Source organism: Cyclopterus lumpus, chromosome 23, assembly GCF_009769545.1.
Source record: "Cyclopterus lumpus isolate fCycLum1 chromosome 23, fCycLum1.pri, whole genome shotgun sequence".
Lineage (NCBI taxonomy): Eukaryota > Metazoa > Chordata > Actinopteri > Perciformes > Cyclopteridae > Cyclopterus > Cyclopterus lumpus.
The window spans coordinates 9,491,499-9,628,141 of NC_046988.1; the positions used below are offsets into that span (position 1 = coordinate 9,491,499).

Consider the following 136,643-nt stretch of genomic DNA (forward strand, 5'->3'; position numbering starts at 1 on the left):
TGTGTGTGTGTGTCACAATGTTGTACAACCGGGTTAATGAGTGTAGTAGTAGTCTACTACCAGCAGCACGTTGGAACAATAAGGGCAGGGCAGCCAGACTGACCCTGTGTGTTTGCTCAGAGTGCATGAGTGCACATGAAGTGTGCTGCAGGTGATGGAGGGAGAGGTACAATGTGTTTGCAAAGTGTGTCTGTGTGTATTGAAGAGATTAGCCAATGCATGCATACAGGTGTGCGTGTAGGTGTATGACACCACATTGAGAACTTATATACCGCCAGTCTGTGTGTTCTTGTCTATGGTAAAGGCAATATGTAGTTTATATGCGTAATGAGTACGCCTCTGCTTGCAGTATGTATAAGCATACTTTACAAGAGCATAATTAGCATGTGTGTGTGTGTGTGAGTGTGAGTGTGAGTGTGAGTGTGAGAGAGAGAGAGAGAGGCAGGTGTGTAAATAGACCAGTGGAAGCAGAGGTTCAGGTAGGCAGCTGTATTCAGAGTAGTGGGACCAAAGTCCAGATCCACATTTGCAGGTATGCAGCTACAACAGTACTGATTTCACACTTTAAAATCACACATTTCCCACATCATTTTAGTCAGCTCAACTGTACAGTTCACTGAAGCTATACAGTTGGGGTATTGAACTCCTCCCCACCAACAATGGATAAAACAGACAGAGTTGTGTTTTGTTATGTAACAGAGCTCATCCTGTGAGTAAGGAGCCGGCCGGGAGCTCACCGTACTGATGTACAACACATGGACGGCTGCCCAGGCAAGGTCACTAAGCCACTCGACCACAAGGGCACCCTCACAACAACGCTCTTCTGCCTGCCTGCCTGCCTGTCGTTATGGCAATGCTGAGAGCCCAGCTGGTTGCCAATTGGCTGCTGGCTCATCCTGTGGGTGGAGCCATTGCATGATGAGGAAGCAGAGCTCTCAAAGCTCAGCTGGGTTTGTTTACATTGAGCAAGGGAGAGAGATAGACATGAGAAACTTCAGAAAAGCATCTATGAAGATTCTCAGTGAGTCAGGTTTTTTAGAAATAGAGGCAAAGGCATCTAGGTTTATATTAGAAAACAGTATTTAAAAAAAAAAAAATAAGACAGTAAGGCAAATAAAGAAATTGTGTGAACCAATGATCTCTTGGATAAATACCATGATGCATTTACTATCTCAATACAAAATAATAAATTGTCCATCATAAAAGATTACAAGAAATGGTAAAACCTTATTTGATACCATGCACTTTGTACAAATGTAAGCCATGAAAACGACGTCTGATGTAAAGCAGCAGCTGGCATTTAAATTGGCCCGGGCCTTAATTGTTAATGGTTCACACACACAGCCAAGCCGCAATAACAGTAACACAACAGCGGAATGAGCAACCCCACCAGTAAACCAAACTAAGCAGAACGTCTGTGGTTGGCAGCAAAACTCTCCAACAACAGACAAACATCACACTTCAGCAACAAACTCAGACACGGGAAGCAGACACACACACTCACACACACACACACACGTTGGGAGTGAAAGGAAACAGGAAATTGTCATTCTCTCTAATACCCCAAATCATATCAAAATTGCCATACACGTCAAAATGATTGCAACAATTCAGGGCCCAAATGTACTAGCATACAAAATACTATTTAAATACACTTATACTAGCCCTTAGAAAACACTTACAAATATGATGTAAGTTTAAATAATTCTCCCACATTGCTTAAAAGAATGTTGAAATCAAATATCCCTGTTGGGGAAATATCTTTATAACATCCCAGTCTGTGCACATTTGCACATTTTCTCTGTACAAGCTCATAGGCGAGAGACAGCGCGGTAGGAACGCTGCCAGTGTAAGGGGTTTCTCCCACTGGGGCCACTTATGCTAAGAATATACATGCTCGCCTTACTCTCAGGACATTTAAACAAACTAAATGCAGCAAGTGTCTCCGACATATCAAATACAGTTTGACCGTTTTTGAACGGATGACGTTGCAAGGATTAAACATACATAAGTTGTGACCAATCTCTTCGTCACAAGGGGCAAAGCTTGAGCAGCAAACTGGGCATGTATAACTCAGAGCCACTGACCCCTGAGGCAGCCAACCCCCTCCTCATCTGTGTGTCTGTGTGTGTGTGTGTGTGTGTGTGTGTGTGTGTGTGTGTGTGTGCGCGCATCCATGCATTCCTGTATATCGAAGGCCTCAGTGCTGATTCGACCCACAGGTCAATCATGAAGGCAGATCCAATGATGGATACACACAAATACAAGGCCACCACAGTGAATATAATCTTTTATTTAGAATCCCCAGCAGGACACTATACTGGTGAGGATATTACAGCAAGATGAGGAATATGCAACAATGGGAGGAAATGCATAAAACATCAGAAGAAAATCTTGACGGGGCCAGTGCCTAGAGGCAATCCGCTGAGCAAAGGCCAAGAGGAGCATTTGTCATGTCATGACACGGAGTAGTTGAGTGAATAATGCTTCACATTTAAGAATGAATGAATGATGGACAGTTTGACTGAATTCAAATGAAGATGAGGTTAAAAGTATTTGATGAACTAAGACTAAAATGATTCACTCATGCTACTTTTCTACTCGTCAGCATGTGACTTGGCTTGCTGGTCCACCACAATGCCAGCTTGTTATAATATTGTGGCCTGAGGACAGCTTTGTTTTATTGGGAGCTTTCTGGAGATTCCCACTCCTGACGGTGTGTGTGTGTGTGTGTGTGTGTGTGTGCATGAATGTGTTGTAGACCTGTTAACCGACCTGGTGTGCGCGTCAGCAACCAAAAAAACAACAGCGCCTGCCAGGAGACTGTGTGTGTGTGTGTGTGTCTTACAATACCACTGACCTCTTTCTGCTGAGAAACAGAAAGTGAGAATGTGTGAGCATGCAACTCTGCTGGCCTCTCTCCTCTCAGGGAGAAGTGTGTGTGTGTGTGTGTGTGTGTGTGTGTGTGTGTGTGTGTGTGTGTGCTCATTAAGCGTGACCATATCCCCCCCCCTCCTCTCTCCCAAACAGACGGCTATGGCTGGTGCACGTGCCGCCAAGCAGCAGCATGCGGGCAGACGCGAGTGTGCTTAGTGGAGCCACGGTCAAAAACAAACAAAAAGGTAGACGGACAGGGTGGAGAGCCAATGGGAGCAGGGATCAAGTGCTCCAGCTTAAACAACAATTTTTTTTTTTAATGAACCAATCTGCCCGTCGAATCTTTCTTTTGCTTGAATATTCTTTTCTGGAGTTCCATAACATTCTCTTAATTATTCTTATAATTGGCCTTGTCTATATGAACAAAAGAAACATGGGCACAATGCTATGTGTGTGTGTGTGTGTGTGTGTGTGAGGATGCCCTGAGGAGTGACCACCTGATTGCAGACATGGCAGACAACAAGACAACAATCCTCCAGAGCTCTGTAGCCAAGCATCTCTGAGAAAGACATGAAGAGTCCACATTTCACATTCCAGAAAAAAAAACAATCAAGAGTTCAAGGCGTAAACTGTCTGTGGGAAGAAACGGCTCTTGTTTCTAGTAGTGTTCAACCGTATATTACCCACTGCTCACTTACATAAATGCATACAAAATAAACTGAATTGAATTGAATTAAGAAATCTCCTTGCAGCCTTTTTAGGGCAGCAACTCATAATTAATTTCAATATGGATCTGATGATAATCTAAAAGTTTGAAAATCCTGACAACCGAGAACTGTACAGAAAGAACGAGAAAAAGCAGAGTGAGAAAATAAACAAAAGTAAAATATATTGTGTTACACTAAAATCTTAATTTTTTTTTAAAAACCTGCCAGACAGACATTTTCCTTTAGTTTTGAAGCCGATTTATACGATTATGGCAGCTACAGATCATGCGTGTTCCAATCACTAAACAGACATGCATAAAAGAGGCAGACAGGAATCCTTTCAAAGCATCCTCTGTTCCAGCTAGCAAACAAAAAACGTTGGGCCTGGAGTTAAAAGAGATACTCGTCTTATTAAACAAAGACTGATAAACAGAAATATTGAGGAAAAACAAAAGAGTCCAACCTAATCTTCCTGTACCCAAACAAGCTCTACTGACAGCAATCGCAGCACTTACTAGCACATACGCACTGAGAGGAGGTGGGGCGGGCATAGATGAGTGCGTTTGTGGAGATTGGAGAATGTGCGGGTGTCTGTATGGGTGCAGGCCTTGGTGTCGTGACCTTGCATTGCTGGTGAGTTGTGTCACCTGGGAAGTCAAGGAGATCGTCAGACATGCTTCGTGCACGTCAGTGTGTGTGTGTGTGTGTGTGTGTGTGCGTGCGTGCGGGAAACAGATCTGCGAAGGTTGCTTAAGGTCTAAGTCATATCATAAAACTATGTAGACCACGAGAGCGTGTGTCGGTGCGCGTGTACGTGTGCATGTGTGTGTGTGTGTGTTTACATACTGCAAAAGGTCAGTGGGTTTCATTACGCATGCATGAAGTGTTCAAGGACACACACACACACACACACACACACACACACACTGAGGTTGCCATGATAGTGTGGAGGAATATTTCTTGACTTTAGAGTTATGTGAATGAAGATTGCTGGTAGAGGGTTATGAGACGGAATCAAATGAAGAACAAGCGGTGAAATGAGCCGCTATTAGCTGCTGAGTAAGTGGCTTTTCTCATCAGGCCGACCGTTGGATTCAGAGTAGCTGCCCTAACGCAGTTTGTGGTGAGATGCTTTGCACAAGTTCACCTCGTCACTACAGAAGAGGAGTTTATCTCTCACTCTTTTCCCGTGCACACTATTTCTGAACATGCTCCTGGATTTAAGCCACATATCAAACTCTCTAAATCCTGTGTTTGCTGACCAAAAACTGCTTTCCCTCACAAGCAAATAAACTGTGTTTGTTTTTGACTTAACTGAAAGAGGCCTGATCGGAGCCTTCATACACAAATAGAGAGTTTTGGCCGCGTGCGGGAAAGCAAATGATAAATACGGTCATGGTTGTCCACAGGTTGTGAGGCGATTGGTTAATAACTTTGTAATGTGATCAGTTGAACCCGGAGCATTTGGAAACATCCGCATGTGCATTTTGTTGTTAATGTGCAAAGGCCTTTAGTGGGAGGACTGGAAAAAAGAAGAAGCAAAAATGCAATTTCCTCTGCACCTGCCAAGTCAAATGTAAAATAAGTGCGTCGCCCTGAATGTGTGTCTTTCTCAAGCCAACTGTCACACACCGCCTGAAAATGAACTACGAAAACAATCATGATCGGCGTTACTAATGACAATAAATCGTTGGATACAGAATTACATTTAGAGCAAGTAAATCGAGTCACCTTTGATAACATGCTGTTTGGAAAGCAACTTAAAAAGAACAGTTAAATAAAATTAAAAAAGGGGGGTTTTGAAAGCAGTGACCATCAATGTAAAGCTACAGCAAGATACTCAGCCTTGCTCTAGGAAACGGAGGTGTGGATGACTCAAGCGACGAAACAGCAACATGTACATGTTTACTTTAGTAAATGACCTGCAATCAACCAACATGGAGGAAACCTCGGGCACAGGAGCCACTTTGGAATAATCCGTTCAACCGTTCCAGAGGTCACATGCCGGGCCGCTGCAACGGCTTCCACTCAAGTTGTTCTCTGAACAGGCGTACCAGATCATCATTGGACCTACACCAACATGTCTGATAAAGTAAACACACTTACCAGCTACTGGCTGCGAGCTTCTGTTTCAGGCTACACTATAAACTATTCCCTCCATTTATTTTACAAAACTGCCAATGCTACAAATATGGGTTATACAGCATCTTGTATGAAGTCCATTTTTACTGAAATAAGAGCGCGAGACTTTCAGTCGGTGCCCAAGAATAGGCGAAGGATCTTTTCTTGGAAGCAAACTGTTTACAATAGTAACACGACCGTAAAAACCACATGTCACAAGGAGAAACTGAACAAATGTGCTGGCTTCTGATCAGGGAATACACATTTAAAACAAGTTGAAACCTACTTTACTCAAGTTGTAACCATAAGCTTCAAACATCTGTTATCAAGGTCAGAACATGTTGATCATCAGGTATAAAAGCCAGGCTGAAATATTACATTTGTGGAATAAACTTTAAGAATGATTTCACTGATGTAATCACAACAAAAAGTAATAATCATTCCACTCTGATATCTATTCAAGGATTTTGATTCATTTACTTTTTACACATTTCACTAAACGGACTACGTTTGCATTCTGATGATATATTAAAAGGTTTTTACAGCTCCATTTGACATTTATTTAACAAATTAATCTGCAGGTTAAAAAAGAAATGTCAGAAGAAAAATTAAAAATGTTCAGTCACAAGATCCTAAAGCCTAAGCTGACATCAGTCATATTCATTATATTGTCACATCAGATGAAGAAAAATAGCAAATCCTCCTTTAACAATTAATCACAAATAATTTGCTAATACATTTTTTTTTTATGTAGACTTCACCTTACTCTAGTTTTTATCTCAGGCAATCTTTCAGAAGGCGCCAGGGATCTTGAAACCACTTTGCGTTATAGATTTTGCAAGAAGTACAAGAAATGTATGCATCATTTTCTTTGTGCTGATGGGTCAATATGACTAATTTCCGCTTGAATGACTTAATGCAGACATTAGGAAAATAATGTACATTTGGAGTTGTCTACTATGTAACAGACACTTTTTAAAAGCCTCTGTTGAAAGGAGTTAAACATCAGAGAAAACAGCTCATGCTATGCAGGAAGTGTCGTACAATTGCCTGCACAATGTTCTGAGCTCCCTTTTGTCTGATGCACGCGGCAGTTCAGTGCTTTTTAAAACACTTTACGCTCTTTTGATCTGGGACAACTCTCAAAGCGTGCCTCCAGAGATGTCTTCATCTGAACATTGAATAGAATGCACGCAAAGAATGCTTTAATAAATATGACACTAAAGCGCCCCAACACTAGCATGATGTTGCTGGCGTTTCCCAGTGGGAAGCATACAAATAGAAGCATTACAGCACTGCTTATTTCTAGTGGAGGTGATGACAGCCGCCGTCAGTGCAGCCTGGCAAAGTTGCTGTTGGTTGTCATCGAGAAATAGACAGATACCAATCATGTCCTGCACCACACACACACACACACACACACACACACACACACACACACACACACACACACACACACACACACACACACACACACACACACACACACACACACACACACACACACACACACACACACACACACACACACACACACACACACACACACACACACACACACACACACACACACACACACACACACACACACACACACACACACACACACACACACACACACACACACACACACCAATTACTGCCAACGTGGCCTCACCATCTAGACACGTGTACGCTGAAGTGGCAAGTGAGTGAGCATGAATCTACGATGAATCGCGCTACTTTCTGCGTGACACAAATGTGCAAATAAAGCTTTTGAAAACGCGTTCTCACGTCTGTTTGGGAGGCTTTACGGGTGTCTGTTTGCATATCACTCTCAGCGGGCCTTTTCAGTGTCATGTTGCAAACAGATCAGCAATTCTGGAAACACCGCCCCAGTTTGGCTCGGAGAGAGGAAGATGAGGCATGTGTGTGTGTGTTGGTATTTGACCAGTGAGAGTGAGAAGAGATTACCCACCTCTGTGTGTGTCATTGTGTTTGTACGAGGGCTGCTGCACACTCAAACTTTCAGGGATGACTCAAGTGTGTGGCGTGTGCTCCTGTGGGTATTTATACGTCTTGGGATGTGGAGGAACTCCCCTGGGGGGTTAGAGGCATCGGGGCACCCCACAACCCCCCTCCACAGACACATATGAGATATATATATATATATATATATATATATATATATATATATATATGTCTTAGAATACGGGTAATACTGAAAAACACAAGGGAACCCCTGCTCTCCAGCTCCTGCATATGCATTTATTTATTTCTTGACTGAAGTTGCACGAGCATGCAACACGTATTCCACTGAAGAGTTTCACCTAGCCTGATGATGAAAGACCCAGAACACCCGCTGACCTCAGCTCACATCACCAGATAAGAACTGGTTAATAGTCCATACCGTCAACATGAATGTCATTGTTGATTTGTTTTGTCGTTATCCGGCACCGATTTATAATTTTTCCAAGTAGAAACAGGGGCAGCTAAAACATTCATGCATTCAATGGTTATTGAAATTGTGCTTCTTAAATGTGGGGGTCTAATTGTGCTTACATTACATTATATGTCATCACCTTCCTTCAGCTCTGGGAAATTATGATGGGCATTTTATAGAATGCTCTGGCATTGTATGGTGATGGAGAAAATAAACCATTAGCTAGTTACAGGATACTTCCTGTGTGACAGACACACTAACAGCAACGTTTCCCGCTCACATCTCAACCGAAATATGTATTTTAAAAAGTATATCATGCGCAGTAATGGTGGTTTCTGTGAGAAGGGGTTAAACAAATAACATATGTTGGCATCCTTTACGTTGCAGAGCACGTACAACAAAACAACAACAAACACCAACGTGCAAGTGACGGGGCGCTAAAGTACCTGTCAGCGCAACTTCCTCACCTTCTTTGCCGAGGCTCACGGCTTCGCCGAGGCGGTAGAGCTCCTTGTCGCTGTTGTCCGAGGACGAGTCTGCGGCAGAAAAAAAACAAGGCTCACTAAAAAAAACTAAAAAAAACACACTCGCGAGCATTCACAACAAACTTTGGGGGGCTAGCCACGCTGGTCCGAGGCTGGCCAGCAGGTTAGCGCTTAGCTTCGCTAGCTGGCTTCCTCCAGCCTGTCAGAGCTAACTAACTTCCAGCTGGGCAGCGCTAGTGCACGCGCCAGCGGAACAGACTGCGCACGCGGGGGGGGGGGGGCGGCGTTTAGCTTCGCCCCGCGCCCCCTTTGCACGGCTACTCACGCGACCCATTTAATATTGCATTTGCGTAGTAATCGTTTCTTTTTTGTTTTGACAGTTACTTTGCTGCGCTTTGACAGACGCTGGCATTGTGGTGCGGGCTCAACTCAATCACAGACAGTTGGAGCACGCACTTCCCGACAGTTTGTCCGTGAAAAACAACGACGTGCGAACTTACTGTCAACGAAACGCAATTTAGCCGCACTGACGAAGGAAGACCGAGGCTCGCAGAGAAAGGTATCCGGACTTGGTATTTGGCGATCCAGTGTCGCCATTGCTCTTCCTTCTTGTTGCTTTGCTGAGAGACGTTTTTGTTTTTTTTTCTCTTCTGTTTTTTTTTTTTTTTTTTTCTCCCTGTCTCTCCTTCGCACGCAGCAGCCGAAAAAACGAAAGAACGAGATATGCTGACGTCGTTGTCGCTGGGCTTCGGCGGAGTTCGGCATCCGTCGGAGGGTTATGGTTGAGATGTTGAGCGACAGACGGGGAAGCTGACGTTACGCACGAGTTGAAGAGTTCAGCAGCCTATGGAGGGAGTAGCCATAACGTCATCATAACGCCTGTACGGCCACACGGTTATGTTGCATTGGAAACATTAGATATGAGCTTTTTCAATTGGGTAATATAACGGAAGACTTATCAACTACAGATACATTAAATATATTAATAAGTTGCATTGACATTACATTCTGTGACAAAGAGAGCAGATTATTGAGGATAATAATAACACAGCTGGGGATGTTTCATTCATTTTGTCGGACATTGAACATCATTTAGTATTAATAACCTTACCTCATCCAGACAATGTGGATGAATACTGATAGTTAGATATGTTTGTAAAACCAAGGAGACATTATAATAACTAGAACCATATACCTGTTGCTGTAACTGTAACTCAAGTTACTGTTTATTGGTCAGACCTAGTAGGCCTATACTAATGACAGGGAAACCTTAGTGTACAAGGGGTCCATTCTATCTAGACTATTATGAAAAATGATTGCAATTGGGCATTTTGCAACTTGAAATAAGTGTAGGTTATGATATTAGGTCTGGCAGGAATGACCATGTGGATGAAACACATGCCGCTTTATGCTTTACTGTAGGTTGAGGCTCCACATATAAAACATGGACTGTTGTTTTAGTCTAAAAATGTACCAGAGCTGTATATTTAAATATTCTCTCAGCTTCAGAATTAGAATTAGAATCCATTAGAGTACCATGAGCTCTTGCCAGGGAGTTGCAAAGTAATGTGTATAATGGATTTTTGAAAAGAGGTCAGAACTATGAATAGCATTATGGCATTAGTAGATCAGATTATATTGTAAGGTTACAGCTGCAGATTAATTTTGTGCATGTAAAGCACCTATTATAATTGGCTTCACCGCAACCTTGTGCCAGTTAGGTCAGAGGTCAGACTCAACTGCAAATAGAACTCAGCAAAATAAATACATAATACATAATTTATATATTGCAATTTGTTATATAATATCTGTGAAAACGAAGCACTGAAAATGGGGTCGGGTAGACACTGGTCAAAAGCAGCGAACTTTCAGTTCCATCTACATCATGCATTTAAATGTGCATTTAATGGGGGGACATCATGAATACATATATGAATTATCTGTCCATTGAAACAAAATGTACTGCACCAGGATGTTTCCATTCTCAAAATGCCTCAGTAGGTCAAGCTTGCGGCACTACATTGACCTCCTGTGGCTGAAAATAGAACCTGCATTTCAGGTGCAAAGTCAGGCGAGGTGAAAGCGGAGGATGGTCTCCAACTCCTCTTCCATTCGGACGATACTGAACAAGCTCGTCACTTGAATCCAGCTTTTATGCAACAGATTTAGCCCAGCTGTCAGCTGGTACAGCTGCATGAAGTTAACATGTTGTGGTTAAGAAACCTGCACAGAGGAAGAAGAAGATGCTACACGCCTGTGATCACATGGTGCAGCAAGACGTCACGTCAAATCCACGCACACTTCCTATGATCAGCTGTAGTTGAATGACACACACACGCGTCTGTTTCCCACACAGTGATCCTCGAGGTCATTGGACAAATCAGGAAACACAAACTAATATTTTGTCTCTCTCAGGGGCCATTATAATGGTTTTGGGTTACAAATGCGTCAACATCTTCAAATGCTATCACTCTTTTATTAACCTAGAGCCACAAGTTATTATTATTTGTTTTGTTTTTTCCCCATGAACAGTTGAATTCAAACAATGTCTTACTTCTTTCAAGATGTTTACAGCTGCACTGTAACATTTCCTATTTCAAACATGACCAGGGAGGAAATGCAAAGTAAAAATAAAGTTGAATAGACATTTTGTGAAATTGTTTGACTTCCATATGGAGGCATGACAGACACCCATGTGGACTGGACGCTGTGCACTGAACACATAAACACACAAAGAGATTCGTGAAGAAAAAAAATCATTCATTTTTATTGAAAAAAAAGAACAAAAGGTACATTGAAATTGTGCATGTCACAGAGTGAATGTGTGTCTCTCTTGAAGAAGACAGCTTGGCAGGTTAAATGCGTAGGAATCATTGACAAAGCTAGAGTTCGATGATGATTACAAGCGTGCAGAAGCATAACCAGTACACCACACACACTTTGTCTCGCAGCAGAGTTATATGAATTTATCATCATCCCACTTACATTTTTATGACATCAAAAGGCACGAGATATAAAAGAAAAATCAGAAATTCCTTGAAATAATCATCTACGTATAGTGAAAATGAAAGAAGAAAAAAGACATAAAAGTGGCATTAAAGTTCATAAAACACAACACCAGGTGTCTCAATAATGATTTATAAAAAACTAGACAATCAACAAAACTGTTTTGACAACAACAGATTTAACGTCATATGGAGATATGGAATAAGTTTAACAGGAGTAAAAAAAACGATAACTTTGGCAGAGCTGTTCCTGTTTGCATAGAAAGTGAAAATGAAAAAGTAAAAGTGATAACAATTGATCTTTTTTGACACTATGAAAGGAAAGATTTAACCTTCATCTGGTACCGGAGTTGAGACTTTTCAAATCAAAGTCTTTGGACACAGAGGAGTTTAAGGATTACACACTTTGGCTGACTCATGCTGCAACATTTTACTGAACTAATTAAGTAGCCAACTTCCAATCAACTTTTCTTTATGGATTTACACTCTCATGGTACACCATAACACCACAGGAAGTGCCATACGATTGCACTGTGCATGTGGCGATAAGAGCCCCATATGTGAACTACTCTCCTGCTATTTGGGTTGGTGGGCGTAGGGTTGATTATATATCTAACCGGTCTCCTCGTCCGCATTGACTTCCCTTAATGAAGAAAATCCGTGACGGATAATGACTTTAACGTGTGCTTCCTGAAAAAAGTACTTTAATTTGTAAATGTGTTATCCTAAATTTAGCTTTGTCCAGAAATGTAATACCTGCTCGCCACCACTGGAGGGCAAATGAGCCGACTGTGAGAGAGCCTATGGATGAAAGAATGAATGAATATTTGAGGGGGTCATTTTCCAGATACAATGAATGTCATTTTCTGATGTTGTAATAGTATTATGCTTGATATTGCACCAGACAACTGTCTCTTGTTCTCTGTTACCCTGAAAACCTTGATCACATTATCCGTATTGCAGCAGATGTTAAACAAATTAAATCTTGTAACTTAACACTCATCAGTGCACGATGAAGCATAATTAAATTCAGTCGTTGTCCAGCCGTTATCTTCCTATGAAATTTGGTCCTTGTCTGTGCATGTATCTTGCTTACTAAAGCATAAGAAACCATCTCGACATAAACATGTTTAATTGTACTATTGCATTGGTGTTGCAATAGTATATGAAATGGGGTAAGAAATGTTCAAAAAGTTACAAAGGCAAACCGGTTTTTCCTCCCCAGCCTCCTACTGCTGCAGAGGAAATCCTTCGGGAAATGGACATTGGTTTTCGAACTGTTCTCAGTTCAAGTAAAACATGAATGTGCAAGAAATGATACGACATGTTGGGTTATAAAAACGCAAATGTGGCTCTGTGTACCTTGACAGCTGCTCGAGTGTTGAAAAGATACAATACAATACAAATCCATCAGTTTTCCAATCCATCAAAAATATCCTTCATTTAGTCTCCCTTCGTCACCTTCTCAAAGCTTTGTTTGTGCGTCTGTGTGCGTGTGATGCCGTCTGCACATGTGGTCATACATGTGCACGCATACAGTGTGCGTGTGCTCAAATCGTGTGTCTGTTTGTGACCGCTCTATGTGTGGTATGTGTGTGTGTGTGTGTGTGTGTAACTGTGGGTTGTGTTGCTCTATATTGTGGGTTAGATGGGTGCAGGAACCTGTTGCCTTCCAGGGGCGAGCTGAGAGGAGAGTTTCTGGGAGTGCCAACGGGTCTCCTTATACACAAACCAGGCGTTGCCCGCCCACACAAACATGTTGAGGAAGCCAAACACCTGAAAGAATGCAGACAGAAAACAACCGACAGATTAATATTACTGGACAGCACATTTAATAGGCTGTAAATCTGTGACACAAGCAATTTGGGAACAAATACAATTTTTCATAACATTTTATGGGTTTTTATATCAATCACAAACTGCCACATTAGCTTTAGACCAGCGACACAGTGCACAGCAACAGAGCCTGAGGAAAATTAAAGTGTTACTGCTCACTGGCTCATGAGTCAGGCTGTTTAACATTTCTGCTCAGCTTTTCTAAATTATATTATATAAACTGCAGGGATGGGACGCTGCCACAATCAACGACTCTAATTTTCTAGAAATAACCTCTCTGTTGGCCGAGGGTTTGTATTTCATGATGGAAATGAATGCAGAGGGAGTGAACGCTTTCCTGAGATTGGGTGCAAGTGTGACCACAATCTTGGCGTTCATAAAGCCGCTGTGTATTCCTTCTCACCACAGAGATGTTGAGGGTCCTCATGCTGGCGAACTCTGTGACCTCGCAGGTGATGTTGCTCCCCTGGCACAGTGCCAGCGTGGCACCGATGCCTCCCGTGTCCGTGGCGTCCTTCACGTTCTGCAGGCCCTTCGCCCAGGCGGACGAACACACCAGCCACAGGAAGACCAGGACCGCTGTGATCACGAAGTCCTGGAGACGAGGGACACGACTCTCATTTAACAGTTGATTGAGTGTGTGTCTGTCGGCAAACTGGCCAAAAAGATCAATACTCACGAAAATGGGTCCAAAGTCGGAGTCCTTGTAGACGTGCATGTATCCTAAATACACCAGCAGAGCGACCATGCTGTACAGAAAGCAGACGACGGCGATGCCCACAAAGAACTCCGCTGAGGAGGCAGCGTCTCCCACCATGTATGTCGTCGGGACAGAGCGGTTACAAACAGTGGCGTTCCCCTCGATGAGCGGGACCTGGCTCAACCTGGCAAGATGAAGGGTTAAATCATTACAGGCCTTTTAAAAAAAAAAAGTATTCCATTGTCCTGCGCAATTGATGACATTTTCAAAAAACGCGTCGGGAATCAAACCTGAACGGGTAGTGAAAGTTGGCATCGAGAGTCTCGTCCCTGCCATCGTCGCAGAAGAGAGATACAATGTTCTTCCCCGAGTATCCGCCACAGCTTCCAAAAGCAAATATGGCCGTGAGCTGTTTGGACAGACAGGAGAGAGTGAGCGATTTGGGAGATGGTTGAGACTGATGTTCGGAAACTCTGCTCTGCCTTGAGGAACCATGGGAGATTTGTTTAAGGGAGGACGTCCTTTCTAATAAACCTACAATGCAAAAACAACTAACTATGACACATGGACTGGGAAAAAGAAAACCATAATCATAATTTGATGGTGATCCTCCCTACGTGCGAGTGCTCTTGGGTGGTACAGTATAATGTCACCAGAACATCCACACTTAGAAGGAAGTTGGCAACCTAGAAGCTCGTCAGCAGTAAAGAGCCAGAGGGAATAACAGATGGCCAGCAGTTTAATCTAACAAACAGATGAAAGTAAAAAATTTAAAAAGCTCGTCATTTGCTTCTTTCATTTGTTTCTCTCACATGGAAATACTCAATCTAAAACAAAGAGCTGATTTTATAGACCTTCCTCTCACAAATTAAATCACATGTGACTTACATGGCCGCACTAATGCTGCCATTCAGCTCTTGAATTCTTTCTTGCAGGGGCAGAAAGCATCAGCGTGTAGGCCATGTGACACTAATTCTCTCCTTAAAACCAACACGTACTGCATTATTTTAGTCTCAGCTTAACCCTCAAACTGCAGCAGGCGGATCACATTATTTCAGGGGCTTGAGCTCCTTCGGACTCTCACTGATATCATTTTACTCAAGCGCCGTGGATCTCATTTGTTCTGCTCTAAATGTGCGGTTAACAGTTTTCACACACTCTCACTGAGCAACAGGCAGTACAACAGACAGCTGTGCCACAATACAACACTAAGTCAAAGATTTAGCGTCACAGATGGGAGCCAATTAGCTGTCCCAACACCTTAAAAAAGTGGATTTGGTGAACATGCATGCAAACAGCGGCTTATTTGCACATCTAGCAGACACGGAGCAACACTATCATTCATTTAGAGTTGTGTTTCCTTGTATTGAATCTAAGTTTGTGGCGGTAATGACATGCATAAATCTGTTCATCGATCAGGACATTAATAAACATACTTTTAGCTGAACTTAAATTCAGTTTCATCAGCATAACTGTATCACACATATGTACACCCTTGAAAAATCCTCACGACAGACCCCCTCAACTTTTAGCCTTGAGCGTCACACCACAACACCCACATATACTGCACGCACGCACACACACACACACACATATACTGCACGCACGCACGCACGCGCGCACACACACGCGCACACACACACCCACATATACTGCACGCACACACACACACACACACATATACTGCACGCGCGCACACACACACACACACACACACCCCTCTCTCCAGATGTTTCTCCAGATGTCACTGGCGGCCACTTCCTGTTTTTTGGAGCTACACACCACACCATAAGCGCCATCTCTCACATTCTTGTTTCACTCTCCCACTACAAGGTCATGGAGGTGAATGGACCATATCAACCATGAATGCAACCACTCACAATATGTGATAGAGGACATAAAGGAAAAAAGAAAGATTGTTAATCGTGGAAAGGACCCTTTTGCTGTAAAAAAAAAGAAAAGAAAGGACATGAATATGCCAATACATCTGAAATATCTTGATAGACATAATCAGCAATGCTCTTACTAAAAGGTCGTTGAGTCCGGGTCTGTCCAAACAAAAAAAACAAAAAAACACTGGAGCGTCACCATGATGACAGTGGGTTTCCTTCAGAAGCCCAAGACACGAGTTTGTCCCTCTTTTGGCAGAGGAACCTGACATCTTGATCATCATTCTTCCACATTTTGAGTGAATGCCTTGTGGCATGCGTTACTCCAAACCCTCCTTCCTGTTTACTACTACACGGAAGATAACATCGAGGGAGGTATGAGTGTTGAGGCTAAACAACTCTTCTGCAAAGTAAAATACTTTTTTTTTTAAATGTGGAATATTCAAGAGGATTACAGGGGAAATGGACAGTGGGCAAACATGTTGCTCTTTACATTAGGCAACCTGCTGGAAGCCGTCCAGTTTCACTGACAGCAGTAGTGATGTCAGAACTCAAAAAAAGATATCATCAACTTGCTGTTTTTTTCATTTACTGCTGTGTTTAATTTAAGTCAAAACACTGTGGGGCAAACACACCGCTGGCCATGTTATTTATTAATGAGAGGCTTGCCGAGCATGCATGCAGCGGCTTTGTGTCAACACTGTCCCTAAATGACAGAGATTTGTTGTCGACCAGAATTTAATAGTAACTAACAACACATTTTCTCCATTCATTTGAAGAACATCAGAATAATAGTTATACAATTCCTGTAACAATTCCCTAAAGTCCAGGTGGACATCTTCAAATACCTTATTTTGTCAAACCATCCGCCTGAAGTGAAAAGATATTAATGTACTATCACTTAAGACAAAACTTAATATGAAATCCTCCTGGTTTCAAACTCCTGGACGTGCTTATTGACATGTCACTGCATACTATATTGGACATTCCCAGCATTAAAAAGGCAGTAAATATGCCCAGACGATTTACCATCCACACCCTTGTGAATCACAAAATATGCCGGTTCAGATAAGGGTTACATAAGGCCAGCCCAGTGGAACACACTCACACAGGCTGGTCCTGGGTCAGATGACTGGGTGTTACTGCAAGCTCTATTGCTCCATATGTGTTTGCATTGTGAAAAAAATAAATAGAACAGCTGATCTGCATTATTACCCCTAACTGGATTCCGCTGACCCAGTTATGAAGAGCAGAACTGATTACTGGACGTTCGCGTAAGGAACTGTTGCACGTCTCGACTGCATGAGTAGCCAACCGTGTGCACGGGTACTCGGAGGTAAATTATTGCTGAGCGATGCATTAATCTGTAACCGTGTGGTCTGAAGGCCGGGCCCACGAAACCAGCAAAGCGATCCACATGCACTCACTGGTCATGACTGAGCTCAACTCCCATTACACACGTTTCCTTCACTTTCATTCTTATGAATCTTCTGGATATTATTTTGTGAGATATTAACCAAAAGTCAAATTAAATAAGAAAAGTGTATTGCGACAACAGCCATATAATTGGGTATTAGTTTAGTTTACATTACTGCAGGCATTCTATTCATTCTCTAAGATGTAAAAACTCAAAGTTGATAAATGCTGAAAAAGTCATGTTCATACGCATCATGTATGAACATTTTTGCCATCTGCATTTTTCATAAATTCCACCTAAAACTGTTTTTTTTTTTCTCGCCGGGAAAAAGGAAAATCCTAGAAAAGGAATGGACCTCCCTGTTATCTGGGTATGACACACACTCACACACACTCACAGTAGATGCATCCAACTCACCCACTCCACCAGTTTGACGAAGCCCAGCGGCTCCTTCAGCGGCGACAAGTTAAGTCGAAATCCGGTCATCATGATTTTCGTCTCGGATCCAACAATCTTTATCCAGTCGCTCCTAAACTCTGGATGTTGGTCCAACAGGGAGGAAAAAAAGGGGCGTTGTTTGTCAGAATGACGTAGTCGTACTGCCGACGCTGCAAAAGATGACCAACCCGAAGTTGTTTTAAAGTGACTTTTTACAACCGAATAAAAACTTCGTCCACGGAGACGAGACCAAGTCTACCAAGTGACAACACAGGGACACGCGTGTCAGGAACCTTTAACCACACATGTCAACGGAGCAAGCGTTCCTTCAAAGTGGATACTTCTTGCAGTGTAGTTGTAGAAAAACGAGTGCCTAAGATCTTCACTAGGGTGATGCGCAAATTACGCAGGCGATGCGGCACATAAAGTGCGTAAAGGGGTGCCAAATTACGCTCTGCTTTTTGGGGAGAAAGCGTCGCGTGTATTTAGTTACAGGAAACGGATGCGACAGGGGGAAAACGTGCTCACACTGTTGCAAGAATGTTAGGTTGTTCTACTGGGCTGGGAGAAAAACAACGTCATACACACGCGGCGAGTACATGTGAAAACAATTACTGTACACAGTCAAACTTAAGATACAGCCCGACTACCACAAGACATCAGAAGTGTCCTTCTAAGTTGTCATTGGATACATCCTCCTCCTCCTCCTCCTTTTCAGTTCCTGTGAAACGCCTATTCGGTGCCGATTAGGTCATGACTCAACATTCAGCCAAAGAAGAAGAAAACCTCAGGCCAGCTACAACCAACCGAATGAGCAACAGGAAGCGTTTCACGAGACGGGCTGAACTCGGTAAAGGGGAGCTCCACTGTGAGGATGGTTCATCATCAGAGGCGTGACACCGAGTCTGCCTCTGATCTGCAGTGTTATGATGAGACAGAGACGAGATGTATTGCCCAAAGTATAGCAGCATTTTTATTGGAGGGTAAAGGAATATGTGGTCTCTGTTAATGGAGAGAGTTGAGGAAGGCGTGTCAAAACAAAAGCATACCAACGCCAAGCAGACATGGTGAGGACACAAACAACTTATGGATAAACTGATCGAAATACAGTTTTAACTGCAACACAGACATATACAACTTTACATTATGACAACCTGCGCTATTAATAGGTTTCTAAAGGTTTTCATATATTGTCATTAAAACTGGTTACATTCCCCTTTCCAGGAAACTTCCTGGAAAATTAAAGACTTACCTAAATGTAATTTGTCTTTTAGTTTGACAGTTTAGTCCGAGTGGATAGTTGTTGTTTTTTGGCAATGTTTTCAAAAGACTGGAATCTTATAAATATGTTAATTTGGCAAAATGGGTCTCTTAAAGACATTTGGAGGGTATTAGTGGATGATGACATATGGAGGTAACTGAACTTAAAAATACTAAACAAGTAAAATATTTAAAATCAACCCAATACAAAAGGTAGGACAAATAAATCAACCATTCCAAATTGACAGGGTGGCATCTTTAATCAATGTAATGTTGACAATATAGCAAGTTATGCTAGTTAAAATATCAGTTGTCTTGGGAGAGAATTTGGGACAACCAACATATACATATGCGTGAAACCACAACAACAACAGAAAGAAAAAGAAAAAAATAGAATTCACAAACAGTTTTTCATCCATAACAAACAAGACATTCACACACACAAACAGAAGCTATACGCTTGACAGTCACACTGCCAGTTCAGTCTAGCAGGTTTGGATATTCTTCCATTTGTACAAAAAAACCCAGTGTTTTTGACAGATAAAGATAATGACATTACCATCCAATGTGGTCGTCTTCCTAACCGGCCTCTCAGCTTCCATTCAAACTAGTTCTTGTAAGTACGAGTGAGAAGTCAGTATGGCCACATCAGATGTAAATAAAGAGATTTACTGGCTTTTTTGTCTCCTTTGTAATACAAAATAAGAGTTCTGAGGTAAGAACCGAGACGGTATCAAAATAGTAAAATCAGAGTTGTACTAAAATGCACCCCGTAATTGGAAATAAAATAACTATTTGTTGTGTGGTTACTCCAGAAATGGATAACAAATTATATGACAAACGGCGACAGTAAACAATTAAGTGTAACATTGTCATTTAGTGACATTGTTGCAGCACACGACTAGCTGTGTTGTTGACCAGCTTGTCTATCCGGGCGGGTCGGTCTGTGCCAAAGGAGAGAAGCGGGCCACCTGCCCTCTGCGCAGCCTGAAAAACTCAGTGGAATATCTAGTTTCTAGTCTTAAACAATGCGTTTCCTGTGATGTCACCAGATCCCAGCCGCTTCACTCTGAGAGGCTAAAACACACCATCAAACCGGAGTGAGACCCCACCGAGATGCTCTGAATGGGAAGACGATCAACTCCAAAAAGGCATCATCCCGTTTATACCTGGGCAATAAATCCAAACATCCCCAGGCACAGCGAGCTTCACCTGTTTGTCACAACTCTGGGTCTCCTTTCAGAATAAAAGGCTGGCAAAGTAAAAGGAAGTGTTCTCTATTCCCCCTATCAACAAGTATATGTGCATAAAGGAATACTACACAATGCTTTAAAAAAAAAGAAGAGGAAAATCTCAGCACACACAAATACAACCACACAGATCCAAGCACACATACAGCAGAACCAACATTTAACATACATTTCAGGAGTCACATATTCTTTCATAAACACATAGTTAGATCATCTTCATTCCAATGAAAACAATGTCTGTGATGTATTTTTTTTTCTTCTTTTTTTAATGTATCTTCACATCAACTCTTGGTCTTATACAGCATAGACTGGTTTCCAGAGCATTCGTCATCGTGAAGACCCAATACAATCCATTTTCACAAATGCTGGAGCAATACACGTATGAAAACAGCTCTGAAACTCAAAAAAACATAAACAAAATCCCTCCACATGGGCAGACTGCGTGGCATGACTGGACCTTCAGGATGTGAATGCTCTGTGGCCAACATAATGGCAAGTAGATGATCAGTAATGTACCTTCAGAGATGCACCCACAATATTTTATTTGGCAGGGTAACGGTACAAAATATTCAGGTAGTACTTGGTAAATGTTGGCCGTGTATCATTTGGGCCCTAACATCTGATCAAAAACCAGAACATTGGGGGAAATTAATTCTTTCATCCTCCACAATTACAGTTTAAGTGTTCAGGATCTTCTGCTTCCAAGTAAAAGCAACATCTTAGCTTCTATAAGTCAATGTTATCAGTGCACTGTCATATACTATGATCATCATTTTATCCTTCACATAAGAGACAAAGCTAAGTAGATTCAGAAATGTAGTATTTCTTTTTTTTTTTTTTTTTAACAGTTCTGTACATAATACAGGAGGCGCAGTCAGTGGTGTGGGGGCGTGGCTCTCTATCATGGTCTCTCTCACTTCGACTCACCATGTGTTCACTCCGCATGCGGCCGGCAGCGGCTCACTCACAATCATTCACATTCTAACATTACAATAAGTCTCGCCTGTCAGCATTTGGGGGCAGTGGCACATGGGAGTGAACGCACGGTTTATCTTCATATTCGCAACTCCTATCCCTCTACACATGTCTGTCGTATCTGTCGCTTACTGTGCCTTTCAAAACACTTTCTTTACACTCACCTCACTCACACACACACACTCATGGGGAGTTCGCCTTTAAATCAGTGGTATGCGAGTTTCCACTCTGTTGGAGAACCATCAACAGCGATTTGGAATTTGACTCTGAAGATTCATGGATTTTAAGGGATTCTCAGGTTTTTAGGAACACTTCGGGGGATTCTCAAGCTTTGGAAGTGGGATCTATTAGCAGTGCACGCCACCTCCTGTTTTCTGAGGTGTGCGTCAGAGGCTAAAAATGTGAAGGGTTGAGGGGAGCGGGTTTGTTTTGGGGTTGGGGCGGGTGGTGAGGGTTTAGTAGTGCTGCAATCAGTGCACTACTTCAATCTCACTCTCTATGAGCCGAGCATTGTCTCTGACTTCGTCAAATGTGTACGTCTTCACAATCTTCCCGTTCTGAAAGACTGTGTGCAGCAGGTCCTGGAGGTGAATAGAAAAACAAGTTGGCGAAGGGGGGGAAGGAGAGGAAGAGCAAAAGGAGGGGGAAACAGAAGATGTGAAAGTGAGAAAAAAAGCAGTGTTGGCAAAATTTATTTATTTGCTTTAAGAGTAGAAAACATTGATGTGCACAAAAGTGTCTGTGTGCAACTGTAGGTATTGAACTCACCACGCCATACTCCTCCAGGTCGCCCTTGCCCTCCTCCAGGGTGACAAAGTCACCACTCGGCGTCCGGTGCAGAGACAGGCGACCTTTCTTTGACCTCTTGTTGGGGTCCGCCACTGGGTCCTTGAACACATTCACCTTTTCAAGCCGAACAGGAAAGAAAACACTTTAAGCGGAGAGAATTTCACATCATAGGTTTCAGCAAAGTCTCATTTCAAGGGAAAACAACACTTAAAGCCAACATATTATTGTAGCGTGAACACACAACACTCAGGAATGACAAGGTACTCCTTTTTTCTTGTAAGTTTGAAAAAGGCAAACTTAAGCGAAATTTGTTTTATTCTTATAATCTTTTTTTATAACCCTTTTTTTGTTACTCAATCTTTAATTACAACAACGGTTACAAAATGGTCAATGAAACTACAATAACTACATTCTACCGTATCAGTACTCACCCCCAGTCCGTTAGTGACCACGTAGCTACATTTGAAGGAGCAGTTGAGCAGATCTCTGGTCAGTTTTTGCAGAAGAGCCCCTCCGGACCCGAAAGAAATGTTCTCAATGGACCACTTGTGTTGCTTCATGCCCTCAACTATCTGTGGGAAAGCACATGCAGGAACATTATGCGAGAGACGCAACCTATTGTTATCCTTGCACATTGCATCAATAGGTAACGCGTGTCTCTACCTCTTGCAGTGTGTTGATATCAACTCCGTCTCCTTGTATGACTCTGATGTAAGGAGGGAGAACCTTAAAACCTTTGGAGTTCTCCACTGGTTGAAACTTCTTACCCAGGATCTCCAAAACCTGACGGAAGGAAAATAAAAGAGGGAGGTGGTACAGAGACGGGGGCGTTAGCTTACCGGCTTGTTTTAGGATTCTAGTCGAAAGGCAAGCTGTCCACGTGACCGCACCTTCAGGACTGTATCAAGAGGGTTTCCTGAGTCTGGTCGCACAACCAGCGGGGCATTGGCACTGCGCGTCACGATCAGCGACCGAAGGTCTTCTCCCCAGATCTTCTCACAGGCGTTGTAGATGTCGTAGCTGTCGCTGACGATGGATACTGGCACGTTGGGAAACTGCTTGATGATGTGCTCAAATGCATCTTTTTCATGATCCTTCCCCCACGCTGTGATAGTGCTGCAGAGAGAACAGCAGATGCATCCTTATTTCTTTGCGTACATTAATCTTTCTTCCGTTTGGTTGATCAAAAGTTTTAAACAGAATTCACACACAACTTCTTCAGCAAGAAACAATAATGCGAGAAATTTAGATCTTTTTGGAAGAAAAAAAAAGAAGAAAAAAAAGAAAGGAAAAGCACATTAAAAAAGGTAAAACTGACGACAACGACAGTCACTGGGCTTTCTCCAAAGTCTAATACCACAAATCATCCAGAAGAGGGCAGTGCACTCAATGTTTTAGTCTTCGATGAAACCAGAGCTGGGCCAAATTGGTCGGTTGTAGCTACCTTAGATACCAGAAGAATTATTATACTTTTTTTGTTTTTAAAAAGGCATGGATATATTTACACAAACTTTACCAGTTAAAACTGGCAATGAAGAAGTTTCTGTAATATGTGCTGAGGTTATGAAATATCTGGTATTACAACAGAAGTGCCTACAACTTTTTGTTGTTGTGTTTTTTTAAGTAGCTTCTATTTAAAACCTTTTTGTAAATCTTAGCTGTTAATTTACATTTCTGTACACCAATTAGTAAAATTATTTTACTTCTCTTCACAGGTCATTTCTAACACATTGAACATTCACAGTAAACAATGGAGAATAACCAACGTTTGTAATGAATCAAAGTGGAATTTCACTGTGACTCCTCCCTCCGGCGCAGAAACCAAACTGACTTTAGGAGGGGGCCATTACATAATGGTTACCACAGCAACCTCTGTCACCGTCCCACAATGCACTGGTGCAAGGAAGAAGGGTGCACTGGAGCAGCAGTAACTACCCTGGTGGCAAGGAAGAAGCAACTGTGTGCATGGGAGCGAAAGAGAGAACGTGTGTGTGTGTGTGTGTGTGTGTGTGTGTGTGTGTGTGTGTGTGTGTGCGAGCAGGATAAATGGATCAGAGCCATAAAACAACACCAGAGACACGTGAGAGGCAAGTGCGTCAGGGCAGCAACCAAACAAAACCTTCACCTCCAGCCAATCACAGCCCTGCTAACAAAGTGAGAGATGAACCAGATCATTAGTGTGAGGGTGATCAAACTCTAATCACGGAAGCAAATTAACACCAAACTCAAATGATGAGAACTTTTCTAATTCCATCAACAGCTTTGGCAGATAAACCGCAGTTATTTATTAAGTGTTTCTAATTTGAAAATAAATGTAGCTTGTGGGTGAAAAGGTTTGCTCCCGGACCTGGCTCTTAGTCAGAATGTGGCCTCTCACTAGAGATGAGTAGAGCCGAGACGTGCCTACTGTACCCCTGTGCTTTCTGGGAATATGCAAATATGCTGAGTCATTGGTATTGTTCACAGGAATTTAGCAACCTCCAGAGGCTAGATGTTCTGCATAAAAGAACCTTGCATGTCCCTTAAAAGAGGTGTTGAGCAGTCAGTCACCCATGATAACTTGGATACATTTTTTATATTACAGGTTTAATAATTTAAGTGAGTGTTGAACTATTGCCCTGCATCACAGTGGAAAGGGCAGGAAACACTGAGAAACACCCCATCTCTAAGCAGGGACCAGGCTTCAATGAGCAACCTGAAATGAAAAGTGTGTACCGGTATGTGTCTACCTGTGCTCTGCAGCAGGCACTGAGAAGCCTGGCACAGGGTCCTTGGTGCCGTAGTACTTCTTAATGACTCCGATGCCGGCAACCGTGTCTGTGCCCTTGAAGTTGACCAGATGGGCGGAGGCCCCAATGCCTGCAGTCTGCAAATAGGAGGGGGATGGTGGAAATAAAGGGGAAAGATGTCCCATTACAAATTGCATGTCATTTTGTGTGTTATGGTTGAAAGGTCCGGATGAAGTGAGTAAGTAGACCATGAGTTGGGACTGTTTTGTCAAACTACGGTTTCCAAGGTTGGGAATTCACTTTCAAGTTTAGCATTCCATTTGTAAAAAAGGAGGCTTTCCACCATTGTAAAAGTAAGCATGTAACTTCACCTCAACAATATCTACTGTATTGGATATATAGGTATACCTCTTGTGAAGAGACGCCCCTGTAGCCAAAGTCATGTAGTTTATATGCGAGACCCTCCAAGTTCCCGGAGGTCTCCATGAGGTACTTGGCGAGGATCTTCTTCTGCTCCCTGGAGTTGGTCGCCACAGTGATGGGGTACCAGACCTGAACCAGAATGGTCTGATGGAGGGAAGAAGAGGTGTTGTTTTACAGGGTGTCACAACATTTTACTTCAACGGTTAATTTCTTCTAATTTCCCACGTGTACCTTGTTTTCAAAGCCTATTCAAACAAGAATGTCAACGATAACGTTGAGTCCAAGTCAAACCAAAACAGCAAAACTTGTTTTTACAGCATTGAACTGACCAAAGAATTTTCAGTCCAATAATCCTGCTTTCCCAGTATTCAACTGGCATTAAAACCCAAAACCAACAGGCTCAGAGTAATCAAAGGGGGCTGCTCAATCACAAAAGGGAGAAATACATTCCTCGATGTCTCATGTCAACTCCGGACCAGAGTCACAGATTTCAATGTCCAAACAAGTGGCTTATCTGTACTCACCACCACGACCTGGGACATTTCATGAATACACACGTTCTACTATCATAAGTGTACAATAAGTTTGTGTGCCTGCATGTACACACATATACATATACACACATATATATATATATATATATATATATATATATATATATATATATATATATATATATATATATATATATATGTATATGTATATACACATATATATATATATATATATATATATATATATATATATGTATACATATATATGTATACACATAAATATATATATATATATATATATATATATATATATATATATATATATATATATATATATATATACACACACACATATACATATATATATATATAAATAAAATATATAAATCAGGGTGGATTACATGTTACATCACTACCATGCATTTCCGGGAAAAAAGAAAATCGATCTAATATGGTGAACACCGGATCACACTACAACATGAAGCTGATACACTATGTAATTGCGTAAGAGTGTTTGCAACATTTTATGACTTATATGGAACTGGTAAATCATAGCTAAGTACACGTGTCAAACCAGAGAGCAAGCACAACAAACATTTCTGCACACTGGATGTACAGCCGTCCTTCCTCCTACACAGTGACACATTTCTGCACTCTTCCAGCTCTAATTCCTCACTTGACTTTGCCTTCTTTTTACCCTATAACCCTGAGCAATCACATGCAATCTCAGACTAATCATAATATAAACCATAATATGGACTCATGTGACCACCAGAGCAAGGCTAACGACACACACACAGACGCACACGCACAACTTCTCGGTCAGCGTCCCAGAACAAAATGGAGGGAGATAAGGAAGGAAAGGGGGGAGGGTGTGTGTGTGTGTGTGTGTGTGTGTGTGTGTGTGTGTGTGTGTGTGTGTGTGTGTGTGTGTGTGTGTGTGTGTGTGTGTGTGTGTGTGTGTGTGTGTTGTGACTGTGCTCTTGGCTGTGGGTGACCTATTCCCCTTTCATTGGTGTTCGTGTCATTATAGTTGAGCGTATGTGTATCAAGTTTTAGATCCAAATCTAGTCAACAATCAGGAAACACTGTGCTGGAAAAATCTGCTGAGATACAGATTCATATCTTAAGACAAATGTTCCTTTGTACAATATTTTAAAAGCTTTTTTTTTTCCTTCTTTTTTTTGCATTAATGGATCAAAACAAAGGCAGCTCATTGTTTTTCTGTTTTATGATCTTCCGGGTAATTGCGGCATTCGCTCAGTTGTGCCGGAGGTCAAACGCTGTATTTATGATTGGTGCTGACGCGGTGAAGAAGAGTGAAGAGAGCATCAGTCGAGGAGAGCCGTTAGCGAGAGACGGAAAAAAGATATTGCTCGTGGTAAACGAATTTAGTTATGCCGAGTTACTGAGGACAGTCTGTTCATGCAGCATTAAGTTCACGAGATCTTCTTCATCTCAGGGAGGACTCACACAGTGCATGAGCTCAATGTAATACATGCAGCACTTTGGAGGCCGAGCTAGACACCAGACAGAGGCATCAGAGCCCAAAAATCCATTTCACTTCCAGGCTACTTTCACCTAAAAAACAAAAACCCACAAACCCGTAACGTTAGTGTGTTTTAAACAGACAATCACAGGGGCTTATGTTCACTGATGTCACCTGATAACTCGACCACCCCCACATTATGAACGTGATGATGAAAGGCATAGTTTGTCTTTTCAGGAAATATGCTTATTTGCTTCCCTGGCGAGGATAAGATGAGAAAATGAAGGCCACTCTTGTGCCTGTACAGTTCATACAAAAAGTTTTGGAAACAAAAAGACAAACTGGGATCTGATGCATTACGAGTCATGCTTTTGACTGCACCGAAGCAGCCACTGTATTAATACAAAAAGAAAGATGGCTTGAAACTCATAGCCCCCAGTGTAAAAAAAAAAAAAATGTATTTAGTTGACACCAAACAATGATTTGCGTTTTACCTTGTTCTTTTCCACCAACCAGTACGAATGACTTTTCTACAGTTACAGTACATCGCTGAGCCGTGATTAAACAATAAGCCACGACAGGGCTTGTAATTCTGGGAGATTTAAGGAGAGATAAGAGGCGTCGTTCGTGGTGCTGCAAAGCCAAATAGTTAATAGCTTTTTATAAAACTGTTAACTCTCCATTGTAATAAAAAGGGCATAAATGGTGCTACTATATTTCGCAATCAATAATCAACCTAAAGCTAGCCATTAAAACTTACTGATGTGCCTAGAAAAGTAGCTGTCATAGCAATACGAGTAGCACATTAAAATCTAAAGCCTTATGGGAGGCCAAAGTTAATCCAGAGCTGAAGATGAAGTCAATTTTGAAGCAGCCAAGGCCACAATATGCTCACTTTTATTCCTGTGTGGTTCCAGCTACAAAAACACTCGCCACAATGCAACCAAGAGCATCTTTTAGTTAGACCCTCCCCTCTCCCCCAGCCTGATGCAAACTAATTGAATAATACACTTGTATCATGTCAGCACCCACATGAATTGACCCGCCATCCATTCTGGGCCCAGAGGATAAACAAAGCACACCTACCTCCACCCAGTTGGTGAGCCAGTAGCATTCAGGGTCGGTGCTCTCCACTGTGAACAGAACATTGCCTCGAGGAATGACACTCCCCTCTGGCACTGCCTTGATTTCAATAGGCAGGTGTCCATTGTATTTCTGAAAACACACATACACAAATATCCCACTCAGAATTGGATTCACACTGCAGCAGCTTTTTTCTCCTTGGCTTGTACAGGCTGTGTGACCTGAAAGATGGAGAGGGACACTGGTCTGGAGGCAATGCAGTGTCTGGTGAGATTTGACCTTGAAAAAGCAGTGAGATTTTACACATACAGAATTAGCATTTACATAACTAGTCTGAAGTAAATAAGTGTTGCCTTTTTACACTGAATAACGTGGGCAATGGATGAAAACAAACAACCTGTATCTACAAGTAGCAGAGCACAGTGTATATACAGGTATGCATAACACTGCCAAAAGTAAACATGTGTATGCTTGGTGTGTGCCTTGTGTGTGTGTGTAGTTTATAAAGTGGATGATCAACATGAAATAAGTAATTTGCGAAAAACAGGACTTCCAGCTTGAGAGCTCATTCAGCAATGTGGTAAGAGATGGCAAAGGGAAAACTGATATAAAGAAAATAAGAGTTTATTAAATACGTCAGTGAAAAGGCGCTGTGCTCTCTCCAAGGTGCTGAAACAGCAGCTCTCAATAACCGGAACTATTGTATGCACATTTTCTTGGATATACAGTAGAACATGACTGCGATTAATTTGTAGCTGCTATCTCCTCTAATGGAAAACCACAGCACCAAATGTGATTTCAGATATTTCCAATTTTAGAATGAAGGCTTTCATTACACATCAAGAAAATGTTTAAAAATAGACTTTGCTACTGTAGAATGTGACCCTTATGACTTATCAGAAGCTTGCTTCTATTACCGTATTTGTGTATATTAGGGACCCATTGCGTGTCCTAAGCGCATCTGTACACGTAGAGACAGATCTCTCATGTTCTGGCACCTGTGAGTATCTAAACCCATTTTCTGAAAATGGTCTCTAACCTCAAGGAATCTTCTCAAAAATATACATAGAAATAGTTTTGTACAACTGCTAAGTATCGCCTTGAAAAGAAGTTCTTTCAAAATACCTCCAAAATGTAAGTCCACCCCTTCTCGTTGAAAACATCATCCTGGAAGTGTTCTCTGTATACCTCCTTCGCCTCCTGGATCTTCTCTGGGGTCACTACCTTTCCTAGAGGGGATAAAAGGAAAAGAAAAAAGGAGCACACAAAGTTACTGCTTCCATTAAAGTAAAGCGCATGACCTCCTGTAAAGCCACAAATTGTAAGCGTTTATGGTTTGTACACTTGAGATTTTGTGTGATTTAAAACAAACAAGATATACTGTGTAAATCTGTGAGCTTTAAAGCTGCTGGTAGGCAGATTCTGTTACCCTTTGGTCGGAGCCAGGCTTGCTGGCTCCATCTTTGTTTTCTTGTCATACTTTTTACATTTGACACCCTGTTTCCAAAACCTCAGTAACACTGCTTGCTGAAAGGCCTGACAACCTGTAATCTCAGGACAAAAGCAGTTTTTAGTTTTTACTGAAATACTATCCATTTTGGGAGGATGACTGAACCATTAAAACTCCCGATAGTGAGTTTTAATGGTTTAAACCTAACACAGGCGAGTGCCTGCTTTGACTAGGACTCATCCTTTATCCAAGAAAATTGCATTCACGTTTCCCGCTGCAACTCTCCCTAAACGAAAGTAGAGTCGGAAAAAAGATTAAAAAGACTTATGACGCACACTTATGGTTTTATAAGCTTGGGATCAAGGATGCATCTCTAATAGTTGGGCTAATCACTGAGTGCTGACGGACGCTCGCCGCAGACAGCTGGTCTTTCTCCCTCATACGGGGAAGGAGCAGCTGTGCTTTTGTCTTCTCTCTCCCTCTGCTTTGGCCCTGGCTCCCTTTCTCCCCCGCACCTCTGCTACCGCACCATGAAATCCTCTTAAGAGACAGGAGGGAGATGCATTCTTTCTTTCTTTCGACTCCCTCTCTTTCCGCCTCTCTCGTTCTCTCTCATGCCCCTCAGGATCACACTGACGAACTCAAACATTCACCTTTACAAACTTGAGTTAATTGGAGCATAGAAGTTGAATGCATTATACGTTGCCTCATTTCAGCCTCTTCTCACTTACTTGTGTTCTTCTTCTTAACCTGCTGGCTTTGTGTTATTCTCGGCACAGTCTAATCAATGCACATTGTAACCTTCTGTTTGGGTTTTTTTACGTCAGTAAAAAGGACTATCGCTGCTGGCCACAATAAAAAAGAAGAATCAGCTGCCCTGCTAAAGCCTCCTTAAGTAATGCAGTGAATCTTGAGCCCGCTCCAAGCATGCAGTTCTGCAGCTGACCCTGCAAGACTATGACCTTGTACTGGAGGGGGAGGGCAAAAAGATGAAATGCTCCAACGGGGAACAATAACACATCACTGGTCAGCTCCCACAGAATGTTGGCGAAAGCATTATGTGTACAGTTGACTTCAATAAATGAAATGCCTTGGTTATGTTACCCATATTTAAATCAGTTAAGTTGACTTGGAACATATTTGTATCAACACAAACAGGAAGAAGTGGTAACAGAGGTGGAGGCTTCATAGGACAAAAGTCATCAAGCCTGGCAGTGGTTGAAGCTCCTCCTGGTTTTGAGGTGTCATGCCGAAGGGAACTTTTAATTCATTGCGCACACAATTCAAAACATGGGCCACTTGAGCGGCACATTTCAAGTCCAAGTCAGGACTTACCTTTTAGGTATTTGTTGAGGATGTACTGTAAGCCGTAGAAGACGGTCTTGTCATATTTGACTTTTCTGTTTTTGGTGGGATCGGTCCTCCTCTCGCGGCACTCGAAGTAGGAGTACACTTTACTCGTGTTGGGGGGGTACTGTTTGTAATGCGTTACCTGTGGGGACGGAGCAAACATGAGACATAAAATGATTTAGATGAATACTGACAGAACAACATGGGAACCCCCCCCACACACACACACACACGATAGGATACCATGTGAAGATTTATAAGGACACTCTTTTAAAATGTCGACGTCTCAAAACAAGTGTAAAAGTGCTGTCAATAGATCAACGCTGCCTGAAACCCAAACAACAAACACAACTTTGAGCACCATCGCAAATGAGCAACATTGTTTCTCTTACAGATTGTTTTTTTTACCCTTCCTACACACATATGCATGTGTGCAAGATTAAGTTACTCCCTGGACTAATATGCAAATTTGAGTCAGGTCTTGCGAAGTCTCGGCATAGCGAAACAGTCATTTGGAAGTTTCACAACGTATCGTGTAAAATACTGGATTGACCCGCCTTTCAGAGGAACAAAACCTTTTATAGAAACACCTCAAAGATTGCAAACATTCCAGTTTAACAATAGACCCATCAATCAATCTTGTGTTACACCAACAGATACACACACGCTCTCCATTATTATATATTAATCAGAAAACAACTATTTCAGTCCTGCGTGAGTTTCCAGTGATCTTCTTATCTACACTAAACGGACTGATACCTGAAATATGGATAGCCAAAATCAAATGTGTGGGATCACGTACTGCGTGAGACGTGTCCAGGCATGTTTCTCACACTCACTAAACTGTTTTAGAGGAACTATATCTTTAAGATACAAACGCGCACAAAAAAACTTTATATTTGCTTTCAGGCTGATCTGCTTTCAATATCCAGACAAAATGTGGGATTAAAACGTTTAATGGCGATACATTTACAACCGCAGGAGTCCAGACGTCAAGGGTTCAATCTTTCTACGTTATAAGCTGCACTCACTGAATATCAATGGTAGAAGGCTGCAGGTCTAGCGGTTGCCTTCAGGGAATCTTCTCGTCAAAGTTCTTAACTTAAGTCGTTTTAAGCTGAAATGACGAATATAAAAAAAAACTAAACTTATCTTTAAAGGATTTATTCTTGCAAGAAGAGGCTCAGTTGCACAGAGCCACAACGATTCTGTGGAAGTGAGCGCTGAAGATTGAATATCACAGCGTTATAAAAGACAGTTTACAGAGGTGGGGGCTGTTATTGGAATATTCTGCTTTGGCATTTACAGAGTACTTATCAGCGTTGTCACAAGACATATAGATACATAAATGTATCCTGCGAGGAGGGCGTGGTCAGACACACATTCTAATAGGTGTGACATTTAAGCACATGTCCTTTATTCATAAAAAAGGGACTTGCATATTATTTAGGCATTTTGTATGCGTAAAAAGGAGGTCATCACGGGCTTGTCCTATCTTTGAATACAACCTAGTTGTAAATACATCAAGTTTATGCCACAGATATAAAGCTATGTAAATGGTCTAGCACAATGAGCATTATGCATGATGGGGTACAAAGCAACCCCTCGCTCCTCACAGTTTGGGAAGAGGAGAAGACATAAATGTCAATGACCTACTCAGTTTCTTTTACCCTTGTCTCTGTCCTTTCCTCTGGGCTATCGAGGACTCAAAATAGAGTCACACCACATGACACTAGGCCTGGCCACGTGTGTGTGTACACATTCACTGGTCCAGATGCCAACGTATACACACAAACAATTTTCACAAAACATGGAACAGTCTAGTTTGCAAAGCACAGACACTAGGCAGACCTCTTTGTGAATTATCTAATGCTGTTATTCACTTATTAACCAACGTAGTAGTATAATGACATGTAATAAAATGGAAACTGAGAGATTATAAATCATACAGATGATGTAGCCTCTGTGATATCAGAGTTATGCCTAAGGAGATCTGGCTTGTTTCAACATGACAATGGCAAATCAAGACCAGCCATTAAAGCTGGACAAATCAATATGAATTATAATATCAATGGGTAAAATATATATGCAATCTGAAGAAAGTTGTTTGGTGACAAACTCTGCAGGTCCCTTCGGCTCCTTTTGGCATTCTTAACCTTTTACGACCAGCAACGTTGGACTGTAAATTAGAAACACCTGCAATGCTGCTATGATAAGACAACTGAGAGAAAATTAATCTGCAACTACTTTGACAATTGAATAATTGTGATGGTATATTTTAAAGCAGAAATGCCAAACGTTGTGTCGGTTCCAGCCTCTTAAATTTGAGGATCTCATACTTTTCTTTACTGATGGTTAACAGAATATCTTTGTATTGTTGGCAGGAAAAAAATAATTTGAAGACGCCATCTTGGGGATGTGGTAAACTGCAACAAGCATTTTTCACAAATTTCAGGCATTTTATGGACAAAACGATTAATCGAGAAAAGAATTACCAGCAGCCTAATCAATAATGAAAATCATCAAAAGATTAATCATCTAATTTTCTTTTTTTTAAATTTATTTCCCTGTTAGGATTTAATGCCATGTCTAGATGAGATAGCGGCTGAGGCCCTTTTTTGAAGGATAAGTGTTTGGAAACAAAATGTCCTAATCCGACCACCAGAAGGGATGTTTCTCAGGTGCTTTGACAGTCTCCAAACAGAACAACATCTGAAGGATGCAGCAGCTGTTAGTGTGGAATAATGTTTAATGGGCCATTACCTGCTCTATGAAGATGTTTTCCCACAAAATGCTTTAACACTTACCTACTTACTCACTCGCTGTAATTCTCTGGGGATTTTAGAGAATGTCACGTGACATAAATGTGGACTAATGCCAACAACTTGTCTTGCTGTTTTCCTCAACAGCGATGCAGGAACAGCGATGCAGGAACAGCGATGCAGGAACAACGATACGCTCCACTGTGCGACTCCCCTGTAGTGTGTTCATCTTCACATCAACAATAAACTTGTGCATGTGTATGCGTGCGTTTCCTGACAATAGGCAAGCTTTGCTTTGGAGCCAAAACACAAAAACACTTTCTCTCCCTCTCTACAAATGGTATCGCACAGTCATGCACAAACAACATACTGTATACAATGAGTCCCTTTCAGAGAAAACAACAAGGCACACCCAAACACAGGTGTTGTGAAATTGGCACATGATGGGAACTCAGGTACTCAGACAGCTGGCCCTAGATGACTGATTGGTAGGCGTACTGTTTAGTTTTACTTCAGCCTGGTATGAAAACAAAGGCGCTCGTCCCCTGGATTAAACGGAACAGGACATTTGATCATTTAGCTGCTTCTCTCGAGTCTTTAATTATCTTGACACGACCAGAAACAAAGGTTTTTTTCCAGCAATGTTCTGCTTTAGATTAGTGTCTTTCCTTAAGTGCTATGAAAGCCATTGAAGGATAAAGAAAGCGATGCTGGACCTTCCCAATTTCTTTAAAGGAAAAATGACATGTTTTGATAAATCATTGTGCTTTAAATTGCTTTTGGTAGTAAGATTGTGACTGACAACTCCAGAAGGAGTTAACGGTTAAGTCCCGTTTCCTAGGCCAACTTATCAAGACTAATCAGCAACCTTGAAATTCTTTCTACAATGGAGATACGCTTTGAACATATCTGAGAAATCATGAAAATTAAACCAAAACGGGACATTTCCAAGAAATGGAAACCAAAAGTGTAAGTGCACCTTGGAAACTAAGGAAATATCCTGGAATTAAAGTGACAAAAATATGTATTACCATTCTAATCGCAACACTACTCACCGACACTATGAATCTAAGAGCTACATCTTTGTAAACAAAAAAAAGTCTAATTATATCTTAATTGTGCAAGAAGATCTTAGGGGAAAGCAATACCTCCATTACATAATAAAGCAACGGTCTTAAATGATAAACCTCGGAAAAGACCTCTGACCAAAACCTCACACATTTTGTGAGCCTGGCTGAGAATCAAAAAGAGTGCATTACAGGTTCATTCAAATATAATGGTTCATTATTAGATATATATATATTATAGAAAAGAAAGCATCCTTCTAACTGTAACAATGCACATTGTAATAACAATGTTTTAATGGGGGCTTTACAATTATAAATCAACCCATCATTCCATGCAGTTAAGTGACCTCATTCTGAACCTTTTTTTGTCGTAATATATGATCATTGCTCGTGTTGCGTCCTTCAAACTCAACCTCTGCTGTCGTCCCCAACTCCTTCATTGTTGCCCTTCTGTCCCATCAACACCATCGCCGATTACTATCGCGTGACTGCTGTACATGGCAACTGGCCTGGCAACGTTCCCGGCAACCACTTGCTACGTGCGATTTCTGCAAGTGCATTTATTCCCAGCTTTCCATTGTCGGTGAGCATTGTCTCATTGTACTTAACCGCCACCCAATATGTCCCAGCGATGCTTTGAAAGCCTGCAGTCGACTGTTAAAATATCGTCTCAAAGGCACCAGGCGTCTCAAGAATCACAAGACGTTTAACTCCATTAACCCCCGCTAGCTAACGGTGTCACGGGAGGCTAAATAAACCCTAAGTGACGTGCACGCCGACTCTCTGACTTTCTCTCTGAAGGTTTTGAATACCCGAAAGTCAGAGATTTACATGTTGCCTACCATTACGCCTGATTGGGCTCTTGAATGATATGTAGTTCACCGGGCTATTCGCCCAGCACTTGCTAGCAAGCCGCTAATATTAATTAATATTAAATATATGTATATATCAATCCCTTTACGCTCACTGTGAGCGCAGGGGCTAGCTAACACAGCTAACTTCATACCACTACGAGCAGCAAAGCCGATGGCGAACTGCAACAACCAACGATTTTATATAACGTTAGCTAAACGTTGAGCAACGTTAGCTTAAAGGGGGAGGGGGCTTTTTGAATTTGGTACCCTGACTCTGCTGAACCAGCCCTCTCCTCTTCCTCCTCCGGCCTGCTGTGAGCCGACGGAGACCGGCCACAGAGAGCAGTTTGACGGCCTTGGGACTGGTGATGAAACCACCTTGACTTAATACGTTTTCCTCCATCAGCCGCTCCTCTCCCCCCACCCCCGGCCTCCCCCCGTCTGAAACCTACATGAGTGTGGTGACGTTACCTTGTATGAATCGGTCGCTAACAGTATGTTGAAGTCGGCGTCTCTGTGCTCCATCTTTACACCCGTTGGTTTTGAGTCAGTCGCAGCTGTCAGTGTGTTGCGTGCGTCGCTGCCGAGGACTCCAGCCTGGTAGTGGAGCTGTGTTGGGGGAAGGAGGAGAAAGGGAAGGACGAGCTGAGGGAAGGGGCGGGCGGACTGTGACGTCACAAAAGGTCCGGCCCCCCCCTCGGCGATATTCGGTTATACTCGGCCAGCCCAGCCAACCCAGTTTAACCAAAGACTGTCTCTACTTAAGATGACCACTCTACCATGAAAGCGAGCCATCCAAGGGTCAATAAGATTGTTTTTATATATCATCCCACCATAAAAAAAAAAATACACTTAATTAAAGTAATCATTCTTCAATATATGATTATGCTCGACTGTGTGCCACCAGATTGGATTTTGAACAGAGAACATAACATCAGCCAAGTACCTAATAAACAAAGTTAACGCCTTAGGGGGCCTGTTATGGCACCTTTGGATATGATTTACTTTTCCCAGCAACAGATGCAAAAAAATGTAGTCTGTTTAGAACACTGTGAGAAAGTAGAGCGAGAATTGGAGTCATTCTCATGTGCAGTTTTCACACTCAGCTTAAGGGGGCAGTATTGGTCATCAAATGCTGTACAATATGATATAATATAAACCTCATTGGGGTGTAGCTAACTCGAGTCCCTTGAGGTATCTTTCCTGCTCATGTTATTGATTTGTATAATATCTATGTGTTTTAATCATTCGAGGAGAAAATACACTGACATTGGCTCTTTTTTTTTTAGAGCTGGTCTACATATAAAATTGATACGTTTGGCGATAACGAGCTTTGCACCTTAAACCATACAACTTACCACACACTTTCCAGACTTAAATAGTAATGCTCAAACCGTCGGGCTTCCAGTGAATTACACAAAGCACCAGTAGGTCACCCGTCGGGCTGACAGCAACCATTGTGACACCAATGTGAAGTATGAGTCCCGCACTCACTTAGCGGGACGGTGAGAAATTCCATCCCGCTGGACCGACGGTTTCCTCGGCCTGTGGCAGCGAATCTCCCGACTGTGAAGGGCGGAGCTAACTGCGTAACATCTTCATATTTCTGCTTGTCAACAAAAAAAAAAGAAGAAGAATACGGGGGTTTTTTTTAGACAAGAAGGAAACGTCGGTAATTCATGTGAACATATGCGTACAGTGTTGCAGCTGCTTTCAGTCGTGCACGTGCCCAAAGTTGACATGTAGTTTCGGTCACATGATGCCAAGCCTGAACAGACACCGTGCCAGCTGCCAGGTACCGCCGCCGCCTCTTCTCAAGGAAACGAACTCACTCCGGAGCTGACAAGAGGTGTAAACATGCTCACATTAAAGCCACATTTTGACCTGCAAAGAGATGTGGCGGCTGGTCTCTTCAGGAAGGAGGCCTCGGTGTGCAGGGTGGCAGGTGAGGCGTTCAGGGGTCCACGGTCAGCTCGCCGCTTTTTTTCGGTGTCAAGCTGTAATACTGTCAATATTGTAATGATTGTATTGCTTTGACCAATGGGCAGCTAACAATGCTAGCTGTCAGGTTTAAGTTAAATCTGTGACAGTTGGTTCAGAGTCTAGAGTGAATCTAACTGTGTTGAAAATTAGAGCAAATTGTGCGAAACTGCATAATATGCCATCCTATGTAAATATCTCGGTGAAAATCTATCAGTTATGTCCTATAGTTTTAACTCCAAAAGTAGAACAATCTGAATCACTAAGTAGATAAATAATATGATGTAAATACCAGTAGATGGCGCTATTTCCTTTCTAAATACTTTGTTAAGAGAGCAAGTAAATTCAAGTATATATTTCGTCGTGACGTAAAACGTTGCAATGATGGAGCAACATTCAAAATTAAAAGAAAAAAGCTATATAAAATATAATGTATTTCATGAATATACTGAAATATCTGAAGTTGCATGAGTCCAGCACCTACCAGCCGATATTCATTTGGAGAAAGTTTAATATGATTTTAATGGAATACAGATTATTTCATTTCCAGTGTATTCAATCTCAGTACCGGTTACTCGTTAAAATAAATAAGACGAAAAATAAATACTATAAAATACTGTTACTAAGCAATCAAAAGTTTACTGTCACATTGTTAGATATACTCTCTCTCTCTCTCTCTCTCTCTCTCTTTCTCTCTCTCTCTCTCTCTCTCTCTCTCTCTCTCTCTCTCTCTCTCTCTCTCTCTCTCTATATATATATATATATATATATATATATATATATATATATATATATATATATATATATGTGTGTATACACACACACTTATACCACAAATCTCCTCCTGAGTACACGGACACACCATAACAAATGTGTTGAAAGTTATGCAGCATAACATCATACCGTTAAGTGGCATATGATATACAGATTTCTGCTATATTATTCATCGACACATTTGGGCACTTGTAATAATACATTATCATACAGTGAAAACCCTCTACATATTCATTTAGCATAACACTTAGTATGTTGACCATGAGCAGTGGCAGGCATACAAAACAACTATTGATGAGACGTATGGGTTCATAATAATGATGCTGTGTCTGCAGAATACTCTGGAGCAGTGGACACTTGTATCCTAAACATTGAGAGAGACGGGGGCATCCTTTACTCATGGAAGGTAAATCCAAAATGTTGGCACTGCATAGCAAGTATTTCCTATATTGAATGTATTCGTTAAGTGAGAGTAATTAATTTAATTTGTATTAATCCACTGCACTTTGCAGTTTAGTCGTGTGACAACCTGTAGTCATATTACTTATTTTTACTGTCATTGTCATGTTGTGCGCATTGTCTTTTGTTGCACAATATACTGTTTATGTGTTTGTTTGTCTTGCCACAGTGTAACATCTGAGTAGCTTAATGTATGTTAGATATAACATTACATGCATACTAATTGCCGACTATTCTGTATCTGCTCTCCCAGTCTTTTATTGAAGTCATAGCAAATAAAATATTAAAATCCCAGAAGCCCTTTACTTCAGCATTCTTTATCAAATGGACAACTCCAAATAAAAATAAAAAAGATATTTTTACAAAAACCTTGGGTTTCTTGCTAGAATTTAAAATAAGGTTCAGTGTGCTGAACTGTGTTTCTCTGCACAACATGCATTTTTAATGAGACTCACCAAAAAGTATGTGGGTTTAGTAGGTTAAAGACTGTGTGCAGCCAGCAAAGAGGAAATAATCTTTTTTTTGGTGCAAAGTTCACAGCTTTATGCATGCGCGCCTCTGTCTTGGGACTTCTTCCTTTTTAATTCTACGTCTTCTGAACCCCAACAAGTGGTAAATCTCCCATTTGAGGTGAAGCAGGTCTATTTAGGAAAATTAGCAAGGTCAGCCAAGGTAATGAAGAGGTCAAGCATGACGTTCCACACATGTCAATGTGGTGAAAGACAGCAGGGGGAAAGGTTTACCCAGTCTGAACAGATTAGGATTATCCATTTTAGAGTTTGATTGATTTAATAACTACTCTGACAGGGAGCAACAGGGACCACCAGGATTGGGAAGTATGACTCCAACACCAAACAGAACAAGGTACTGTGTGTGTGTGTGTGTGTGTGTGTGCCTTCACTTTATTGCTGCACATTTTGCTTTTCTGCAAGTGTCTTTTCCCATGTGGCTGTGTATTCTTTCCAACAGCTCCTGTACACATTTGACAAGCAGGTGTGTGTCAGCAGCTGTTCCCTGAACAAGGAGGAGACGCTGTTAGGTAAACCTCTGTAGTGCACAGATAATGAATTACTGGCAAAATACAACAAATATGTCTTCTTGAGCCCAAATTAGGGAATTAAGTGAGCGACCCAATTCTAAATTACCAAAAGAACAATGCGAGGGACACAGTTTGGTGCACATTATTGACCGTAATGGTGTCAAATCATAGTTAAAGAATTGCTAAATTTAAATGAAGTCACAATACACCTTGACACCTTTCTCTTCCTCTCAGCGGTCAGCTTGGCACAAAACACCAGAGGAGAGGAGCGCTTTAAGCCAAGTAACACCTCTTTCTCCTTATTTCATTCACAGACCTTGGCATCCACCACTCATGTTGCATTTTTAATCTTTCTTCTCACAATCTTTTTGTTTTAGTATCCAAGTGTCTAACTCTCCTGATTGAGATCCACCCCATCAACAACACTAAAGTCCTCAAGGCAGTAGACTGCAGGGTCAAAGTGCAGGTAGAGTGTGTGTTTGTGTTTGTGTTTGTGTTTGTGTGTGTGTGTGTGTGTGTGTGTGTGTGTGTGTGTGTGTGTGTGTGTGTGTGTGTGTGTGTGTGTGTGTGTGTGTGTGTGTGTGTGTGTGTGTGTGTGTGTGTGTGTGTGTGTGTGTGTGTGTGTGTGTGTGTGTGTGTGTGTGTGTGTGTGTGTGTGCGCGCGTGTCATGCAGCTTTTACTGCAGCCACGCGCTGAAGTTGCAATTTTGGTGCATCTGCACTAATTATGAGTGCCATAGACATTTCATTTTGCAAGCTCGCTGAAAGTGCTCTGGCCTGTACTTTCCATACTCTCTTTCACTCACTTTATCACATTTTATCTTTCTCTTTTCCTCAGCTATGTCTTTTTTTCTTCATCAACCTAGGAATATTATTCATGTATATCGATCAGCTGCGGCAGTAGTCCTTACTGTTCATTGCTTGTCATATTGCCAAACCAGAAAATGTAATCATATGCCAAGATTGTTTCAGGGCTGCATTAAAATATGAGAATTCAGCAAATGGATTTCTCCATCTGGTAACTGTGAACCACCAGATGCTGACTCGTGTTTTTCTGTGGCTGTCCCTAGTTCCTCAATTCAGAAACTGACAGGAGATCAGTGTTGGAGAGCCACCTGCTGCTGCTGACTGAGGACGGATGTGAGTCTGCATGCCCTTATGCTAGTCTGCCAGTGTGAGCTATGCTTCTTTAATCTGTAACGAAACAGATCATTAAATTCAGAGACTTATACAAAATCTGGCTTTTTACATTTGGAGGAGAAAACATTGGATATAGTTGTGTTTATGCATATCCGTCTGTGCTTTTCAGATGTGGATCTCTATCACGTTCTGCTGACAAAACAGGAAGGTTACAGAGTGGTACGTTGGACTCTGTATTCACCACATTGCTCCCTTCAGCCAGCTCCCTCTTTCTTTTCCTTGAAGCAAACGTTAAACTGTGTATAGTTCCCACAGTTTAAGTATAAATTGCATTGAGGGTTCTTCTGGCTATCGGGCTCTGTGCAGTTTCTTAGAGGTATAAATTCTACACATATCTCACGATCAATCAGGAAAAAAGTTGGAAGGTATTAAGATAAGCCAGTGCAAAGAGTATTCATGGTTTTGACCTAATTCTCAAACCATAAACTAGACTGTGTCTCGTGCCCTCCTGGGGAGCTTTGCATTATTAAATTCAGTGAGTCTCTAAAGCTGAATATCAATGTTTGTGTGAACCAGGTGATGGCGAACCCCGAGCGTTTGTCCAAAACGGCAGAGAGAATAGTGGAGGACTTCTGCTGGGCCCAGTGGGACGGACACACACAAAGAGTCTACTACGTCACTCGTAGTTTGACACACACGCAGGCATGTACAACTGTATATCCATACAAATACTCATATATATATATATATATATATATATATATATATATATATATATATATATATATATATAGCACGCAAGTAATTTACTTTAGACTTTAGGTACACTGAATCACACAAGCTCTGGATCATGTGTGCTTCACAGGACAAGTTCCTGATGCGATGTGTTCAGTTTTACCCCAACCATAACTGTGAAACTGTGGTAAGTCATCTCTCATGTCTTTTGGTTTAATGAATTACTTGTCTTGTGCACACATGTTTGCCATGTATTACTATTGTAACATACAAATGTCTTGCTTTATGTTACTGTCCCACAGTTGGAACTCCCATTAGAGTTGCCTGCTAATTCTCTCCGCACAGTCAAGTAAGGCCACAACTACAAGTACAGTATAAATATAGAAATATCTTTTCTCAGCAGATACTTCCTTCTATATTCAGTTTTCTTTTCAATGGTATTGTCATGTACCTGCAATCATAGACACGAAAATGAATTCCTGTACACTACCTGTGCTGCTCAACTATGCATTTGCTATACACCTTCCTAATGTTAGTGTGTGTGTGTGTGTGTGTGTGTGTGTGTGTGTGTGTGTGTGTGTGTGTGTGTGTGTGTGTGTGTGTCCAACAGGTTTGTAAATTTGGGTTTTGACCATTTCCACATGGAGAGACCAGAGCCCGTTAGGATGAAAGTGTTCACAAACAGAATAGGTAAAATATGCACACACATCCATCTTTGCATGAATGATGTGTTCTCACACATATGTATATGTCCTCACACTCAACAGATGTACATAAACCAAAGTTCCGGTTACAGGACTAATTCTGTATGCTTGTGTGTGTTTTTTATTTCTCTTTGTGAAAAAAAGAAAGTAAGTCCCCTTCACAACTCGGAAGCTGTGTTACAATCTGCAGCACATAATTCACAATCTCATACAATGATCAAATGATTGTTGGAAGAGTTTTATTCCAAAATGAGGTGCTGAGCAATTACTATCCGCTTCATATTTGGTTTTGTAATTGGTTACATTTTTGCATTATAATATCAGATTGACAGTTATTCTTAGAATGTTATTGAGTCATCAAATTGTTGATTGAATCTTTGATTTCTGTATCAATCCCACATCTTTATTCCTGTCTTCTTGTTGATTGGTATGCCTTTTGAAAAAAAATCTATTAATATTAGGTATGTGAACACATTTTCCATCCAAATGCATCACAATTGATTGAATTTCTCATTCATTATCATGAATATTGCCATGTATGTACATAATCCATTATTGACGTCACCTACTGTGTGATTCATATCGTCTCTATCCCGGTGGTCTGTGAACAGGAAGCATGTGTGTGTGCTACAGCCAACCTCTACAGGACAAACAGGAAGTAATCTACACTGTGGTTTTAGTCCACAAAGGTGTGTATGCTAACTAATGCGGCCTCCTTTCCCATGTTACCGTTTTTGTCTGGAGCACAAGGTGACGAGTTTGGCTTTTTCCTCATTTCCTGCAGACTGCAGCAAGACGTTCAGAGTGTCACTGAGCAGCGACCAGTCGCCTCAGAAAGCCACGCAGCTCCATCCGCTCTTCATCCCGATAGGTCATTGCACACACACAGAGATGTCAAACAGCCAGGCACACGTCTCAGAATCGCTGGAAATTCAACTCAAGCGTGGGACTGTGTACGGTTCACTGCCAAACGTGCATCCCTTACCCTTTTTAGGGTCAAACCAAACAAATACAAACGAGTGCATCCGCATGCAAATGAATAGAGGTCTGTTGTGCATACAGCGTAACGATAGAAAATAGTAGTGATGCTGTGTTATTTTTGTTCGTAGGTTACTACATCCTGGTGTATCTGCAGGGCTATTTCCTCCATTGTATCAACACCAGGCAGCAGGAGATGCTCTGTCACTCCCTGTTTCTCTCAGGTAAAACAAATCATGTCCAAGCTGAGTGATGGCGGTGGAGCAGTTTGTTTACCTCCTGACTCTACAGCTACAGTACATGCTTCTATTTTGTCCTGAAATGTTTGCTATTTTTAAACATAGAACCTGTACAATCCCAGAGCTTTAATTGCTATTTGTTCATAGAAACGGTCGTGTTCTCTACCTGTCCCTCTCAACAACATCTAGGTCTAGACGTGGACTTGGGCCTGCAGTGTCAGTCAGCCAACATCACAGTGTTGCATGCAGAGTCCAGCAGCAGTCTGCTGGACCTGGCCAGCGGGAGGATCTACTCTGCTGAGCTAAGTCCTGCCTTCCTGCTGCAGATACTGCGGTCAGACACTACCTCTAGGTGAGCGTCATTCATTATTCATCATTCATCATTTTTGTGGAAATTAAGGATTTATCTATGTTGGAGTTGTTGTTTAAATACATAGAGGCACCCTCTCTGTATGTATTGGAGAAGATGGGGATATAGTTAGGCAGACAGGTGGAAATTGGATATTATTTTTTGAGAAGTAAGTTTTGTGAGTCTTTCTGGAATAAATGGAAAAACAGCTTTAGCTTGACGCATGGCCAGCAGATTGGATTCAACCATCCTTGCCAACAACAATTCATCAGTGACCCCTTGCTTTATTTATTTTTTTCCCCTTGCATTGACAATATTTCTGTCCCATTCATTACATTATTAAACGACACATACATCAGAGTATGACCTTTGGCTGTCTGCCTGCGCTTCTGCCTTTTGTGTCTCCGTTTTTTGTTGGACAAAAGTAAATTTGCTGCATGTCACCTGTCAAGGTGTCCCAGCAGGAAGAAGGACCCTCAGCGCCTGGCCGCCCTCCACTGCCTGCTGGTTTACATGGGAAATGACCCACACCTGGAGCTGAAGGTACAATGGAGGCAGGACAAGTGTATTGACATGTTTTTGTGTCCAAGTTAGCAGCAGGTAAACGTATTTTCTTTTCCATAGCAAATAAAGACGTAACCCATCATCTGGACCAACAGAACTTGATCCAGAATTGCATTTTTATTCAACAAAATGTCATTCTTTATGTGTAAAACATAATGTCATTAATATCTTTAGTTTTTAATCAATGTTAATTAGTCATAAACTCAACAATAACACCTTTTTGAAAGGAGAGACTAGATGTGGATGCAAGAGAAGGATGAAAAAATGAAAAGAAGTCTGACAGGGAGTGCAGTCATCTCACTTTTAATATAATCTCCATGGTTATGCACTTTAAGGTGCTTTCCCTCAAGGAAAATGAACAGCGAAGTAAAAAATAAATGGATAAAGGTGGAGGTGAAGGTAGAGATGGCAGCTTTTCAGCGCTTCTGTGTGAATTCAGTAGACGTCAATCTTGAGTTTAAGGTGAGCAGAGGGAGGGAAGACAAAAGAAAGAGAATACAGGATAATGGAACAGGAGAGGGGAGAAGATAAGTGGACAGAGATCAAACAGAGTCCAGCAGAGACAGCGAGGGGCAGATATTGTGTTTGGGCGCTGACCATGACTCAGACTTTATTACCACAACCTAAATTAAGATGTTCCAGCTGCTCTGATAGTTTGTAATAAATTCGTTCTTTCGAGGTTAAATGAATCACCAGCTTCATTAGTGTGGCTCGCACTGAGGAATTGGACACCACACATAACTTTTGTATTCAAGTGGACTCTGTTAATGGGGCCAGCGGCACAAAACGTAGTGGCTTTAATAAAAGCGATTGCTTGTTAATATTTGTGTTTGTTTGTAACTTTAAGAGACTGCTGTGCAAATGCAGTTATTCTACTTCTATTCTACTTTAATTTGTTCTTCCTCTTCACACAACAGCATTGCTTTTTCTGGACTCACACTGACTTTAGAAAAGAGATATAATTTAAAACAGCACAGAAATGGGCAACGTACAATTACTTTTCACTCTGATGTGCTGTGGCTGTGAGATTTGCAGGGAGGAAATCATAAATCGTTCATGTTTTTTTTTTTTCTATTATCTTTTGGCATTTTCGCCTTTTATTTGACAGATGAAAGTGTAGAAATGGGGGAGAGAGAGATGGGTGAGACATGCAGTTATAAGGTATGCGCTGTAACCTCTGGGCTAGCGAGGTAAAGTAAATTGACTACAAACAAGATACCCACTGTTTAAACAATAGTCAACATTTCGATAGGCATCGAAAATACACATCAATACCACTCTTATATTAAGATATGACATCCCAGTAAATGGGTTTTATAGATGCTGTGAGCCGAATCTTTTTAACCTTGCTTTGGACAGAGACTCACTGTCTCCCCAAGCTTCCAGTCTTTATGCTAAGCTAAGCTAATCGGCTGCTGCTGTAAGAGCGGTATCATCTCATCTAACACTTTCAACAAGAAAGTGGATATTTTCTATTTTTTCATACCATGAGAAACTCCCTTTTCCAATGTTTGTGGTCATGCATTTAGGTATCTGGAGTGTCTACCAATCCACAATTGTGAAATATGTTTTTTGTGGGCCGTCTAGATCATAAATTACGGGATTCATCAAGCCATTTGGATTTGGCTCCCTTTCCTGTGCCACATTCACGCTCTTTAGAATACACTTCCTTACATCTGAGTACCTCCAAACTAGGCAGAGAACAACATTTTTATCCCAAACTAATCAGAGCTGACTGGGCTCTTTTTAGGAGGAGGGGCTTAAAGAGACGGGCGCTAAAACAGTTGACAACAAAGTATATTCCGACGGACATAATAATATGTTTTTCGAACATCAAAGACCATGTTCTAGTTGAAACCCAAAATACAAGTACGAAGTTTAAAATCAGCATGATATGTCCCATTTTAAAGGATAGAACATAAACTAAGGATACTGAAACATGACCATGTTGAACAGCTGTCATGTTGCACTCCCAACACAATGACACCCGTGTCCTATGTGTTTCTATCCTGCACTCTAGATCATCGAATGGCTGTGTGGCAACATGAACGCCTTCGAATCCTTTGATCAGATCCAGGAGTTCATTCTAGGTCAGTGGCAGCTGAAGCACAGGGACGCAAGTCTCCTGTGTTTCACTTCCTCCTTTTGGAGTCTTGGCTCTCTTGCCTTTTTTATGTCTCCTTCTGCCCGTGGTCACTAGACTGCTAACATCCTGTCTACACAAAACCGGATTCTTTCATCAACTATGTTTGCCTCTTAAAACTCTTTTCTCAGACTTTTGCCAGGGATCCAACGCTGGTCTGGAGACTCTGAATTAGAGACTGTAGAGACTTGTAGCTTGCTCAGAAGAGTTAATATAATATATAAAAATAATATGGCTAAGTCCCAGTAGACATACAGCAACACATTTGAACACAACACATAGCGAGGTAAAGTAAATTGACTACAAACAAGATACCCACTGTTTAAACAATAGTCAACATTTCGATAGGCATCGAAAATACACATCAATACCACTCTTATATTAAGATATGACATCCCAGTAAATGGGTTTTATAGATGCTGTGAGCCGAATCTTTTTAACCTTGCTTTGGACAGAGACTCACTGTCTCCCCAAGCTTCCAGTCTTTATGCTAAGCTAAGCTAATTGGCTGCTGCTGTAAGAGCGGTATCATCTCATCTAACACTTTCAACAAGAAAGTGGATATTTTCTATTTGTTCATACCATGAGAAACTCCCTTTTCCAATGTTTGTGCCTATCTGAAGAAAATAGAACAGTACACACTATTCATTTCATAGTTAGGAAAACAGTCATCACCTAGAGAGGAGATGATCACATTGGATGCTGGAGCTCCTTGCCGCACACATTTGCATATTATATCACTTTGACTTGCTCTAAAGATACAGAGTTCGTATTAATACAGTTGTCACTGCAACAGTATACGAATACAATACGTTGACCTCGTAAATAAAACATGAGTAACCCGTGCTCTCTCATATATCATAGTGATTGTGGTGGGACCAGAAACAGGCCAGCTCAAGGCAAATGGGGGCAGAGCCTTGTTTGTGGGCCCTCCTCCCCAGTCCCTGAAGATTATAATCAGTTATAACAAAAATATAAATAGACATAAGTACGCTTACTGAAAAAGTCGGGACACAAGCCCCACAGTTCATCATTATAGGCCTGTATAATATTGTTATGATGTTCCGATAATATCTCTGTAGGGACATTAGCTTATCTTAACTTATTGATTCATATCATATGAAAACAAATATGTTCTAAATACATAGCTTCTCAGCAATGAGTTTGGTATTTTCTCATATGATGACCGTATAATAGTACATGATAGTGACTGTGCGCCCCAAAGCTGGTTCACCACATTCAGCCCAGTGTGTTCCAGGCTTTTATATGGAGTTTAGAAACAAAAGGTCATGCAAGGCGGTAATCCGCACAATAATCCACCAAAGGACAACAACATCAATATCACTTGAGTGCAAAGGAGAGCGCACGCCACGGATCTGAATTCATCAATAAACACGGTTTTACTCTGTAAACAAAACTACCATCCTCGCTGTCAACAGCTTGACTCCAGTGTGAACAACATCAGCAGTATTGCCGGCTTATCCCTTGCGCTAAAATTAGGTGAGCGATTTTGCAGCCATAAATCCACCACATGTTATTGTAACTCACAAACAGAGATACGCACACACACACAAGCCTCAAACGTATGCAGGATTCTGCAATGTATGTAACCTACTACATGCGTGTCAAACTACATGCACTAGAAAATTAAGAATATTTGAAAACAAAGGTCAAAGGGCCTCTTCAAAGGGATACCAGACAGACGACACTACAGGAACACCACAATGCCACCAGAATAGAAAGGTACAGGAGGACGGCATATATGCAAAGCTCACTGCATGATCATAGATCTTAGACCATGCTGTGGGAGTTCCCATAAAACCCACTTTTGGGGCGTACCTTGTAGTTATTAAAAGATAATCTTATCGCTATCAATAATCCAAAGAATCTCTGCCTTTTGGCTAAAATCAAGTGAAGTACTGTTTCACAGCGGCCCACTGCTCTTAAATACTTAGGATGGATTAAATGCAGAGATCAATCTTGATGCAGTACATTTGAAAACTATTGAAATAAAGTTTAAGAAAATAATTCTGCATAACTGTGATAAATAACATAAAAGTCTGACTGTAATCTCTCTCGCTCTCTCACTCTCTCTCTCTCTCTCACACACAAACACAAACAGCCTCTTTGTACAGAATAAGCTATGAGAAGTCCCTCTGCCTGGACAAAGTCCTGCCTTACTCCTCTGTACTCGACAAGAAGGTACCACACGCACGCACACACACACACACACACACACACACACACACACACACACACACACACACACACACACACACACACACACACACACACACACACACACATGCGCGTACATACACACTTGTACATATACACACTTGTACATACAATTCAATTCAGCATGCATAAAGACATAGAAAATAAAACATATATACGTGGATATGAATATGAAATCAGGACACACTTGCACTTCTATTTCTTTCTTTTTTCCTTGAGTAACACACACGCACACACACACACTTTCTAGTCTGTCTTTTGTGTGTTCTAGGAGATACTAGCGTGTCTGTTGGAGGTCCCTGGTGTGTTGTGCACCAATGAGCTGCATATTGAATCTTTGTTCAAAGGCAAGGTAACAACATACATTTTTATACACATCTATTATATTAAAACTGCTTTAAAGTTATTATTGAGCTTTGAGAGTCTGACTGTCAGTTTCCAAAACCAGTTAATAAAACTTGCCCTGCAGGTTGATGATTAAATAGAGACAATGTGTGTTTGTTACATGACACGTTATAAATACACTGGGTGCACGTATGATGCAATGTTGGGAAATTAATGCAGCTGACTTCATCCAGACGTTTCAAAAAGACATTGATATGTAAAACAATGTGATTTCATTATACTGTGTCTACTTGCGTGCAATTCACACGCAGGTTTCCTCAATTTGTGTGTGTGTGTGTGTGTGTGTGTGTGTGTGTGTGTGTGTGTGTGTGTGTGTGTGTGTGTGTGTGTGTGTGTGTGTGTGTGTGTGTGTGTGTGTGTGTGTGTGTGTGTGTGTGTGTGTGTGTGTGTGTGTGTGTGTGTGTGTGTGTGTGTGTGTGTGTGTGTGTGTGTAGGCCAGAAGTCTCCAGGGTTTCTGGTCAGAGCTGCAGTGGAACACAGAGAGGACAACATATCTGGATGCTGTTCCCAACCCCAGATACAGAACCTCACACATACAAGCTGAGTGGGAGAAACTGGTGAGTGTGTGTGTGTGTGTGTCAACAAAAAAAACTCTCATGCATATAAATGAACAACAATCAAAATTATAAGGCTGGAAGTTAAATGGGTTGATAATAATTGATTTAACATGCTTGTTGTTGTGAAGAATCAGATGATGTGTTTTTTCCTTGGGTCTCTGCTGAATATTACGAGCATGTTTACAGCTCTCCCATGATGGTGTTGCTCGTTTCAGAAGTCCGAGAGGAGACCATCCAGCCACAGGAATAACTTGGAGGAGAACACAAAGAAGTAGGTGTGCCATCCACCGGAGCGTTGTTAAAGAAAGCACATCACCACAGACACAGAGAGCCTCTGCATGGTGTTTTTTGTTTTCTCAAAACCGGATTTGGAAAAGGATTCAATTTGTGCACCTAAAAATACCAACAGTTGCAATGAAACTGCTACTCAATTCACCTATCCTAGCACATTGCAATGATTTTCCCAGGAGAGGTAGAAAATACACTGAGCTGTAGCCATCCTTCATTATTGTCATTTAAAATAAGATTGAAAGCATCAATGCTTTACTTCGCTTCCCAGTACATTCTGACTTCCTCAGCCTCTGTGGCACTCGGCACACTGGTTCCTCCTGAAGATTGAAATCTTTAAAAATAGGTTTGTTTTAAAACAGCACTGTAGTTTTTAGCCAATCTTACGCATACAGGGATTTTTTTGGGGACCATTTTACAGCTATGGATTAATATACATGTGAAGCTTTAGAGTGTATTTATAGTAGCACGGCGGGGCATGTGGGATTTATTTTAAATTCAGAGGCCATGTTCATCATAATGAAGGAACATATCCCTCGGTGCAACGCTGTTTGTTTTAATAGCTATTTTTTGACAACGCTGAAGCTCTATGGCACGGAGGAATAAGACGCATCGAGCTATGACTACAGAGACACTATGTGTTAGTAGAAGCAATTCATTATTGGTTTTGGGCTTTTCATGGGCTTTTTCTTTTCAATAAAAAAAATTCTAAATATCAACAGCATTACCCTTTAACTATGCTGATGTACATTCACACCAAAAATGTGCTTACATTAACATTCAGTTTGGAAGCACAATCAATTAGTTGAAGAATAAAGCATAATACAATAAAGATGTTAAATAAGTTTAAAAGTACTTTGGGGTCTTTACGATCAGATTATTCGACGCATCCAGTCTGGATTCTAAATACAATAAATTCCTTAATTTAATGCCCCTTTGGCTGACTTGATCGATGTGCTTCTCTATGCCGAGTGAATATAAAAGTGCACCAGGAGTTCAGTTTCCATAACCCAAGTCAGTGTAAAAACACTGACGACAGAGATTAAAAATGACTGACGTCTGTCTGCTCACCATGTCAATGTCACAGCGTTATTACGTGAGCTCTTACTTCTGCCGTTGATGCTTTGCTCTTTTTAAAATCTCACCACTTCTGGTTGTAACTATCTGCACAAACTCCTTCAACTTTAAGAGTACACAAAGCCCAGTGCTCTGCCGTGTTATCCGCAGGAATGACCTGTTTAAACCCTGTTAACAGGCTACTCTTTGACTGTGAACTATCCCCTTTCATTTGAAATACCTTAGAAATGAGAGTACAACTGGAGCCCCTCAACAGCTTTTGATCAAGTGACTTGATGAAATACCTGCTTTGAATTAAATATAACTCTGTCCTGTTTGTACCGGGGATCAAACCAAAAGCCTTTTTGGTTCATAATTAGCTCATCTTCCTCCCAGGCCAAATTCCAGCACCTGGAGACAGACTTTGTGCTTTTATAGTTTTGATATATATTTTCACTGCAGCAGTGAAGCATAATAGTGCCTCAGCTTACAGCAGGAAAAGTAAGACTCTTATTATAATGCCATCTTGAGGGATTGTTTTCACACAAAGCTTTTCTTCTTTTTTTGTAGAGTTCTATCAATGGTGGACACCTGGTGTCTCGGTAAGACGGCTTGAACACACACACACACACATATACGCACAAACATAAATCCATAGATGCAACACACACACACACACACACACACACACACACACACACACAATGCAGGGTGTATGAATGTCATAAATAACAACAAAACCTTGGCTTATAATGGCGCTCAAAACTGTGTGCGAGTGTGTTTTGGGTTTGTGTGTTCTTCTGAGGTTGCATTCTTCATGCCCACTGGAGAATTCAACTAAACAGAATTGCCACACTAATTCATCCTGGGAGGGAGGTTGAGAACAAAAAAAGGTCGAGAGGAAGAAGGGGAGAAGTGAGAGAGGTCAGAGAGGTGAGAGAGTGAAAGGGTATTTTAAAAGTGTAGAGTTGAAGAATGCTTCAATTATATAAAGGTGGGGATTTATTTACCTCCTTCACCTCTCTCCCTTCATCTTCGGTCTGGCTCTGTCCACAACTCCGGACCTTCCCTCGCCTCAGTTAATTCACAGAGATGATCTCATACAGCCTCCCTCAGATTCACTTGTAAAACACACGCTCTCTTACACAGATGATAGCGCTCATGGAAGAAGCTGACACACTTATTTCCAACAGTTTATCAATCTGTTTCTGTTTCCATGCTGAGGCTTTTTGATCATTCTGATTGTTCCTCATGTTGCCACTAAAGGAGGAGTCAAGGTGTATATGTAAGCAGATATAAAACACCCGCGAACCACCAATGTCTGTACCAACTGTTGTACCAATCCGTCCAGTATAGATGTTGAGATATTTCAATCTTTACCTCCTGGTGGCGCTAGATGAAAAGTCAGAGGATCACCAGAGTCCTTAGGATTCATCCTCTGAGCTCCATAGATATCTGCACCAAATTTCACAGCAGTCCATCCCAAAGTTGTTGATATTTCATCACCAAAGTGGTGGACTGACATCCCTTTAGGACATGAGCCATGCTGCTCCTGTGGCTCATGTCCAAAAGCCCAAAGTGACGACTGCAAATGGCTCTGATGTGTTGGACCAAGTGAGCACAATCAAGAGATCCTATTGACAAGAATATAAAATAGAGATAATCAGCTAAGTCTCTTATTTTAATTTGCTGGAACTAGCATATAGTTTAGCATTTAACATCAATAATAAACATCAATTTAAATAATGTATTTTTTGATCTAGTAATTCATTATTCAACAATGCTTCAAGTTTGATTAATGAGATCACCTTGTAACAGAGAGGACGAATGGTTAGTGTGTGTGTGTGTGTGTGTGTGTGCGTGTGTGTGTGTGTGTCCATGTACATTGGTGTGAATAGCTCAGAATAATTTAAAACAGTTGATAACTTTGAACTTCTGACAGGCATACATCACATCTAGCAGCGCAGGCTGTGGCCCAAGTGCTATTTATATTTGTAACATATTACACTGTAACATCAAAACGCCAGCTTCTTGCATGTCTGAAAGTGATCAAAAGATGCTGTGTGTTTGTGTATGCGAGTGTGCAATAATTCATCTAAAGTGACCTAGCTGGAGCATGGTCCACTTTTGTGTGGCTGATATAAAACACACACACACACACACACACACACACACACGGGACACAGCAGGATTGCAGCCATAACCTCCAGGCGTCGGAATGTATTTTTAAAGCGAACAGTCATCCAGAACAGTCCTTTAATGTCTACTTCCTTTATTAATTCCATAAGAAGTCAGACTTTCATCTATACTACTAATGGCTTTTTTTTTTTTTAAATAATGTTACTGCGCTGACACACTTGAGGCTACCTTTAGTGTTCAGTTTCTTCAAACATCTCTTTTATGTGCAAGTTCCCACTATTGCCTTGTCTCTCTCCTCCAGATAAGAAGCTGGTGCCACTTTTCCAGGAAGAGGACCTTCAACAGAGGGCGCTCATAGGCCTGGTGAGAGACAGAGAAGCTAACAGCTTTCAGTGGCTACAACACGCTACCACACACACACACACACACACACACACACACACACACACACACTGCTAAAAGTAGCTTGGGCTAGACACTTAGTTTTTATAAAGGGAAATTTAAAATGAAAGGCAATCATATACTTCCAATTTTATTTAAGGGTAGGCTCTTTCTTTTTCTAACGTGAAGGTGACCTTATGCACAAAGGCAGGTGGATAAAGAAATTAATTTCTTTATCTTGAGTTTGAGTTTGGTGTGGAGAGGTTGACTGGCATGCCCTGACCTCAGCCCCATCCAAATATTTGATAAATTGGGACTCTGGGTCTGAGCGCGTTACTCTACAGAGTTGGTAGTTTGAGGGTCGAAAATACCGTGAGTTGACAAGGGAGCACTAAATTCATTGAATTTGGGTTCAATTACCCCCAAAGACAATCTTTGGCTGCTATGAGGAATCCATGCTTGATTAGCTTTCAGTATTTTTCCATGTTATTAAGCTCAAGTCGGATGTAACTAAACTTTCAGAAAAACGAGGTATACCCATTATACCATGTACAATCAGCTCTGCCGTAATGTATTAACTTAAAGTTACTAAAGGTTTTTAGTCATAACGCGCGTGCTTTTGAAAAAGCTGTCAGCCAAATGAATCATTCCGTAAAAGGACCAGTCATAACAAAACAAGCAGATATTTCAAAAGCAGGAAGCCTCGAAGCCTTCCAAAAAAAGACCGTAGTTAACATCCCACCACTCAAAATCAAAAAGCAGCAGCAGAATAGAAAATAATGAACCACTCATTGTTGCTTTTGAGCTACTACGCCGTCTTTGATGTCCTTTGAATAAATGTGTCTTTTTCCCTCTCCGCTGACACTCACTGTAGCAGATGAGGCCAAGTGGAGAAAGAGTCTGCATCGTAAAGTGCTTCATTGTTGAAATCCTTGAAAGGCATTGGACATCCCAGATTGTTGACACACAACAGTTCACCAGCCCCTGGAGGGGAATTCTACCTCTAACATGTGTTGATGTATAGACCACTAAAGATCCATAGTGAAATGCTGACAGACGATCCTTTCCCCCCATAGTCATCTTTTAAGGGTTACGCTTCAGATGAGCCAACGCTTTAAAAAAAAAAAGGTGCATCTTAAAAAAAAAAACTGCGCTGTTTGATGGACATTTTCATCTCCTCCAGTTTTCCTGTGCTCAGCAAAGTTTTTAAAGAGAAGATAGCTTCAATTTAATGGAGTTCAGGCGAGATGCTAGCAGTCCCTCAGCTATTCTTAGGATTACCAAGTCCTCCTTTCCTTTCTCTCTTTATTCCCTCCGTCGCTTCGTCCATCATTCTTTTACCCCCTCCTCTCTTTCCTGTCACTCCTTCTTTCTCCTCTCTCTTCCCTTCTGTCTCCTCCTCATCCCCCCTTTTCCTGCCTGAAGGATATCAGGTCATCCTGTCAACTACTGTACTTTTCCACCTCTCACATCCACAGGTCTCCTCTCTTCCCTCCTTTCCTCCTTTCTGAGTCCAAGCTTAAATCAATTTTGGGACTTTGTAGTCAAGTGAAAAGTCAAGCTGCACTCAATTTGACCCCGCTGAGTGCACAGCAAAGTATTCTTTAAACACACAACCGCAACATTTACTCAAGGCTGCATACATACACACACACACACAGAAAATAACCTGTGTCTTTTTAACATTGCAGACGGTTGACAAGCTCCGAGAGCATCTCAACAGACACCTGCCTCATATGGGGAAGAAGAAGATCGACTTGCTGGTTGTCAACTACGTAGCCAAACTGGTTGGTACACCGTTTGTGTGTGTGTGTGTGTGTGTGTGTGTGTGTGTGTGTGTGTGTGTGTGTGTGTGTGTGTGTGTGTGTGTGTGTGTGTGTGTGTGTGTGTGTGTGTGTGTGTGTGTGTGTGTGTGTGTGTGTGTGTGTGTGTGTGTGTGTGTGTGTGTGTGTGTGTGTGTGTGTGTGTGTGTGTGTGTTGCACATATAAGGAGCGGTTCAGGAGCCGTGTATAGCCCTTTTTTTATTTAGAGGTGCATCATTCTTCGGGGTTATGTTTATTTAATGTTTACCCGTAGTCTTTTTCGGCAAGGTTACGTGCCTCTCACAGCGAGGACCGCTCAGTGGAAAAGGCAGCGAGTTCTCCACTTTAGTTAAATGGTCTGACAGATGTGTGCTCTTCAGATTAGAAAGGGGTTGCTGGAAGCCATCAGGTCACGGCTTCAGTCCTCTAAAACAAACACTTCTCTGGTTAAGACATGCATCCTCAACCAGTCAGGGACTTTTTGTGGGGATGGGGGGGGGGACACAATGTTTATCTCATATATTCATGCATACGAGTGTCACTGTAGCCACCCAAAGAGCGGCAGGTGGGATCTGCATAACCGAGTGGAAAGACGTTACCGCTCTCCGTCTTAGTACCCGATAGAGAGGTACTTGGTTCTGTAAAGTCAGTCTTTAGTATTCCTGGGAAGTAAATCCCTTCGCTGCTAGGAGCTGCTGAAAGCAGACATGGAGCATATATCAACACAACGGTATTAAATCAGGCCAAGGGTAAGGCTGGAATTGAATAGAAAGCAGGAAGCACCACGTTTCGGGACTTTATGGAATTGCAAATGACAGAGTAACAGAGACAAAACAAATCCCGCCTGCTCTCAGCTGGATAGGTCGGTGGCTCAGCGGCGTACGACGGGGCTTATGAGTTTCTACCTGCGCCGTCAGACCCCAAATGAAAGTAATAGAAAAAGGCACGTCCGTAATCATTTTTCTCATCGCCCTGCTTCCTGGCAAACGTGGTTATTATTGAATTTATTCAGAGGAGTGAAAATGAAAAAAAGTGTCTCATCTGGGGAGCAGGTTTTATTAAAACACACACACACACACACACTAAATGACCCATAAGAAACATCCTTCAGGAACGTTTTAGTTCAAGAACAGTCGAGTAACTCAACCGCCGGGTGATGTGATGCCGGATGTGCTTACACATCAAGCTGACTCATGCTCTAAAAACTCAGGGAGGTACATTTCCAAAGAGGGCTGACTTCCCCTCCACAAATAAAGAACATCCACCCCTGTTGTCGGTGCTTATTGAGACTAATGGCTGCGTTGACACAGGGGAGAAGTTGAGGGTGAAATAGATTACAGCTTTTAAGAGCAAGGGAACTTCTGCCATGATAGATTACAGCTCCGCAGCACATTATTCTCAAAGTTATTTATTTTTCATTCCGGTTGCTACAGGCAACTGAGATGCATTCCTCTTTATAACATAGCCAATGTCAAAGAGCAACCCGCCAATAGCTGAATATGATTACTATTCAGGAATATGTCTGAAAATAAATTAAACTAATTGAAATGGGCTGCAATTATGTAGAAAAGGTTATTCTATATCCAAGGTTGTTCCACTTTTTCTCAGCAGAGGAGTAAATCCAGTCTCTTTGTCTGGCCGGTGGTTAATTAAGACAAATCACCTGATTACTGATTTTATTCTCATGGAACGTCACACTGGGGATAGTGTGCATGTTTGTGGCTTTTAATCACTTTTAATCACTTTTGTTTTCAGCACAAAAACATCTTTGCTACATATTTGTTTCCCTTTGACTTTTATTTTATCTTCAAGGTCCTGGATTACATGAGCACACAAGATATTAGTTGGAGTAGAAAGAATGAATCATTTATTTTGCTTGAACGTCGCCACCTTCTTGTCAGACAATGAATATCTGACAACAAAAAGTCTGTTTAGTGTGCATCAAACACTCATTTCATACTGTTCACCAAAGAGTGGGATTGAGAGCATTACTTTCTTTATTGATATAGACGTCCCTAAACTCCACTGCGGATATTTATTTGCAAATCCGTTCCATAACATGTGTTCAGACGGCATGAAAAATTGTGCATTGAAAATGAGCTAAATACACAAACACGTCATTGTAATAAACTTAAAACTTAAAAACAGCAAGAGGGAAAAGCTGATCAGGATGTTTGTCTTTGACAGCTCTTTGAATTTTGGGCATTTTTCTCGTTACATAAGTGAAGCTAATTGGATTTCCCTGAGGTCAGTGGAGGACATCAGTGGAGGGTTTCCCACCGGTGTGCAGGATGTGGAGGAGGCAGATCGTCTTCCTGTTATTCTACACGTGTGTGTGCGCTCCAGCACGTTTTCAAATGAGTCAAGTGCATTCAGATGATCCTTTGTGTGGAAAGACGTGTTGCGAAACGATGTGGACCGAGAGTGAAAGGTGTGATCACACCGCTCTGTTTTCAGAGGAAATTAATATGGGAAGTGTGAAAAACAGAAAAGAGGGAAGCGAGGATGCCGATTTGTGTGCATGTCCACAAAGAAAAACATCGTCGTAGCAGAAATGTGTCTTGTTTCATTTGAATGTAATCGAGCATCTCCTTCCCGAAAGCACTAACATGTGTTTGTCTGTGTGTGTGTGTGTGTGTGTGTGTGTGTGTGTGTGTGTGTGTGTGTGTTTGTGTGTGTGTGTGTGCTTAGCTGGAGCTCATCAGACACATGCTGGAATCCGTCTGGCTGAAGTACAAACTGGGCCCTCATGTTTTGTGCCTGTGAGTAGCCCTCCCTCGTCAGTATGTGTCTCCTTTCTGACTTAATGTAACGTATAAAGCACTGACTTTGTGTGTCTGTGTGTGTGTGCATGCATTCATCTTCACGTATGCGTGCTCCAGACCCTCCATCCTTCCCCATTGCGTGTGTGTCCACATGAGCAAACTGTTGATTACCCTTCTTCATGTGTGCACTCACGTTACATAACATTCCTGTCCAAATTGTTCTCTCTGTGTGTGTGTGTGTGTGTGTGTGTGTCTGTTTAGCAAGCAACGGGGCAGTCCAGCCGAGTGGTCTGTGTTTCACTTCATGTTTCGGATCCTGGAAGCCACGAGGGGTCTCTGCCTGCCCCTCCCTCCAGGTACCATCTCCACAACACACACACACACACACACATGCACATGCACACACACACACACACACACACACACACACACACACACACATTTAAATCTTTAGTTGTTTTAATCCAGTCTGTCTCTGTCTCAGAATAACAATGTGTATTTGCACTGAGGGACAACAGACCCGCTCTCTTCAGCACTAATGTAACCAAAAATATGTTAAACATTAGCACACGGGCAAAGCAGAGTGGGAATCCATTTTCAATACTTTGAATTCATTTTCCAGTGTTTGCCGTATTGTTAACCACTTACATGACTTTAGTTGCCCTGGAGCAAGGCAGCACACCCTTGACACGGAGGCTGCAGGTGTTAATGCGTGTGAATTGGGAGCGAAGCTGTAAAACAGCAGGCAAACTGAGTCTGTGTCCGTTTCGGGGAAGTTGCTTTAAAATGAGTGAAGTCGTGGGTGTTTATAACCACGCTAACAGCACATTGTCCAATAGCTGCTGAACATCTTCCTCAGCGCTGTCAATGTGAACATGTTCGCATGCTGACGACGGCATGAAGGTCAAAGCGCTGCTGTTTCTAAACGCATGGCGGTGGACTCTCCGTGTAGTTTTAAACTCTTTCACTTCCTTTGTTGTTTTCAGAGACATCAACAGTTTCTCCTTCTTCTTGCTCCTCATCTGCCCCACTGTTCTCCCCAGGCTACCACACCCTGTTAGCAGTGTTTGCTGTGCGTTGCCTCCCTCATCACACCTTCCTCCAGTACATCGATCACGGCTTCCTGCAGCTCACAGAGACCTTTGTGTCTCGGCTCATGACAGGTACAGAAAGAAAGTCAATCTTTTCATCATCCTCCTCTGTCGTCCAGACTGAACTATCTCAACTATTGGATGGATTGCTATACAATTTTGTACAGACATTTGTGTTCTTCTCAGGATGAATTGTCTTGTGCCACCAATAGGTCAACATTTCAATTAGTCCCCAAATAAAAACATTTAAAAAATCATTGTTTAAATGTTTTCTGACATGCTGTATTAATGTAAATATATATGCTTTCAAATCAATATTGTAAAATATATGATAGAGGCAGCATTAACAAACAACAGAAGAATAACACAAACATGTGTTTGTGCTTGATAAGTTAAGAAATGCAGAACAAATTGCACATTAAATCAGAAAGTATGTACTGAATTCAGTTTTCCAAGCCGATCATTATTGTACCATCAATGTCTTATCAAACCACGTTCAAAACGTGAAATCATTCATAAAGCAGGGACCTTATTAGAGGTTGTCGTTAAGGGGCTTGAGGCTCTTTCTCTTTGTGTTGCTTTCTCTTCTTTGACGACGAGAGACAAATAAACACAGGGATGGATTCAGACAGTGATTGAAAAAGTAAAAACATTCCACAAACGTCAAGTCAGCATCTTACTAAAATGAAGCAGTTTGTTTGATGCTGTGAAAAGTGCAGCCGCGTACACCACGCGAAGAACGACTGCAAGAACCAGAAAGACGGCGATTATTAGAATGAAAAGTTGATTCGTTTAACTCCGAGCTGTTTCTTGTCAGGCCTTCGGGTTTGTTTGACCGACCCCTCTAACAAGTGGCAGGTAGAAGGAGAACACCAGTAGATGACTGACAGCTAGAAATGAGATGTAGAATGCTTCGAGCTCCGGCATTATTCGCTGACTCTTCTATTAGTAGAAACACAGCTGGCAGAGCCAACAGGGCTCCGAGCATCCACACAGTGAACAGTCAAAGACGCTGCCCTATACGGCCCAGCCTGGCCCACTTGTTGGGGTGAAGTACCTTGGAAATGACATGGGGATTTTATGTTTGATTTAGCATCTGCACTTACAAGTAGAACTGAACGAAAAAGTTGTGCATCATCTGCAAACTAAAAAGTGAGCTGTAAATTTGAGGTCTGCTGGGATCTGCAGGGTCCAGCACAGATGCTGCAGGTGGGATATATTTTGACTGTTATCTGAGCTGAACCAAGCGGTCCACATACTCCTTTCAGGATGTTTGTTGGGATGACAATTCATATATGAACATATAAGAGTAATTATTAGGTAAACTGTTTTCCTTTTTAAATACAGTACCAAATTAGTACCTGCTGCCCGTTGCTTTTCCCTTTTAGCTTTCTTTCTTTCTTGTAGTTGGTTCCCAATTCTAAACCGTCTTTGATCTGGACACAAAAACCCTCCGGCTCGCATCCTGCAGCTCGATGCGCTGGTTTGTATCTGTTGTTATGAGCCACACGATTCATTTTCAGAGAAACAGGTTCATAATCCATGACATTTGAATCCTTTTGTTCCCCCCTTGCTTCAAACTAAATCCACAGTGCCACTTGTTTCTTATTTTTCTGATAAATCACAAAACCTTTTTGGGAATGTCGCTGGTCCTCGGTGCCCACACTCTCGTGGTCTCGGTGTGAGTGGAAGGTCTACTGCTAACAAGTTGTTCACTGCCGTCAAAACTGTAGCCTATTTATTTTGCCTTTGAGTTGTCCAGTGGAAACCCAGAGCTCAAAGCACGGCACAGAGCTGCTAATGTGGCCTATTCACTTTCATCTAAAACTTGCATTTTTACTAAGTGGTCAAATTGTGTATTAATTATTATTGAGCTTCTCAGCATTCAGTAATATTTTCAGCATTACCCCAGATGGCTGGATACTACACTGCACCTGTTATGAGTTACCCTGAATTACCCCCAAAAACTCCAAAACCCACAGGACAATAAGTGTGACGAACAGATGTGAACATCTCTAATATGGAGCCTCTAATACGATCTATTTTATTAAAAGGCAATTTCTTATTTTTAATCTTTATATTTTTCCATTTCACTTTAGTTTAGTTTTTTAGCATTGAGTTTATTTTTTCTTCATTTGTTAACATCTGTTGAAGAACCCAGCTGGCAAGCTATTTGGTAGCCTCATTAAGTTTTAAGAATGATTAAAAATGTAATGAATGAATTCAGAATGATTTATCAGGGCCAGGAAACATCGCCACTGATTTGCTACTGAGGAAGGGTGAAGTCATGACCACTGCACCTGTAGACGCACCAGGCAGCTGATTACACGAGTTATTATATTATGTGTGAACGTTTACCACACTTACTCATGAAATAGGCAAGACGCATCCTCTTTTCTTTGCATACTTTTGTCATTGTTTGTGCAGAGAGGTCAGAGGTTAATGTTCACTACCAATGGGGATTCAGTAACGTACTCAAACACACTGACGCTGTTTATTTTCTATGTAGGAGTGTGTGTTGTTTCATTGCCGCTGAGCTCGGGTCCAAATGGTTTCAAACTTCAATGTGAGAGAAAAGGACGTTTCAAGTCTTCCAAGGAATTGATCAAATAAGGATATATCTATTTAGACTTCTACTATTTAATCCTGGACAGTTGGCTGTGCAGATGTGCACGTTGTGCCTCATTACAAACACACACAAACCGTCTCATCTAGAATTTCCCAATCTAACCAGTTTTACTTACCGGTCCTTTCCAAACTACAGGTCCTTATCTCTGATAAAAAATGTTTGGTGCAATTTATGTAAAGCATGAAAACGTGCTAAAACTACAAACCTGATGAGGAAAGATCCTCTCGGGAATATGAATGTCTGTACAAAGCTTTATGATAATCCGACCAGAAGTTGTTTAACCAAAATGGTGTGCTGGCCAACTGAACTGGGAAAAAAAGATGAATAATCTGGCAAGAACTCCTAATTTATCATCTGCTGGCCTTGAGAAGTCAGTTTCTGTGTTGTTGTTGTTTTGCTTATTATATGGATGTGAGAGGCTCTCTGCTCTTTTTGAATGGATGGCTCTCACTGCAACACAATACATTTTGTGAAATGTCCTAAAGCCAAGATAAGAAAGTGTTGCTGACTCAGACATTTCTTTCCTGGGGGGGATCATCTGTGAAGCCTCGATTCCCCATAACACTTTCTGTTTTCTATAAAATGGAAATTTTGTTTCTCTCCTTGGAAATCAACATGGGAAAAAGATTTATAGTCGTTACAGCAAGAGATCTTGGATTTTGTTGATTGTGTTTGCATTTATTTTACATGAAGTGTCTCCAGATAAAGGAAACAGAATATTTAATCCAATATTTAATTTCAAAGGATTTTGAGCAAATTATTTAGATATCCAAGTATAGAGAGTAATGTCCTCTTTTCGCCTCCGTCTTTGTGTCTAGATTTGGACAACAGTGACGCCAACGAGAGACTGAAGTTCAGCATACTCAAGAGACTCCCTGAGGTACTTCTGTGTGTGTCTGTGTGTGTGTGTGTGTGTGTGTGTGTGTGTGTGTGTGTGTGTGTGTGTGTGGCCAGGGGTAGTTTAGAGGAGTCTGCCATCCAAATGAAGATGATGAACTTTGAGGACAGGGAGAAAAGTATCAGTTTGGGGGCGGAGGGAGTTTCTCAATGCTATTGTAATCTCATCTATTAGTTAGGGGGTTAGTTTTGATCCTCTTTTCTCAAATGGTTCTCTCCCCAAACATCCCATTCTGGTCCAATTAGGAGTTTGAAGTTATTTTGGGTCTCATATCCCTGAAGTCCCCCTCAAGCCAATCACAAAGTGTGTGTGTGTGTACGTGAGTGTGTGTGTGTGTGTGTGTGAGTGTGTGTGGTGTGTGTGGTGTGTGTGGTGTGTGTGTGTGTGTGTGTGTGTGTGTGTGTGTGTGTGTGTGTGTGTGTGTGTGTGTGTGTGTGTGTGTGTGTGTGTGTGTGTGTGTGTGTGTGTGTGTGTGTGTGTGTGTTGGGTAATGTAGGCAGTTTCCACTTTCCGTAACTTCCTTGTTTTCCAATGTGGACAGACTATATTTCCTCTGGAGTTAGGAATGTGTGTGTGTGTGTGTGTGTGTGTGTGTGTGGGTGTGTGTGTTCCGTCTGCATTGTGGTCAGAGGAGGAATGTCGAGTGTTTAGTGTCTGTTTTCTGTTTCCTGCCCGTCAGACTTTTGTTGGGTAAGTTTGGTAGGCAGGAAAGATTTAGCAGGTACAACACACACAAACACACACACACACTCACACACACACACACACACACACACACACACACACACACACATACACACCTATATCTCTTGGCACTTATTGTAAGTCGCTTTGGATAAAAGCGTCAGCTAAATGACATGTAATGTAATGTAAAAAAAACCCGGCACTCACATCACATACTTATGATGTATACATCTTTAAAGCCCATGGAGTTCTGGTAAACCTCATATTGTACTTCACACTTGAGCAGTAACAAATAAACACACCGAGACACACCGGCTCTTTGCCAGTTCAGACTTAGCCTAGTGTGTTTATATCAAGGTATTTGAAATGCCATCTCATCTCAATCTTATTGTCAGTCACACCTGTAGTCTCGGTCTGCTTAGGTGTTATTTATTACTGTGGTGCGCATTGCTTAACACTGCAACATATGATTTCTCTAGAATCCCTCATTAGCGGTCAACTCGATAATGGCTTTGAGTTCCAAGTGGAAAAATAGATAAGGACAGATGTTCACTTCGCTCCAGGGTTATTGCTTCTCATGACTACATGAGCTACATGTCTGAAATGTAGACTCTCTGTGTGTGTGTGTGTGTGTGTGTGTGTGTGTGTGTTTGTAGCCTATGGACCAGAGGATCTACCATATGTGGGACCATCCTGTCAGCTCAGCTTTGATCTCCAGAGATTATGCCAGGACGCTGCTGGAGAAACACAACAACAAGGTAACGCAGTGTGTCACACATGCTGCAGCGAGCGATGCACACACTAACAGCACTGCAGACCAGCACACAACATTTGCTAATTAGCAATAAACACAAAGTACAGCTGAGGCTTGTGAGAATGGCATTAGTTGCGCAGGTGTATTTGAGTATTAAGTACAGTATTGGATGAGCTAAAAATAACCAATGATCCAGCTCCTCAAATGTGGGGCTGCAGTGTTTTCTCAGTTTTATATCTTTATAAATTCAAACTGCTTGGATATTAAACTGTTGGTCGGACAAGACAAGCTTTTTGAAGCAATCCCCTTGGGCTCCGTAAACTTGTGATGGGCTATTATTACAAGTTTCTGACAAGGAATCCTTGCAGCCCTAAAAATGTTAACTCCAGAAAAAGCGTTTATTTCTGCAATGTTAGAGAAAAGAATAAAAAAAGGTCCTCTTTGGTATTCTTTATCAAACGTGTTTAAACGGTGACCCCAGCTGTACAGCTAACCCACCATCCACCCACGTCACGATGCTATTGGCTGGTTTCAGGCAGCTAATCGGCCATCGGAGCCAGTGGCATTTCGTACATAAGAATGTATAGCTTCTTAAAAAGTTAAACTTCCACCAACTTCATGCAGGAGAGAAACACAAGTGAGTTAAGGGGACTCGTTTGGGGATTTGCTGCAGATTTGTCTTGACTGTGTGCATCCTTGAAAACTGCAGAGCCCACAGTTATTGTTTTTGTTTTGTCTTCCTCCTCAGGGATGTGCGTTCACCAGCAGAGACAAGCCAGGCTTCCGACCAGAGTTTCTGCCCCTTACCTACTTGGCAAAAATACTCTCTGATATAGAGGAACAAGGTAGTGTACAGTATGTGTGAGTGTGGGTCTGCAGCCTGCCTGGCTTAGATACCTTTAGAGGATTAAGAGGGTTTATGTGCGTGCTCTGGAAGGAAGGAAGTGTGCGCTTGCGTCTATAAGAAGCGGAATCTCTCCCTAACTCCTTCTTCCTGTGTTGCAGCTCTGAACCCTTTCGAGGAGCAGGAGAACGTTGACGCCAGGTTCGTGGAGGAGACGGCTCTCAAGCAGACGCTAATACTGCTGGGCTTTGACAAAAAATGAAGCGAGAGAGAGAGAGAGAGAGAGAGAGAGAGAGAGCGGGTCCTCGGATGGATGGATGGATGGATTTAGGGAGAAACACATGAGGGGGGAAAATGTGTTCCAGGGAACAGTCGTCATTGTCTGGGCCTCGAGGATAAATAACGGATGGATGGATGACGGAGGGCGAGAAGTGAAAGATGAATGGAGAGATTGAAAGTCAGAGCGCTCATAAACAAGCTCTCAGTGCTTGATGAAAGATTAGGTCGGGGCAGAGGGGTAGATGGATGGAGACGCCCCAGAGAAGGAAAGATGGAGGAGGAGGAGGAGGGGGGGGGGGGGGGGGGCAGATTGGAAGAAATAGCCACCAAGTTTTCTCCTCATAAACATTGAGGTGTGCAAGGGACACTATGTACAGGACCACACAAGGAAACAGTTCAGTTCAGTGGTTTAATTCAATTAAAGGGAAACTTGCTTTTCAAATATTTATTGAAAATCAATGACTGCAGGCAGCTGTTTATATGAACTGTAGCAGCAACAATTCTCTCCACAACTTCTCCATTTTCTCTCATACAATTTATGGACACTGATGTAAAATACTGCAAACGGTATTTATAAATCAAACACTTGTTCTATCCTCCGATGCCGCTGCACCCAATCAAATTGATTACATGCTGACAAAAGCTGTATGGACAGAGTAGCTTGATATAGTCAGTCAGTGGCTGCTGTACATTCAATTTGATATTAACTCTGAGTTATGCGCAATCGTTGCTGCTGAGAAGGGCTTCGCATAACTCAGTGAGACGACTCGGCAGATTTAAAACGACAGCCCAGAGAAGATATTCAGGTGTTGGAAACTGAATGTATGAATTAGAATGCTCTTATTAGGAAATACACTGACTTTATGGATTTTGAGGTAACTGAGAGTGTCTGAATATATGTTGAGGATTCACCCAATGGTGGCTGTCGTATGGACAATAAGGACCGGGCATCATTTAAAATGTTGATTTCTTTATATTTGAGAAATGTAATATATAACCCTTCAGCAAATGTTTTTCTAATGTTAAACATTGTCACTAAAAGAGTCTTTAACTGTCTACATTTTGATTTAAAGTGAGAATATTAAACCTTTTTAAAACATTATTTATACAGCCCATTGTGTAATCTGTCTACAAAATGAACCAAACAAGACAGGACAGAGTGAATCATAAGGCTTTGGGAATAAAAATTAAGAAGTTTGTCCACACACACTCTCAAAATGTGGTTTTAATAAGGTGCCTACATCCTCTCTGTCATAACTGAGCTCTTATTGTGTGTGTGTGTGTGTTCATAATCATTTGTACAGTGTCTGAATGTTGGCATCTTCTGAGAATAAATGCCAGAGATGATTTACATATCATGTTGTGCTTTCATTTGATATATTACAACATTCCCCTGAAAGAAAAGGGATTTCAGAATCACCGTGTCTTATGTTTACACAAAAGAAGTTTGTAAGAGTGTAAATGAAGAGATGTTTTGTTTTTCTTGAATTACTGCCATACCTTTTTAAAGGAATGTGGTGTACAGATAAGCTTTGTGGCAACAGCTGGGCCTCGGCTTTCTGCGTGTCCTCTGGATTTCCGTTGAACTCTGACGCACCAGAGTGCCAGTTACATCGTTGAGTTTGAGATGTATGAGGCAATGATCTCAACTCGCTGGCAGGAAATAAGCTCATATATTGTCAAGAATTTTGGACAGACTCAGGAAATAATCAGACATCATACATGCTGCGTCTCGTTTTATGAGGAACACACCCATCATGCAATACCATTGCACAACCCTTTCCAGTTGATTTTTAATTTTCCTGTTTACCACCTCGGTACAGTCATCTCCAAAACATCTCTTTTCTGGGGAAATTCCTTTTTTAAATGTAATAAATCCCGTATGTCCCCTCTCTATTGCCTCCTCCAAACACTGTTATGCAGTCAGTGTTATGCAGCACAAAGAGGCTACGTTAATCTGACCATCAGCCTGCAGTGGATGACACACACACACACACACACACACACACACACACACACACACACACACACACACACACACACACACACACACACACACACACACACACACACACACACACACACACACACACACACACACACACACACACACACACACACACACACACACACACACACACACACAGGGCTGCCTCAAAAATCCGGTAAACTCTACCTGCTTCCTTCTTGAACCTTGAAGCTAACAGATTATGTATCGCAAACTAAGCTTACAGCCGGGGTTTACCTATTGCTTTTGGAGCTTATTATTTTAGCTCCCTATTATGGCTGTTTTTCTAGCTCGCTGACTAGTTTTCGATGCACCTGTTACAGCTGATTCATGCAGGTGGGAGGTGTCTCCTGAGCCGTAGCTTACTGATTATTGTGAAAATAAATTAACCAAAAGCTCAATCACACCTGGATGTTTATTTCCCTCCTAAACACAAGTATGTGCATATAATGATGAATATTCTTCCACATTGGTTTGGCTGCTCACAGTAATGGCCTTCACATTACATTACATGTCATTTAGCTGAAGCTTTTATCCAAAGCGACTTACAATAAGTGCATTAAACCATGAGTACAACTCAGAACAACAAGAATTGAGAGAGTACAATTTCTTCAATAAAGTTAAACTACAAAGTGCTATCAGTAAGAGAAATTTAAGTGCTACTAAAGTGCTACTACGGCGCTACCTTTTCCTATTCAATGTAGTCGAAAAAGATGTGTTTTAGTTTGCGACGGAAGATGTAGAGACTTTCTGCTGTCCTGATGTCAATGGGGAGCTCGTTCCACCAATGAGGAGCCAGCACAGCAAACAGTTGTGATTTTGTTGAGTGTTTAGCTGGTGCACAAACACAAGCGTGCTTGCAAGCTGCATAATGCGCACATTGACACCAGGAATACTTTCCCCTCAAGCCAAGATTAGCAGATAGGACGACTTCCAATACATTTGGAGAAGTTTCAAAGGCAAATTACTTTGTTTTTGGTCACCAGTAACCATCTCTGAACTCCCCACCCCATTTAGAGATCCACTTTTATCCATTTGCCTTCCACCGACTGTTCTCCGACTGCCATTTCTTGTTCCTCTTCGTTTAAATGCTCCTCTCTCTTTGTCATTCTCTGTGTGCTTTCATTGCCGGGTCTTCCTCTCTGTATTTACATTTATCATTTCAGGCATTAAGCAGGCACTCTTCGCCCGGCTTAGAGCTTAAACCATTCAAATGTGTTCATCAGCAGCACGATTACAAGTGTGCAGGACGAAAAGGCAACAAGACTGAAGAATATGCAGAAATATTCCAGCATCTCTAAAAAAAGGATATTTATTAGAGAGGATGATAAAAATGACAAGAACATAAGTAAATACATCTTTTTTTTTATTGGAGGACATGATGTAACAATATACGCACATTTCTGCTACGTGTCCCAAACATCTTCTTTTCCACCCTCCGACGGTATTTTGTGTTACTGAAAGCACGAGTGTACACAAGCTATTGCCAGTAAAAAAATAAATAAAAAAGGAAACAAAATGACTACCAGATGCAGTCCACAAGTACACTTTCATATGACAAAACAACATAGGTATGCTGGACACTGAGGACACAAACATACAAGAGATGCAGGGAGGAGGAGGAGGAGGAGGAGGAGGAGTGGGGAGCAGCACTGAGTTATGTAAAGAGCAGATGGAAGAGTGAGATAGAAATGAGTCAAAATCACTAAAATATAGTTGTACAAACTTGAATCCTCCACAGGTTTATGAATACACGGCTATTGTTTTCTATATCTCTAAGGGTTTGAGCTTCGGCTTGCGGATGTGTCTTATGTTGGCTCCTGGCTGGGAGGGTTTGAAGGGGGCCTGGGCTCCGTAGGGTTTGGGCAGAGGGAGCGCGTCCGTCTGGGGGACGTATGCATTCGGACGAGTTTCAGCCGTGGTGTATTCTCCATTAGGCAGCTCGTTCCACTCCTCCTCTTCAGCAAGCTACACACACACACACACACACACACACACACACACACTAAATATTTGATGTGCGACTGCATGACCTTGGACTAAATAGTTTGAATTCCTGAATTTCAATCATGAAAATGGAATAACAAATTAATTTTTTTCAAATTTCAGGATAATTCAAAAGGCACCAGAGAACAGTTGAGTGCATGAGACAAGAATCACAATCACTGATTCATTTGTCATCCATTTTTGACAGGTTATGATGCGCCGATGACTTTGACACACCCACAGGATGAGAAGTGACGAACAACAACAACAACAACACATGAAGGCTGCTTTTACCCCCCTTTTTTTCTTTTGGGAACATATAGAGTAAACAGCTAGGTACTGTAGCTTTTAGTAAACATACAGTTTATATATATATATATATATATATATATATATATATATATATATATATATATATATAATAAAAAGACAAAGTTTTGAGTTTGGATAAAAAGTTTGGACAAAAAACAAACTCTTCCAGTGTGCACATGTCCTCGCGACACTCCAGCTCTCCCTTTGACTTTCACCCCACAACGTGCACATGAACTGTGCCTAAACCTAACTGAGACTTCAAAGAGGTGGTGATTTTCTCATGCATGTGAACAGTTTATCCGCTGGCATGTGATCTAAGGACTGCACACAAAACGAGGAATAATGGCTTAGAATGCAAAAAAGAAATTGCAGGAACTGGCAATAAATAAACAAGAAATTGACAAAATATATTCTTCTCATCAGGTTCATGAAACACATTTACATTTCAAAAAGGAGGCCCTTGAAATGCATGACAAATAATTAATCTTCAAAAGTAGTAACAAATTCGTAAATCAGATGCACACTAACATCTCGGTTTCGGCAGGGTTCTTCCGTTTTTTATTTATTTATTGGTTATGCATTGTGCATGCAGAGCAGTGTGGCGTCTCGTGGCTATCGGCTGGAAATAAACTGGGTGAGAAAATACAAATCGCTATAACAACAGACCGGCTTCAGACAACAACTGATCCCCGTTTGTGTGCCTTTCTTGTGCACACTGCGTCTGATTCCGTTTGTTTGCCAGTCTGCTCTACACGTCTTTGTGCATGTGGTGAAAACAACCCAACTTCCTGTCTAATCTCGGTGGTTGGAGAGTTTTCTACTCACTTGTCCGCCTGTGCATGTCCAGGTCGCCCCTATTGTCCCTCAGAATCTGAATCGATTCCTGCTTCACGTCCCCGCTCTACTTCGTTTTTCTTTTGTCATTCTATCTTCTTTTCGTGCCCCTCGGTGCTTTAATCAATTCTTGACCAGTGATCTTTGTGTGTGTTTGTGTGCGTGTGTGTGTGTGTGTGTGTGTGTCTTTACCCTCGCTCTCTCCTCTCTGTCCTTCTGTCTCCTCTTCTTGTCTCGGAGCATCCTCCTCCACTCCTCCTCTAACTCAGGGCATGGTGGCAGGCCCTGCTCCAGCTGCCGCTGGCACCTGTCCATCTGGGAACACAGGGGCAGTGTGAGAACCGTTCACTTTGTATTCCTTTCACTCGGCACTCTTCTGGCTCAATTCGATTCGAACTGCGCCCGAAAACAGATGGTCCCATTACTGTCAGAATCTTTGGCAAAGTTATGCCTCGCCATTTTCTACTTTGACTTGTGGCAGCGGCGCGCTGCAGGCACACATCAGCTCCAAGGGGTTCTTCGGGTTATTATTATGCCTCTTGAAACATTTGGAAGGCATTTACAATAAATCTTTAATCGAGACAGACAACGGTGATACTTTATGTTCAAACCGGGGTCAGATATTCAAAATGTTTTGCTTTAATGACAATTTAGCTGATGGCTCTTTGTCTTAGAGGCAGAATAAGTTTGAAACATTCCCAGATGGCCCCTCCTCACTGTCAACGACACCAGCGGCGTATAACTAATGATTGCTTTCTGTAAGCCAGAAGAGCTGCAAGCCAGCGGCGGCCAGCTAGCTTATTGTAACTTAGGCCTTAAGCCTCGTCCGTTAATCACAATCACATTCAACTGAACACCAGAAGACGGTTTCACACCTACATACCTCATTTGATAAGCAAAGACTGACTTTACTGTTCTTATGAACACGTGTATAGCAGACAGCTAGGTAGGTCAATCCGGTTATGTGGCTTGAATGTGAACAACATTGGAATTGTTTTTGGTTGCTATGGATGTGGAATTAGCTTATGGGCTGCTGGTGCCAGCTTTTTCCCCCCCCTCAAGATATTGTACAAATATCGATATCAGGAATTCTTTTGGCCACGATAATAGTGTGAAAAAACATCTGATATTGTGACAGCCCTGAATCCTGCAGATATATAACTGGTTTAAAAACTAGAAAAGTGTTATGTGTTCAATGTGATCCTTCAGCAGAAAATATTCAATAAGACGGCTCAACTGATTTGACATGTTGGTCCAAATATAATGTCTTCTGTCTGGAGTTACATGTTGGTCATCTAAAGAAAAATAATTCAATAAACACACCTGAACAATTTGTTGGTTTAGTATGAGTCTAAAGTGGCTTAAGACCTTCAGGCAAGAAGGTTCATTTAATGTCGCATCACATTTCAAACATTCAAGGTTTTATGGCAAGGAAATGCATTAGAAACATTAATATATCCAGCATCCAGTAGCAGAAGTGGGCAGCAGTCAGCGAGCCGAGGGCTGAAATAACTAGATTCGGTATTGTTGACAATTCAGTTTATCTTCATCAATGTATTTATTTGTTCAATTGTATTTGATAAAGTTAAGAAAGCAATGTTGAAGTCAAGCCTTTGACATAAAATAATGATTCCAGTCATTTCCCCACAGTGAGTCGACAGCTTATTAATATCACACTGGTATCAGATCGGTACTCAGAATCCATGTTTCATTATCGCTATGGGGACGCAACAAGTTTATTATTGGGGATATTATTTCCACATCTATTTATTTATGTTTTTATTCACAGATTTATACAGGTATGTATCTAATGAGCCCGCGCCTCCACACAAACAAACACATGCTAACTCCACACAGGTTCAGGTGGTTATATTTGCAAGACTACTCATCCTCACCAATAACACTGTAATATTAATACAGCGCTCAGATGCAGGTGAAGACTGCTGTTAGTTGCTCGTCCTTTAACAACAAGCGTTCTTTCACAAGTTAAAGTAGACCAGATGGGGAGTGGGAAATGTGAAACTAAAGTCATTCTTTCAAAAGACTTCCCACTAACAATAAGACGATATGACCAGTTACGTCGCCCGGGGTGCGTTCATTGCTTTGATTCATTTGTTTATTCATGCATGGTTTCTTTTTGTACCCCTTGGAGTTTTCTGAATGAATATCATTAATGAATGTTATTTTGTCTGAGGGTTTGCTTCCCGACTTGTTTTAAGAAAGAGAAATAGGTCCGAGGTGAATGACGGGACACAGCGAGACATTACTGGTCTTCGATTGCGGTCAGTGGAGAGAGACAGGAACAATAAGAAAGACAGTGGGAGACTGAGGGGTGAATGTGCATCCACTGTTGGTAAACGGTTTGAGCTGTGAGCGGCCGGGACCATCTCTGACCTGGAGCGCTCTCTCTTTGATCTCTTGTTGGAGAGACAAGGCAACAGCTTGCTTCATGGAGAGTTCTGCAGAGACGGCCATCATGCGGTGGTTGGTGTCGATTATGTGAGTTCGGAGCTCGTTTAACTACAGACAGACGACACAAACACACACACAGATTAGCTGAATCCAACCTGCGTTTAGACTCAGTTAATGATTTGATACACACAAGATAACAGCTGTGAAGTTAATTGTTCAAAATATCGGATTTGATTCCGATTCCGTCTTGACGCCAAATGATGATGCAATGCATTGCAATGCCAAATTCACTCATTCATTACATTATTACATTTCCCAAGTTATTACAACCTTGTTGAACCTTGTTCTCGAGGCTATTTATATGTCTATACACAGACGGCCAATGAGAGAGAAAGAGAGACGGAGAACAAGGAAACTGTAATGCTCGGTGAACTCCTTGATGCCCGCTCTGCATGCTCCTCAAACAATGTGCCAGTGTTCGTGAGAGAGACACACGGGGAGGTAAAACAACTGTGAAGAAACCGGTGAATGATATAACAAGTGTCCTGGCATGTGTGTGTTAAGCTGAGCGTTTATGTTCCGTCTACCTGCTTTGCCAGCGAGAGTCGGTCCTGATGGCAGTTGTCCGCCTGCTCGCTCAGTGGCTTCGAGAGCCGGGTCACCTGGTCCACGAGGAGTTCTTTTTCCAACATCCGCCTCTCGCTCTCTGCTAGATTCACCTCCAGCTAAATGCATAGGGAAACCATGATTATGGCCTTTGTTTCATGAATTAGATAGATACCATGACTGAAAAGTAGATACCATGACTGAAAAAAATATATATATATATATATTTCCTCCTCTGCAATATGTGCACACACATTAAACACCTTGTAATGTTGTACCTGCTCGAGCTTCTTGACCAGTTCTCCAGTCGACAGGTCTTTGCCTTTTAGTACTTTGTAATCAACAGTTCGGTTCACGCCCTTAAGTGTCTTGTCCCTGGCTTCAGACAACTGAGAGAGAATTAAGAGACAAAAAACAGGACGATAAGTTGGCACTGTGTAGGTAACGCTATACGCACAATAGAGACCTGCACTATCAGCAGAACTGTCCTCATCATGTCACTGTCACTGCGTTCTCTTAATGAAAATAATACAGTCATTTCCCACAAGAGCACACTTCACACAAATGAGTCAGTAAACAACGTGAAAAGCATCAAATCGAGAGTGCGTCAGCTTCTGTCTGTGTTTTGAGTGCCTTGTTCTCCAGGCGTTTAAGATCCTTATTGCACTGGGGATTCTTTTTAAAACGTACAACTTTTCTCAGCTAAATGAAATGCCTCTATGGGAGCTACTTCACTCTATTCGACTGGTTGACAAGTCACTGGCAAAGTGTGATCGACGCTCCCGGATCCCTCTGAGGAACTGTTTACACTTTGAAATATTCTGACATCCCTTATGACAGCACAAATAGACGGGGGGGGAGCTCAAGTATACACAAGCGGATAAAAAAGACGAGTTAAAATAGCGTTGAAAGACAAACGGCAGGTAGGAAGACAAGAGATGACATAAAATGAAGTGAGGGGACAGTGACAGCATTTTACATTCAAGCCGTTCTGAAACATCTGTAACTAGTGAGCGAGGGGTGGAGAGAGTGACATGTAGTGCCGACATGATTTATTGATTGAAAGACAGAAAATGAACATCGAATACATTGATTAAAAGATATCCTGTGGAGTTTTTGTATCCCTCTTGGCGCTGTGGACCAGTCTGTTAATGATTATGAATCTGGAAGAACAGTTCCAGAAACAACCTTATGTTGTTTGTCCAGGCTTTGTTAAAACACAAAAGAACCCAGAGTTAAAATTCTAGTGGCAGACGCAAAGTTTTGAAAGATACCAAATATGTCAGGCTGAATTTTGGGAAAACGTGGTTGAAATGCAGAAGACGTCGAGACTATTTCCATTTGATGGAATGGTGATGTGTTGTATGTATAACTCATACAGCAAGAATAGGAACATGAAGGTTCATTGAATAAACTGCTTGCTTTGACCCATAGTCCAAAACCGATATTTAATAATCTGTTTAGAGGATATGTGGACATGCTGCACCTGAATCCACCTGGTCAGTCTGTTTCATGCAGAGCATTTGTTTCTAATATTTACTATTGAACATAGATTAAAGAGACAAAGACTAATAAGGAGCCTGCAGAAGGAAATGAACAACAATAAAGTAGCTGCAGTATCTCAACAGGGAAGTTAAAGCACATGCTCAGTGGCCCCATTACAGCAAAATAAAGCTTGTCTATATATAAAAACATATGAAGCCGAGATGATTAAGGAAAGATGACAGGGACCATAAAAAGGACGTCAGCAGAAAATAGAAAGACGGAAAAAAAAGATCAGAGAGAGAAGACATGAGAAAATATGAATAGTAGCCTGGAGAGAAAGAGCCAAATATAAGCGAGTAGAAGAAGAAGTGAGCGGACGGGGAGCAGAGGGTAAAGTGAGGAGACGAGGAGCAAACAGTGCGTGGAAATATGTTGTACGCAGGGGTCTGACCTGCCCTGACCTGGCTTATGAAACAGCAGCTTCTCTCCACTCAACCATGCGGCGTGTGTACGTGCACGCTCCTGCATGTCTATGTGCACTCATCCAATGTGAGAAATGATGTGTGAGACTTGAAAGACGGCGTGGAACAAAGTCATGATTCCCGTTCTCCCTCCCTTCATGGAAGAGATTAATGAAGCCCCTGGAAGCAGATAGTGAGTCTGATTAAAACAGACTGCAGTGTTCAGTGCTCCTTCAATGTCATATGACCCCGGTTTTAATTTATTAGGATGACTGTCATGTGATTAACTGAGGTGTTTGTCAGGCTAAAGCTACAGATGCTCCGAGAGGCAGACGGCATCGTCAGTACGCATCTGAAAGGCAGAGATGAGAGCGGAGCAGATGTACTCCGAGAGACCGATAAAAGGCTGACAGATAGAGGAAGATGAAGTGAAGACGTGCAAAGGAAAGACAGCAGGAAGTCTAGAGTGACGAAAGGAGGGAGAGATCGAATGTGACAGTAGACAAGAAAGACAGAATCAGAGGGAGACAAGAGGTGCAGAGAAACAGGAACTGGGGCTGACCAGCAGGGACCAGAGAATAGGACTTTGACAACAGAACCGTGTTCCCGGTGCAAGGAGTCGAATGCATGATTTAAACAAAATGGCACACTGGATGTTTTATTCTTCACACTTTTTGTGTCAGGAAACATATAATAATGCAGCTACAGTGTTATCATTTTTTTCCATTCATTAAAAGAGCCAAAAAGGGCAAATAGAACAGTTTTTGCACATTTGTGAATATAGTGCGGAAGCTCCGAAGCCTCGGCTCACTCCTCCCTTCACAAAGTGAAGAGTGCTGGAATTTAAAAGATATTACACAGATATTTCCTCAATCAAATTACCAGTACTAACATTATAAAAAAAAATGCATGCCCTCAGAATAGAAACTTCCAGTCCTTCTTTTGGTATTTACAACAAACAGCATATACATCTTTGGCGTTGGCTTGAATCGTGTGCTGAGTCAGCGAGCCAACTGCTCAGGAACAATTCAAGAGTGAACAAATTCAGTGGGAAGAAACGTTGCTGAATTTGAGAAGTTTTCATTTATTTCCAGGCTCTAAATGCCGATGAACTTTTCAGACAACATTAGAATCTGCAACACCCGTCTGTGTGTGCCCAGTCGTCACTTTTTAGTCTGACTGATCTGTGTTCCGACATCATTCGTAAGCACTTGGAGCCCCCTAAACACTCCATGATGGATGGCATACAGCGCGCCTCTGTCACTCTCCTTCTCCTCTTCAATCTCTCTCTTTCCCTCCGTGTTGTGCCCTCGCTCTTAACATTTTAATACCCGTCCTCCTCCCTCAGTTCGTTTGCGCTGATGTTTGTCTTTCTCTTTGTACTCATCTGTCTCGGTGTCAGTGCCTCTGTTGTGCCTGCCGGTGTGTTCTTCATCTGACTGTCACAAATAATTGCGGCTTTCTTGGCTCATGAATGCTGTAAAGCATTCTCCGTGCGTGTGACAGCATCAACGCGGAATGCAATTTGCATATGATTTACATAACTTCCGCTCAGTTAGTGGTTTTAGCATGATGGCTTAAAAAGCCACATAATTGATGGCACACTGCATGCCTAACAGTATAATAATAAAGATACATAATAACCTTATTTACATACCATTTCTGAAGAATTAGCGTACAAAGTTCCTTGCAATTAAAAGGGATGAAAGACAAAAGGGACAGATCAGTAAAGCAGAAAGGTCAGTCGAGTAAAACCGGGGGTAAAGCATAATAAGGTTATGTAAGGTTAATTGGCAGAACATGTGAGCAGAGGAGCTCTCATAATCCCCGAAATGAGAAATAAATTATAATCAATTTGAAAATGTGCATCTTAACTTGGCTTCCACATACATATTCGACAGCAGGTCACATAATATCATAAACACACGTAATATTAGCCAACCGGTATTGTCGAACTGAAGTAATGTTGCTCTGGAGGACAAGCGAGTCAGCTGTTGTTTTCCCTCTGAGCTACAGTGCAGCGGGGCGGATTCTGGGGGCCGCGTGGTGGAAGAAAACTCCTTCACAACCTTTGCAAACACATCAAGCTTCACGATGAATAAAAACATTAAGAGCAATAAAAGCAAAAACACATTGTCAGATAAGGCAACTGAGATGAACGGGAAAAAATAGATATCGAAAAGTTGAGTTGAAAATGATAAAGGAGAGATTTAGAGTATGATACTGGCTGTGCCGGCCTGAATTTGATTGGCCAATCCCTGCACAGTCTTGAAGACCTCTGACAACAAAAGCCCTGACTTTCCCTCTCTCCCTGGGCAGCAGGAAGAGTTATGAGGTTGAGGTTCCTCCAGGCAGAGGACCTCAGGCTCATAAGACATTAAGAGAAAGATAACTCGGGGCCAGCCTGCATTACCTTAAATTATTGCATATGATTTAGAGCTATACTCCCAACAGTGGGTATTAGCAACTAAAGTGTACAATGTGGGAATAACAACAAAAAAGTTGTTATGTCTGAAAAGCCAGAGCAACAATTCCATCTGCCGCGAGAGTCTTGAGCAGAGCTAATTTACTGGTGGTCCAACAAAAATATATAGGTGTGGCCGATGGGGCTACCCGTGTGCCAAACATTTGGGATGCATCCCAACTGGTCTGAAGACACGGCCGAGTCCGCTCGATGGTATTCAGACAGCAGCGTGAAGAGAAGCCCGATCGAAGTAAGTAACCGATACACTTTCAAGTGTTGTAGAGTGGAGTTTCTTAAAGCCACTCAACGAGAACAGCGGTCAAGAAACGGTATTATGAGCCTTTTCATTTCTGCTTTTATCTCCACTCGTCTCACTGACGTCTCTCTCATACAACACGGTCACGTGCACACATCCATCAAGACTGGCTTTAAGGGTGGGATTCCCCATGGTAATGAGTTCAAGATAGGTTAGACGACGATTTAAGAGGGACAGACAAACAGCATGACTCAGTGCCGTAGGGAGAGTGCAGTATGACATCGGCCTCGCCCCATTATAAATCCTACTCCATTATCGACTGTGTGTGCGTGCGCGCTCTAATAATACCTCTCTGTCGGTGATATTATGTTTGCATGTGACTTTGTGGAACAGATGTATAGCTACAATCATTAGAGCGCGGTTGAAAAAATTCAGGTGCTGCTGCATTTCACAAACACGCCACCGATCTCCGCGTGTGCACCCATGCGTGTGCACCCGTGTGCGTGTTCTAGATGTCGACGTGCTGGCGACTCATAAACAAGTAGTACATTCAGAATCCAACACCAACCTCTGTTTACTTTGTGGCAATTACAATTCCTCAGAGAAAATGAAAGCCTCAGAGTATATTGAACTTCAATAGTGTCGCAGATGGCCCGATCAATCTTTGTCAAAATTCCCCATTAAAGGGAGGGGAGGGGGAGCGGGGGGCTGTCTGCAATGAGTAGACAAACTGGTCACAGATGAATACAAATACACAATATATATATATATATATATATATATATATATATATATATATATATATATATATATATATATAACAAATCGACAGCAAGGCAGTTGCATGGAAATTGAATTCGCATATAGAATGAATTCACAAGGAGGATGAATTGATTCGGCGAGCCTCCTGCAACGAGAGAAGCCCCGGAGATTCTCTTCCTGCACCCAGTGGAGGCTGCATGAGGATTTAGAAAATGATTTGCAAAAAGGAGAGGGAGAAATATGGAACGTGTGGATGGATGATTGGCAGACAGAGGAGCCGATTCGCTAATAAGGGAACCAACTGTTGATCGTAAGGAGAGTTCCAGGAGTTGCGCAAGACGACGAGTCTGCAGCCACGCGAGCATGTTGTCATGCCGATGCTTGGCTCAATTGAATTGGCAACGCATCCAATATTAGTTGAGATATTTCACTCAAAACCACATGGTGGAGATGAAGTCAGGTCCATGGCAATCTATTCAATAGCTCATGAGAAATCTCGGTCAGGACCACAGTGATAGAGCGACAGAAAGAAGGAATGTTTCTGTATTTACAGCCAAATGTGAGGTCGGTTAGCAGTCAGAAAAGAATATGTGAAAAGGGGAAGGGAGGTTGAACAAAAACCAAGAGGATGCCTCGAGGGACCAATAAACGAAGGATGGTTGGACAAATGGGAAGAGTTAAGAAACTAAAGATGAGTGAAAGTATGTCACTGACGAGACCCCCTTGTAGCAAATGATAAACAGCAGAAGGAGCAAACAGATGGAGAAAAGGGGAAAGCTGCACATGGTGAGTATCGGTTCCAACACCGCGTTCATCCAAAAGAGCACAAGACTCAGATCAGAGCAGTCCAGCAGCAAGTCAAAACCAGTCACTCCGATCAAAAGCAGCAACACACACAATCCCCCGACGCCAGGGGAACTCAGTGTGTGTATGTGTGTGTGTGTGTGTGTGTGTGTGTGTGTGTGTGTGTGCCTCTCAAATCTCTCGCCTTCTAGGCGTCTGTCACTCTTGATATTGCAAAGTTGCTTGTGTTTTTATGTTATTTATTCAAGTGTGTCTCAGTCTATGTCTGCGGAATGTGTGTGCAGTGTTTGGTTGTTTGGGTTGGTCCCTCCTGGTTTAGATCTTCATCTCCTTCCTGCATGTCTGTCCGTAGAGTTTCATTATTTATTTTTTTTAAACAAAAGTTACTGTCTTTGTTTAAACCTGTGCTCGCAGTATTTTTGTGGGGAGTCTCGAGAGTCCTTGGAGAGAGTAAGTAAAATTCAACAGAAATACTTCTGCTGGTAATCACTGTAAGCAAAGCACAATATGAACATTGAGTCTGTTCATTATATTAAGAAAGGAAGCCCTCCATCACAATATATTTACATGAGCAATTCAAAAGTCTCATTACAAGGACACACTCAGAAAGTACTTAAAGACAGAGATCTGCTCATTAGTGGAGCTCTAAGGGATTCTTCTGGTGTCTGCATGCATTGTGTTGTCTTGATGAGTTCATACCTAGCTGTTCTTTCTGGAGTTCCCCTCACTTGACTAAGATACATACAAAGCTGAACAATAGTCTGCAACACTCAAGATGCATACAACTCTCTTCCACTCACAACCATATCCTCCCTAAGATGCTATGAGGACTCCCACTGACATCACATAAATGTCTAACAGTGTTGTTTTTTACAAGGTGAAACACACACACGTAGCTGGACAATGGCCTGTACAGAATTTGCCAGAAGATTCCAGAGGAACTCTTGCAGACACACACTCTGTCTTTTCAGTACTTTGATCATGTGATCACGCCAGGAGGAACTAATTGCTTGACTGCTTCCAAATAGGATTTTGAATCCACTGAGCTCGGCCACATCCTGATGTAGTCAAGCTGTGATTGGACACCGGGGAAATTTGGACGGCCGGATACTGAAAGGCAAAATCTGCTCAGATGCATGGATTTATGAGCAACTGCACTTTAGACAAGATGTAGGGGACCTGTGAAAAATATGAACACAAGCTGCACGGTGCAATGCTCATCCGATACAATTAAATACCTTGCAGGAGGACTTCGCTCTTGCAACAAAGAAGGAGCACCAAACTGTTCAGTACCACAGAGCAGCTTTGCTGTAACAAAAATAGCTATTTTCGCAGCAGACAATAGTTCAACTAAAAAACACATAAAAGTGTTTTCATTTCTTGAGAGAAGACACAGACAAAGGAGAGGTAGGCGTTGGGAGACTGTCACCGGCACACTGTCGTCACTGTTCGCACAACAGAAATGATATTAATGAATGATTTCTAAGGAATATGTATATTGCTCCTACTCAACAATGTTCACACACGCACAACTTTCCGCCCACAACTTTTCCAAGTTTGCATTCTGAAGGTTTAGTGGATTAGTTTTTTTTTGCCGATGTTCTATCAGTATGGGACCTGCAGACTTGATTTTGTTTGGGCTGTGCATCTTTTAATATCTGTTGATGGATGTGTATGAATGTGTGGGTTTTTATGTTGGAATACATGCATACTTTCCCCACCTCGATCTGCAGAGTGGTGATCTCTCCCTCCAGCCGTTTCTTGAGGGGCACCTCCTTCTTCTTCAGGTCTGTCTGTCTCCTCTCCTCATGAACCTCTAACTGTAAGTCTCTCATCTCCTTCTCCAGGGTCTCCAGTGTCATGTTTCCCTTGGTAATGGCGGCCTCCTGGACATACAACTTTTCATAGTAGTTGAATAACAGCTCGTCGTGCTCCAGGAGATGGATGCCACTGGAGGCAAAACACACACACACACACACACACACACACACACACACACACACACACACACACACACACACACACACACACACCAAGGGACATAAACATTATTTTACATATTTAGTTTAGATCCTGTAGTTAAATTCAAGCAACATTATGGAAGCTCCAAATCATGAACATACAGAAAATTGCGGCGCTGTATGGCCGTTTCATGATTCCTGTTTATTTCCAGAAGTGCCTTCTCCTGGAGGTTGATCGTTTGAGCGAGTTTCATCAACTCCAGCTGGTTGTCTTCATACTCCTGACTGACCTGACGGGGCTTCCAGGCAAGCTAGGAGATGGAAAATAAATAAAATAATAGTGTGACAAGGGCACTTAGTGTTGATGTAGGATGCTTTTGAATTTAATTTTGATTGGTTGAACTTGCACAGCACACATCTGACTCATAAACTGTTATCAATATGGCTACAGATGCCCAAACCAAAAAAAAGCACCATAAATTTGCTGAGCTTCATTGTGGGAATGTTATTCCTTAAAGAACAATGAAGAGTTCCGAGCCATGTTAAAACATCAAACTTCAACAGAAGACAGCATAAATGTTCACAAACTGTTCTAAACTATAAACTGTGCAAGGATCACTGTTTAAAAGATTATAAAAGACAGATAAATACCAGGGAAACTGGATGTGGCTTTGCCTCCTTAACATTTCTCGAGGGGCTCGTTAAATCTTGTTTAAGACCAAAAAGTTGAGCTCATTCAAAACAACTCAACTACAGCTTTGTCTCTTTAGCTCTGTTTCCCCCCCTGGATAAAGTGTTTCTTAATAACATATCAATTAACATAATTAAACTGCCAAATGAATGCCACTAGCTTACGGCAAAGAAGACCCACAGTGTGTGTGTGCGTGCGTACGTGCATGCGTGTGTGCATAAACCTTGGAAATGTCATTGTGCAGTTTGTCCCTTATTTTGGAGCTATTAGAGATCTTCATACGGGCCTTAGTGAGTGATCTGGAATGGACACACGTCAGCGCACACACACAAGGAAAAATATCATAAACAGTACACACAATAAAAAGGATGCAGCTACAGCTTCACTGATGATTACCGACAAATGCACCAGTCAAGAAAAGTGCTAATAAATATCTTAACAAACTGAACCATATAACCTTTACAAACACAGCATTTGTTGCATTGCTATTGAGAGGATATGACTATGGATTCATAAGCCCTCTTTTCTGCATTAGTAGGCATTATTTTACTGGACTCCCTCTACAAGACACATGTACACACCGGTCCTTGTTGATGACAATGGTGCGCTGGATCTCGGTTTCATTTTCCAGCACTTTAACCTGCTCCGTCAGCTCTGTGATTGACTGTGAGGCGATCTGCTTCAGGTTGACGTACTTATTCTTCTCCTCCGTGATCATGTTGCCCAGCTTACAGTACTGTAGAACTCTAAAGGGAGAAAACACTGATTAGCAATGAGCTAATTCTTCATCTGGATTACAAGACGTGGCTCCAATCCAGAGCAGGTTTGGGATCATTTGCATTTACTTAGCCAGCTGTAAAACACATTGAGTTTATTCTCTTTGTGTAGCATATTGATACCTACTGTAGGATTTATATAAGATGTAGGATTTATAGCCCTTGGCAAGTGGTCAAAGGCCAACTCAACTGACTCAGGGCAGCAGTGGCTCAGTCCTTGGGGACCAGAGGGTCACCAGTTCAACCCCACGTATGGACTATGGACTGGCAGCTGGAGAAGTGCCAGTTTGCTTCTTGAGCAAAGCACCACAACCCCAAACTGCACGAGCCTCGAATAGAGACTACTCATTGCTCCTAATGCTGGGATGGGTTAAATGCGGAGACTGAATTTCACGACATTGTTCTGTGTACGATTGTCTGAACAGTGACTCTCTCACCGTTCAGAAGCTCTCGTGTTTTACATGAATGGCAAAGAGAAATTTAATGAAATGTCAGACCGCATGAGACTTTACATCTGTCATAATGTGATTCGATGATCATTTGTGATGAATGTGACTTTCTTTTGTATATTTACCATACTTTAGATGAGATTGTAACACGCTAAGTGATATTAAGATTATTATTAAGTCACTTTTTTGTCCACATTGACTTACTTTACATAAAAGCAGATAAGCAGCAATATCTGTGCAACATAACACAACATTTAATTATCATCCTGACTTGTTTTTGCTCGACTCGATGCTGTTTGAAGGGCGGATCCATATCAGACTGAAGTCGTGAACTAATTGAATGTAGAGAGAGTCGGCTGTTGTACTCGGTGGTGACAAATGCATCAGACTGTTTCTGAACACTGAAGGATGACCAATTAGTCAGTTAGCTCTTTCTACCCTGACAACATGCGCAGATGTTTGAATTTAATTGTGATCCCAGCTGTTGCACAGATCAGAGGAGCCAAACAAATAACCAGGGATTCAATTATCAGTCCCATCAATATACTCTAGGAATTGAATTTGCTTCCCACACTGATCGTAAACACCATGGAGATATAGTGCAGGTGCTAGTTGACCCTGGATGCAGGAACACCCTTCCTCATGGGAGGATATGGAGACACACACACACACACACACACACACACACACACACACACACACACACACACACAGGGTCATTTTGCGTTGCAGTCGTTTTGCAGCTCTTGGCGTCTGACATGGAAATGAGAAGAGAAAACAACAGTGACACCTGCGCTGCAGCATAGTGTTCAGCTTGTCGTGGTCCATGATGATGAGGTCTTTTTCTCGCAGCTCCTGCTGGATGTGCTGGTTCAGCTGCTGTGGATAGAGTTACACAGGTAAAACCACAGTATCATCACTTCTGTCTGGACGTGTTTACGAGTGTGTGTGTGTGTGTGTGTGTGTGTGTGTGTGTGCTCACAAACATCAACCTTCAAATCAGATTTGTGAGTGTACATTTTTCAATATAGCATCTTTTTTTTACGACACTTTGAAGACATAAAAAAATAAAGCACAGGCGACCTAGCTGTCCTGGTTAAGTGAGTTTTCTGATTTCATTGATTCATTTCGGAGCTAGTCATTACTTACTAATCAGGTAGGAGATAAACTGTAGTTACCAGGCATACTGTTTTAGAAAAGTAGCTTGTTTTGAATTCAGTGGACAGGAAAAATAGCGTACCAAAAGTAATTTCTGACAGATAATGTCCCCTGTTAGACTCTTCAATTTCGCAGAACTAAAATTGCCTAGTCCCTCTCTCTCTTTTCAAATCATTTTGAAATGATCACATTGTAGTGACAGTAATATTGTAAGGAAAGTAGAGACATTTGCACTCTTTGAAATTGTATTTTTGTCATTTTTCGATCACATTCATTCCTAATATATGAACCTACTTTTAGTTTCCCTTTGATGTGTTTGACACATTTGGGTGAAATACGCATGTTGGTGTCTACGAAGGTTATTCAAAAGGCACTAATGATGAAATGAAAACCTTTTATTAAATAAATTGTGTGTGTGTGTGTGTGTGTGTGTGTGTGTGTGTGTGTGTTTGTATTGCACCTTAGCTCGAACCAGTTCCCGGTGCTTCTGGCCTCTCTCTTCCACTTTGATCTGGGTCAGACATCTGAGGTTATGGAGTTCTTGTCGGAGGCAGTTTGACTCCCCCAGCAGCCCCTGAATCATACCATACTGCTGCATCTTCTGGCTCTCCTCCTCAGCTACTGATAGCTGGTTGAGAACACATTTAACATTGTTTTCAGCTGAAAAATCCATCAATTGGAGTGCAATGGAAGGGTTACTGACAGCAGAATTGGACCGCAAAGTAGATTACAAGTCCTTTACTACAAGGAAGATGGCTATTGAAACTTCTCTGTGTAAAGTTCCTTTCTTTCCCCAAATGGATCGTTAAAGTTTATGACATAGGACAAAATAGAAATGCAATGGGAAAGATATGATTTGCCTTTTAACTCTGAGATGTATAACTGCGTAGAAACAGAACTTTGCTATCACAGCTTCTTTACAGACTCTACAAAGATATATTGGTTCGAGGGCTACTGCAGTAAATTGCATTACATTTTACAGCTGCTGATGATAATGTGTCCACCCACGCATGCACGCTGTCCCACCTGCTTTTCAAAGCTGACTCTGAGAGCATCCACATCTTTCTGGAGCTCCATCCTCTGCTGAATACTGGCCTCTTCTTTGGAAACAGCATCGAGCTAGAAATGCAAGTCAGAATCAAAAGTCTGTTCAAATAATAGTGTGCAAGCGATAAACATGTGGCAAATGTCAGACCCTGAATCTTAGTGAAAAGATACAAACATCTATTATGATTTACTTCCCTGGTTGTATATTAGTCCATCAGACTTTGCATGCTGAGGAAGAAAAGACCAAGAGGGCCCAGTGCAAAATTACAAAACTCAAAATCAAATTCAGTCAGTGCATATTTGATCCCACATTAAACATTGATTGCAAAATAATTAATACTATATATCAGAGGCTCTCTGAGGTCTTTTTGATAGCAATTGGATCCAGTGACACTTGGCTAATTAAAAATGAATGTCTTTAGGCGTTGGGATTGCCCCTCTCTGCAGGTTTGCCAGGACTCCTGTTGAGTGGTAAGAGCTACACTACTTCATATTTAAAATCAGTTATTCCCTAGAAGAGGAAGAAGCAGACTAAATTAGAAGGTTCAAAGCTGGGTTAGGCAGTGTACTTCTGGTTTCATTGGGAAAAGAATTCCACAATGACCTTTCAGAATATTGTAATTCAAGTGGTTGGAGAAAACCCTAGATTTCAGCAGCTCCTCTTGGCTCTGTTTTCAGGTGTTGGGAAATCTAGTCCTGGACAGGAGATGTGGCCAATCACAGGTCATTTCAGTGACTGTTACGATTGGCTGTTATACAAATGGATGCACATGCACATCTCTTCGATGAAAGCCAAATTCGACAGTAGAATATCCTGCAGGAAAAGTTGCCATTCCAGCATTGGCAACTGCCTACTGTATATTTCAAAGCAACTCCAAAAAGGACGACATACTTATGAAAAAGAGACACAATATCTTTTTAACGATGGAGATAAAATGTTGCTCATAACTTAGCCGCCCCCGTGTGCTAGCCTCACGGTTACATTAGCTAAGGCAGTGACTCAGGGCAAGCATAATTTTCTCTCCATCTCTAATAGTAAACTATTAGCCTTCTGCATGAGGTCTTTTCTCTTCATCTCTAAAATGCTTCGCTGATATCACAGCATGTCATGTCAGAGGGTTATTTATCATTATTTTACAACCATATCAGATGGTAAAGCTTAGATCACAACCTTGTGGAAATATCAAAGCCACCAATCACATACTATTTGAGAAAGATTTGTCAAATGTCATTGGTCAAATGCTGACGAATCCAAATAAAATCAATCAAAGACAAATTAGTTATTGTTCATGTGAGAGTCATTATTGGCAGATTTAGAGGAAATGAATGAATATATATTATATTTTAAAACTGCTTTGTTTTCAATATCTCCTAAATGCATGAATTCCCTGATGCGTCATTGGGATTTCCTTTCATATTGTTATGTGCCTGTGATATTTGCAGACGCATTTCCCATGACTCTCCCTCTCCTCTTCTCTCTTATTTCTCTTTAAAAACTGTGAGCATCAGTAAAATTACAGGAAGTTCAAGAAAGAAAAAAAGAAAAAATTCTGGTGTAATGGAGATTTAATGTGCTGATTACTGGCACCGTGACATGTACACTACAATTTTTCCCACACCTGCGTTTCAGCCAAAACCGATAAAACATAATGTTTTAACATTGTGAGGTTTACTGTTAAACTAAAATGCCACATTACTCATGAATACTCCAATTGCTTCAAATCTGAGCAGACGTTTTCTTCAATAACCATTGAAAGTAACAATCTACAGGTCACCTGTGCCTGTAAGTCCTTGTAGAAAGACCGCGTGTGCTCCAGCTGCTCAGTGGCCATGGTCAACGCCTGCTCCATCCTCTTGAGGGCTTGCAATTGCCTGATGAGTCACACAGGCACGTTTAAAATATTTATCATTTCCACAAGGCCGTGACCACTTCAAAAAAAATTAAAAAACTCATTATGTACATATTAATATGCAGAGAAAAAGTCCATGTGCAAACTGAAGAGTACAGCCCGACTGGAAACTAAAACCACAAGCTCTTTGACTGAATGTCAAATAGATATGAAAGAACACATATATTTACCGGTACTGTATATTTTAGGTTTATAGATGTAGGTGTTATTGGTGGACTCATTTACACGTGCGATGGAGTTCAGCTTGACATCAGTCCGTACCTATTTGTCTCCTTGAGCCGCACAGAGTGGTTCTCGTACAGGTGCTTCCTGTCGCACATGACGCTCTGCAACTTCATTTCCAGGATTCCTCTGGTGGTGAAAACACAATGATGTGCATGAAGAGTCACAGTGAAAGCCTCTCTTCTAACTCTAAAGCTCTGGCCACAGTGCCCATCTTTGTCTGTGACTGTACTGTGTGAGACGTCTGTACCTGTTCCCCATGAGTTCAGCCTCATCCTCTCTGTTGACCTCCTGCTCTTTCAGCAGCTGTCTGCACTCCTTCTGACTGGCATCGACTTGGGCCCTGAGACCCTCCAGCTCCCGGGTCAACTCCTTCTTCTTCAACCTCAGAGAGCGGTTTCGCTCGTCCACCTCCTTCACTTGCTGCTCCACTTGTGATTCCTCTGTATTTAGTGCTTCTATCGTCTTCATTACAGATCTAATGTGTTTAGGAGGGTGACATTTGAAACACACAAAGGACAAGTGTAAGACCAAGAGAAGAATATCTGTTTATTACTCTTCACTTGCACTGGGAGAGTGCATATCTTATAAAATATTATATATATATATATATATATATATATATATATATATATATATATATATATATATATATATACACACACACATCCCCGAGTACCCCTCAGCTTTGTGAATTTCAAATTACAAGTCACAGCTCGCATGGCTCAAACAGTGCATCACTTGCAAGCCAAATATTAATTTGAAATTAAGATAAAAGAGACTGCAGTGTGCCAGTGGAATCATTCTCTGGGGATGAAGGGGCTTTTGAATGCGCCTGCATTTGAATAAAAAATAAATAATGATGTCCGATGCTTGTCATGTTTAAAAAAATTAAAATAACTAGAGGGATCGACACCTTTAAATTCTCAAGAAGAATTTGACTCAGTTGCTCATGGAACATCAAAAAGAGAGTAGCTGGAAAGATATGTTAGAGAGCGGAAACCAAAACAGTATTAACCTGGGAAAGTGATGCATCCTGCAGGAAAATAAATGATATTTAGCCTCAGTTTCGCACAGATTATGTGTTTGTTTAATCTGTTCCATTTCAATAGTTTACACTGAGCAAAAACAATTGCCCTCTCCAAGTGGAACATTACAGCTCTTTCGTATATAAGAGATAAAGGGAAGGAGGTAGATTATAGAAGGATTTGAGCCAACTGACAGGAATGTACTTAATTTTCTAAATATGTCTGCTGTCTTTTCTTCCCAGTGTTGTCTCACTGAAGCACCCTTACTGGCTTATTCCTGGTGTCTAAAATGTATAAAGCATATTAAAGGGCGACATGTACTTACTCCTTCCTAGAGCGTTTCCTTTCAATTTCCTTAAAAACCTTGTCAGGGATGCTGATCAGCTGGGCTTTCTCAGCCTTGTTAGAGACAAACACACACACACAATTGTAAGAAAGCTTTTTCATTGATGGTATGCTGTAAACTATGTCCACTAATACACGCACGCACACGCACACACACACACACAGTATCAAACACGGACCTCTTTGAGCTCTATGCTCGCCGTCTTGTCTTCCAGCTCTTTCTGTTCTTTCAATATCTGCATTTCATGGGTTTCCACATCTTCTGTCAGACTTCTGTGCGCGGAGTGAGTGAGAGATACACACAAAAGGGAATTATTATCTGAATCATTTTGATTAACGCCACTTACAAGGTTCAGCTGCACTGCTTCTGGTCATTACAATGGACAATATGAGCACACTGAATGAAACTTAAAAGATGGATGCGCAAAAAGATGACATTATGAAGAGCGCCACAGAGTGACTATGTACACCTGTATCAATCTGCAGGGCAACATGAGCAATCTGCATGTGCGCTGAACAACAGCGAGAGAAAATACCTGACTTCCAGTTGTCTCTGGTAAACATCTTTCTTCAGATCCTCATATTTGTCCTGCAGGGCCTTTGTTCTGCTCTCCAGCTCCTGGAGGACCCAACAGCAATATGAACATTAGATCACGTATCAATAATATCAGGTCTATGATGACAATTTAATTGAGCTCAGGCTACTGGCCCGTTCATAACATTGTTTTTCTCTCATATTGGCATCTGATCCTAATTCTCACAGTCCGTTCTAACAGCTTTTGCTTTGCACATGGATTTGTGCTTTCAAGTCCTTCTGATGTTTCAGCTGTAAATCTCGTTGTCAGTGCTATGAATAGTTCTAGTTTGTTGCCCAAAAGCATGAATGTAAACAACTGCAAGTAAGCAGCTGTTTTTAATTCAAACTTAATTAATTGAATGCACGTTAAAGCTAGTTTGTAGTTTTCCTCTGCAGCAAAAATAGAAATGTATGTGAGGACTCTGTAATGAAACGCAGTTTATTAATAATGTTTGACAATATCCTGTTTGTGTCATAGAATTAATATCACACTTAATGATGTCACCCCAATGTAGCATATTCTTTTAATAACACTAGAATAAATTCTGCTATTAAAATAAACTGAGGAAGACATTGCATGTATGCACTTCTGATTTACATTTTGAGAATTGCTCATGAGGCCTGGTGCTGTGCGTGTCCACAGTGGTAATGTATTGTTTTTGCTCGCTGAATACTGCCACTCAATAATTCATTTTGAGCAGTCAAAAATGCTGCAACTGGTTTACTGCAATACTGGCTCTCTAGAGAGTAAAAATAAAATAAAAAATTATGTCAATTCTCTTTTTCGAAGCTTTTAATGCAACTCTTACTGCAACCGTGGACACGTGGGCATGTCTGTCTTCTTTTTTCCCTGTTTTGTCCCTTGAAGGTTGCCCAAGGGCACTGTAGATTTTAATAACTATGGGAAAGATACCATCCAGGCGCATGAAGGAAGACTTGTAGTACATTTCAAAAGTTTTGTTTTTGTGATCAGTAATTAAACAGTAGTTGCATAACGGAACCCCCAAAAGTATTACAAATCCCAAAGTTAATTAAAGCTGCGGAATTGATTCAACAAGCCGAGGGCGTAGGTTGTGTTCCAAAAATTGTGGGGACACAAGTTTTACAAATAGTCAGCGAGAGGTCTGGGGGTCTTCCCCCAGGAAAATGTCAGCATCATGATTTTGAACCTTCTTTTGCCGTTAGTGGCAGAGGCAACCTGATTTTGATGAAGTTTGATGATTATAGAATTATGAATGCAATGCTCATTGAGACTACCCTAAGTGCCTCATGTTAGTATTCTTGTTTTTTCTGCACTGCATTGTGGTAGATTTCTGATCAATGCAATACAGTATTAATATGCATGACAGCATACTACAGAGTATGCATCAAGAAGATACTGGGGTTCTAGTATGATATGCAAATTAAAAGAAAACTTAAATGTGTTCCTTTAAATACAATATGCAGATAATCATGTATATTATAAGACAGTGTTAGGTTTCTGACAATACATTCTTTGTGTTGGATTGGGAGCAACAAAAAGAGATTTATATAGGAAGTGAGTCCAAACACCAGCCTATTTTTGGATCTGACATCTGAATATTGTTATGCATTTCGCTGCATCATTCGCATGTGTGGATGATTACCAGCCATTCTTAACTCCATTTCTTAATTCTAAAAAAACAAAGTTAAAAAAATCTCTCCAGCCATAACAAGCATTAAAGCTTTTACAATGTCTATAGCGTAATTTTGTCTGATTGGGAGATAAAATCTTTCAGCTTCAAGTGGCCCCATAAAGAAATCTAATGGCAAGCCCTCACATTGAGGTATTAAGCCTGGACGGAGGCTGGAAGTAAAACTCATATCTATTCTCTCTGCAGACCGTTGTTGCCGTAGTAATCCACGTCTCGGAAACTACACCTGGATGGTGCAATGATGAACTCACAGCAGGTTTCGGCTGAATCTCATTCTCTTCCTCCAGATACTGCTTCTCTTCCCAGAGACTGCAGAGGGGTGAGGTGGGGTGGGGTGGAGAGGAAGTACATTGGAAACAAATGACATGTTTCAGTTCCTGGTTAAACAGAAAAAGGAATGCAATGAGAGAAACGGGTATTCACTTCTTTTTTTTAATATATATATATATATATATATATATATATATATATATATATATATATAAAAATAAATACACTGGTGTGCAGTTTCCAGTTAACGCAGTCACGCTAAATTCCTCTTAATTGAAAGAGAAAACATAACAACAAAAATGAAGCAGTGGCTGTCAAAATCTTTACGTAAGCTGCCATTCCTTGGACACACATAATGTATATAAGAGTCAGTATATTCACAAGCTTTCTCATACATGAACACAAAGAATCTTAAATAAAGTACCCCGCATAATATAAATGTTCATATAAAAAGACAATTACTATGAATCTTTCATCACCCTGCGGCAGATGCTTTTTGAGCAGTTGCTTAAAGTTGATATGAAATAATTTTGAGTCATTGTGAAAAACCTGACAACAGCACATAGTGCACAGCTACATGTTTCAAAAAGTAAATGATATTAATCTTCCTGACAAGTTGATATATTGGATATTAAGTGATATACAGAGAAAGTTGCATGAATGCTAAAATATGTGAGTGGAAAAAGTGCTGAATTCCTGTGTGTCTGTTTGGCTGAAGATAAAAGACGCAAAGGTTTTAAAAAAGGCATATTTACAAGTTGAGCATCTGCTTGTCATATGCAGACCGCTGGCCATTTGGACAAGAAAGGGGAAAGAAAGAAAACAAAATATATAGATCAGAAAAGTCAGGAAGGAAGTTGAACTGGAGGGGATGAATGACGGGATGATGAGAGGACAAGAGAGCTCACCACCAAACACCGCCACAAATAATATGCACACTCAGTGTCTAATCCTGTCTATTTCAGCATCCTCTGAGAATGCTCTGGAAGTGGTTTTCATTTAATATTTCAATTATCATTGTGCCTTCAACCCTCTTGCCTCAGTGTGTGTGCTCTGCACTAATAATCACTGTATCCCACGGTTCGTATCTTTGCAATACAGTGGTGAGTATATGAGCTGTGAGCGGTTTATTAAATGCCTTCCAGGTTCAAATGCAATGCAGGCAAGGTAAGAAAACTGATTGGATTAAAAGGACGTTAGGCCGTTGAGTAAAGAAGGATTAGGATTAGAGTTTAATTCACTTATTTGTCTCTCTTCCTCTGACATTCCAGGACACATCTGTGAGCCAATCACTTACTGACACTTCAACTATTTTCAGTGCTCACACGTCAGTCACTGTAGCTCCGGTGCTTATACTTTAATGCAAATTTCAACAGCTTTCAAAGCCACACAAACTGATATTTGAAGGGATTTTATTTCCAACCCTTTAACTGACATTTCAACTGCTTACATAAAGTACAGTTCGACTACTTTCATTTCAAGATAAAACTGCCTGCAGGGCATAAGGACTTGCCTACTGCCTATTACCTGGAATTTCAGTTGCCTTCATCATTTATATTTCAACTGAAATGTTATTCCAAGAAGGAAAGTTTCCACTGTGACATGTGCGACCTGTAACAAAGGGTCACATGTAGACATCGCTTTGTTTTCAGGGATCAGAATTTAAAATGTTTGGGAGCCACTCGTGCGTGTTACCATGTTGCTTAGCAATGTTCCAGTGACCCCTCCCGTTGGCCCTTGAAAAGTAGAGTTTGTGTACAGAAAAGTGGGAGATCCTCGAGTGAGCGTGTTATTTTCCATTTCTGTGGGTGTGTTTGACCCTTTGGACGCACTGATAGTGGTGTTGAGTGAGTTGAGGGAAGGAAGAGAGAAACCGGCAGCAGAAAAGAGGAAGATCGGTTGCGATGAGAAAAGAGACCCGTGGGAGCGAAGGGAGCGGATTAGAGGAGAGAAACAGAAACAGACTCAAGAAATGACGTCAAAAAACATTACATGCAGAGCAAACATAAAGAAATCCACTTAAACCTATACTTTGTGTCATGAAATGTGTACATCACATTTTCCCCATGACATGAAACTTTAAAAAACATTGAAGGTAATGGCAATAAAATAGTCTTTTAGAAATGTGTCTTCTTATAACAATGAAAGGTTTCAGTGGCACAGAACAAAATACTGCAGGCCTAGCTAAACCCACACGTACACGCACAGTACCTATATTATTTGTGTGTCTTATACTCTTTCACCTTCACCTCCCTCTAAAGTCCAGGACAACTTGCGAAGATGTTGCTTAATGTATCTTAGTGTGTCTGTGTGTGTGTGTGTGTGTGTGTGTGTATTTTCCATGCATATATGCAGTGTCCTACCGTACAGTTTCACTTCTGCATTTTATCTCTACTCTCCTCTGTCTCTTGGGTTTCTAGTGGTGTGAATCATCTGTGTAGCCACATTTGAGAAGTTTGTAAGATGTGTTTTTCTTGAATCAAATGTCATTTTTCATCTGATGCATTCGACATTAGATTCAATATCTGACTGAAAATTGAACTTGCGGCATGAGTGATTGCAATAATAACGTGCATACTGTATATATATATTATATATAATATACACACAGCTCACCATTTCAGTTGGTGCCGTGTCTTGTACTCTCTGTCCTCAGAAGCTTTCAGTTCATTGTATGCCTGGAGGAGTTGTTGCCTCAGTTCATTGACCTCACTTTCAGGCTCTACAGAGGAGCCCTCCTCCTCTGTTCTCTCCACCTCAGCCTGCAGCCTCTCCAGCTCAGCACGGCACCTCTTTGCCTCTCCCAAAAGGTGGATCTCAGAATCCTGGGTGCTACGGGATGAAACAATGATTTTAGTGTACGGTATGCAGTACAGATACTATCTCCTAACTGCATTCTAACTCAAATGTAATTATTAAAATGGTAGAATGAGGATTTGATGTCATTATTCATACACAAGAACATGACAGTATCCTGTGGTTTTCAAGAACCACTTAACACATGTTTAATATTATATCTCAGTCTCCAGGAACAAACAAATAACTATAACATCAATCAATATTAACCCAGTTAAATGGCATTCAACAACAAATAATCTAATCAGCTTTAACTCTCATCTGCATCATATTATTCACAAAAAGCTGTGGTAAACATATAGAAGCCGCTGACTTCCTTGATATACTTCTTAGTACTGAGTCAATTAAAATTAAATTAAATATAATATGCACATTCAGATTGTTACCTCTTTTTACACAAAGATGTGTTGGTTCCATGAGAAATTGGGGTGTCAAAAGTTAATTTGACTCTTATGTGCCTTGGTGGCAATTTTGAGAATCAGTGTTCCATTAAGGATTCGATGAAGCTCAAAGAGAAGTATGCTTTTGATTGACTCTCAGCCTATTACATTCAGTTGCGGTGCTTAATACTGCCTCAGTTACATCCTCGCTTTCACCTCTTGGCTCATATTAGAAGTTCTGGCTCCACTAAGTGAGTGAGAAGTGACCCCAATCAAAATGTCTCTTCAAAAGCCAGTGGCTTGTCACGGATGCTATTTCCACACTTTTCTTTAAGATTATGAGTGTGGCACACCTAGATCTGATAATGCAGTCTCCTTCAAGGACACTTCATTCAGTTGGCCTTTGGATGTCACAAGATTTAAACTTCTCCGCCGTTCTCAGCATCTTTTCAGTCACCTCCAAAATATGACACACAAACACAAATATGACGGTGACAAATGATCTATTTTAACATAGAAACATACCTCTTCAGAGTGTCATGGAGGAGCCTGTAGCTGGATTTCAGTTTGGCTACTTTGGTCTGGCTGGTTTTGCCCGATGACAACATCTGAGGAGGATGAAAACTGAAATATTACAATTTATTTGACATCAAAAAACTGTTCGGAAAGAAGAATTCGCAGGTAGTATGCAATATGATTGACTATTTATGATTGATAGTGTTTAGATTTATGGCTGTTTCTGTACAGATTCCCCCGTGTCATCATCCACCTCAGAACAGTCCGCCTACAGCCAGAGAATACAGCATTCCTCATGCATGGGTCTGCCAGCTCAGGTTGCACCATATATCTCAAAGGCTTTGATCTGACCCAGAGCTGCCTGTATAAAAGCGAAGATATTAATAGCATATCACATTCTATGGGCATCTCTCATTGTTTCTGCACATGATATCCAATAGGACGATATTGCTTTGAACCAGATACAATTCTGACCAGTAAGCACTTTTGTAATATTGTTTCTTGATAAAATTAAGTTCCAGAAGTTGAAAACTAAATCACTAGACTCGAAAAGAGTTTAAAATGTCCTAATAGTCTGAACTTTTCCACAAACATTGCTTTATTTCTGTAATACGCTCAAACTCCAGTTACGTTGTAAGAAAAAGCTCTTTTATATCTGCCTGTACTCGCCAACACAAAGTGTGATCAACCACAACAAAGCACAACTCGCTGATGTCTGGAAAGAGGAATTGACCCAAGTTGGGCTGAATAAACCGTAATCATCACAGCAGATATCACAATATCAAAACACCAGATCACAAGCCGTATGAAAAACTAACCCCCCAACTATCTGCAATCTTGAAAGGAGAAGAAACATCCTTGAGAACGGCCCCATACATAACGATAAGTAACTGCAGTTCTTTAGATTGCAGCTACCATTAGCCTGAATGACTTTCAAAAGGTTGATAGAAAAAGACACGCAGCTGTGAAACCTTGGCGAAAGAAAAGAAAACACAGCACAGAGAAAGGTATCCGGTCCACGGCGTTGCAAAGAAAGGGAAAACTATCACTAAGATTCTCTCGTGTGGCAACGTAGTTCTTTGTGTGTAAACAGTGATGGAAACGGTGTTGTTGCCTCTTATCTTCAGAACCAGGTTGGTAGAGTGGGGACAAATGAGGGATAGCCTCGTCTGTATCAAAGAGCTGCAGAACTGAGGATATCTCAGGTCAGGCTGTGTAGTAGGTAATCTAATGGCAATGAACACACACAAACGCACACACACACACACACACACACACACACACACGGACTGATAACTCACCCAGACTTCAAACATTAGGGATAGCCGATTATGTTTTTAGATTAATTTAATTATTTTGTTTATCTGGCTATTGTCAAATGCTCTAACAAGTGGCCGACCACGTTCCAAGGGCTGAAAGGACAGAGATATGACTGTTGTGAATAACGTAGATTAGGGCTCTCGTTAATATGATTTACTCAGATGTTTTTCAGTCACTTTGCAGTCGCGGCCGCCCAAGGTCACGCCGCTACAAGCAAAAACACCTGACAAGTATTCCATGATCTGTGTTCAAAACGTTTGAAGTGTGGTTAAATCTCTCTTTCTTGCATCTTGAAATGGTAAGTGGGTCATCTGGTTTGGATTGATCTCTTTCACTTCACGTCGTGTAATCTAATATTGCGCCTCAGATAGGCCGAATAACACATCAAATATGTTGTGTTTTCAGCAACGTGGAGGACACACCAGAGATGCAACAGACATGCTGGCCGTACACCGGGCATTTATCTGAGGGAAGCAGCCTGAAGCGGTTTCAGGCAGCCTCTCTAATTATGGTGCCAAGTCTTATCTTCAGAGAGTATTGGAGTCCTTTCCTTTACGGGGCGGCTGCATAAGGCTCACATGTGTCAGACCATCTTTGAAGTGCGATGGAGACAATCGCTGGAAGATATTTATGCAGCCACACGTGGAAACATATACCTGTCCATCTACTCCCCCCCAGCAATAAACCTTCCAGTGATATGAGTGTGTGCTGCAAGTATGTCAAGTGTATAACAAAAACAACCTGTGAGCTTCAATACTCTGCAACCTGAGGGGGAAGAAATAATGACCACTGAGAAACAGCACTGGATTCCCTGTGTGATGGAGAGGACCATCATCCCTCTGTGTGTAGCTCTACCTTTATGTGCTTATATCGGCTGTTTGAACTGTAATCGAGCCTCCGGCCTGATTGAATGACTGTGTTCCAAGAAGTTTTGCGCTGTTATGTTGTCCTTTCTGGCGACTTCCCCCATCAGGACTGAGAGCCACTTTGGGAGATGAAATCAATTATCCGAAATTGTGTCACTTCTCTAGAAATGTGACATGTGCATGGGACATCCAAAGCCCCAGAAAGAAAATCCAATTACATGAATCACACAATATGCTGCAACAATAGCCCCGTCCCAAAAACAAATGATCAGTGCCAAGTTAAGGGTTTTACTATGAGTTTACAACAAGACTCCAAGTCCAACCTCCAGACTGTAAATGTCACTGGGTGATAATCCAAAATCAAGTGTTCACTATACAAAATAAACAATTTGAATAGCTTGTATTGCTTAATACTTAATAATATAATAACAATAATTCTCCATGAAATTGCCAAAGGTATGAAAAATGTTTGTGCGATTTGCATTTCAATCTAAAAACCACCGATAATAATCACATAACCACGTAACAACACCATTAGTACAGGCAAATTAAAAAAAGACTCCAGTTTTCTAGATATGTAGGAATAGAAGAATATCTCTCTCTCTCTAAACAACACATGTATGATGCTTTGTGTATTGTAACAATTTGTGCTACCACAATGTCCTACTACTCCCCTTCATTCAAAAACTAGACCCTATTCCACAAAGTGGAAAAATTCATGAGAATCATTAAGCAGTACAAAATAAATAAAGAGCAGCCAGCAGTTTCATTAATGATATCCTCTGACGACCTGTGAGGCGAGCAGAGACATTTGTGGGTTTAAAAAAAAGAGAGCCTAATTTGCATCTAATTTAAGGGACATGTTGCATGCCGGTGTGCCTTCCTGTTTTGGGGATTAAATCACTTTTGAATTTCCACATGATATTGGAGAGAAGCCTTGTGATTGACAGGTCGCCATCACAGCGTTGTCTGGTCTGGGAGTTGTCCGTGTTTTTGTTTTAGAACGTTCACCGTTCTCACAGTGTCTCTTCAGTTCATGAATCATGAGTAATTGTTACATTTCTGTCTCCCACCCTCCCCTACATTCACCCTTTTGTGTAGCTTCTAGCTCAAAAATACTAAGATGTCAACGGCCAAAAACCAAGATGGCGACCGTCAAAACTCAAGGCTTCCAAATCGAGTCAAAAACCAATGGGTGACGTCACAATGACTTAGTTTACTTCTTATATACAGTCTATGCTTGTAAATCCAGAAAGACACGTTTCTACTAATTGAAACAAACCCTCTTACCGCTGCTGTTGGCTAACCATGGTTTTTACATTATTTGGATCCATCTGAGCCTACTTTGGACAATTTTCATCAAGGCTTTGGAATTTGAACTGGGTCTTTTTTTTTGTGCTACGGCCATAAAACGTTATGAAACAACACAGCGTAAAAATCAGTTGAGTGGAGAGTGCCTGTGCACTGAGTCATTTCGCTCTTCGGGGAAATGAGCAGACTCGAGAGTGAGGCGGGACGGCACCATGCGCTGACTGCAGGCAAAGCACCTTCCCTCTCTGTCTCTCTACGTCCCACCCTGCCTCAATTTTTCTCTCTCTCCTTCTCCACAATGCTGCTGATATGGTGTTCTGCATTACGCAATAGTGCTGCCCCTCCCATCCTCTCTAACTCAGCACCCTCCCTCTCTCTCTCTCTCCATCCCTCCCTCCCTCACTCGTCCTGATATTAATGACACTGCTATCTGAGGCAGCGGCAGTTCTCCTGCACTCTCCCTCCCGCAGGCTGTGCTCATACACACATACACTCTTTTACCAATAGGACACTGGACATACATTCACATACTCCCATACTTACAATCTGCAGCCGCGGGCACAGACATACATCACTATACACATACAGACACTTTGAGTTCATATCAGAGGCAGTTGCAGACACTTTCACTTTACATGCACTTATTTCTCTTTTAGAAATCTCACCAAAAAAAGAAATGAGGACAATTGTGCTTTGCGTTTGTGCCAGTCTGCTGCTCACAGTCACCTTGGTGCCGCACACCATCAGGGCGGCGGACTTCCCCATCTACTCACACCAGAGATGGGACGCTAAAGGACCCTATTCTTCAGGATCTGAATCTGGCACTCCCACCTCCTGCCCCATTAAACTGAGACCCTCGGGCCAGTGCGGGAGCTCCGGGGCCGGGGCAGAAGACGGGGAGGACTGCCCTTACCAGCTCACCCTGCCTCCCCTCACCATCCAGCTGCCCAAGCAGTTCAGGCTGCTGGAGAAGACAATGAAGGAGCTGCAGAGTCTGAAGGAGGTTGTCAACAAGCTGAAAAGCGGGTGCCAGGAGTGCCGTGGGGCACGGGGCAATGGAGCTTTTGGACATCAGCAAGCTGACCAGGGACAGATGCAGGTCCCCATTCAGAGGGATGCTGAGGAAGGATTGAAGCTGGACCTGACAGCACAGGACGTGCAAGGTGGGTCCAGCCAAGAGGAGAGGGGAGATGGGATGGTCCCTGGAGCTACTGTGGACGTTGCTGGAGTGGGGCATGGATCTATTTTTGGGAAAATTACACCAAGCCCGAGCAGTATGCAGGAGATGCAGGTAAGAGGTGCAGTTCAGTCTCACAAAAAAGACACTTTTTAACACTTTTAATTGGAATATACAGCTCTTCACCAAGGAATGTGCTTTAAAAAAAAATATATATATATAAATATATATATATATATATATATATATATAGTGAGAGTATGTATATTTAGAAAATATTTCTATGAATTTCACATGATTGACGTCAATACAATGTTTGTGTATGTTTTGTCAGCCTAGTCTAAATTCACATAATCAATAGTTGAATCATTGTTCAAACTGTTTAAAATCACTACACATTCTTTGCCAGAAATATATTATTTAGAGGTCTGGACTAAACAATAGGGGCACTGCACCAATTTTAGTATTTTCAGTGTCACTGTCAGCCTTGTGAAGGTATAAGTGACACTGACCTGAGCGAACTGAACTAGAGTGTGCTTTATCAACACTGTAAGAAAAAAGTCACCTAAATGTGTCCAGTCAAATGTACCCAGCTGGAATGTAAACTGACGTTGTTAAAATACATGTAAAGTCCCACATGGCACATATCCATCAGGGAACATTCCAGGTACTGTAAGCAGGGTGTCAGCGTGAGACACCAGCCAAACGGCCGCAAAGTTTGTCGACTCTCACAGACAATTTGGCACACGGCCAACCATCATGCAGACGCACTTCTATTCTAAAATTATTCTGGTAAAACAATGAAGGGGGCTGGTGACTTCAGTAATCCACCTGCTTTGTATTCCGTGCACAGGAATAATTTCCTTCCTCTGGTTCTTCCCAGGTGAAGCTGAATAGGATGTCAGCCAGCCTGCGCAACGCGAGGAACCAGATCTCGGCTGTGCAGGGGCGTCTCGAGGGGCTCAATCTGCTCAACATGGACAACGTGCAGGCTATGGTGGATAGGCGGGTGGAGAACATCACTGGAGTGGTCAACAAACTCAGCTCCACGTGCACAAACCAGTGTGCAGTGCAGAACACCCCTCAGTGTAAGCCTGCTCTCACTCAGAGTACTTTGGTAGCATTCTCTCTTTCCATGTATCATTTCTTTGCTATATGGAATGCTGTGAACCATTTTTTTCCCGTTCGACACTCCCTCTGAAAGGCTTCTACATCTCCTCAGCTATTTACTATACATGTATTCTCTTTTGACTGAAACCCCCTCTCTGTGTTTTATAATACAATATTCTATTGTGTTATATTCCATTCGGTTCCATCTTTGCCATTTTGCAATCTGTCTGAGCATGATCAAGAAGACCTCTCTCTTTTCTTCTCTTCTTTTTCACTTCCTTAAAATCACCACAAATGTTGTTATGGTAATATACGTGCACCATACACGGCCATCTGTTTGAGGTTGAAGTGAGGTAAATATCCTGGCATGGGATCTATCCAATCATGCCCAAGTGGCCATGGCGACTTGTAATCACGATAAGCAACCCGGCTCTGGGTGGTCTCCTTCACCTATTGAGACCTTTGCTTTCTGGGAAATGAGAAATTAAATCTTCTAGGCTGACGAGGACATTGACAACTGGTTGCAAAATGCCCTCTCTGATACCGATTTAAACAAGATCACGTAAAAGATTATGAGAAGAGGAATCCTCCATCAACTTTAAACTTTGCTAAGGAAGGGTCTGCAAAAGCCTCACATGTCCACTACATTACTATTACAGAGCCTCATTCTCACAGAGTGCAGCCATAACACAAATGACCACAGCAAAATAGCTTGAGAATTCTAGTTACCTCTTATATAACAAATTCCATTACCATGACATTTCACTACTATCCATATGCAGAAACTCAGAGAAAGGGGGGGGGGGGGGGGGGGGGGGGGGGGGGGGCGGGGAGAGACAGATACTTGGCGAACTATAAGTAAAGTCGAGCGATTTAATGGGAGTGAAACGTCATGATGGAGAATATATAAAAATGGAAACTAGCCAAGCATACAAAACATTCCCCTTTACATTGATGGAAAAGCTTATTTGGATGAAGGCACAGTTGTTGTGCAGGCCTCTTTTCAGACTGAAACTGAATAATATCCCAGTATTGCATAAGTGAATGTGAATGTGACACCATATTGGGGCTTTTATGTCCAAAACAGATGTGAGCTTACTCCTAAAGAGATTAGCTGGGACAGTGGTGTGAAGGGAATCCCAGCTTTCTCCCTTCTTCTGTGTTTTCCTTCCCCCAAAACGTGCCACTTTCTCCTTCAAACTCTCCTTCAAGGCTTCCTCTCTCCCTCATACGTCCACCCTCATTTTATCTGCTCGCCATCTCTCCTTCATCTCCACTCGTTTTCACTTCTTCTCTTGCCATGGCTTTTCCTGTCTTTCTCTCTCTCTCTCTCTCTTTAATCCCCTTTACCGGTGCCTAACCCCTGCTTCTCCCACTACCACTCGCTTCCTCTGGAGGTCATGCTCTTGAGTGCTCATTCCGGCATTAAACAACGAGCTCTCATTATCTCTTGACAACAACAAAAGAAGTAATGTGGGTGGCTTTCCCAACATTCGTCACGGATGGCACGCAGGGTCAGTAGCACTTGTCTGTGTACATCAATTTGTCATGTTCTACTCAAGCACCGGCAAATTATTCCACCGCAAGTTAGGAAATCGTGCCTGATGGTGTCTGACGTTCATCCAAAAAAAGCAAGACAAGAGACAGCTGTTGTTACCATGGAAATAAACGGTCTGTAATGATAAGACCTTTGCGGTTTCGCAACATGAGTAAACAGTTGCAGTAATGGCTGTTTTACTCAAGTGAAATGTCAAAAAGACATGATTAACGATCGATATGACGTTAACACTTTAGATCTTTTTGACAGGTTTTCCTCATGCTACCTACTCACGTCATACCAAGCCTATTGTATTTACAATATGAAGTCTATTAATCCTGAAATTGCAACAACAGATGCTTAATGGCATGTCCCTGTACATTTCATGGGATTGACACTGAATGCCATCAGTGCTTAGTGAAGCAAATCATGTTTAAATGGTTTCCCTGCCAAGTTGTAGGTGAATCAGCGTAGCATTGCTCGAGATTTGCACAAATCAAATTTCAAATTCAGTTTTCCTCCAAAGCTAGTAAACCTAAGGTGACAACGTCGTCTGAAGATTATGTCAAGATAATATTTCCAGGAGATATTATATGAGACAGAGTATTTTCATCCAGATAGGAGTTGTAGTGATGGCGCCTTGGCAAGGAAATGCTAATAACCACTCACACAGGCACAGGGATTTATAATCCAGCCACACTGGTATACAGCTCATTAGGCGACACTAGCCAGTTCAAACAACATTTACACTCAGTGGGTTTAGAAAAAGGCATCTCTTTCATCCCCAACCTATTTTGTTGAAGCTTAAAAATACAGCAGCTGATGAGGAACGAGCTAATAAAACACTGGCACACATTACCCAGACATTTTAGAATTGCAATTTCACTGTCGAGCAAGACTAACGATTCGTTTGTCAAGATGCTGTTATCACTCACAGCTCACTGCTGTGAGCATTAATTTCACCCACTTTGTCCGCCTGCAAGCACTAATCTTCACTTTCACTCCTGTAAGACATAAAAGGGCCTTGAGGTGACTGGAGAGCAATTAATGTTTCTGTTCAGCTACATTAACTCAATTATAAACAAGGAATGGATGCCCAGTCCGCTACGCTGTCAGGAACTGCTGGTCTGCAATGTGATGACACACAACTTCCTCAAAGGAAGGTTGTTGCTTTTGGATGAGAATTTCTTTCTGTCAAAACAGACAGTCGTCTATTTAAGCCGCTGTTGTGGGGAAAGATTATACTATCGCTTTGGATACACATTTCCTTCCATTACAGGTGCTAATCTTAGCTGCCTACTGGTTGTCACAGAGTGTGGTTCCTTGACAACAGGGGTGTCTTCCTCTCATGCCAATCATGTATGTGTGTGCAGTCAGCCAAACAGACAATGCGGTAGGGTTGGTCAAGGAGTCGTCAGCCTTTAGGAGAGCAAGCTGCCGCTGTTGATGGATGTTGTTGAGCAAGAGAGCAGTCAAAGCGTCAGTAAGTGGCTGATATTAGAGTTATTTAGGGCAGGCACCGTGCCAGAGGAAGTCAAATGAGATGGCTCTTGTCTGCCTGAGAATACCAGCTGCCCAAACAGATGAGGACAAATAAGGAGAGCGAAATGCAAAGTGAAGGAAGCACGGTCACTTCAAGTGAAGGAGACATGGAAGTAATTTACAAGGCAACACTTTTGAAGTGCAGACAGAGTCGTTGACGTGACAAGGATAAACCTTTTAACTTCGCGCTCCACATGGACTGATCTACCGTCTGCAGCCATTTTGCACACAAACCATCCCGCGTATTTTGACAGGAACATTTGGAAGATGGCTGCAAAGTCAAAGCAAGCAAATATCTAAACAAAATCATCAGAGAATCATGAAAGGAAACCCCAAACTAACTTTGTAGTAACAGTGACAGTAATTAGCATTACTGCTCACAAAACACTATTCGGTCTCCCCTTCCCCTCCCTGTACTTCAAGACACCTGACGTCTGGCCCTCTGTAATTATGGTTCCCCACTGCCTTTGCTCTATAATATTCTACCAAGCCACTAAACTGATTTAACAGTATGACAAAACTGTATCAGCAAAAGACTGCGTCAAACAAACTCAGCAGGGGGCCACATGCTGCCTGCCCAATGTCAGGATGATTTAGACCCCAGGTGCCGAACGTATGGGGAGGGGGTACGCCTCTCTAATCCAGTTTTACACTTTCCCACGTTTTTGACAAATCTGTTCCTTTCAAATCCCAAATGCTAACTGACAGCAGCCTTTGGACCTTGGTTTGGGATGGGGTCAGCGGCCTGCAGCGCGACACAGGGGATTGGAGCAAGAGTTTGGAAAATAAGTGGGCAGGTATAAAAATACGGGGGGAATAAATCTTATAAAGTAGTGGAGCTGTATGGAATGGGCCTGCGGTGCAACACAGGGGAAGGTCACTGACTTGTATCCTTCAATAGTGGCACTTGCTCTTTCATTTACTTTCTTTGATGTTAAGAGTCCTGCTTGTGATTTCCAGAAAGAGCAACCTCATGTTGAGAAGCAGAGGATAGGCTAGAGTGTTCTGCTTACTGAAAGGTAGTAGACCAAACTGGGTTTTATGCTTGATCACTTGGTGAACTTCAACTTGAGCCACACGTGGAAATGAGGAATAATCTGGTGACACGTTGTCCCGGATATTTATGCAGGAATGAGAACTTGGTTAAAGCTGGATTTCCTGCTAATTTAACCATTTTTTTTCTCCCTGTCTTCAGTCTTTGCCAGCCTCAGGGGCTGTTTCTAGTACTGTCTCTTGGTTGAGCCGAGAAAGATGCCAGAGCAAAGTGAAAAGACTATTAAATATCGTCCTGTAACATCCAATTAAAACAGCTCTCTTTTTCTCTACCCCCTCACTTTCCCTGCATCTCCGAGCAGTCATCTTAGCCCCTCGTGATTGTTCAGACTACAATATGCTGGAGGCGAGGAAGAACGGTGTGTATCGGGTGACCCCTGATCCACGCAACGGCACATTTGAGGTCTTCTGTGACATGGAGTCTTTTGGAGGTGGATGGACCATGATACAGCAACGGCTCGATGGGTCTGTCAGCTTCAACCGCACCTGGGCCGAGTATAAGAAAGGCTTCGGGAACCTAAGGTAATGGGCTTGAGTCTGTAAAATCAGCTCAAATACCACATACAGTAGGTAGAAGATGGTGGAGTTCAAATATGGCCACACAATAGTTATATTGCAGGGTTAGAGAAAATGTAATGGTCATGTTTTTAATTGTTTCTTGTAAGTTTCCCACATTTATGGAAGTGAAATACAAGTACGAGTACAATAAACCCAACTAAAAGCAAGCTGCCACCTACGACTCCCCCTGTTTTTCAGATAATAAACTTGTTGAATCCAATTAAGGATTTAAGTTGAAAAATGTAACAAAACAAATTGTTAATGTCAGAAAAATGGGTTTAAGGAAAAATGGAGGGAAGCAGCTTTTTCATACGGATTTATATTTTGTTTTAATGCAGTGCCTCGACTATACCTGGATTAAAATGTCAGCAAATTATTCTCTATTCTCCTCTCTACTTCAGTAGGAATTACCAATAGTTACCTCTTGATAACCATGCCTCAAGATCTAATGTAACCTCCCACTGAAATAATAGTTGTCTCCTCTCATCCTCCTCTTACTAACAAACCACTCTCCCCTTGCATCTCCTCCCCTGATGTGATAGATTAATTTAGATGGAGTAACCGTAACCACTTTCTCATCAAGTACACAAGCACACAGTTATTGAGCTTGTTATTAATTTCTCGTTTGACTTTGTCCTATCTCCTCGTTCCTCTGCTGTAGAAGTGAGTTCTGGCTGGGCAACGACCATATCCACTTGATGACAAAGGCCAAAGACATGGTCCTGCGCATCGAGCTGGAGGACTTTGAGGGTGTTCGGGAGTATGCAAAGTACGACCAGTTCTATGTGGCCAATGAATTCCTTCGCTATCGGCTGTCTGTCAGTGGATACAGGTATAATATTAGATTATGTGTGTGAATGCATGTGTGATCAAATATTCACAAATAGGAATACATGTTTTATATCTATATGTCCATTTGTCATTGTAGTGGGACAGCTGGGAACGCCATAAGTTTCAACAAGCACTTCAATCACGACCAGAAGTTTTTCTCCACGCCTGACCGAGACAACGACATGTACCCCTCCGGAAACTGCGGCGCCTACTACAGCTCCGGCTGGTGGTTCGATGCTTGCATGTCCGCCAACCTCAATGGGAAGTACTATCACAAGAGGTACAAGGGCGTGAGGAACGGGATCTTCTGGGGAACATGGCACAACATGTCGACAGAGTACTACCCGACTAACTACAGGCAGGCCTTCAAAACTGTCAAGATAATGATGCGGCCCAAGAACTATGCTCCTTAAGAGGACAGGTAAATATTAATATAGTCAGACAAACAGATAGATGGACGAACACAAACAAAGACAGTCAGAAAATGTTTGAACAAGTAGACTCAGAAACTCACACACATGAGAATAGTCAAGCATTTGCACACATTTACACATGCATACGTGTACACGAAAAAGACTTTAAGCCCTTTAGTCCGTTTGATTGCAGTCACAATCAAAATAATTGAAAAAAAAAAATGTAATTGCGTTATTACTTTTTTCCGCTATAGTGAGTGTGGCCTTCAAAATGTTGGATTACAATGATGATACTAAAGGACAATGGACTATGAAGGATGATGGACTAATAATAAAATTAAAAAACACATGCAGTGTAAAAGACAGCCTCTTGCAGGGGCTATAATATTATACGGAGGGTTACCGTGAAAGATTTTCCCGTTTCTCTGGCATTGCTCCACTTTGTGTCCTGCTGCCTCCTGCTATAAACCCCGCTGAGACACAGCACAGCACACAGTAGTAGTAAAAACTAATGAGCTGTCATTTTCTCCACTCTAAATGGTTTCATAATTAACAGCAGTCACTCAAGTGAGGGATATGAGAGCTGATGATACAGTTTTGAGTGGCTCTGAAATTCATTGTAAACGACTTCACGCTGGGGTCAGAGTCACGACAGGAAGTAATATACTACACAGTTTGGGCAGCAACTCACCAGTAATGGCTTCTGTGTTGTTTGTTTAATTACACTGGGACACTTTGCTAAAATACTGTCATCCTGTACAATATAAAACATCCCAGTATGAATATGCAGACTGAGCTACATTTTTATTGGATCATTTCCAAGTACATTCTGCATTATTGACGCTCAAGTAGATTCTTCTTGACAGCAGCTGCGAAGCTGGATACTACTGCAAGAAAAACTGTTCCAATTGTATTCCCACCATTATCTCTAGCGGCACTGAACTATTGCTCATCTCTGGAGTCAAACCAGTTTTCACATGTAGAAAAAACCATCCCTGAATCACCACTTGTACAATACTGCCACCTAGTGTTAAGAAACTGTATAGCATCATTTAATCCATTTTCTACACGCTGTGAAGGAGTAGGATGGGGAATGAAATGTTTCACTTTGAGGACGTGTACAGTATTTATTTTATTTTGTGAGGTATGATAGCTTTTATATAATACATAGGTCACACAGTACAAGGTCTATTGTGTTGATATTTGAGCAATGATAAAGTGTGCATTATTGTGACCATTTATAGTAATTATGTGTGTATTTGGAGCTTTGTCTGTACAATATTGATCTTTTCTATCATTCATATTCCACTGTCATGCCAAAAGATATGCACCTTTTTATATTAAAAAATAATAAAGTTCTAACTACATGGCTGTGTACATTGCAGTGTTTGGTAGGTTGAAACCAAATCGATGCCCGTTCATCTTTATGCAAGCATCTTAATGAATGTATACAAAGATGTATACGTTTAGCATTAGAATCCATAAGGAGAAATCCCAAAAGTGTGGGCTATTTAACACCTGTAAAAAAGGATGGATGATGCCTATTATAAATGGGATAATGAGGTAGTGACTCAATAAAACAACTCAAAGAATGAGTTCATATTGACTTCATAGAAGATGAATGACCAAACTGTGCGCCGCTGACTTAAATATCTGTTTACTGTATGTGACAATCAAGTAAATAAAAAACGTATTGTGCTCATCCACATGATGATTTCAATTCCAAATTATTCACTTTTGTTGAAACATTAAGCTTTCAGGTAAACGTTGTGAAGCACACAAATCCATGTCCCGTACCAAGAGATATTCTACGCATCAATTTAGCTGGGAAATGAAATGATTGCGTTTTTTGTTGTTGTTTTTTTTGTCAGAGTAAATACTGTCACTGCAATGTCAAACGCGATGTCGGTCTTCTCTATTAAACCTCAGAAATGCCATTCACAAGAAATGTGATCCTCTATAAACATGCACGAGTCTTACCTCATCTAGGCACTGGAAAGCAGGGCTAGCAGTGACGTCAGTACTAGCAGAGGGTTGCTCCTCTGGGAGTGCAGCATCAGGTGCAAGGGCCACTAGAGGGTTGTCCTCCATCCCCCTTTCCTCCTCCTCTTGTTCGTTCACTTCCCCTCCACCATTGGGATTCCTACTATCCTGCTGCTCCTCAATTAGACTCACTGATGCAAAACATAGAGAAAGATACCGTTGAACAACCAATCTTATATAACCACATAGAGGGGTAGATGAATGTAGAAAGATGCACAGCAAGGGGAGAAAGAGCGATGCAATTATGGAAGGATACTAAACAAATATCAGCAATAGGCAATGCATTATGGGTATCTTGCAACATTTGTACTCTCTCTGTAATTTCCTCAGGAGGTGAGTAATGCTATTCCAAATCAGGAGAGGGGTCACAAGGTCATTTGATGCAAACTGCCTGGAAATAATAGCAAACCGGAAATACTAGCAAGGGCACACGAATACATGAGAGTATAGGTACATTTAAGGGTTGAGGTCTTCTTTGCATTAACACAGAAACAGCTGAATAAACAACCTCATGTTGGGGCATTTTAATAATAAAAAGTAGACATACAATGTGTCGTTTGTAATATTATACGCGGTGACGTTAGCTAAACGAACACTAGCTTACCTTTTCGATGTCTTTGAAGCACCGACATACAGCGATACTTGGCGTGCACTTTCACACACATAAGAACCCTAAAAAGGCACCTGTAAAATGTTTCTCTTGGTGTGTGTGTGTGTGTGTGTGTGTGTGTGTGTGTGGCCCACGGTTGAAACGTGTGCACGAGCCGCGAGCTGAAACCTGTACGCGCGAGCTCACGACTTTTAGTTGCAAGTAACGTCACTCACTTTACGTCGAGTTTGTGTCGGTGTTCCTCGGCTTAGACAAATAAATAAAAGAGTTGTGCAAAAGTCTTACTTTTGAATGTCTTGAATCCTCGCACGGGCCTTCACGAGCATACACACGCACTGAGCAGCATTAAACACGTTATCAGTGTTTGCAGAAACTCAATCACAGACTTCTCTCTGGCTGGACGGCTTGTTGTGTTTGCCTTAGCAACAAAGTCATGCGTCCCTAACACCGTCAGGTAGAGTCCATTATTGTTTATCACATTGCTTATCTATAAATAAATAAAGATGTAGCTTGTGTTCCTTAAAGTTACCAGTTGATAATATACAAATATGTAAGAGTTTAAAACAACCCACACAAATGATCCCAAACCTTATTTGTACACTTCCAATAAATGTCCAGCAGGTGGCGTGAAATAGTAATGAACTGTGGGCTTACTGCACGTTATCAACATGTGCGTGAATCAAAGGTCAGCTGACCCTGAAAACGCTGAATGGAAGCACTCACATTTAATTGGATTCATCTGACCTGAATCCAAGGTGAAAGGGGTGGTGATGATGCAATGCTGCTGTTCTCCTGTTCGCGTCTTTCCCACAGTGCACTCTGGGAGCTGGCAGAACCCATTACTCACTCCCTGCAACCGCAACAGCTGCAGGGATGTGTTATCTCACCAATGTATGTGTGTGCAACCCAATATGTATGTGCACCGTGCATGTGCAATGTGTATAAAAAGATAGAAATCCCTTTAAGTTCTCAGTCAACATTATAATAAGCCAAAGTAGACATGAACATTTTTTTTTTTTAAAAGGCTGGAAGCTAAAAAGCAAGAAACACCTTCTCCTTAATGTCAGCCTTGAATCTCTGTTGGTGATGAATTATCTCCGTATGTTCCTGATTTGCCTTGGGTTTACTGTCTGGTGCACACATTAGCCTCCTCTTCAAAGGTTGTTTTCAGTGTTACTTATTTTTTTGTCTACAAAAGTTCACAAAACCATATGGCTTAACATTTGGTCCAGACAATGCTTTGAGGATGAGTGGATCATTGTGTGCAGGAAGAAAAGCATGTACATTAATATGCATAATCTCTTACAACACATGCATTGATTGAGTATTAATGTTTTTATGGACACACATATGATCTTTCTTAGTTCAACTGGCATCGTTACAGTAAGCCCTTTCGCTATTATGCAACTTCAATTCCCCTTAACCTGGACCTGGTACACTGCATGCAACTTGGTTGTTTTGGCAGACAAGATATGCAATTTCTTTGTGCATAACGTCAACAACTGACTAACACACCAATTACTGATTCTCCAGTGATTGCAATTTAGTTTGATACTATTCATATATTGGCGTCTGTTATAATGGCACATCTTGTTTTATAATGTTGGGCACAAACTCCATCTGCTGTTTTTCCATTTTAAGCAAATATGAATGAAGGCAGGAAATGCAGGAGAGGGCCATCCTCCCTGTACATGTAAGTCTTTTATTAAACCTATTATTTATGCAGACCTAATATTGTTAAAGCTGAACACATCACCCAAGCCTTTAGGCTGAATATTCTTTTGCGGAGGTTTCCGAAATTAACATTGAATCCGTTCCAAAAGTCAATATGCTAACTTCTGAATCCTGGCAGACTCCTGCTTACCTTGTGTCAACAATGTGCCCCTTCTTGGTCCATTAGTATTAACAGTTTTGGCTAAATAAAGCATTAGAGACAGTTGTATAGCTATTTTGGTTGAGAACAACTTAGAATTGCAAACATGGGAATAATAGAAGGACCCTGAAAGTTTAAGAGTTTTTTCTTCAGGTTACCATTTGTTGCTAAGACGGTCATTGAAATACATAAACTATACAATTATAATCCCTAAACAAACATTTTCTGAATTGCTTTAGCTTTTTACATCAGTCAAACTGATTAAATATGCTGACTGTATGTTTTATAAAACTCAGTTTCACCGTGCCAAGCTAAATTGCGGACTTAACATGAGTTTCTTGCAGTGCTGTGAAATTGAACGATCTGTGGCAGATGTTGGTGATGCTTGTTGAATCTGCCACGAGGGGCTGTTGGCAGGGTTGAGGACAGGTGGGATGATGTGTGTGTGTTTGTGTGTGCATGTCGTGGCATGGCTTTTAGGGAGCTCAATTTTCGGTCTGTTTAGTATTCATGCCCCTTTTACGGTAGCAACTGAAGTGATCATTTTACTTTTCATCCAGCTCCACCATCTGATCAAATGTTCCTTTTTTTTCAATCTTTGGATTTATGAGTGAATCCCCACACAACTAATGACATTGCCGTCAGTCTCAGCTTTACTTTGTGTTTAGTGCCACATCTTACACACCAAACTAAGATGGTGAACATTATACCTCCTATACATGGGCATGTTAGCGCTATCATTGTTGTACCATTAGCAGGCCGGCATTAGCATTTATGTCAAAGTATGGCTGTACCGATAGTTTAAGTACAGCACGCCCTCACAGAGCCTTAGTCTCGTCCTTAAACATAAAGCAGATTGTTATCCAAACATCGTGTAGATCTGTGCCGCTACTCTCGTTTTGTGAACACTAAGAGTAGGTGGAGAACCACAGCAACCACGGGTGTCACATCGTGTGAGTGCATGTCCCACATGTGCCACATTGGCTTACGAGCTCGTGCACAAACCCGCTTTTGGAGTCATCACAAATGCAAATGGTGATTGGGGAGTATATTTTCTTTTACAACCCTGACCACCCCCAGGTTCCTCTCTTTCATGTGTGGTTGGTTGTTGAGATTTTACTATTTAAAATGTCTTAATTAACGCCCCCCTACACACACACACACACACACACACACACACACACACACACACACACACACACACACACACACAATGTGCAGTGTTCTTTTTCCATGCACACAATCTGCTGTTACAAAGTCTCTTGTCAAAGACTTTGTCCTTCAGACAAGACGTCTGCAGGGAGTTTATAAACAGATGTTTAAAGTCTCTTAAAACTCTGAAACCAGTTTTTTTATTGAATCCTGGTCTGAATCTTTTGTATTTCTCTAATAGTATCTTTGTGTCTGTGAGAAAGCTTTCCCCTTATTATTCGAAGGTACAATAGAAAAACAAGAGATGAAACTGTATGTTATGATTACCGTTAAGTCATTTCACAAGAGGGTTGGAAACATGAAACTTAACACACCTTTGGATCAGACTGCATATGGCTGAGTTGACATTCTGTATAAATATTTTGCACCATCAGATCTGAATTTAGTGCACAACCTAAAACATATATCACTGAGAAATTGAGAAGTGCTTTTGGCCAACTGTGAGTGTGATGTCATTCTTTAGACCTCTGTGGAGAATCCAGGGCAGTGTTCCTCAGTGTGTCAGTGAGGCAATAGACCCCCTCCAGCTTAGACTCCTCTGACTCACCACTGTACATAGTTCTCACAGATAAAAAACAAAACAAACATACTGGACAGCTGTTTCTGAGTTTTCTGTATCCTTGTGTTCAAGAAGTATCAACTAAAGTCATATGTGTGAGCAGGCAACATCTGTGCCCATTTTCTAAACAATATCTTCACTCATTTGGAACAAATCCTCAACTTTGAAGAGTGTTTCAATCTTTAACTACTTCAGGCGTGAACCCAATGGATGATGTGAACACAAAGAAGAGGCACACTGTGTTGTGTTGCAATGTATCAGATTCAACTGGAGTAAATTATGCTCTTCTGGAGTGTGTGTGTGTTTGTGTGTGTGTTTGATAACACGTGTGTCTGCAGGGACAAATTCTTTGAATGTTAGATTTTTATGGCCATTTTTATGATGTTCCTGCAGTTCCAAAAGAAGAAGGAGAAGGTGTAACCGACAATGAAGGTCAAGAAGTATACGCTCCTGATGCATTTTAATGACTGATACCCTAGTTGTATTGAAACAAATTGTTCTTGCCGTAACTGATCACAGGCTGATCTTCTCCATATCATCAGTCTGAGTCAGCATATTTGCCCCAATATGAGAACCTCACCATTGAAACGGCGTCTTCTCCTCCTTCTACGTTTGATGTGAGCTTTCTTTTTGTTTTACAGAGCCGAACTCTGTTCCTCACAAGGCCGAACACTCACACTTCCAATGGAAGTATACGTGCTGTCATACAACAAGTAACTAATCATGGGTGGTTTATCTCATACATGCACCTGGTTTCTGTCCACCTGGTTTCAATACAATTAAACAAATTGCCAACTGCTGCACATATATTTGTACTGTATAAGCTGAGAGGAATTGGAGGCTTACTTCTGTTTTAGCTACAATTAGTTTTTTATTGTGCACTGTTAGCCCAATAGCCACTTTACTGGTAGACTTTACAGAACTAGATTGTTCTTATTTTCTTTAGTGTGTTTTTTCACATCAGTATTATTGTGTCTCCAAAACTAATTTGAGGTTGTTATGACTTTTGACCCTTGAAACAATGACTTAATTTATTGTCAGTGTCCATAAATCCCAATTACTGGAGATATTATCTGGAAAAACATCCCATAAAAGATAATTGCAATTAATTTGGGGAGTCTAGCTCCATGCTAAATGAAAAGCTGAATCAATTTCAGCTAATGATGTTCAACTTTGATGCCCAGTCAAATTATAGTTTCCTGGAACTGACTGAATCACGGTCTTTGTTCACATGGATGATTTTGAATTGTAACCAGCTGAACAAAGTCGAGCCATGAGTGGCAAAGAAAGAGACTATTGTCACAAGCACTAAAAACTTACTGTCAGATACAACTTTGTTAGTATCTTTAAAGTCTTACAACTTGTGGTAAAGCTTGCACTGGTTAATTGATTCCAGGTATGTGACCCTCCAGGACCTTTGAGGTGGAATTAATCCAAGGACACCCTACAAAAGTCCATGGGGATTAGAGTAAAATTATCACCACCTTCTTGTTTCACTTGAGGAATCCTCAAGTCCTGTATCTATTTTACTGTGCTCCACAAACCTGCATGAATGTCATGGTCATGGATTAGGGAGGTATATTGGAGTACCTCAAAAGGGTCACACAGGTCAGACCGAAGAGAGTTTAAATGGTGAATCGAAATAAACATAGCGGGTCAGGTTGTCTTACTGCACCACGGCAAAAGCAAATCAATCAGTCACAAGAGAAGAGTCACTTTGACTTGATTCTCACGGCAATGCAATAAAGTTACCTAAACATCGTTTTGTTTGGTTTTGGCTTAAAGTCCATCCAGGTGCCACCGTGGCTATTTCTGCAGCTGTGCCAAGACTGTTTTCCTTCTCAACCTTTATCTATACAAAGAGGATTTACTCTAAGTTCTCCATTCCTTCAAAACCAGCATCCCACCAGACTATTGCTGTCCAATCATGGGCGGATTATATATCAGACAAAGGGCCCCTGGGCACAGACATGCAACTGGTCCCATAAATTTTTACATAGGCGCAAGACACATTCTTGTTGTTTAGCCTCTTTTTGTTCTGGTTTTGTGTCTCTTTGCGGTCACTGTTTGTCTCGTTGTGGTTGTGTCGCCCCTTTCTGCAGTTATCATGCATCTGTTTTTGGAAATGTTGAGTTTCTTCAAGTGATATTATGCAGCTGAAGGCCAGACACAAAAACAACAATGTTTTAAATAACAAAAAAAATGTTTCAGTGCAAATGGGACACATATGGATCACTCTTTTTATTTATCTGTACAGTATAATATAAGACATAGAAGAAAACACAACAGATAGTAAAAAAAGCTATTCTAAAAGCAAGACATGCATGCATGTTACATCACGTCAGAGGAGATTTAATTACCTAACAAACATCTGTAGCTGACCTATCCTTCAGGGTATTAACCTGGTTTATGGGTAACTCTGGAATGTCTGCTGAGAGGAGAAGGAAGGAAGGAAAGAAAGAAAGAAATAAAAGCTCTATAATGTGTGTCTGTGTCGTGTAAGTGGATTTCTCAGAGAGTTGCACATAGCCTGTTGAGAGGGATGGAAATAATTAACTCCATCTGTTCACCAGATCTAGAGGATAGCCTCTCATTTACATACATGTTGACTTTGTGCATATATGTGTGCGTGTTCCCCACAGATTCAGGGAGAAGTCCTTCAGGGCCACTTGGCTTCCTTCCCTTTCATCCTACTCACAGTCTACAGACTGCCACATCCTTGGAAACGCAGCCTCCCTGGTTAAGATTGAACATCAACGAATCGAATCATCTCCCATTTTTATTTCTATTTTGGTCTGTTTCTACAAAATAAATCTTTTTCTAATGTTTTAACTTATATATAATACTAATTAGACGGTGTTTTTATCATCATGAATCACATTCTCACTTTTTCACTTGCACACCCACAAACACCCGCACAAACCACATCACCAACGTGTCACTCATCACCACTAATAAATAATAACAGCAAAGTATCTGAGGGAAAAACAGACATTTCAAACTATATTAGGCTTATTTTAATATACTTATTTTAAAACCCGTATTGGCTGAGGTTTCCCCATTGGAAAACTAATGTTTAATTATAGAAATGTGTATTTGTGTCTTCAGCACAGTGGTCAAACAGTCATACAGTAATACCTCTTAATAAATGTAATCATACGGTATATTATGAGGTTTTTCAGTAGAGCGGCATTAAAAGCACTCAGACTTTTACCGGACCAATAACATCAACGACTAATTAAAACAAATAATTAAAGCAGCAATAACTTGGGGGGAGCAGAAACAACCGGTGAACACATTATCTTCTTTTAGCAAATGTCTTTGTCAACAGTTGCCTATCTACACATGTAGCAGACATTAGCAACGTTAGCATTTATTTAAGGGTTTTGTTTTGGCCATGAGGAAAACATAATTTCACTATTTGCTTTTATTGTTGTTGTTTTTTGCTCAGATTTGGACTCCAACAACTCCACCAGGCCTGTGAGACTGAGCCGAAACAGAAACAATGCAGCGGCTATTAAGTTGTGTAGATCTTTACGAAATGTACAAACCACAGAGACAGACTATAATTTTCCATGGATTTTGCTGCCATCTTGAAGAAGGCACAGTTAATTGTTATTGCATGATATGCTATATCCACAACTGGATTCTGTGTTTTTCCCCCCGTCTGTGGTCGGAGACAGTTTCTATGTAATACGGAGTGTTTTCTGTTTAGTCCTCCAGAAGAAGCCTACACCCCAAAACCACAATTACAGAGTAGAGAGAGCTCAGACTGAGGGAGAGGTAGTTGGGTATAGGCAACTAGAATGATGCAAACTTCTTCAAACTTTCAAACAACAATCAAACTCCTTTAAACAACTGAAGTTCATGAAAAACAAATGAAACAGTCCCCATTGAAAGAAACATGTGTGTCTACATATTTCTCTTCAGAGTTCAGGGGCTTGTTGAAAAGAGGTCATGACTCACTCTGTCTCTCTGTCTGCTGCGTCTCAGCAAAACCATTACAGTTGAGACCTCAACCCCCACCCTCCCACATTCTCAAATCCTCCAGACTCCACTATTAATGGGCAGGTTTTTAAACCTTGCCATAATGAAATTAAGTGATAACAGGGGAACCAGAACAGGGGCACAGGCCCTCCCCTGAACCAGATGACTCAAACCAGTGAGCGTTAAGACAGTGAAAAAAAAGAAAAAAAAGGATATTAACATTAAAAACAAAGTTCTTTAAAAGCTGCTAATGACACATTCATTTCATGAGCAAGTCAATGAGTTAACACATGTGCTCAGTTGGTGATTGAAGGTGAGTAAGGCTGAGCAGATGCCGCAGAGCATGGTGAAGATATGCAGCTCCGGGGTCAGCTACCAGCTTTCTCTGTGACCTTTGAACTCTCTTTCAACTGTGTGGGACGTCGGCCAGAGTTTGAGCATGTGCATGGCACATTCAGACACAAAATGCAAGCCTGTCTGGGTATATAGATATTTAAAACATCATAAATATTTAAAACATTATTTGGATCAGTATTTAATAAAACAAGCAGTCATGTAACCATGCAGTCAGCTGTAATTGTGCCTCAAAACAAATGCGACATTGCTTTTCTCGTTAATTGTAATCCCAGTTCGTACCATAACCTTGACGTCAGCCCAAACTCTGTGAAATTCCTGACTTCCAGAGGTTGTAACATTTTACTGTGTGCACATGTCTGTGTGTGTGCCTTTCTGTGTGTTCACAAACTCAATTAAAGATATCGATAACAACATTGCCTCAACCGTTAACCCGCGGGACATGTTTCTTTGATCTGTGTAAAACTGGTTTAATTTGTAATGCTGATCCTCTGTCAAAAGTCCAAGTTTTTCACTCACAGGAGGTTTTTATGGAGGAATCTTTTCGTTTTTTTGGAGGGTTTTATGCTCAAATAATGGACTTTATAGAATAGGTATTTCACTCAGACTTTTTGGGTTGTAACCTCAGGAAGTGTAGAGCTGCAGACATATAACTTACATACTTGTTATGATTTAGTTCAAATGCTGGTACACATTTGAACTGAAATTGAAATATCCTTTGCCCTCTTTTACTTTTTTGAGGTTGATTTATATTTTTACGATGCTTGCAAAACAAGTCCAAGGGGAGTTTCCTTCACTTCGATCCTCTATGTCTGCCTCTCTCCCTCTGCTTCTCTTTGTACTGCTTTCCATCAACACGCATGGAAACTTGTGTCTTGACATCATTGCAACCTTTGACCAATCAGCTGCTCTCCCGTGCTGTCATTGGTGGACCACAAATATGGAGGCATGTACAGTAAATTACTGTAAAAAAGGATCCAAATGGATGTTTCCTGTCTTACTGCTGTTTTGGCTTCCCGCCAGGAGCTGAACACAGAGAAGTATAGTTCCAGTAAACTATGTCTAGTGGGACTTTGGTCAACCTGAGAAACAAATTGGAGACAAAATGCCCCCCAAAAAGTGAACCTGTTGCATCTTCACATATGGATGACCATATGTGAAGAAGTGGTTCAAATTTGAAGAAGAATGTTCTTTAAAGCTCAAGCTGGTGCCTCAAACTCTCTCACACACACACAAACACACACACAGACACACACACACACACACACACAGACACACACACACACACACACACATACACACACACATACAGTATACACACATACATCATATCACACTGCAGCTTGTCTATACTGGAAAGCAGATGTTGCAATGACAAGATACCCTTCATGGTAAATCATCTGAGACACACAATCAACATATTTCATTCAGACACACACACACACACACACACACGCACACACACGCTCATGCACTATAAAGTTAACTATAATGAACTACTATTAACTATCAAGGGCCTCTTCGTCATAAATGACTGTGTGTATTTATGTATGTATGAGCAGGCATGTTCATATATGTCTGGAAGAAGACTTATAGACAGAGAAAAACTGTTGATGTGTAAAAAAAGCTTTTTATTTTTATTTGAGGTCTTGCAAAGTCTTAAAGAGCTTTTGCAAAACAAAAAAACACACACACGCACACATTGACATCATGAATAGTAACCAAGATCACATGTATTTCTGAAAGAGATTGCTTTTTAGACATTGGGTTAATTGTATGATTAAAATACAATATGAATATTGAAATTTTGAATCTTGAAAACTTAACTCAGGTCCACCATAACCAAAGAGAAATTGAGCAATCTGGATGTACTGAGTCTAGGAAGGCCAAGGCTTTGAATCACGAGTCATTTGTCGATCAGTTTGCCACAAAGCGCCAGCCATTTTAGAGCAGATCACTTGTTACTATTCCTATTAGAAAAGCCAACACTTTAATTGTTTATACGAAAATGTGCTTTCTCATTCTACCAAATAAGTAGTTCCCTACAGCTTAGCTTTTTGCGGGACTGTTGGCCTTAAAGAAGTGTTACAGCAAAGAAGGAGTTGTTACTTTTGCTGAAGCGTACAAATACCAATCATACAATCTTATATGGTTTAGTTGTGTGCTATTACTTCATATACTGAACAAAAAAGTTTGAATACTGTCAGCCCCGCATTGAGGAGCCGTATGCAAAGCGGCAGGCTTTCAACTAACTGGAACGTAAACCCTCCCGCACCATTAGCTGTCGGTAATAGCATGTGACGCATAGTATTCGGTGCGTGAGTCTGCTTCGGGTGAACGGGCGGTAGCCGGCGTGGATGCGCAAGCTAACACTGGACGTACAAGAATACGGCGTTCATGTCTCGTGCGAGACGTACATATTGACATACATACAGTATCCATGCATGACAGCTAGAGTTGTATTCAGGTATGGTTTTAGGTCACTTAAACTATGTACAGGGCAAGTTATTATCAAAAGAAGGCAAGTGTATGTGTGTGTGTGTGTGTGTGTGTGTGTGTGTGTGTGTTTAGGTACTACTATTCGACAGCTGTTATAAACAGCTGGCGACATTAATGGCATCAGAGCATTGTGACACACCACCCCTGTTTAGCAGCTGAGGTTGATGATGCTGTCGTCCTCTTAAATCAAAGATTGCAGCTCAAGAGACAAAGTTAGAACCTCTATAAAAGATCCAATTAAATGAACTTTACTTTAACATCTGTTGTTTAACGGTTCTGCGTATCTACACAGAAAGTGTTTCGGCTGTGTTTTTCAGTTGTCTGAAACTGTGCCTGAATGCATCCTTTGTAGGCATAGAGGACTGAAGCAGCAGCTCTGCTAACAAGCTACGCCTCTTGTGTATGTGTATGTTCTATTTTTACAACAGGTCATAGATAGATTTCTTCTTGTGATAAAAGTTAAAAGTAGGTGAGTTTTCAGAAGACAAATGATGCTAATAGATGGATAAGATGACAACTATGGCTTTGATTGAAAGACTCCTGCAAACTTCACATTAACACAACCCTCTTTCATGTTATATATGTGTATCATTTCGAGACAGTGATCTGTGATCAGATGTTAACCTTTGGCCTTCTTGTGTATCTTCATCACCTTGTTGCAAACTTTTCAAAATGCACAAGTGTATTTCAGGACAGTCTTGAATATATTAACATATTCAATAATGTGGCTCCTTTAACAACGTCCTCCTCTGCAAGCTGAAACTACTAGTCCTGATTAACTTTATACTTGTAATCGGATTTGAGGTTGCAGCTGCACAAATTTTTATAAAAAATCTACTGCACTTAGCATGGGTATAGACAAAACCTAAATCCTAACAGGATGCAAAAATCAAGTAGCATGAAATGAAAATCATATACATTGTTCTTTGCTTTCTCTCATCATCTTCTTGTATACAGATTCCTAGTCATGATTTGTTTTAATAAACAGGCTTTACTAATTTGCAAAATATGAAAGGTAGTTTTTTCAACAACAAAAAAACTATATCAATCATGATATATATAAAAAAAACATGTTAAATGAAGCTTAGTTTGTGTGTGTAGTTATAGTTAACATATATAGTTATAGTGCATTATAGTGCATGCGTGTGTGTGTGTGTGTGCGTGTTCACATGAAACACAGGTCACTGATCTCTGGAAAACATATAGCATGATGTGAAATGGGGCGGTGAGAGTGGTCGTCCTGCAACCGCAAGGTAGCTGGTTCGATCCCCGCTCTCCCCATAGCTGCATGTCTAAGTGTCCTTTAGCAAGACACTGAACCCCCAGTTGCTCCCCGGGTGCTCCACTGCTCCTTAATAACTAAGGATGGGTCAAATGCAGAGAGTAATTTCCCCACTGTGGGATCAAAAAACATAATTATTATAATAAATCATTTCAAGTAATCCTGTTGGTTCCCCAGGGCAGTGCCATGCCACAAAATATAAGCCAGAAAAAGAGAGAGAGAGCGATCTGAGTTTGGTCTGTTATTAACAATGCTTTTATTGTTTTTGTACATGATCTGTGATTATGGTGACACCTAGTTGATTGTAGGTACCTCTTTCATTTCAGTCCAGCAGCATGGATGAATCATAACCAACTTGTTGAGGCAACAGATACAGTATGTATCAAAGCTTAGAGCAAGCAGCATGGCTTTGAAAAGAGTTTGGGTTTGAAAATTGAGCAAAACTAGCATATAGTGTTTCGTATTGGATGAAAGTACAATGGAAAAGTACTGGTAATGGTAACAAGGCCTCCAATTACATTACTTCCAATGGGAAGCTATTTTAATAAAAACATTTGCAAAACTTTTTTGCCAGAAATATAATAAAGTTAAAATTTGAAGAAAACGGCTAGATGGTGCATGACAAATATCAATGTAATAACTAGGGGCCTGAGTTTATTAGTTCTAAATTGATTTAATAAAATCTTAAATTAAAAACAAAGAAGAGCACCATGAGATCATATTGAGCTTCACATAAAGGCAGCAATATAAATAACTGGGAGGACTAAGCCTGCCATGCCGAAATAAAAGCATGATTGATGCTTTGCAGGGCTGTGAATAATAGTAAGGATGATAAGACCTCACATATAATATACCTCGAATAATAAGACGCAACTGTTCAGCCAGAATAGACACATGTTTCTAGATGCATGTCTAAAACATACAATACAGGAACCGACTCATGAGCTTTTTGTTCCCCAAAGGAAGCACATACTAAAAACAATTAGAGACAGATTATTGAACCCTGAGGAACACCATGCAACGACTATATGTCAAACAAAACAGTTCTAAAAATCAAAGCGCTGGCTTGTGTATCATTTGGGTCGTTGACAGCTTTCCCCAATGCTCTTATAATGTGCTCACACAGGAGGCTTACCACAAGCAGCACGAACGCAGAGCAGCAGCTTCAGTCCTCCATCTGTGTCTACAGGATGTGTTCAAGAACATAATTGAGCGCAGGTTTTTTGCAGCGCTCACAGCCCTACACTCCCGTTTGTCAATCACTGACAGTGGGTTTTGAGAAGTCTTGTGATGTGGAGAGACAGATTAGTAGCTGTGGTATGCACTGGCAGAAGTGCATGTTTGGAAAGTGTTGTTTTCACATTACAGTCTCCTTGGTAACGACCACATGTGCAAGAGGTCTCAGTCCTGTCAGTGAGTCTTGGCTAACAACAAGAATGATGCTGAATTAGAGTCATACTTTTACACTGGAGAGATTATTTAGTCATGGCTTCAATAAAGCAACGTGATAAGTCTTATCATCTGGTGTATTGGTAGTAAAGTAGATCTTTTTGCTGTAACAAAGATGCTAATATACTATACTGGTGGGAGTGTGATTGGGTTTCTACTGTCAGTAGACTAAGAAAAGTAATAGGTGTGGCTCTTATCTAAGTTATTTCTAGATATCTGAGCTCATTACGCTGTCCTTGTGAAAGAAGCATATTTCAGCTGTTTGAATTTATAATGTTTACCATCATAGAGCCCGTGACCGTGGATGAGTGTTCGAACATAAATCAAAATGATAAATCACAAGCCGTGCCTGTCTCCTACAAAATTACGTTCCCATACAATTAAACTGCATTCTCAATTACATTTTGAGGTAAACATATTTTCTGAACTGAACTGAAACTAAATCCACTTGGTAGGTACTTAATTATGTTCAGGCAACAAAATTACTTATATTGATCTTTTGACCCTTCAAGCACCCTGACCTTATCCCTATTTGGACTTTGGACTCAATTGAAACTTATTTGTTATAAGTCTAAAGCAAACGTAATTCACGACAAATTATGTTTCCCATGAACCATAATTCACAACGCAGTCCGGTTGCATGGGAACAGCTTCTTCTTCACTACAACAACCCAGTAAAACGACGTCTGCTTGTCACCCAGTGTGGATAATTGCAATTTAACAGTGTGACATTATTATCTTTACAAGCTCCTGACAACTCCATGTGTCACAGACTTGTAAACCTGGGGTAAATAATTGACGTTTAAGTCCAAAAATACTTGGAGATTTACAGTATCCCCTTCCTACACCTAATATCACAATAAGTGTTTGGTTGTGTCTGGGATTAAAATTCTTCCATACAGGCTTTTAGAGGAGTTTGGATTTCTCTTTACTCATTTAAACGCAACAAGTTACATTTTTGAGTCTTTTCTTAAGGGTCACCTGCTTGATCTTCACTGGAATACATCTGTATAAATAAATAAATTCAGTTCAACCTCTGGAGGGGCCAAGTTAAAGATGTCCATTTCATGGCGGATTTCTGTTATTTACAGACCATTACATCAGAAAAAAAGGTTGAAATGATGGAACCAGATATTTGAAACATTTTCAAGTTAATTGTAAGACAACTCAGAGCCAGAGAACACATATGTTCATCATCAGCTCATTGGAGATCAAACAAATCTTGCTTAATTCCCTCGACATTGAATAACTTGGCAACACATACATAGGGTACAAAATAAATTGACTCTTTGTGGTTTGCAGGTGAAAAATGCATGAGGTATTGTGAAGATCTATTTTAAACCAATACATTTCTCCATACAGACGGCAATACCTAAAGAACACATCATCCTTCTGCAGTGGAGCGAAGGGGGTAAAGATTCCTCAGTCAAAGTAATTAAGCTTGGAAGAAACTGCCAAGATGTTAGTTTCACTCTTTCCAGGATGCTGTCATGTGGGTTTCCTCTGCATGCAGCAATGGAATAAAGTACTACGGGGTGATAGGACATTAGGGTTCACGCATTCTTTGAGACAGAGCTGCAGAAATAACCAGTTCATGGATGGAGCCGTGGAAACCTTTGATGGCTTTGCAAATCAGTAAACTGGCAAACGTAAAGTTGGGGTGAGCTAATTTCTCACTACCTCTGGCCCTGGACGTTGCAAAGGTGCAGGTGATGCTGCTTTACAACTCGATGAACACTTCTTTTGAAGCACACAAACACCTTTAAGTCTCTTTCATTATCTTCAACACTTGTGGAATGACATATGCATGAGCATGCAAGAGCCTCATAATAGGTAATAACATAAAAAAAACATTGTCTGCAATTTGTGAGTAACATGCATTACGAAATGTGACACTGCTACCATTTGCAATCTATGTGTAAGCATTGCACACGATATCCGTTTGTGACAACCGGGACTATCTGAAGGGATTCCTCAGTTTTGTGTTTTTATTTTGACAAGATAGATAAATGGAAGGGAGTGAAGGGAACGAAAGACAAAGTAGCAACCCAGAACAGGATGTAGAAATGTGTTTTTGTTGGATTCAACTTGCAGGCTTTCTCTGACATAATTCTTCGTCTGACAATTCTTCATCTTCAGCATGTTCTGTTCTTTTGATAGTACAGATATAGAACCCCCCCCCCCCGGAAACATTATAAGTAAATGATATTTTCTAAATTTATCACACAATGTGAAGAGCATTTGAATCCTTGAACGCTTACATTCTTACTGATAGATAAATGGAAGACGTTTGGTGCTGTATTCACATTTTTTTTAAAATACACTGACATTTCTTCCCGCATCATAAAGCACTTCTTATTGATGTGTTATATTTTAAAACAAAGGAACAATAAATACAGTGTTTACTCAAAACTGATCACCTAATCCTTCAAATGGTTCCACACACCTCTGCTGCAAACTCCTTTTAGCTGGAGGCTCCCATAAAGTGAAAGCTTCCTCAGCTTGTAAACTCCACACTAAATCCCAGAAGCATCCAAACTTTCTATGCAAATGAGTTTTGGCATGAATACATCTCTATTTTCCAGCCACTGAAAACATGGTGCTTTCTTGGACTATTGTTTGCTTGGCCCGGGAAATTTCCAGTGCTTAACAACTTGTGTTGGTGACCTCACTCTGCATTCCCCTCAGTGAGAAAAACCACATAGCCTTGGAGAAAATATTACTTTAATGTAGGCGTTTGTCTGGTCTGCTAAGATTTACACATGCATGTTTTTGACCAATAGGCTGTTGTATAAGGTATGGAGGTCAACTTTGAAAAGCAAGATTGATGAAATTGTCGTGAGATTGTAGGTAATGTTCAGCAACAGTAAAGAAGTTGACAGGGGAGAGTTTGTAACCAGCCCAAATACTCCATAAAGTTAGAGCAATTAATATGAGCCTGTTCTTGTTCAGCACCCTTTTATCACGTTGGGTCCTCAGAGAGAAGTATCCTCAGCCTTGTTGTCTTATCACAGTAGGGAGAAGAGCTATGCAGTCTGGTGATAACTCAGAAATGTGATGCAGTCATTAGGGGCAAGAAGGAGCATAAGGAATTGTTGACTTTAGACAGTTTTTATCCATTACAGCCATAATGTTCTCTCTGTCAGTTTGATCCAGGGGAGTGAGGAGTTTTATCCCTGGCTCGTCATATGAAGTCCTGCTTTACAGTCACTGGATATACAGTAGCCATATGCATTTTCATAATATAGCAATGTTTGTGTGTTACATTTAAAGACCAATTTTAAACCCTCTTCCCTGTATTTGTCTGGCAAAATGATACTACAAATTCCAGTTTGTTGAAGAAAGTGGACAGAGCCCAGTCTTATGGGATTTATGTGTCAGTTGTGGTACTCAGGCTCACACATTGCGACTGCGATTATAAAAGAGTATACAAACTGTCACCCATCCACCCTCCTGTTAGCCTGGATTAATGACAGTCATTACTTTAAATACACAGTCACAGTGAAGCCATTGTATTAGTCATTACAGCACAATGAACTACAGTTAGACATGTTATTCTCTTCTTTGACACCTATTTAGATGTATTTAATGTCTATTTATTATTTCTGCATCTGCCTTCAGTAGTCTTCGTAGTTCACTGTAGTCAGATGTCATGATCCTTTTACCAGATTGTAGATTGTAACAGACACCTGTTTATTATGTGATGCACAAGTGGTCCTGCAGATATGAAGACGACGTCATTGATTGTGTCTTTGTTTATTTATTTCTCTTCATGCTTTCTTTATTTTTTTCTTAATTTCGTTCTTTTTTGCATCCTTTATTTGTCTACCCACACGCACATTCCAGATGTGTCGAGATCATTTGTTTTAGTAATGCTCAGTGATTATTCAGCGTAACATGACACTCATGACATAAACCTTTATTCCAGGCCTCCTATACGTAGCGTCTAGCCGTTCTTCGGGCTCAGCGTTGAATGAGAGGAAAGGAGTGAGCGTTCGAGAAATAAATTATGCAAAACAAATAGAGGGGGAGGAAAGCACACACAGAGATAGAGGAATAACATACAATAGATAAACAGTGAGAAAATGAATAAGAGAAAAAAGAAGATGACATTGATTAATGCTTATTATCTTTGAAGTGTGCAGTGACCTGCCAAGCGTGCACTCAATCAATGCCTCCCTATAATGGAGGGATTCAGTGTACGCTGCTCTGATTAAATGGGATTTTAAGTTAAGTCACAATAGCCACAGAGATATGGGGTCATCCGGTTTGTCTAAATAGTTGCATGCGTACCGCTGCGTTTGAGTGTACATGTGTTGGTCCAATGCATTTCCAGTCTGTTATGGATTGTGGCCAGGTAGAGAATCATGGGAAACAGACCGGGAAATATTTTTTTTTTACATCTGTCTGCATCTCCTTTTCTCTGAAAAAATCAAAGAAAGCCAAGAAAAAAAAGAAGAAGCAAAGAAGACTGAGAGAAGGAGAGTAAATTGATACAACATGTATGTCAGAGATCAAATAGTATCCTATAGCTGGAACAATAAATGAAAACCTCTCATCTCCACCCATAAAAGAAACGAGTTCTCCATCGATTTAGCAATGCACTCCTTTAACCTCGTGGGACTCACAGTGGACAATGAAGAACAAAATCGACACAGCAGAACCACAGATATCGGCGTGCATTCTTCCTTATCAAAACCTACATTACCCAGAGATCAAACTTGATTGCTTACAGGTAATAGCATTCATTACTCTTTCTTGCCTCTAATATTCACTGTTCTTGTTGCTTTGGTTTGGTCTCCATCAACCCCTGAGGGAAACTTCTGGCTCTAAATGCTCCACTGTGTTCAACACTTGTTTGTTGGCTGTTTAGTGCTGGGAAGGTAGCCGACATTTGTTTTTTAGATTGTTTAAAAAAAATAAAAAGCACACTAGAGACTGATTGAATGCAGAACTGTGCAGCTTTTCCAACAGGATTTGGGGAGTTGATCTTTTTCCTTGTGGCGAAGGCTGAAATGCAGCTTCAGCCTAATGAGGGGGCAGTTTCTCATCTTTGGGGTCACCAGACTCCAAAGCATATAATTAGAATGAATTATCGTGACATTTAGATGGATTTTCTTACCTCCCAAGAGGCCGTGATATATTTGAAGGGATGTTTCCATTGATTTAAATATAGCACATTGTACAGACTTGAACCTGCCTCAGACTCAGTAAGCTGTGTTTGCTTCTTTTATTTTTTATAATGCTATTTAGCATTGTCAGTGGATTTTTAAAGACATGACAAAATCCCTTGCCTGACACAATTAGCCATGATCACACATTGCGCTTTCATCGTAGATTTATCACAACATTTATATCGTACACAGAGGCTATAAACGTGTCTTAGAGGGATGCATTGAGTCGATCCGGCTCTTTAAAGAATGTGTTTGAAGCATTTTAACAAGGCGCTCATCCTTCATCACCCCACTGGCACAACAGCTGGCCTGGCACACGAACCATCATCCCGGGGTATGGACGCACACACAAACACACAGTTATTCTGTATGCTATGGGCTGTCTCGTCCTGGTATGCAGGCATGCTTTTACAGATGTGATTGTACAGTAGGTGCTTGGTGTTTGAGGAGGGCATTACCGTCCGACGTCCGCTGCTAAACAGACAGGTTGACTGCTTTACGACCTTTGTAGAAAAGCCCCCCGGGTTTCCATCGCAGCTTCTCCCCACTTACTTTAACCAGTTGTTCTGTTGGAAGTGCTCTCAAGCTGTTTGAAGTGTTTGGCAGTAAACAATCCATTTAAGCCAGCGCAGAATGGTGGACCCTAATATGGAGCTGTTTCCCCTCAGTGTTGTTGAAAAGAGAGAGGAGGGGAGAAGGACAGAGCGAGCAGCAGTATGTTGATTAGCAGGGATCACTGTCCCCGTGGCTCCATAAAATTACACACAATGCCACTTACTAGTAGAAGGAACTATTTGTGCGGGAGCTGTTTTGTGTCAGCAGTAGAGAGCGGCAGGAATCTTCACAGGCTGTGGAAAACAATTAGTTAAACTCAAACTGGACACCAGGAGTGAATAATTGGAACATGTTAAAATAACAACTACAGTCACGAGAAAAAAAAAAAAAGGACATCATGTGGTGCAAGAGGAAAAAACAAGAAGGGTCACCAACGTCTCAAAGATGAATCCTCTGAGGACCATGAGAATGTCTGTTCAAAATGTCCATCCAATAGTTTTCTTTTGATATTTCAGTCCGGACCTCGTCGCCAACGGGGTTAAAAAGTGTCAGGACAGAATACATCACGGTGTTAGTTGCTGGTTCCACCCCTTGCACTTCTGCAAAGTGATGCAGTCCAGATGATGGGTGTCACACTTTTTAGAAACCCTTGTGAAACCACAAGCTTTGCCTGCAACATGCATGGTAACATCATTCCAGGGCTTATAACAAAGGAGAGATCTTCCACTGAAGCAGTGGCAGATGTGGGAAGTGGACTGAGGCTATGGAACAAAGCTGCTACTACTTCCTATTTATATTCACAAGGCTGGAGGCCCAACACCACAAACAAGTGGTTGAGCTTTTTACCACCCGGATAGCCAATGCCGCTCTCTCGCTCTCTCCCTAATTCAAAAAGACTTTACTTGCATGAACGTTTCAAGAACAATGCTGCCATTGTCCAAATATTTGGATAGTACGCAATAACAAAATATGAACGTCAACACAACATTCAGATTGATGTATATTTGGGATGCACCGGATGCATTTACTTTGCAGTCAGGACAGACTACATGGCATACAAAGGACACGCAAATAGCAAGGACTACAATTGTAATGTCAATGATATGCCGTTGGGTGGGATTGGGCTGTGCCAATACCAATCCAGTGTTTAATTGATAAACTGCACACCTGGGATCATTCCTTTATGGTCAGGTAACATTAGGCCTGACTTTGTAAAAACAAAATATATTCATAATTAATAGGAATTACAATTCAAGTGTAAAACCTTTGAAATGGAGCAACAGATTGGTCAAAACTCATACAGGAATAGAAATTCCAGTATATAATGCATGTCGCAGTTGAAGCTCTTTGAAATCTAGAGTTAAAGAGTTGAACTTGTCTAAATGGCCGTGTACTGTTTTTTTTTTGTCTTCCTACTTTGATTTTCAATGTGTGGTCACTGGATCTGCGCTTTCTCTGACATTAGAGAGATAATCTGCCAATTCATCGCCTCTTTTCAAGGCCAAATAACGATCTAATCTACTTTTGCTTTTAGTTTTTTTACATTACGTTATAATTTGATTTACTCTGATTGCTGAGAGCAGTGTTGAATGTCGACAAGTTGCAGCCCTCCTACATGTGTACATGAGTGTATGTTTGTGTGTGTAATGCTACACCAGACACATGCTCGTGGCTCCTTTGAGAAGCAGCATTACTTTGCTCAGTCCTCTCTCCCTCTCTCTCCTCACATTCTCAGTGTGAGCTAGCTGAGTGGGTGAAAAGCAAGAGAGGCAGCTTGCATAAGGCAGTAGTCAATCACTCAGCACAGGCAGCCAGAGAGAGAGAGAGAGAGAGAGAGAGAGAGAGAGAGAGAGAGAGAGAGAGAGATTGGAGTAGCAGCCAGTTGCTCGTCCCTCTCTCCAGGCTCTAACTTTATAGGCAGACATGCAGATTTTCTTGGCTTAGACGCAGCGCTCATGACAGGATTAGGAGCCGGGGACGCGGGACCAACCGGAGATCTGCAGGTCCTAGTGGACGAGCCTGGGCCAGATTCTCTCCCTGTACAGGTAGGACTGAAAACTTCTTATTGAACCAAAGGGCATTAGATCTCTCTATCTACAAAAGATAATTCAGCAATCCCTTCATGGTACACTGTTCAATAGGCAAGTATTGCTTGGCACCATGGTTTAGTTTCCCTGAAGGCTCTAAAAAAGACCACAGCAAATTAGTCTAATCTTAATGGTAATTAGGTTGCAGAGAATGTCATAGTTTTGCTTCTTTTTAAATCTTTTCTGACAGTTTCATAAGAAGAGTGACTTATTCCTTGGTAGGTAACAGAAAAACAATGGCTACAACTTCCTCACGTTAAGAGCTTACTTATTTGAAGTCATTTAAAGATAAGTTGCAGCAAATGCAGCAACACAACATCAAGGCACTGTGTTCAGTGTCAGACATTGATTAAAATATCTTAAATATGTGAAGATATGAATGGAGAAAACTCCATCCAAAAATGCCATGAGTTATTGTATTCATTACCATGAAGTTGCATCTCTTGCCAGCTCAGTAGTTGAGGAACTGCTGAAGTAAGCTCTTTTTTTGAAGTTGGGCCAAGTTTATAGAGGGTCACTGCACCCTGGCTATTTGCAGATAGTATCTTGAACAAAGACAACATTCAAGGGCTAATTTGAGATGATTCCATGCTGCTTTTGTTATGAAACCGACTGGTGGTCCCATGCACCAGGACTTAGAAGCACTCCCGCAATGATTAGGCATTCATTTAACTCAACAATACAGAGCCAAGCACCACGTCTGGCAAAGCGATGGGTTAATTTACCAACTTGGACCCTCCTTGTACTGTAAGTAACTCTGGAAAGTCATGCCCACCTTGTGACTCATGTTCATTGAATACATAGCCAACACGTTGTACCCTCAAGCATGAATCCGAGACTTTGGTGTTTTCTGTGATTTAGGAGATTTGTCCGACAGTTCCTTTAGAAAAGATTTCTAAAGAACAGGCTGCAGCGCTTCCTGCAGAGTTTGCCTGTAATAGTTGCAGGTTTTTTATATGCCCCTGTGTACGTTTCAGAAAAATTCCAGATTCATGCAGCGCAGAGTGGAGCAACGTGTGGTTTCCCTTCTGGAATCCGGCTTTAAAAAAAAACAGGGGGGAAGAGAAAAAGCTTGACTAGCAAGTTCACTTTGATTACAAAGAGCAAGTGTCTCTTTTACTGACATTTCTGCTGTGTTAGCGCCATTTAAGATTAAGTGCAACACTTTGGAGAGAAAGGAGAGAGAGTGGGAATGTTTGCTGTGCCTGTTGCATGTGTGTGTGTGTGTGTGTGTGTGTGTGTGTGTTCAAAGTGCAGATGTGTCAGGCACCAACAGAAACATGGGGGAGACCACTCTGATGCCTGCATAACGTCAGCTGAAAGCTGGCCGGTTGTCGCACACAAACACACGTTTTAAGAGTTGCATGGACACAAACATGAGTGCTTTGCACGTTGACCTCTTTCGAGGGTTGCAGCTATTCTTGTGCTCTGGACTCCAGAGAATAAGATAAATCTGGTTTCTCATAGGAACACACATAAAGACACACATTTGGCCTGTTTAGACTGCAAGGTGTCTTCCTTCTGAGGCTACCACCTCTGACCCACTGTGAGAAACTAAAGTGCAATTTTATTTTATTTTCTCCTTCTTGCCTTTCTTACTTTTTTTGCAGAAATGAATTTATATGTTTTCGATTAGGCTCTCAGGGATGTGTAAGGGTTCTCTCTGTCGCTTGCTCTCGCTCCATTCACAGTATATGCCGGTCACTGTCATCATCCTCTGGTTTCAGGATCGAGGGCTTCTTGTAGTGCAACGTTTTTCCTCCCTCTTCTCTTTACAATCCCAAAGCTGTCATTATTTCCTCGTGTTCCTTTCTTTGTTTAATTAAAGATGGATTCTGGGTCTGTTGCAGATTAACAACCCACAGACCTTTGGTCACACTTGCACATATGAAGGGAATTCAGCCCAAAGGAAAGTTAGGTCAGTTTGCTGGGAGGTTGGCTCGCCGAGGAAAACACACTCACTTTTGAGCGTGCTTCTTGTTGCTTTGTCACAGTTTCTTTCTGTAATGAACTGCCTGACCGACAGACTGACTTTCTGCCTGCTCCTGTGTTTTCACCTGAATTCTTGACATTTTTCTATCGCTAAGAAGAAAAAGCTCATTCTTGTTTTTGCAGCCTCCAATGCTTGTTCTTGCTTCCTCTCTATAACACAGGGGCCCCTTGTGTTTCCTCTGGAGGTCTGAACTCTTTCCATCCCCAGTTGCCAGTCTTGTGTTATTGGAGCATGGAGAGCCTCTACAGGCAGCCAGTGCAGGTATAGTGACTGTGCTGTCTCAAGGTTTTGTGGCATTGTCTTTTCAAAGGCCTGGTTGAGTTTGCACACTGTCCTTGACAAATGTATCAATATGGAGCAACATTTTTGGCTACTTGGGGAAAACAGGACAAGTTTGACCTATTATATCACCATATTAAGTTGATAAGGCTAATGCGTTAGCAAACAATTTCTCATTAACAAATCCAGCCTTGGTTTGGAGTTGAGTTTCTGACCAATTAAGTGAATGGAAATCCAACATTCATCTCCTTTTTGCTCCAGTCTAGCGTCTGCCAACTCCTGAGAGAACATCTTGCTCTTTAGCTGCTAAATGCTATGTTTACCAGCTAGTCGCTAACTGTGTCTGTCTGCTGTTTTCTTGCTGGGCATGTCACGTCCAATCATTTACGGAGCTTTTTCACTAAAAACAGCTCCCTGCTGAAATGAGAGCAGAGAGAGTGAACCACAATAGTACAATTGAGGGCCGTAAAAAACAAAACAATGAGCTAAAAGAAACATTTAACATAAATAACATAGCAGCTAAGAAAGAACAAGGACAACAAAGCTGGACAAATAAAGGTAAAGAATAGACAGGACAATTTTGTGTACATGTGTTGGGTGTTCTCGGCTCAACAGAAACAGTGAGAAAACTGAAACTCCCTCTCCTTTCCCTTTAACTGATATTATGATATATTTATGTCCTATGCAAGTTCAGCTTCTAACATTAACCTCATCTTTAGGACGTTCAGCCTTTCACTTTCTCTTTCGGGGGTTCTTTTCATTCTGAAACACTGGTTTTCAAATATGTGTGCTTCCTCCATCTGTATTTCTCTTGAGTTCAGGGAGTGTCTCTTCTCTCACCGCCTCTTCCTGACGTAGGTGGGTTGTGATGGTTTTAGAGGCCAACATGTCTGTTTCCTCCAGTCTGCTGAGACCAAATTACCCGTTTGAGCCTCCAGACGGTTCAGAAAACATACACAGACAGAGAATATGTCAACATTTGTCTATTTCATCTGTTAATGTCTCTCTTTGTGTACATTAGCATGGATATACTGTTATAATATACACATGTATATATGTTTAGTGTGTGTGGTATGTGGAGGTCTTCCTTGCTTCATTCACACTCATTTGCACTTTTACTTTTGGTTCTTTGGAAGAGCAGTCTCACTTCCTCTCATCCTGGCTAACGCCACCGGTGAAGCCACGCCAAACCCATGCCAAACCCACGCCAAACCACCGGGTTAAATTATGCTTTCCACTTCATTATACATGTCTGTAATGTATGTGATGTGCTTCTGTAACTTAGTCAGTTAAACAGTTATATCTTAAAAGCTAAGCCTTTAGAGGAAATGCTCTCATCAAATTACAACATTGCGTAAAGAGTGCAGGATTTTAAAGAATGAAAAAAGGAGGTAGGTTTCAGATGAAGGTGCACTAAAGCTGCTACAGCAGGGAGACACATGATGTTCAGCTGGAGTTTAGATCTAAGTCTACACTCCCTGCACACAATCCCCCAAAAATGAATTCCACACATAGACACACTACAGACTTAAGAATTTATTCATCGGTTTGTTTTGATAGAGAGCACTTTTGTGCTGGGCACTAGCTGTCCCTTGCTTGTCTAAAAGACTGGTGCATGAATTGTTGTCTTTCAAAGCCATTAGAAAGATTTAACACAAATCCCCAGATAATTATTATTCCATTTCAGACACAGTGGTGCCGTGTTTGTCTAGTGCTCGTTGGTAACTTAATCTCTATCATAACTGATGATATAATCATACTCTCAGTGGTAAAAGTACATTTGTCGGATGGGTTCACTGGCAGCACTGTGGTCTCCCTGTGAAAATCCACCTTATATGGTTGGAATGTGAAAGTATTGAAACTTGAGACACGAACGTCAACAAAACAAAAAATGTCTAATAATTACCCCCGATATGACAACCAAACAACATGCTGAACCGTGGTGCTAAAGCAGCAAACGGATTTGTAATTGCGAATTTCTTTCTAAATTCCGCCGTTCTGTTAGCTTCGGCTTGGATCTATAATATTCCAACCAAAAGACTTACTCATTGGGGCTACCATCACCAACAAATCACCTACCATCACCAACAAATCACCTACCATCACCAACAAATCACCTACCATTACCAACAAATCACCTACCATCATCAACAAATCACCTACCAACACCAACAAATCACCTACCATTACCAACAAATCACCTACCAACACCAACTAATCTCCTACCATCTTTCACCTTCCAACAACAACAAATCACCTACCAACACCAACAAATCACCTACCATTACCAACAAATCACCTACCAACACCAACTAATCTCCTACCATCTTTCACCTTCCAACAACAACAAATCACCTACCAACACCAACAAATAACCTACCAAAACCAACAAATCACTTACCAACATCAACAAATCACCTACCAACACCAACAAATCACCTACCAACACCAACTAATCTCCTACCATCTTTCACCTTCCAACACCAACAAATCACCTACCAACATCAACAAATCAACTACCAACACCAACAAATCATCTACCAACACCAACAAATCACCTACCAACACCAACAAATCACTTACCAACACCAACAAATCACCTACCAACACCAACTAATCTCCTACCATCTTTCACCTTCCAACACCAACAAATCACCTACCAACATCAACAAATCAACTACCAACACCAACAAATCCCCTACCATCACCAACAAATCACCTACCATTACCAACAAATCACCTACCAACACCAACTAATCTCCTACCATCTTTCACCTTCCAACAACAACAAATCACCTACCAACACCAACAAATCACCTACCAACACCAACAAATCACTTACCAACATCAACAAATCACCTACCAACACCAACAAATCACCTACCAACACCAACTAATCTCCTACCATCTTTCACCTTCCAACACCAACAAAT

The 136,643-nt window shown here is 41.3% G+C and overlaps 6 protein-coding genes across 13 annotated transcripts in view; 2 read left to right on the top strand and 4 right to left on the bottom strand.

Annotated features, from left to right (window-relative positions):
* The window catches only part of LOC117726009 (ataxin-7-like protein 1), an 11,155-nt gene extending 1,722 nt beyond the window's left edge, over window positions 1-9,433 (bottom strand). Inside the window, exons 1-3 of the mRNA XM_034525977.1 lie at window positions 9,113-9,433; window positions 8,574-8,663; window positions 3,345-3,436 (exon numbers count right to left, since the gene is read on the bottom strand). Of these exons, the coding sequence (XP_034381868.1) occupies window positions 3,345-3,436; window positions 8,574-8,663; window positions 9,113-9,377 (447 nt within the window). The 5' untranslated portion in view covers window positions 9,378-9,433. The remainder of the gene's footprint in view (window positions 1-3,344; window positions 3,437-8,573; window positions 8,664-9,112) is intronic.
* A 1,922-nt stretch (window positions 9,434-11,355) lies between these two features.
* Window positions 11,356-18,792, bottom strand: sypl1 (synaptophysin-like 1). 5 transcript variants are annotated; one of them, XM_034526419.1, is made up of 6 exons: window positions 18,705-18,792; window positions 17,877-17,995; window positions 14,444-14,562; window positions 14,133-14,337; window positions 13,857-14,048; window positions 11,737-13,393 (listed from the first exon to the last, which is right to left on the bottom strand). In XM_034526419.1, exons 2-6 carry the CDS (start codon window positions 17,946-17,948, stop codon window positions 13,262-13,264), a joined length of 720 nt encoding a protein of 239 aa, XP_034382310.1. In that variant the 5' UTR covers window positions 17,949-17,995; window positions 18,705-18,792; the 3' UTR covers window positions 11,737-13,261. The 5 variants fall into 5 exon arrangements, with proteins under 5 accessions (XP_034382307.1, XP_034382310.1, XP_034382308.1 ...); XM_034526417.1 differs by lacking the exon at window positions 18,705-18,792 and adding an exon at window positions 18,548-18,701; XM_034526415.1 differs by lacking the exon at window positions 18,705-18,792 and adding an exon at window positions 18,548-18,701 and having other exon boundaries at window positions 17,877-18,067.
* A 606-nt stretch (window positions 18,793-19,398) lies between these two features.
* On the bottom strand, window positions 19,399-37,564 carry nampt1 (nicotinamide phosphoribosyltransferase 1). 2 transcript variants are annotated; one of them, XM_034526413.1, is made up of 12 exons: window positions 37,231-37,564; window positions 36,344-36,481; window positions 31,175-31,331; window positions 29,515-29,618; window positions 28,393-28,521; window positions 25,309-25,467; window positions 24,901-25,037; window positions 23,062-23,287; window positions 22,835-22,954; window positions 22,603-22,743; window positions 22,151-22,285; window positions 19,399-21,963 (listed from the first exon to the last, which is right to left on the bottom strand). In XM_034526413.1, exons 2-12 carry the CDS (start codon window positions 36,395-36,397, stop codon window positions 21,853-21,855), a joined length of 1,473 nt encoding a protein of 490 aa, XP_034382304.1. In that variant the 5' UTR covers window positions 36,398-36,481; window positions 37,231-37,564; the 3' UTR covers window positions 19,399-21,852. The 2 variants fall into 2 exon arrangements, with proteins under 2 accessions (XP_034382304.1, XP_034382305.1); XM_034526414.1 differs by having other exon boundaries at window positions 37,367-37,473.
* On the top strand, window positions 37,391-66,056 carry gsap (gamma-secretase activating protein). 3 transcript variants are annotated; one of them, XM_034526410.1, is made up of 32 exons: window positions 37,395-37,817; window positions 38,962-39,032; window positions 39,893-39,949; window positions 40,055-40,124; window positions 40,359-40,406; window positions 40,502-40,590; window positions 41,195-41,264; window positions 41,434-41,483; window positions 41,841-41,966; window positions 42,130-42,186; window positions 42,302-42,348; window positions 42,610-42,689; window positions 43,315-43,392; window positions 43,488-43,574; window positions 43,813-43,905; window positions 44,110-44,272; window positions 44,722-44,812; window positions 46,854-46,923; window positions 49,099-49,178; window positions 49,486-49,566; window positions 50,054-50,176; window positions 50,392-50,447; window positions 52,091-52,122; window positions 53,961-54,022; window positions 55,732-55,827; window positions 58,535-58,605; window positions 58,870-58,964; window positions 59,652-59,771; window positions 63,147-63,208; window positions 64,567-64,668; window positions 65,413-65,509; window positions 65,670-66,056. In XM_034526410.1, exons 1-32 carry the CDS (start codon window positions 37,730-37,732, stop codon window positions 65,768-65,770), a joined length of 2,613 nt encoding a protein of 870 aa, XP_034382301.1. In that variant the 5' UTR covers window positions 37,395-37,729; the 3' UTR covers window positions 65,771-66,056. The 3 variants fall into 3 exon arrangements, with proteins under 3 accessions (XP_034382302.1, XP_034382301.1, XP_034382303.1); XM_034526411.1 differs by lacking the exons at window positions 58,535-58,605; window positions 65,413-65,509; window positions 65,670-66,056 and having other exon boundaries at window positions 37,391-37,817; XM_034526412.1 differs by lacking the exons at window positions 37,395-37,817; window positions 38,962-39,032; window positions 39,893-39,949; ... (1 more) ...; window positions 40,359-40,406; window positions 40,502-40,590 and having other exon boundaries at window positions 41,219-41,298.
* A 3,506-nt stretch (window positions 66,057-69,562) lies between these two features.
* ccdc146 (coiled-coil domain containing 146) lies at window positions 69,563-110,429 on the bottom strand. Its single transcript, XM_034526832.1, has 23 exons — window positions 110,402-110,429; window positions 109,735-109,928; window positions 96,046-96,128; window positions 94,901-95,116; window positions 92,266-92,323; window positions 90,301-90,383; window positions 89,944-90,037; window positions 89,745-89,818; window positions 88,642-88,869; window positions 88,431-88,520; window positions 88,035-88,131; window positions 86,239-86,331; window positions 85,673-85,840; window positions 84,845-84,933; window positions 83,411-83,575; window positions 83,053-83,128; window positions 82,301-82,449; window positions 81,899-82,127; window positions 74,224-74,334; window positions 73,927-74,064; window positions 73,322-73,447; window positions 71,120-71,242; window positions 69,563-69,763 (listed from the first exon to the last, which is right to left on the bottom strand). The coding sequence occupies exons 1-23, from the start codon at window positions 110,427-110,429 to the stop codon at window positions 69,563-69,565; spliced, it is 2,913 nt and encodes a 970-aa protein (XP_034382723.1).
* fgl2a (fibrinogen-like 2a) lies at window positions 99,943-109,462 on the top strand. The gene is made up of 5 exons (XM_034526372.1): window positions 99,943-100,824; window positions 101,594-101,798; window positions 106,255-106,474; window positions 107,172-107,342; window positions 107,439-109,462. The coding sequence occupies exons 1-5, from the start codon at window positions 100,210-100,212 to the stop codon at window positions 107,752-107,754; spliced, it is 1,527 nt and encodes a 508-aa protein (XP_034382263.1). The 5' UTR covers window positions 99,943-100,209; the 3' UTR covers window positions 107,755-109,462.
* Window positions 110,430-136,643: the final 26,214 nt, after the last annotated feature.

What these genes read in the sequence shown, in the direction of transcription:
- sypl1 (XM_034526415.1), bottom strand. An exon ending in AACTTTCACTACCCGTTCAG is followed by an intron (nt 14,338 to 14,443) that starts GTTTGATTCCCG and finishes TCATCTTGCCAG; the next exon opens with GTTGAGCCAGGTCCCGCTCA. An exon ending in GGACCCTCAACATCTCTGTG is followed by an intron (nt 13,394 to 13,856) that starts GTGAGAAGGAAT and finishes GCATTCTTTCAG; the next exon opens with GTGTTTGGCTTCCTCAACAT.
- nampt1 (XM_034526413.1), bottom strand. Translation starts at nt 36,397, where the DNA reads ATGGAGCACAGAGACGCCGACTTCAACATACTGTTAGCGACCGATTCA. An exon ending in GGCTCACCAACTGGGTGGAG is followed by an intron (nt 25,468 to 28,392) that starts GTAGGTGTGCTT and finishes TCCCTCCATCAG; the next exon opens with ACCATTCTGGTTCAGGTCTG. An exon ending in GGGGCGTCTCTTCACAAGAG is followed by an intron (nt 25,038 to 25,308) that starts GTATACCTATAT and finishes TCCTATTTGCAG; the next exon opens with ACTGCAGGCATTGGGGCCTC.
- gsap (XM_034526410.1), top strand. Translation starts at nt 37,730, where the DNA reads ATGCTCACATTAAAGCCACATTTTGACCTGCAAAGAGATGTGGCGGCT. An exon ending in TACTCAAGAGACTCCCTGAG is followed by an intron (nt 63,209 to 64,566) that starts GTACTTCTGTGT and finishes GTGTGTTTGTAG; the next exon opens with CCTATGGACCAGAGGATCTA. An exon ending in CTCTGATATAGAGGAACAAG is followed by an intron (nt 65,510 to 65,669) that starts GTAGTGTACAGT and finishes CCTGTGTTGCAG; the next exon opens with CTCTGAACCCTTTCGAGGAG.
- fgl2a (XM_034526372.1), top strand. Translation starts at nt 100,210, where the DNA reads ATGAGGACAATTGTGCTTTGCGTTTGTGCCAGTCTGCTGCTCACAGTC. An exon ending in GCAGTATGCAGGAGATGCAG is followed by an intron (nt 100,825 to 101,593) that starts GTAAGAGGTGCA and finishes GGTTCTTCCCAG; the next exon opens with GTGAAGCTGAATAGGATGTC. An exon ending in AAAGGCTTCGGGAACCTAAG is followed by an intron (nt 106,475 to 107,171) that starts GTAATGGGCTTG and finishes CCTCTGCTGTAG; the next exon opens with AAGTGAGTTCTGGCTGGGCA.
- ccdc146 (XM_034526832.1), bottom strand. Translation starts at nt 110,429, where the DNA reads ATGTCGGTGCTTCAAAGACATCGAAAAG. An exon ending in CTCCATGACACTCTGAAGAG is followed by an intron (nt 95,117 to 96,045) that starts GTATGTTTCTAT and finishes TTCATCCCGTAG; the next exon opens with CACCCAGGATTCTGAGATCC. An exon ending in GACTCTCGCTGGCAAAGCAG is followed by an intron (nt 73,448 to 73,926) that starts GTAGACGGAACA and finishes GTCTGTCTGTAG; the next exon opens with TTAAACGAGCTCCGAACTCA.